Consider the following 144,179-nt stretch of genomic DNA (forward strand, 5'->3'; position numbering starts at 1 on the left):
GCAGTTGTATGGGGAAAAGGACAGTGTTTGGATAGGTGCCTGAGATTACTTCCAAATACCTCCAACCTCACCTCATCTCTCCACATACCCCAAAAGGTTCTTTTTCAGGGTAGAGTCCCAGCATACTGAATTTGCCCCTGATGGTCACTTGAGTTGTGTATGTTGTTACATATCACCATGAAATATTTTCTTCTTCTCAAGATCTTTTTTTGATTCAAGAAGCAAAGTCATTCCAACTCTCTCACACCCCACCTTTTACTCTTAATTAAATAGAAAAGTAAGACTAGTTCTCTCCTCAAGTCAGGCAGGTGGCAACCTACAAAATGTGATCTTGGACCAAGAAGATGAGCAAAAGACAAGAAAACATCTTCATAGGTAGGAGTTGGAAGCAGTCGGCTGGTGTACATGGAATAGAAGTCTTGGAATTCACTGCTCCCATTGAGTCCTTGTACAGGCTTACACTCAGGACTGCTCACTTCAGTAGGCTACTGGTCCATAAGCATAATGGTGGCATTCTGTGCCGTGTTCTGACCCTACCCCTAGGGCCACAGCAGACTGAACCAGAGATGGGCATCCAACCCAGTGGTAGCCTCGTTAGGGCTGACCAGCAGCCTTGGAGGTAGACATGAAATCCCTGCCCTGCAGAGATGGCGGTGATTAAGGCATCAGATTCTCTTTCTAAGCAACACGAAATGGAGACAGGAAAATGACACAAAGAAAGGACAAGCAGGATTAGAGAAAATGCTGAAAGGCCAAGAGAAAGAAGGAATTACAAAACTCAGGTTAGCAGAAGCTATGAGGAGGCAGAAGTCAACATATATGCCGAGTAGAGAAGGAAATGGTTGTTTAGAGTGTGTTAGAGAGAAAAACAGAAAGGTGTGCCCTGTAATGGCTGGCCACTTGAAGATCAACACATTCCAGCTTCTGGGAGGTGGGGAACACAGGAGATGGGGCAGGCAACACGATAACTGGCCTCTAGGGCAGTGTGGATCTAAACGACCTCCCGTGTGCTCACTGGGCTGTGTGACACTGTCATGTGCTTCTTAGTCCTCTCTGGGGGTTACATGGCTTTCCTTCTATCCCCAAAGGCCTGGCAGCAAGCTGAGATTCCTGTTTTCCTTATTTCCATGTTTATGCTAGCAACACTTAACGGTAAGTGTATTCCTTTGTAATCCTTGCTACCAAGGAGTGTATGCGTGTGTGTGTGTGTGTGTGTGTGTGTGTGTGTGTGTGTACAGTGGTGCAGTGTGTTGTGTGTTGGTAGAGGGCAGCATAGCTGTGATACACTTTGGAGGACACGGAGGTCAGAGGGGCAGAGAGTCTAGGAAAGAAGTGACAGAAATGGACAGACTCATTTGGGCTTCCTTGTCCATGCTTTTGCCTGGCATGACTCGGTAGCTCCCTGAGTCCCTCAGATTCCCTTTCTTAAATATATCACAGAGAGAGAGGAAAGGGTATGTTTCCTTTCTAGTTACATTACTGATTCTTCACTGTGTTTACTCAGCAAGTCAGCCCATCTTCCAAAGAAATGCTTTATGAACCATATTGGTCAGGATGCTTGGTGGCAAGCGGCAGAAGCCCAGTTTGGACTAACCCCACTAGGGTCACTTCTGAAGCTTGTCAGGCACCTCCTCTGGGGCCTGCTGCTACCCTGAGGCTGGAATCATGACGGGGCAGCTCCTGCGTTTACACCTCACAGCCTCACCAGCTCAGACCACAGAGGCCCTTAGAGTGAGGGTGGTCACCAGAAGGATGCTGTCAGCATCCATTTGCGTCAAATGTTAGACCCTTAACAACGGGTGTAGTGCACACACACATACACACAAACACGCCAGCCAGCCTCATGGGCTGTGAGCAGACTTGCAGCTCCGCTCCAGCCCAGTAGGAGGCAGCATCGTCCCTCCCCGCTTGTCCTTGGCCTCTCCTCTGGCTGTGATTCCACATTTCTGTCTCAGCAGTAATAGAAACAGAAAAAGATTCTATCTTCGGGGAGTTCTGTCACGCCTTAAATGTCAAGACTGCCCAAAATTAATATAGATTGTCCTCCTTTAAAGGCTTCGAATTTTAAAGGAAACTCATAAAATCTTAAAGCCAGAAGAAACCTTTGGGATTACATCACATCCACCACTCTGGTTTAAATTTGAAGAAAGAGACCCATAGAGACAAAGAGATATACATTTTAACATTTATAATATATATTTTTAACATTTTAGAGCAAATTGCTAAGTCATCTGAATCAAATATGAAAAGCAATCAACGAGAGAGAAAATATATGAATGAGGTCTTGGTTACCAATTTCTGGAAGGCAGGACTGAACTTCTAATAGGAAAGCAACTTATAAAAAATATCTATGTAACCTTTAAGAGAAACACTTGTTCAAATGATTTGTACAAATGATGTGCAATGGAAATACAGTGTGAATCACAAATGTTAAGTCATCGATGTAATTTTAAAGTGGCTACAAGAAAATTAAAAAGAAATAGGTGAAATTAATTTTAATGATGCTTTAATTTTTAACCCATATATAAAAAATACTATTATTTCACCATATACTCAATAAATTATGAATGGGCTCTTTCACATTCTTTTTCTGTACTAAGTCTTTGAAGCCCGGTGTATATTTTATCCTTAAAACAATCTCAGTTCTGACTAGCCACATTTCAGGTGCTCAGTAGCAACATGTAGATAGTGGCTACCATGTTGGACAGTGCAGAATTGAACAACAGGTCTTTCTGGACCTTGGAAAGTCTTACATTTATGCTCACCCAGAGCCCTGTGGGAAAATGTTTCACACAAATAGAATATAATGAGCTGATAAAATGTGATCAACAAGAGCTTCCTGTTTCAAAATAACTGACTTTTAACTCCACCTCTCCTCCTCAGATAAACTCCAGAACGATCATGATAATTGCATTATTATTGTTCTTAAACAATGAGCTAAAGTGGACACAAGCAGGTCAGTGCCAACAGGAGTGTGATGGAAGAGGCTGTCCTGTTCTCTTCCGGAGGCACCTCACACTCCATGACCCAAAAGGAGTTCAGAAGATTTCATCAAGCCTGCAGAGAACTAATGGATATTTTTTCCCAATGATGAAAACACCAGAGACCATTTCCATATACCCACCCTTCTTTCTTGTAGGAGGCGGCGGGAGAGGCAGGCTGTAATCACAGGGTGTTAACTGAGGACAGACAGAGCACGTCCGGCAGATAGTTTTCCTTGACGAAAGCAGCCAAAAGAGCAAAACGGCTTCAGGATTTCAACCCATTTTTAAGTGCTCAAGGAAGGATGGTAGTTTCAGACTCGACATCAAAGTGGAGGACCGCCAGGGCCAATCTGAGCACAGCACGGTGTGGGTTAAGAGTGCCCCCAAGCCCCTCCTTGCCAGGATAGACGTGTCCCCTTTGGGGAGTGGGTGTTTCACACTTGGCTGTCCTCAGCAGCAGCCTTCAAGGTTCGTTCTTTGTGTTACAGGGAGTCACAGGGCCCAGGTTTGTGCACACCCCTCACCATCACCCGCAGGGGCTGCTGCTTTTCTGTCCTCCTTGCATCCCCACAGGCTTGGCAGTGGCCTCTGAGGTTAAGAGTTTCTCACTCTATAGTGAGCACACCTGCAGGCAGACCTTGACCTGGCCTCATCCTCATGCAGTAAAGTTAAACCTGCATGGCCCTACACAGACGCTGAGTCTGCCCTTTATTTAAGGAGTGCTCCTTCTATGAGAGAATTGGCAATGAGGATATTTGTCATTCCCAGCCTGAGACTTCTGTTCTAAAACTAATGATTGACATTCACTGACCATTTACACTACTCCCCGCCTGGTCCCGTGCAGTAACTCATTGAATGCCCCTCTGATAATAGTAATTCTGACTCTATTGTAGGTGCTTACTTGTCAGTTTGAAAGGGCTACTGAAGTAACAAAGTACCACAGACTGAGTAGCTTAAACAACAGAAATGCATCTTCTCACAGGTCTGGACGCTGAAAGTCCAAGATCAAGGTGTTGGCAGGGTTCCTTTCTTTTAAGGGTTTTGAGGGAGAATTGGTTTACGCCTTGCCCCTAGCTTCTGGTGGTTTGCTGGCAATCTTTGATATCCCTTGGCTTATGGGTGCATCACCCCGATCTTTGTCTTCATCTGCAATGGCATCTCCCTGTGTATATCTGTGTCCAAACCTCCCCTTTCAGTAAGTACACCACATTACTAGGTAAGGGCCACCCTAATGACTTCATCCCAACTAACCATATCTTCAGTGACCTATTTCCAAATGAAGTCACATTCTGAGGTGCTGGGGGCTAGGACCTCAACATAATCTTATTTGGAGGATGCAGTCCAATACATTAACTCATGAAGTCTTCCCCAAAGCCCTCTGAGGTGGGCTTTGATCATTTATCCACAGCTTGCAAAGGGGAGCATCTGAGGCACAGAGGAAATCACCTGCCAAGGTCACATGGCAGGCAAGTAGCAGAGTCAGCCAGACCATTGGCTCGAGGATCTGATGGGGGAGTCTGCTGCACAACCCCAGGAGAGAAGAACCATCCCCATCTCCAACTTAGGCTAAGGAAACAAGTGCACAGGGGCCACAAACCCGCCTGGGGCCGCACACCTGGTCATCAGCAGAGCTGGACTGGAACCCACTGCTACTTGGTGCCAGTATCAAACTCTGTTAACCACTAAGCTATACAACTTCTTCAAACTAAAATAAGTTGCCAAGATTCAGGAAAGGCTGGTTTGCCATGCCCCGCTTCCCAAGGCCTGCGCGATGTGTTGGCAGTGTTGGGTTCATGTCCTATTAGCCCTGGGGAGAAGCAGCACTGGGAATTTGTACCTGTGGTCCCAGGTGAGTATCAGGAACCGGCCAAAGGACTCGGGTGGGTAGGGGAAGGAGCCCAGCAGATCCCCTTATCCCACCTCCACAGGGAGGAAAGCAGCCTCCCCCACCCTCTCAGGGGGAAAGGGGAGCCTGGCCCCTGAGCAAGCAGCCCAGTCCTGCTTTGAGTCACAGTGTAGTGACTTTTTTCTTTGAAATATGTAAATGAAGAGACACGGAAACTGAGAGTTCAGAGCTGAGTCTCAGTGTCACACCTGGGGCTGCATGGTCTTCGGATTGGCTGTTCAGCTCCTTCAGTCCCGAGAGAAATTCACTGAAGGTCCGTCTCCTGGCCCTGCCACTGGTTGGTGGTGGAGAGAACTTGAATAGTTTCTTGATACACTTAGTTTAAGTCCCATACACCCATAGAGCAGCATCGCTCCCTTTTATTTCATGATTCTAAGAGGTCTTCTCCCCATTTGTCCAATTTAAAGGTTAATTCTTACAAACTAGGCACATACTCTAAATAGCTGTGTCAAAAATAAATCTGTTTTATTCACACCCTTAGTGAAAAGCCCACTGAGGGTAGTGATTGCATCTGTTCAGTCCTGTATCCTGAGCATCTAGCAAAATGCCTATTATATAGCAGCACTCAGTAATATTCATAGGGAACAAATAAGCATTTTTTCCCATTTTATACAGGTCATAACTTGCTATACATATTTTTCTGCATGTTGTTTTTTTTACTTATTCATATACACTGGAGATTGTCAACAGATGGAGGGGCAGGAGGCAGGACCCTCATTTATGTGAAGGGTTCCTAGCAGAAAAAGAACCCTCCATCCTTGAGCTCATAGGCAGCAGCTAGCGCCCAGCAAGAATGAAGCCTGCTGTGCAGGAGATGCCTGGTTTGAGACAGAGCCCAACCTTTGTTCTGTTTTTAAGCAAGATAGTCACTGTTTCTTAATGTGCAGTACTCAGAATCCAGCTACATTTTAAAATATCTGTTTTGCCCCATGGACTCTTCTTATCTTCCTACCAAGCCAAACCCAAGTGATGTACACATTGGAGGAACCCAAACATGTAGGGCATGGATTAAAAGTTAAGATGTACTAAGAATTCAGTTTCCCAGTTTGAAAAAGACATATGCACCCCTATGTTTATCACAGCACTATTTACAATAGCCAAGAAATGGAAACAACCTAAGTGTCCATCAGTAGATGAATGAATAAAGATGTGGTACATATACACAACAGTATATTATTCAGCCATAAGAAGAAAACAAATCCTACTATTTGCAACAGCATGAATGGAGCTAGAGAGTATTATGCTCAGTGAAATAAGCCAGGTGGAGAAAGACAAATATCAAATTATTTCACTCATCTGTGGAGTATAAGAACAAAGCAAAAACTGAAGGAACAAAACAGCAGCAGAATCACAGAACCCAAGAATGGACTAACAGTTACCAAAGGGAAAGGGATTGGGATAGGATGGGTGGGAAGGGAGGGATAAGGGGGAAAAGGGGGGCATTATGATTAGCACGTATAATGTAGGGGTGGGGACACGGGGAAGGCAGAATAGCACAGAGAAGACAAGTAGTGATTCTATAGCATCTTACTACGATGATGGACAGTGACTGTAATGGGGCATGTGGTGGGGACTTGTTAATAGGGAGAGTCTAGTAACCATAATGTTGTTCATGTAATTGTACATTAATGATAGCAAAAAAAAAAGTTAAGGCGTACTAAAAAATGAATTATATTGTTTTAAAGTTAAGGTGATTAAAACAACAGTGAAACACCACTACACACCTATTAGAATAGCCAAAATCCAGAACACTGACACCACCAACTGCTGGAGAGGCTGTGGGGCAGCAGAGAACTCTCATTCACTGCTGCTGGAAATGCAAAACAGGACAAATACTTTGGAAGACAGTTTGGAGGTTTCTTATAAAATTAAACGTACTCTCCCCAAATGATCCAGTGATTGTGCTCCTTGGTATTTACCCAGAGGAGGTGAAAACATGCCCCCACAAAGACCTGCACACAGAGGTTTACAGCAGCTTTTTCATGATTGCCAAATCCTGAAAGCTGTGTCCTTTGGTAGGAGGGTGGATAAATAAACTGTGGCGCATCCAGACAATGGGATATTATTCAGTGCCAAAAAGAAATGAGCTATCAAGCCATGAAAAGTTATGGAAGGACCTTAAATTCATATTACTAAGTGAAAGAAGCCAGTCTGAAAAGTTTAAATAGTGTATGAGTCCAACTTTATGACATTCTGGAAAAGGCAAAACTGAGGAGAGAATACAAAGATCTGTGGTCACTAGGGATTTCAGGGGGAGGGGAGGTGTTGGGGGAGGATGAATAGGCAGAGCACAGGAGGTTTTCATGGCAATAAAACTACCCTGTCTGATACTATAATGGTGGATATGTGTCAGTATACATTCATCCAAAGCCACAGGATATGTAACTATGGACTCAGGATGCTTACGATATGTCAATGTAAGCATCAATTATAACAAATGTACCACTCCAGGGAGGGATGGTGATAACGGGGAGTCTATCCATGTGCAGGGCAGGGGGTATATGGGAACTCTCCGTATCTTCAGTTCACTTTTGCTGTGCACCTGCTTTAAAGTTGCTCTTTAAAGCTTCTTTAAAAAATAAAGTCTTTTTCTTTTTAAATCAATGCATTTTACTTTTTTAAAATGAGGTTGCCTGAGGAATAACCTTGGGAGTTAATTCAGTGGGTTACTTGTAAAATCATTTAGGTAACTTGCCCCATTTGATCTAGGGCCAGATTTTTCTATTTGCTTTTGGGTATGTACCACTTCTATAACAATCAGATTATTTAAGAGTTCCATTCCCAGACTGCAGTGTCAAAGTTCTTATTTATGGCCAAAGATATCACGGTTGCTTCCAAGTTTGGGCATTCATGGCACTATGGGATAAAAAGTGGGAAATAGGCAGTAGTCTTGGAATCTAGAAGTTGTAAGAGTGTGAGATCAGCAGGTTATCAGATATCAAAGGATACCATATTGGGGTTACTTTTATCATAGACTTTAGTTTCTTTAGAGCATTTACATCACCCCCTGAAATTATCCTGTCCATTAGTTTATTTTTCCCTGTCTCCTCCCACTGGAATGTATGCTCCGTGAAAGTAGAGTCGTCATTTTTATCTGTCTCCATTCAGAACTGTACCTCCAGTACCTAAAGCAGTTGCTGGCATGTGATAGATGCTCAGTAACTATTTGCTGAATAAATGAATAAATAAAAGAGATGGATGAAGGAGACTCTAGATTTCATACCGTTCCTGGTGCTTAGGAGTCATTCATTTTGGAAACCCTTCCGGAAATTACCTGCAAAAGCTTTTCCCAGGCAAGTGAGGTCATTGAGAAAGAAGAAGCCATGTAAGCATCAGTGGAAAACTTTAAAAGTTTTAAAAGTATAAAGTTACAACCCAGTGTCTGTGGGGCCCAGTATTCTTCAGGCTTTGCTAACACTCCTCTCAAGTTCTTCTGCCCACCACGCCGTTCCAAAATCACACGCATACTTTCAGGATTTTGCTGTGGTCCCACCGCCCTTCTAGGCACTGGATTAGTTACCAATTACTGAGTAACCTATTACTGTGGCTTAAGAAAGTGCATTGTAATGGGAAATACACATTTGGTCTTTGTCCTGGGTTCCTAGCACAGAGCTCTGAAAAACCCTTGGAATCTCTAACTGATAAGAGTGTCTTTTATATGCTAATGAATTACTGTGGCTAGGAGTCCCTAGAGAGGTTCAGGATGGGAGCTGGTTGCCTGAAAGACCGGATGTAATTTGTGGGTTGGCCCATCCCCACCCTCCCACTCCCCACTCCCAGCCTCCAGGAGATGAGGGGACTGGACTAGAGATTTTGGTTTCATCACCATTGCCTAGCCATCTAATCAATCATGGCTATGCAATGAAACCTCCATAAAACCCTCTGAACAATGGGGTTCAGAGCTTCCAAGTACATCATGTAAGTATGTCAGGGTGCTGGGAGGGTAATGAGCTCAGAGAGGGCATGGAAGCTCTCCACTCCACCTACCCCATAACCTTGTTCTGAGCTTCTCTTCTGTTTGGCTGATCCTGGGTTGCATTCTTTATAATAATCCAGTAACAGCAAGTGGAGTGTGTTCCTGAGTTCTGTGAGCCATTCTAGCAAATTACTGAACCTGAGGAGGGGATGTGAGAACCCCAATTTATGAGTAATAGTCAGAAGAATGGGGGCCTGGAATTTGTGACTGGTATCTGAAATGGAGGCCCTCTTGTGGAACTGACCCCTTCACCAGTGGGGTCTGCACTAACTCCAGGTAGTTAGTGTCAGAACTGAGTTGAAATGTTAAACACCCAGTTTATGTCCAGAGAATTAGAGAATGGGCATTGTTATGGACACTGCCCCCCAACCTCACTTTGGCATCAGAGGTGTTGTGAGTAAAAACATGTCAACAATAAGCACATGTTTTCCCATAGTTTCTGTGAGAGAGGAATATGGGAGCAGCTTACATGGAGGGTTTGGGATTGCAGTCTTTCTGTGAGGTTCCATCCAGACGTGCGCCCAGGCTGCAGTCGTCAGAAGGCTTGACTGGTCCTGGAAGTTCACTTCCAAACCGCTAGCTCACGTGGCTGCCAAGCTGGTGTGGGCTTGGCAAGAGGGGACTGTTCAGGGCATGATGGCTTCCCCCGCAGCAAGTGCCCCAAGAGAGCAAGATGAAAGCGGCAGTGTTAGGTCCTAGCTTCCTGGGTCACACCCTGCATTTCCACACCGCCGCGCTGGCTTCCCAGGTGAGCCGCAGTGACTGTAGAAGGACACTACACAGAAACATGAATGACAGGAGGCAAGCGTCTCTGGCAGCCACCATGGAGGCTCAAACACAGAGCTCAAATCTATTTTTCCAGAAAAAGAATGAATTATTTTATCAACTCCAAGTCCTCTAAACTCAGACCATTCAGATCCATTATTTACCACGGGTGCTTGGATCTCTGGCAACAGGAAACTTTTTATTGGCTTTGTGTTTTCACTGTGGAGAACCTCAGACAAATGATATACTTTCATTGTCTCAAATCTGAAAATGGGAGCCGTAAAATCAGTACAAAATCAAATAACGTTAGAGCCATGAGAATGTTCATTGTTAAAACTCGCAGAGACCTGCCCCGAGGCAACATTGTGAAGCCAGGGAAGCTTGGCTATTCTAACACCCTCCTGCAGATCTCCACAGCCCTCCCCCACCACTCATACCTCACAGATGCAATTTTCAGTTCAAGGAACAGGGAGGCATATATTGCAGGATTTGCTTTCTATCTCTTGACAAAGTACCAGTTACAGATAACAACACTGTATAAATGCACATTTAAGTAAATTCAGTAAGGCCAACCTTTCCTCTGACTTTGAAGCACATCACTACGTATTAGCTGAACATCTGATGAAATTTCCAGCTAACAACTAGGAGTTGAGGTGTATGAAAATCCTTAGTCCATGGTATGTTCATTATGGAGAGATAATCAAGTACCCAGCACTCACTGAGGGGCAGCAAATTCCTGCACCCCATTTCTGCTCACCTGAAAAACACAGAAATTGAGTGGAAGCATAGACAGAGTTCACTTGTTTGTTCATTTAACAAATATTTCTGAGCCATTGTTCTCAGTGCTAATCTACTTTTACTTAGGACTTTGTTCAAGTATCATTCCAATTAAGCCTAGCCTGACCATTATATTTACTTTGCTATTTATTATTTATTGAAGTATAGTTGATATACATTCTCACACTGGTTTCAAGTACACAACACAGTGATTTGACAGTTACACACATTATTAACTCCTCACCCCACCAGTGCAGTCAACATAGGAAGATGTTACAGAATCATTGGCTGTATTCTCCATGTGGTACTACCATTCCTGTGACCAACTTATATTATGACTGAGAATTTTTGTGCCCTTTTATCCCCCTCCCCATCTCCAATCACCCACCCAATTCCTCCCCTGTGGTAACCACCAGTCACTTCTTTTCAGCATCTATGAGTTACTGCTGTTTTGGTAATTTTGTTTTGTTTTGGTTTCAGATTCTGTAAATAAGTGAAATCATATGGAATTTGTCTTTTTCTGCCTGGCTTATTTCACTTAGCATAATACCCTCTAGGACCATCCATGGTGTTCCAAATTGCAGGATTTCTTCCTTTTTATGGCTGAATAATATTCCATCATATATATGTACCACCTCTTCTTTATTCATTCATCTATTAATGGACACTTGGTTGCTGCCATATCTTGGCTATTGCAAATAATGCAGCAATAAATATAAGCATTCATATGTCTTTTCAAATCAGAGATTTTGTTTTCTTTGGGTAAATTCCTAGAAGTAGAATTACTGGGTCATATGCTGACCATTATATTTAAAATTGCAGTTTAAAGCCAGCCTTCCCATATTCCTTACTCTGCTCTATACTTCCTTGTTTCATAGCATGTGTTACCTTTAACACATTGTAAACTTCTTTATTGTCTTTTATTTATCTCCCCTACCCCACCCCATACCAGAACTTCAGGTCCATGAGGGCAGGAGCCTTAATCTGTTTTGTTCACTGAAAAAGGGCTTGGCTCATAGTAGCTACCGAATAGTTGGTGAACAAACTGAATGAATGCTAGGGGCACAGCAATAAATAAGACAGACAATATTCTCTGTCTTCTGCAGACTTACCCACACCACTCCCCTTCATGCACACAGTTGCCATTCACTGGATTAAATCCAGCACTGATGCTATCACACAGTCCTGACTTTCTAGTCATCTTCAGATGCCCCAGGCAATCTGTGACTTCTTCCCAGAGCAGCCTAGTTCCCACTGCAAAACCTAGATCCCCAGGTCACTCAAGATTCCAAAGTCATACTTTTTCTTATGAAAATAAAGTTTGCCCTTCAAATGTAAGTGTTTCAGAGCCTCTGTCATTCTTCCTGAACCCTGTGTGGCAGTACCTCTGGGCTTAGGGAAGAAAACCTGTTTGTTTTTACTCTCAAAGTGTTCAAAATAGATTTACAAAGCTGCACATTTTTGTCAATAAAATTAAGATTACCACCCGCACCTTTCTATATGGAAACAACAATGCCCATTACTCGCCCACAGCAACATTAAAAGTAAGAACATCCCAATGACGGTTTAATACAAACAAACAAACAAAATAGGACATGCCCAAAGGAAGCATAGAGAATGACACCTGGCCTCAAACAAGGAGGCCGGCAAGGCCAGATTAGAGATTCTTAGTGGACACAGTCAACAAGAATGCTCAAAGGTGGATTTAATTACAGAGCTTGAAAGTCATAACTGGTTTAAGTGAGATCAACAAGCTTTCAACACAGATAATTACATTAGTGTATGTGATACAGACTAAACATGAGGAAGTATTTTTCCAAGTAGAAAACCAATGGGAACAATAAGCATTAAACATCCAGACCAACTGGTCAAAAGATCAGAGAAACAGAGAATGTGAGTATGCAAGAGGAAAGTTGTGGGAAGCGCAACTCGGAGCTGTCTGGAACTTACAGGAGTGCTTTGGTGGGAGGGCAGGAGCAGGAGGGACACAAAAAAATCCTTGGTGGCTTTTGTGTCTTTGCAGAAGGAAGGCCAGTAATACAGGTCCTACACAGTCAGGACAGAATGGCCAAACCTGATCCTTTAGACCTGAGTTGCCCACTAAGGTAGCCACTAACCACATGTGCTGTTTAAGATCAAACTTCAGTGGAAATAAGCCAGGCAGATAAAGACAAATGCCATATGATTTCACTTATTTGTGGAATCTAAAAACAAAGCAAAACAGAAGGAACAAAATAGCAGTAGACTCATAGACACTGAGAAGTGACTAGTGTTTACAAAGGGGGAGGGTTTGGGGTGGGTTTGGGAAGAAGGTGAAGTGAATAAAGGGGCACAATAATTCACAATCACAATATAAGTTGGTCATGGGGATGGTAGTACAGAATGGAGAATATAGCCAATGATTCTGTAACATCTTCCTATGTTGATAGATAGTAACTGTACTACAGAGGGGTGAGGATTTAATAACATGGATAACTGTTGAACCACTGTGTTGTATATTTGAAACCAATGTAAGATTGTATATCAATGATGCTTTAATTTTAAAAAAAGATTAAACTGCAGTGAATTGAAATAAAATAAAATTTAAAATTCAGTTCCTGCATCCCACTAGCCACATTTCAAGGGCTCTGTAGCCACATATGACATAGCAGACAGTGCAGATATTGAATGTTTCCATCATCCCAGAACGTTCTGTAGGGCAGCAGTGCTATAGAGCTTGACAGGTGGGAAAGCATATGCTGTGGAGTGTCTGTACTACCTCCAATTGTTCCTCTGTCCCCTAAAGAGAGGCCGACTCACAGGGTTAGAGTTGGGAAGAGCCTTGGTAATCCAGGTCAAAATTCTTATTCCTCCTGGTGCTTTTTTTTTTTTAAATAAATGAGGCCCAGAAAGGCTCACTGAAGCCATTTATTAAACGTACATTTACAAAGGTGTCAGAGACACTAAAGTGAATAAAACAGTCAAAACCTCAAGGTATTCACATTTTAGTCAAAAGGATAGCATGAAAGAAACTAATTGTATCAAGATGGTAAACATTATAACAGAGATGTGTATAAGACAATGTAGCAAATTGGATTTTTCTAAAATGGTCATAGCAGTATTTTCAGTTCCACAAGCTTTTTCAGAACCTTCCAGAACCTTCCACTTTCCATCAAGAGGTACAGTCCATTTCCCCTCCCCTTCAACCTGGATGGATTCATGACTGCTCTGACCAACACAGTGCAGCAGAAGTGATGCTATGTGACTCTCAAGGTAAGATCATGCACAGGATGTAGCTTCCTCCAATGCACCCTCAGTCCTCTCTCTCTCTCATTCTTGATGTGCCTCTTTGGAACCTGGAGATACCGTCAGTCTCAGAACTGGTTTGCTGTCTCCAGCCAATCTCTTACTATTCTTCTACTTCACCAACTCCAAATGATGGTTTTTCATCTTGATGCCTCATGGTCCCAAGATGGCTGTAACAGCTCCAAGTATCACATCCTCTGATAACCACACCCAAAGGCAGGGAGCAGAAGAATACCAGGGGTCTCCTCCTGTGTGTGCTTTCCTTTTAGTAGAGAAGAAACTGACTAGCAGTGAGTCACATGGCCACCTACTGAGACTGGGGAAGAAGAGAGGATGGTGGGTAAGTGAGTATCTGGGACACAGGCAAGGGAAAGGGGGATTGGCCAAAGTCTGAGGAAGACAACCAGCAGCGCCTGCCCCAGCTATGCTCAGCAAAGCAGGTTAGACATCTTCCTGCCTTCAGGATGCCAGGTAAAGTTGCCAAAGCAGGCAGCTCCTGGTTATGCAATGCAAAGCTATGGAAAAGCATGGAAAGATTACAGACAGCATGTTGATTAGGTCAAAAACACAATGAAAAGCAAAGGAGGGGTAAAGAAAGGTAATGAGAGCATAGAATTTCCTATACCACACCTTCACAACAGGCACCCCTACACACACACTCTCACCACCAGGACCATCACATAATTTCTATTCAGTTCCATAAGAATGATAGGAAACTTTGGAACAGCAAGGGAGAAGGATTGGCTAGGGCTAGGTCAGAGTCAAGAAGACTAGACTTTTCCAAAAAATCCGCCTTAGCTTCAAAACAGGAAGTGGAAGTTAAATTTGAAGAGCCTACTTCCTTATTATTTGATCTATGGAAACATAAAAATTACCTTCTCCAGAATTCCTTTGGATTTAAATGTTTTCTATAACCAGATAAATAGGGTAAAGGAAGAGAGGCAGAAAAATTTCTTTAGATTCAAAGAAGTTTCCAGTGCATTAAAAAAAAACAACAAAGGAACCTTATAGCACAAAGAACCATCTGCAACAGAGAGAACACTCCGTGCCCTCCCCCACGCCACAGCAAACCTTTCCTCAGTGCAGGAGGGGAAAATGCCACGAATTTTTCACTGAACTGTCAAATCACATTTTCCTCTTCTCCAGTTCAGTCCTGGGCTTGCTAGATGGGAAGTGTTCAAACAAGAAATGGCTCTAAGATATCCTGAAATAATAATTAAGCTGCACATACAGTTGCTCTGGTTGAAAGGTTCTCTAAGCATTTTTCCATGGATAGGAAATACATGTGATTACCCAAAGGCTCTGAGTGTTAATATTCAAAAGGCATATTGAAAGTGTGATAAACTGTAAGGATAGACTACAGCTAAAAATAAACTGTATAATTCTCCTAGAAAAAGTTACCTTTTTGGGCAAAAGTGAATCCTACTCTTAGGTGTTGCTTTGCTCCCAAATAAGCATTCAACCAGGAAATTTGAAAAATGGATGAAAAAGGGAAATATGTAAGTGCTCTGTGTATGGATTTTGGAAGGGGTCTGGATAGAGCTCATCTGTTGAGGGTAGAAAGGAAGGCAGAGGATGCTTAACTCTCCCTTTGGACTTCTCGTCATCACTGAATTGCTCCAGCCAGGTGTGATGCTGGATGAAGTGGGAAAGCCTCCAGAGAGCGGGGCCTAAGTAAGCCAGTTGAAGAAGCATTCATCGAGTTGCCCAAGTTTCTTGGAACCCTGCGGAAGCCTGATGGAGCCACACTGCCTCTCCCCAGCTATTCCCTGGGTTCAAGCCATGCCCCACTCAATGGTTGCCCAGTGCTGGCAGAGGTGTGATTCATGTGAGAGAGCCATGTGTTTGGTCAGGAAAGAATGGAGAGGGGGAGAGAGGAGAGACAGGGAAACTGCACCTCCTCCACCTCTCCCACAGTCTGTCTCTCCCTATCCTCTCTCATACATACCATGATAATGACTTTCATGTGTCAACTTGAGTAGGCCACACTGCCCAGATAGTTGTTCAAACATTGTTCCAGATGTTTCTGTGAATGTATTTTTTAGATGAGTTTAACATTTAAATCAGTAGACTTTGAGTAAAGCAGATTACCTTCTAGTATGTATGGGGGCCTCATCTAATCAGTTAAAGACTTTAATAATAGAAAGATTGCCCTCCCTTGAAGAAGAGGTAATTCTGCCCACAGGCTGCCTTTGGAGTCAAGCTGCAGCTCTCTCCTGGGTGTCCAGCCTGCCATCCCACCTTACAGATTTTGGACTTGCCAACCTCCACTATTGTGTGAACCACTTTCTTAAAACCTCCCTTTCTCTGTTTCTCTCTCTCTCTCTCATGTGTGTCATGCTGGGAGAAGTAAACAACCACGATATCAGCAGCCCCATGGAGAGGCCCTCCAACCAACATCCAGTGGAATTCTGAGACTTGGCAACAGCCATGTGAGTTAGCTTAGAAACAAATGCCTGCCAACAGCAACTTGAGTGAGCTTAGAAGATACTTTTCCAGTCAGGATTCCAGGAGCCCCAGCTGACATCTTGACTGCAACCCCATGAGAGATCCTGAGCAAGAGGCCCCAAGTTCCTGACCCATAGAAACCATGAAATAATGGATATTTGTTGTTTTAACCTGCTATGTTTTGGGGTTATTTGTTACACAGCAATAGATAGCTAACACATTGCTGATGAAAGGAGAGCCACTGGGAGAACAATTCAGCAACATCTAGTAGGGCAGAAGATATGTGTGTTTTCAAACCAGAAATTCTAATTTTGGATAGTACAGTGAATATTTATTATGCTTTTCAGCCACCAAATACCCCTTGATAACTGTTCTCCATTTGAGGAATTTCCCACCTTTAGCTGCACCTGCCCTGGGCAAAAATCCAGCCTCCTCTTTCCCAGCCTCCCATGATGCTAACGCACAGACAGAGGACCCAGGCTCTCACCATTTAGATGTACCCACATAAACCTATGCATTAGAAGAGAGCAGGCTGGAACTGCCTCTGGCAAGGGGGCCATGTGACATCAGCCTTTTGGAGGCAGCAGGCACAGGGTCCCTAGTGATAAGTGGTGACACTCAGGCTGGCCTCACAGTGAGAACTGCAGCATCCACTGGAGGAGTCAGCCACATGTCTCCACTGGGACAGCCTGACAGTGTCAATGGGTGTTTTCCTCACTGTGAGCTTCCAAATCTGCTTCTGGAGACTCTGTTAGATACAGAATCCTCTAATATTCCCTTCATGCATGCCTAAGCCAGCTAGAGCAGAGTGTAGTTTCTGCTACTAAGAACCCTACGGAAGTCCAAGGAAGTGTTAGGTTGAAGGCCTCAGTTCCTCACTGGTTGGGGACCAGAGGCTCCTCTGAGTGTCCTGGTCCATTTGGGATGCTGTAATATTATAGACTGGGGGCTTAAACAACAAACATTATTTCTCACAGTTCTGGAGGCTGGTAAATCCAAGATCAAAGTACAGACTCAGTGTCAGGGAGAAACTCTTCCTGGTTCACAGAGGGTGCCTTCTTCTTATATTCTAACATGGCAGAGAGAGAGAAATGGTTTCCTCCACTTCTTAGAAAGGTGGCACTAATCCCATCGTGGGGGCTCTACCCTCATGACGTCATCTAAACCTAATCACCTCCCAAAGGCCCCATTGCCAAGTAACATCACACTGGGGATTAGGGCTTCAATGCGAATTTGGGGTAGGGAGACACAAACGTTCAGTCCATAGCACTAAGGGAAGTTTTACACTTTTGTGAACAAAACAATGTATACTAAAATGTTTACTGCAACCAGAGAATGGAAAAAAAAAAACTGGTATACTTATAAAATGGAATTCTACACAGGGGTTAAAATGAATGAAATATGCATATATCAACATAGATAAATCTGAAAAATATAATGAATAAAAAAAGAGCAAGGTTGTACCATTAAAAGAAGCTTCAAACATGTGATACAAAACTATTTTTATAAGTATATGCATAATCAACAATGGTCTTAAATATGCATGTTAAAGATAAATACAAAGTCAGGGAAAATAGCAACCTCTACAGGGGAAAGAGAGAGAATAGGGGTAGAGAAGGGTTTCAGGGCAACCTCAATCTGTTTATGAGATGCTTTGTGGGGTCTTTTTTCTTGCTTTATAGCAATATAACATAGGAATTTTCACACAATGTTTTTATAGGGATTGCATTGAATCTGTAGCTTCAGGTAGTATGGGCATTATAACAACACCAATTCTCCCAAGTTCGAACATGGGATATCTTCCCATTGACTTTTGTCTTCCTCAATGTCTTTCATCAAAGTCTTATTGTTTCAGGTTACAGATCTTTCATCACCTTGGTTAAATTTGTTATGAAAGTATTTTTTTATGTGATTGTAAATGAGATATTTTTATCTCTTTTTCTGATGTTTTGTTGTTAGTGTACAGAAAGCAACTGATTTCTGTATGTTGATTTTGTATACTATGACTTTTCTGAATCCATTTATTTTTGGCATAGTCTTTAAGATTTTATATATATATATCATGTCATTTATGAATAGACAGTTTTACTTCTTCCTTTCTTATTTGGATGCTTTTTATTTCTTTTTCTTGTCTTACTGTTCTAGCTAGTTCTTCCAGTACTATGTTGAGTAGGAGTGGAGAGCAGGCACACTTGTCCTGACCTTAGAGGAAAGTTTTCAACCATTAGCCACTGAGTATGGTAGTAGTTGTGGGGTTGTCATATTTGGCCTTTATTATATTGAGATACCTTCTTCTATACCCAATTTGTTAAAGTTTTTTTTATCACAAAAGCTGTATTTTGCAAATGGCCTTTCTGCTTCTATTGAGATAGTCATATGATTTTTATCTTTCCTTCTATTACTGTTGTATGTCACATTTATTGATTTGCATATGTTAAACCATCCTTGCATCCAGTGATAAATCCCACTTGATAATAGTGTATGATCCTTTTAATGTGCTGTTGAATTCAGTTTTCTAATATTTTGTTGAGGATTTTTGCATTTATATTCATCAGGGACATTGGCCTGTAGTTTTCTTTTCTTGGAGTGTCCTTATCTGGCTTTAGTATGTACCTTCTTCAAATACTTTCAAGAAATATTTGAAATACTTTCAAGAAAACACACACTACTGCCTTCAAAGTAAATGTGCTCTAGGATATAGCTTACATACTCAATCCTTGCACTCCTAGCAACTTTAAAAGGTACTTGAAAATGTCTGACATCAGCTTTCACTGAGATTTGAAGTCTAGGGGAAGGAATAGCCAAGTATTTCTGAAAGAAGATCTTTTTGATTCAAAGACATCAAACACTGTAAACTAGAACCAGAAAAGGATTATTGTTGAAATGGCAGTACATCAGCCAAGAGCTTGAGGGTCTCAGAACAGGAAGATATGCCCCTTGGGCCTGAGTGTGTGCATGTTTGAAGGGGTGCATTTAGACTGTGAATAGGTTTCTCTTTTGCTCCATTCTAAGCATGAAGGTTTACTTTTCACTTTCTGTTGGTAACTGCATGCCAGTCCATAGAAGTTGGACTAAAGTCACCCCAGGGTACTTGGTCTCCCAATATTGATCTCTCCTCTTCTCTTCACCTTCATCATTATCACCATTTTTAGTAATAGCAATCACCAATTTTTTACTATGTGCTGAGTACTGAGCTAAAATATTTTAATTTATTATGTCATTTTTCTTTCAAAAAAATTATTAATTAATTGTTACTTTACCTCCACAATGTAGGTTTTTAAACTGTGGCCCAGAAAGGTTAAATAACATAAGTTATGCAGCTGGCAAATGGTGCACCAACACTTAGAGCCAGATGAGATTCCCAAACCCAACCTTTTCACAGTGACTGTCCCCTGTCTCACCTGTAGAATCTTCTCCCTTGGAATGGCCTTCTCCTCTGGACCTCTCATCCTTTAACAAGTAAATCCCCTTTCCCACCAAAATCTTTTCTAATAAATAGCAGATACTTGAATCTCTCCCTTGTGGCAGTTCACATCTATGCCTTTCAAGTTGGCCCTGAATCGTACACTAAGTGCCTTTGATATGAATCCTGACTGTCCTACACCCAACTAGTGCTCAGTCAGCACCTGCTTGATTGATGGATTTTTGTGTTTCAAATGGCCTGGCCTGGCCACTCTCTGTTGTTTAGCCCCTGCCGTGGCCCAGTTTATTGAACATAACTAGATTCTTTTTTGTAAATTAAGGTATCATTGATATACAATCTTACAGAGATTTCACACGAGCAACATTGTGGTTACTACATTCACCCATGTTATCAAGTCCCCCCGCCCCGACCCCATTGCAGTAACTGTCCATCAGCTTAGTAAGAGCATAACTAGATTCTTAATTAAAGCAGGATGAAGGCCAGGCAGTCACTATCAACCCTCTACTGGAGAAGACAAAATTTCACCACCCATGAGCTTCATTTGCTGCTACTGGACCCCGCAGAGAAGGTGCGAGTGAGCACTGGACATCTGTCACAGGTCCCCTCCGGGTGCCCATGCAGCCAGCTCCCCACCCCACCTGGGCAAGAGGAAAGGCTTGTGGGAGCAGGTGTGTTGGCAATGAAGTACTAGTGTAACTGGGTGATGGGAGGGAGAGGGCACATCTAGCCCTCTGTGAATTTCTATTAATTTGCATTTTGTTTACTAAGTCACATGATTAGGCTACTCACAGTTTTTAAGGGATGCCTAATAAATATGATCTTCTTTATCTCCTGCTCCAGGGAAAAAGGGAAGCATAGTTTTGCTTGCTTGCTTGTTTGTTTGCTTGCTTCTTTTTGTTTATTGGCCAATAACTTTGCACTGACTCTTAGAAATCTCCTGGCACTCCTTCTTTTCCCCTGCAGATACCTTGGCCTGGCTGTATTCTTGTCCTTTGGATCTCAGATTAGAAGTAATCTCCTCTGTAAAGCCTCCCATAATTCCTTTCAGCACATTGTTTTTATTGTCACACATCATATTATGTGTACTTGCCAACATACCTGTCTGTTTCCTTGAATGCAAGATCTATGACTTATTCATTATTAAATGCCTAGATCCTGGCAGAATGCTGGGTACACAGTAGATTATTACTGAATGAATCAATCTGGCCCAATCCTTTATAATGCCTGTATATCATTTTATCATGTTGCCTTTACTTTGTGGGATGAGGCACTCACCACTCCACAAGAGAGCTTGTCCCAGATTTAAAGAATTGTAGACATCAGAAAAATAAGTCTTCCTGAAAATGGACTCAGGTTATCTCTGCCCTCAAGAAATCTCCACTCATGGGCCCTAATTATGCCTTCAGTGCAGAATAAGCTCAATGCTTAGTTCAGCAGTTACTCCTTGAGTGTTTGAAGTCACATTCTTCCTTCCTAGCCTGGGTAAATCACCTCCTCTTTAGTCTTTAGGTCAAGCATCTGGATACTTACCAATACATATGAAGTATATATTTACCAGTGAATATTGTTTATAGGAAGCCAAACAGATTTCAGGCCCAGAAGAAGTAAGATATTTCTTAAGGCAAACAGTTGCATGTTATTTTTCCTTATATCTACTGCCCAGCTCTCAACCGATGTTCAAATTAAACAATTTTAGCTATTCTTTTTTCTTTATTGTACAAATATGAAAAGATAACATGGCTTCACAAAGTCACCCCTAACATCACCTTTCCTCACCCCCACCCCCAGCCCTGTGGGAAATAATTCATTGATCATTCACGTACTTCCTTAGCACTTTGTGTGATTACCTAAAAACACTGATCATAATGGATTATAGTGAAGTTTCTGAATGTGTGTTTCCCCACTGTACCTAACCTCTTGAGGAAGGCAGGGTCCTAAGTGTTATCCTGTCACAATTCCTAACACAGTGCCTGGTGCATAATAGACATTCCATATGTGTTGCATGTAGTGCAATAGAATATCTAAACTAAAAAGAGCTTATTGTTCAGAGGATTCCTTTGTTTTTTAATAAAGGGATAAAATTCTGCTTTGCTGGGCCATGCTGAGGCAAGAAAAGTTAACTGTGTGCATACTGAACTGTTCAGGTATTTGGAGGATATCAGGGGGGTGTCCCTGCAAGCTTTCAGAGAAAACCATATATGCTTTATGCTTCCATGTGGTAAACTTGCACAATACAAGGTATGCCCTGAGTTGAGTTTAATCACATGATTGCTTCATTGAGGGCACTCTGAAGTCCCAAAACTTGATGCCTGAAGAGTGTAAAATAACGCTTGCCTCTTCACAGCAATCTCCATGGCAGGAGAGCAGCCATCTAAGCCAATACTTCCCCTGGAGTGTGAAAGCTTTAGAAATCAATCCTTACAATGAAATTTTTTTCTTTATTTTTCTAAATTAATCTCCATCATCACTTTAACCTTCTTTAAGAACCTAATGGACTGGGAGGTTAGAAGTCAATAGCCATGACAGAATTTTCTTGAGAGGTAATCTTCATCAGCTGTTAGGGAATCGGAAATTGTGCCAGGCAGAGGAATGATAGACATGTCAGGCAACTTTAGTTCAAAAAGAACCAGAAATTATTGGAATTCTGTTGCAATGCCCCCAAGGACAGGCACTAAATCAAAAGTGGAGTCCAGACAAAGACTCCATGGCAACCATCACTAGGAGATACGGGTATAGTAAGAGAGAAGAGAGGTGGGAGCAGCCGATTGGCTTTTATCTTGAGGATAGTGCAAAGTCTATAACCATCCATTTCCCATCCTTAGCAAGGGAGTTTACATTTTGTACATAGCCTCTTTGCTGACACCATTTTACATCTCTACCTTACCTTTATAAGTCCTCATAGATTAGTTTGGGAACAAAGTGAAAAGTAGGGAACTCTGTGCACACAGGAGTCGTTGACTGGTAGGCTTCTCTGGTGGGATATCAGGCTAGAGATCACTTATTCTTTGCATAATTGGGCTAGACCCACTCATTCTTTTCTCTTGGGCCTCCTGGTTGACCAGAGAGGAATCCTCCAATTTTCTGCCTAGGACAGAGAGGGATATAAAGCCTCTTTCCCTGTCTGCATGTGTTTTCAGAACCCAGTGGGGAAAGGGAACTAGGAAGGAGGGTATTCACTGTTCAGTTGGCGTCCTGTGACTGCCTTTCATTGTCCCTTCCCTAGACACTGGCATTGGGGTTAGGTGGTGCACTGAGGCAAGCATGGGCTTTCAACCTACCATGATTAAATGCAAGTCCTCCTGGCGATGTCAGGGAGAGGGAGCCGCTGTTACTGTATGAGCAGAAGCATCAAGTGGCAGCATGACCTGGAGAACACGCAATTGAACTTTCTCTCTTGGGAACAAAGCTATTGTTCTCCACCTTGCTTACAGTTCCTCAGACCATATTAACCCAGTATTTCCCTAGAGAAGTTACAGGATCCATCATTGAGAGTTCCAGGAAAAACCTTATGCTGTGTCTGCCATTTCGGTTCAAAGATATCCCCATCCACGAGGGGTTTCCCAGTGTTTGGAAACACTGTTGAGAGAGGTATGGGTACGTGCTGGGAGAGTCCTGGTCCACTTCCTCACAGGGGCTGCTCCAGAGTAGATCATAGCTGGGGTTTTGCTCAGTGCCTTGTCTCGTTCTCTGTGATTGTCATCTCCAGAGAGTCATTCCAGTGCCCTCAGAGTGACAGTCTCCAGGTGACCCCCAAGCAGATTCAAACCCAGGGAGGTTTGGGATGCATGGAAGGTTTAGGGAGGCTGCTTGTTTTGTGCTAGGCACTGTTCTACATACCAGGGACACAACAGGGAAGAAAACAGGGAAAACCCCTTCCTCCATGGGTCTTAACATCTAATGGGAATGAAATAGAGCTTAAATTTAAAGGTAGCAAGACCAATTTTAGGAAAAACATAACACACTCATTCTAATTTGGTAGGAGAAATAAATACAAGTAATGCCTTTATTCCTCTAAATCTTAAGAAACACAAGATCTTTATAAACTGGGACTGCTGAGAGCTTGGCAAGAGGATACCATTGTTTGTGTCATGTAATACTGTGCCTATATGTTTATAAATTTGGGGAGGACATGTGATTTTAGTAATTATAATTAAAAGAACAACAAACTGCCTAGTAGAATAGATTTCCTAGTTCTCTCAGATTCCAGAAAGGAAATGATTCTTACAGGGTTTTAACTATGGGTTTATCAAAAGATTGCTGGGTCAAGGGAAAGAAGCCAGTTCCTGTAGTAGAAACCCAAGAAACATTTTTTAAACTGAGGTACACAATAAACAACTACCTTAGCTCAAGCCACTGTAATAAAATGCCATAGACTGGGTGGCTTACACAACAGACATTTATTTCTCACAGCTCTGGAGGCCGAGCCCCAGGTCGGGGTGCCACATGGTCAGGTCCGGTGAGGGCCCTCCTCCCAGCGTGCTGCCGTGTCATTGTGATGGAGAGAGGAGCTCTGGCATCTCTTCCTCTTCTTGCAAGGACACTAATTCCATCATGGGAGCTGCTGCCCCCTCATGTCCTCATCTAAACCTAGGAATCTCCCAAAGGCTCTTCTAATACCATCACCCTGGAGGGTAGGGCTTCAGCATTTGAATTTGGAGGGAAAACAAGTATTCAGTCCACAAAAGTCACCCCAAGGCTGCAGATATTCAGAGGCCCCCTACCATGCTGCAGCTATTTAAACTCCTGCTGTGACAAACCCCTTCTGGTTTCTCAGCAGCTTCTGTGATGATTTTAATAGCTGAGGTTCCTGACCTTCAGTTTTGGCCTAGCACCCAACACTAACTTGTCCCCGTTCTCATGAAAGTAGGTCTCCTCTTACGTTTTCTTCAATTCCCAGTTTAGGCCTGTTCTCCCAAGTGGATAGGCTGCCCTTGGCAGCCCATCATGTGACATTCTAAAGGGGTTTAGCAAAGAGATTAATCCTCATTCATGTGAAAGGCCCCTGATGCGATAGCTTTACTTAAAGTGCATTCCAAAACTCACCCCCCGCAGGAGAAACCTCCATTCTAGGGAGATGATTGCATTTATTTTGTCTTTAAAGTAGAGTTCAAGCTTCTGTAAATTTTGTCAGGCATTCTCCATGGATAATGAGATTTGGGAATAGGATTAATACCAGAGTATGTATCCCCAAAGTTTCAAAGAATTAATATTATTCAATCCTGTTTTTCATTTTGTTAGAAAATGAAATTAAAGGGACAGCAATTACTTGTGGGCTTGTTTGGTAATGAGAACAGTATGGAGCAAGAGTTGTAGCTCTGGTCAGCTGGAACAAAGCATTCTCTACCCGACTGATGTACCCTTACGTTCCACGGTATAATACCTATCTGGACCAAGCAAAAAATTAGGATATAATAAAAGAGAAGAAAACTAGACAAATGTTGTCATCTTCTCTATTAGGGCACACTCACCATGGCAACAAATAACCCCAATCTTAGTAACTTAACATGCGACAATTTTATTTCTTGTTCCTGCAAAGCTCGGTTGGCTGTAGGGCAGGCTGCCCAGTCGAGCCACCATCTTCTAGCTGAGCCTTGAGGTTGTCACTAAACCCTCTGCCTCTGGCCAGCAGGAGAGGGAAGGAGAAGAGCATGCAGGACGATTTAGGGGAAGGAGTCCCGACTGACTGCAAGGAAGGCTGAGAAAAGCAGTCCCCCTCTGTCTCCAGGAGAGGGCGGCTCAGGTTTGAGCCTCTAGCTCTGCTGGGCCGTCATGCTAAGTCAGCACACGGGCTTCGCTTCTCTGTCTTCTATGTCATCCTTACCAGACTCACGGTATTTCCATACTGTGTTGTTTATAATGCCCTTGCACATGCATTACTTTGGTTAACCCTCCCAACCCCTTTAAAAGACAGCAACCATTAACCCCTACTCTGATGATGAGCAGAGTGAGGCAAGAGTCAATGAACCCAGGTTTTATGTCTCCCACTGCCGTGCGCCCCGAGGGAGGCAGGGTAGCGGGGTGGCTGCAGCACCAGCTCTAGCACAGACCGTTGCTGAAATCTGTGCTCTGCCACCAGTTGACTGCGTGATCCAGGGCACGCTATCCATCTTCTGGGCCCCAGTCTGCAACACACAGAGCAGTGGTAAAGTGCCTCCCGCAGGGCTGTTGTGGGAACTCCAGGTGCTGATGTCCAAGGTGCCAGCAAAGCATCTGCTTCCTAAGAGTCACCCTCAGTGTTCTGCTACCAGCAGCCGTGGGAAGAAGAGTAAGAAGAGCGCTCAGACTCTTATAGTGCCCCTGCTTAGGCCTTTAGAGTTTTCTATTTGAGAACATTTTCACAAATTTCATTTTAATGTAGAGAAAAAGCATTTCTGGCTGCATTTTCATTTTTCATAACCACAGAATGTTGCCTTCTAGTTCTGTCATTGCCGGTCACTCAGTGAGGGACCAGTGTGGCTGTGAGCCTCGCTCTAGAGCTTCAGTCATGCTGGTCCTTCATCAGTTATCAGGATGCACTCAACCCAGGGGGGAGGCTACACAACTGTAAACCACTTCTGAGGGTCCAGGGACAAGGACACATCCCCAGGACTGAGCCCAAGTTGGCCTTTGAGCTGGAGACTCACAAACACTTCGACTGTTTCATTTTGACACCACAGGTAATTTCTAACCGTACCAAAACCACACCAAGTTTCTGTAGGCTCTATAATTTACAGAGATGTTCTCCTTTGATGGCCCCACATTTCCCTCTGAGGGAAGCTTGGAAGATGTGATTCCTCCCCATTTCTAAGGCTAAGGAAACTGAACCTCTCTTAAATGACTTTTCCAAGTTTGCGTAGCTGTGAAAGAGCAGGGTCAGTCCTTGAACCTGGCTAGAACAGGAAGTGTTACTGCCTTTCTGAGGATGGAGTCCTTAGAAGAATCCTTGGAGGAGGGTTTAAGGCAGGTATTTGATTTCAGAGGTGATCCTGCCAGGAGCTCCGGGATGCTGCCCCAGGAGAGTTTGTCCTCTAGCCCCATCTGCCATTGGCTGAGGGATCCTCCTTAGCCTGGGCAGCCTGCCTCCTGCCCAGGCTGAGGGCCAACCTTTGTGTGGGGAGTCCCCGGGGCTTGCAGTAGGATGCTTCTGACATGCACCGATGGCCAGGGTGGAGAGATGTGGGCAGGGCACCAAGAGCACCTGCCAGGCTCTGCATGGGACCAGAGGCCCTGTGCCAGGGCCACCTCCCTCGCCCTCAGCCTCCTCACGCTAACTCTACAGTGGCACCCTTAGTGGAGAATGCCTTTCCTAGGGGCCACACCACACACACATTTCCTGAGTGGGAGGGGATTGAGAAAGAGTGTATGATAGGGATGGAGGCTCAACGCTGAACCCAGCTCTGCCATTTCCTTGGGTAAATAGCCCTAACCTATTAGAGCCTATTTCGCCACCTGCAAAATAGGGATAATATATATTTCAGTGGATCGTTGAGAGAATTAAAAAAAAAAAAACTAAAGTGTAAGCCCCACAACAGCGGGGACCACTAGCGTCTTAATCATCAATATGTTCCTAACATTTAACACAGTGCTTGGGAACGAATGAATGAGTGGAAGGAAGAAAGGGAGGGAAGAAGAAAAAGAGAGAGAGTAAACAAAAGAAAGGAGAGAAGGAAGGAGAGAGGGAGGGAGGGAAACAGACTGACAAACTAATAAAAATGTGAAACTGTCCAGCACAGTTCTTGTGCCCCCACAGGCTCAGAAGTGGTGGTTCTCCTCCCGCCTTCCTGTTTCTCGGCCTGGTGATGCACTGCCACACCGTAACAGCTGACTCAGAGGGAAAATGACACGTTTAAGCACTGCTAAACATTGTTTCATTCCTCAGGGGAACCATGCAGTAGAGTCAGAAAACTGTTCCCCAAAGAGGTTTAATATCTCTCTAGTTTGCTTCTCCCCATCTTGGGTCCCAGTGGATTGTACTGTGAATGCCCATGTATCACAAACCCCAAAGGCAGAAACATGCAGGGCACACTGACAGTCATAATGACAATGCTGAGGCATCCCAGCGCAATTCACTCATTCCCTCAACCTTTACTGAGCAACTGTTAGGCACCAGGCTCTGTGCCCAACCCTGGGGATACAGTGGTGATCAAGGCAAGAGCTTCTCTCTCCTCTCCAGGAGCTTGAAGCCTCTTGGAGGGAGGCAGAGTAAAAAAGTAATCACCAAGTAAGTATGTAATTATGGAGTTAAATGCAAGGTGAAGGAAATGTATAAAGTCTTATGAGAGCCTAAATAGGGTGATGTCACCTCACCTGCGAAGGGTCACTGAGGAAGTGACATTGGTGTGTAGATGCTAAGAGAAGAGGTATGAGAAGGAGGGAATTGCCTGGTAAAAACCCTTGAGGAAGGAGGAAACCCAATATATGCAAATCCCTGAGAGGCCGGGCCTGGCTAAGACACAGAGAGCAAAGGGAGGGAGGGGACCCCGAATGAAGCTGAGAACTTCAGTGATTTTTCCCAAAGTCATACAGCCAGGACATTTGGGGTCTGGACTAGATCCTGAGCTACATTATGAAGGGCATTGTAGGTTTAATTTACTCATTCCATGGGCATTTACTGAGCACCTACCCTGTGTCATGTACTGCTTTAGCCGTTGAAATAGAGGAAGGAAAAAAGCAGTTTCCTCTCTCAAGGAGTTGGTTCTTTGTCCAAAGAGCCTTAGAGGCCCCATGGGAGGATCGCAGGCAGGAACTAACAACCCGGTGCAGTGAGCGGGCATGTGGAGGTCGCCTGGCTGCGGTAGGGAGGGTGACCACGAATGGTGGCTTGGACAGACAGTGGCAGAGGGATAGAAAGAAGTGGATACATTCAAGAGACTTAGAAGGTAACATGTATAACTCTCGGTGATTAGCTGGAAGTCAGGGTGAGGGTGATGACAACACAGGTAACCTCCAGGTCTCTGAAGATCTCCAGTGCCTTCTAGATCATCTGAGATTGAATAGTGTATGTGCAATGTAGTTTACATATTTGGATTCCTTAAAAACATGGATGCTGGCATGGGACATAGTAGTGAACCAGAACTTGCCCTTTTCCCAACTATGTTTAGCTTAGGATAAATAAAAGGTATGTGTGTGACAAGAGGTATTATTTGTATTGGCAGAAGTAGAATATCTAAGTTTACCCTCGGAGTTCCTCAGTTTCTAATAAAAAAAATGTGCAGAATGTCCTTTGTCATCATGACAGTGTTAGTTTTCCAGAGCTGCCATAACAAGTCATCAGAAACATGGCAGCTTAAAATAACAGAAACGTATTATCTCAAGTTACTCAAGTTCCAGAAGCCGGAAGTCCAAAATCACGGTGTGGGCAGGTTTGGTCCTTTCCGGGGGCTCAGGGAGAGAATCTGTCCCACATGCCCCTTTCCTGGTTCCGGTGGTTACTGGCAATGCTTGGCACCCCCTGATTTACAGACACATCACGCCAGTCACTACCTCTGCACTTGCTTTCCCCACTGTGCCTGTCTCTCCTTTTCTGTTTCTTATAAAGACCAGTCATTGGATTTTGGACCCAAACTACCTCCAGGATGATCTCATCTCAAGATCCTCAACTTACTTATATCTGCTAAGACCCTGTTTCCAAATGATTTCACATTCATAGGTACCAGAGGGTTAGGACTTGGGCATGTCCTTTTGGGAGATACAACTCAACCACTACAAGGGAATAACCACCTAGATAGAAAATATGATTGCAGGAAACAGACTAAAAAAAAACTCTGGGTTTTAAGGGTGTGCATAGAAATACAGCATTTATTGCTAAACATTAATTACCATATGGGTTTTTTTCTTCCAGAAATGCCATAGAGGAAAGCAGAGGTTTCAGTAGTTACATCCCACAGTTTATATATAAACAGAGGAAACAAAGGATTTGTGCCTTTGTGCGTGACCATGGAGATCACATGCAAATTCTTTCAAGCTAGGACTAATTATTTAGTTGAAAGGTTGATCATTTATTAGCCAGATAGTCGGAACATAACCAGAGATTAAAGAACATCTGTGTTTGAATTCACTTTATCCCCAATCACATGAGTGAGAGCTGGAAATGTACCAGGCGGGAAAGCCAACAAATGAATTGAAAATCTTAGGTCATGTACATCAGACTTGAGCTGATCATTTTCAGTCTATTGCCCATTACAAAGAATAATAACAGTTTAAAATAGTGAGCATTTACTCTGTGCTTGCCAACCACTGTTCAAAGCTCTCTACATGTATTATCTCATGTAATCCTCACGATGAACCATGTGACAATTATCACCCTCATATGGCAGAAGAGAATTTCAAGGCAGCAAGAAGTTAAGTAACCTGCTCAAGGTCACAAAACCACTAAGTAGAAAGGCCAGGATTTGCACTCAGACAGACATCAGAGCACCTAGTTTTAATCAGTATGCAATTTTTAAAGTCATCTTTATTTCACAACTATATATATATATATATATATATATATATATATATAAACATAATGGTGGTTATTTTTCTGCTAAAGGCAAAAATGTTGGGTAAAATCCTGCTAATCTCTACCAAGTAGCTATACTTCTCTTCTTCACCCTCCTGCCTTCCAAGATGATTTTTTTTCTTTATTTAATGTCTTTCTCCAAACAATGGTAGGTGTAAAATGTTTCTTCGAGCAGAGCGGTCTGTCTGTATGTTTAGCCAGTTTATAAGGGACTCCAGGCACTGGGGCAAGGTTACAAGAAGGACAGCCTCCAAGATTAAAGCCAAGAAAATCCAGATGGAGGACTTTGATGGGGGGGGAAAAGGATGAGAAGAAACTCATGCCAATTAAAAGAGACTTAAAAGACATAACAATATTTTTAATGATCAAGGCTCAATAAAGCCTCATGTCCAAGGATGCACACCAAAGGGTAGTAAAACTATTTTGAAAAACATAAGAAATTGGCAGCAGTAATCTGGGGAAGGAGAGATGGGGGTCTCACAAAGTTCTGTTTCTTGTCTTGGGTGGTGGTTATGAGGTGTCTAGCTCACTATGTCCCATTAAAGCATTCCCTACCTTTGTGTGATGCTGTACCCGAGTTTAATGTTACCTTAGACACTTTTTTTAAAATTTAAAAATAGCTTAAGCATACAAATATAGTGATAAATACCAGGAGAAATGGCTAGAACAGGAGAGGGTGGGTTTCTTCCTGGGGGTTGTATGGCTTCTGGGTGATGATCTTCTATATTTCATTATAGATCTTCTGATGCTGAGGTTTTCTGATTAAAAAGTTAAAGAATTTTAAAAATAAACTAGGGCTAGTAAAATTTGCTTGCAGGACTGTCAAAAGGATTTAATAATAATATAGAGCACCCTGCCGAGCTCCAAGCCTGTCATAGGCGCTCAGTAAGTGGTCGTGGTCATATTTATACTCCCACAACACACTGGGGGATGGGGAAATGTGTCCGTTGCTCTCCAGCATTGCCTGGCACATAACGTGTACTCAATAAAAACCATTTAAATACGTGTTTGAAAATAGGGGTTCCTTTATGAAATTCAGAATATTTTCAACATCCACTTCCTGGCGAATCCTTGCTAGTTCTGGCTATACACCAATTAGGAAATGCTACATCATATTTAGGCATTTGTAATTAGTGTAGCAACTGAAGTGACGCAGGGTCTGATTAAGATATTTCGAAAGAATATAGCTCTTCTGCCCCTAGAAGTAGTTGAAAAGAAAAACAATATTAAACTGTAAATCACAAAACTAACATGTATACTAAAATGTTGAAAGCTGCTTTTGCTCTTCCCTACCCCAACGTGGGCTGCACTTAGTGATGTGTTTCCAAAGAATGGAGTGTGAAATGGGGAAAATAATCCCATCACAGTGACAAAGTCTGCAGACACAACCTAACCAAAGGATCAAGATTAGCATCCACAGTGACTCCTCCTGCTGATAGTATAAACTCCCTCCCTGACTGGATGCAATCAACAAGCACCTCACCTTGGAGGAATTCTTTCCCCAAATTCCTAACCTCCATCTAATCAGGAGAAAAGCATCAGGCAAACCAAAACTGAAGGACATTCAATAAAATATCTGACCAGTACCCCTTAAAACTGCTGAGATCATGAAAAATATGGTAATTAATTTGATTGTGACCGCTTCACAATGTATTCATATATTAGATCATCACATTATATACCTTAAATCATAAAAAAGTTGAATTTTAATAAAATCATGAAAAACAAGGGAAGAATGCAAAACTGTCCATAGAGACATGATGACTGTGATGTAGGAGCCTGCAGTGGATCATGGGACAGACACAAAGAGAACAGTAGTGGAAAAACTGGTAAAATCTGAATAGTCTGGCATTTAGTTAATAATAATGTGCCAATCTCAGTTTCTTAGTTTTGATCAATGTACCAAGGACATGTAAGACTGTTAGCATTAGGGGGGATGTTAGCATCAGGGGTTATACAGGAGCTCTTTGGAATAGCTTCCTAATTTTTCTGTAAATTTAGATTTTTCTAAAATTAAAAGCTTATTTTTAAAATGCTGTCTCCTAGATTATTTTACTGCAAAAATCTTTAAAAAATAAAAATAAAACCCAAACCTGTCACGGGGGAGAGGGGTTGTGCTTCAGAGCATGCCAAGTACCAGCTGCAGCTTATCCTGCCTTTGAAGTAATCCAGCATTGAAGGATGAAGCAAAGAAAACAAAAGGCCGGTAGCCTTAGGGAGGTAAAAAGGTTTTTAACAAAAATCCCCTTACAGGGACTTCCATTTCAAGGTAATGACAATTCCTTCTTCAATCTCTCTTCCTTAGCTGTTCCTGGAATGCATGTACCGGCCAATTACATGTACCAGAGTGGGGAAGAGCTTTGCAGGGAGAGGTTTTGACCTGCTCAAGGAGCTGGAAGAAGCCCAGTGTGGCCAGAATGCAGAGAGGAAGAAGAGCGGCAGGAGACGAGCCTGGAAAGAAGCTGGGCCTGGCTGTGCACGGCTTAGCTGCCATGGTAATGGAGATGTGAACGCCATGAGATGCCCCGAGGGTGATTAACCCAGCAGAGGCACCATCTGATTTACATGGTGTCTCTGCCCCCTGATGTGATGCTCTGAGAAGGAACCTACCAAAAGTGAGTCACCTGTAATTACTCTAGAGGACACCTCAGACAGACCCAAAAGGAGGAGTGGTCTATACATGACTGGCCTGCACTCCAAAAATCCTCATGCTATAAAGGACAGAGAAAGTCTGAGATTAAAAAAGACTAAAGACGTGACAACTAAATGTCTGTTGGGGATAAGATTCTGGAAGGAAAAAAAAATTTTTTATATAGGGCATTTTGGGACAATTTGGTAAAATTTAAATATGGACTCTACATTAAATAATAGTTTTGAATCACTGTCAACTTTCCTGAATTTGAACATTGTACTATAGTTATTATGTAAGAGGATACCCTCCTTCTTAGAGACTAAAATATTTAGAAGTGAAGGGTCATGATGTCTCCAGCATACTGTCAAGTAGATCAGCAAAAATAATAACGTAAACATAGATAAAGAGATAAAGCAGATATGGCAAAATATTACAATCAGCAAATCTAAGGTAAAGAGTATACAGTTTCTAATTATTCTATTCTTGCAACTTTCCTGCAGGTTTGCAATTTTTCAAAATAAAAAAGTAAAGAAATGTGCCATGAATAGATTGGAGGGAACTAATAAAGAAGATTGGTCCAGCAAAGACAGAAAAGTGGCTTGAACCTGGCATTTGGCAATGGACATGAAGAGATGCCTGTGTGGTTTGACATATGTCTTGGAGGTGAAGGAATGTGCCTGGGGAATGAGGAAAAGGAGGTGTTATATTTACACCTGCCATTGTCACAAGTCTACATGTCAGTTTCTTTCCGATTGACCTATTAGCATAGTATCTTACAACATATTACAATAATCACTAAAATCACCCTAAGCATAAGTGTTACCAGTAATGTAATTATTATAAATGCACTGATAACTTGTTTCCATTGGTGTAACAAATCCTAATGGGTGAATTGTAACCACACACCAGGGTCTGTGATTCATCAGATGTTGGGGTGAGACCCTGCTGGTGCTGATGTACAGTCAGGGTGGAGAACTGCTGCTCTGGGCACAGGCTGGCTTTGATTCTGGTCTCTGACTCCTGTTGCATTTTGCTTCTCAAGTTTTCAGAGCAATCCCACCTTTCAGCTAGAACGCATTTATTAATCACTGTCATAGGGACTGTCTGACAGACAACACTAATAAAGAGACTTTAAAATGTCAAAGCAGGGGTGATATCGTCATGTTCATTAAGGCCTTTGTTTGAAATCTAGCTTCCTCAGTTCTTTTCCAGCCATGCCCTTCACCTTTCAGATTTCTAAATATTATCTCAGGAATAGCAGAATATGAATATATTTTGTGGCATTTACAATTTAAATCTTGTGAGTTCTGGCAATAGTTACAAAACAACCCCAAATCCAGGAAAAACATTTCAGAAAGAAGACAAGTTTCACAATTTGAACGAGTTGGAAATGCTAGACCTTGGTGAAAGGGTAGCAATGGAAAAACACACATGATCAACTTACAAGCCTCTCTTGGCGCTAGGTTACCTGACAGAATTCCAAATACTAGATGAGGATAGACATTAAGTCCATTACACTGTCTTCCAGCAATCATCAAATTATGTCTCCAGTCATTTCCCTTGGATGATGGTTCCAGAGTCTGCGTATGTTAAACAAACTTGAGACTAAAACATCTTCTGGCATTCATAAAACCAAGTAATTCTGAAGTTCAGTGTTAAAATCTTGTCCAAAAGACTGAATGAATCTCTCTACATTCCCCAAGTACTTTCCCTGAACTAATTCACCATTTGCATGTGTATACAACTAAACCTTCCCAGCCTACTGGTATAAATCCTTCTTGACCTCCTGACCTAAGGGAAAAGTTTTAAGTTTAAAAATGCTGTCTTTGCACAAAGATATATGTACAAAGATACTTACTGCAAGGTTGTTTATAATAGCAAAAAAAACCAAAACAAAACCCTAAAAGTTCTTTAAATAAGTTATGGTGCATCATATTATAGAATTATATGCAATGATTTTTTTTTAATGAAAATCTTTCTGGTATAAAATGAAGATCTTCAAGACTATTAGGTTGAGGGGGAAGCAAGTTGCAGAATAACATTATTAACATTTATGTTTAATAAAAGCAAAATGAAATACATATGTACATGTTTATAGATCTACATACATATATATGTTTATTAATGAAAGAGGTCTGGAAGGGGCTTCTACAAATTTTCATTAGTAGTTGCTTTTGGGGAAGGAAATGGAATTGAGAGAAAGAAAAGGGGAACTTTTGGTTTTTACTCTATTTTACTGGGTATTTTTAAAATTTTAACTATAATCATGATTTGTGCATCACTTCTGTAATTTCAGAAAAAAAGTATGTAAGTCAAATGTACAAAAAATAAGTGGGAAAAGAGCATTGTGAAGCTTCTTCTTTTTCTGCTGTTTCCTAATTGTGGATGAGCATTTACTAATTGTATTTTCAAAATAATATGAAGTGTTTTAAAAAGAAAAAATAAACATGTTGTCTGACTGGAGCTAGGGAATGCCAGGGTGTTTCTGAATGAAAAAGTCCAGAAGGAAATCTGCGAACAGCTCAGGAAAAGGGTTGCCTAATTGCTCTAAGTTTGGCGCTGTTGGTTGGCTGGGCCTCTCTTCAGCCAAAGGACAGGCAGTGAAAAGCCTTCACCTGCAGCCCTGCGGACTGTGTCCTTAGGCCCAGAAGAGATTCTGCATGTGTGAGTCTGGGCTCCTGCAAGACCAGGTGGCCCCTGGCTGAGGCCCCAGGTGTGCGCTGGAGGCAGGCCTGCAACCAGCAAAGCCTCTGTCCTTCAGCAAGAGCAGGAACAGTGCTTGTGCACAAAACACTGACTTAATTAGATACCAGTATGAACAGCAAAATTTCTACTTAGAGGAAAAATTTGCTCAAAGTGCAAGAATGATGGCTTGAGCTCAGTTCTTTCTGCTCTTTCATTGGCTAACCAAAACCACATTTACCTAGGATGCCAATTTGCAGACTTTTTTGCCCTAAAGGAAAAGACATAAAATGCTAACTTTGCAGCCAGGCCACTGCAGAGACCGTACCGTACATGAGCTGATGACCCTCAGAGTCAAACATCTTCAAAGAATAAAAGGAGTAAGCCAAATGGTGTTAGCATAGTCTCACTTCTTTTCTTAAATTAATACAGGCAACTTCACTTATTTTAAATATGCTTAAGTGAAAGATTTGACTTGTGCCATTTTGTGGAGCTAGTCTAGGCCTATTGATAAATTAATAATGACAAAATAATAGCTAATACTTTCTGAACACTTACATTGCAGCATTGAGTGTATTTAATGCACTGGCCACAGTGGCAGGTGTTGTGTTGTATGCCTGCCATACTTCATCTCATTTAATCTTCAAAACACTTAGATGTGGGTATGATTATCCCTGTTTTACAGATAAGGAAACTGAGACTGAGCAAGAACACACAGCTGGTTAAGTGGCAGAGCCTATATGTTAGTTTATGGTGATGGGATTTAGAAGCCAGTGCTCTTAAATGCTGCGTTATTTGGGGAAAGATCTATTCTTCAGATGAACAAAGGCTTGGTTCTAAATCACCTCATCATTTGCACCTGGAATTCCAACCAGGCAGCCTGGGTATTACCAGAACAAGAGCTCCAAAAGGACGCTCAGCAAGCTTCAGAAGCCCCCGCCTGTTTCTCATCTCTAGATGGGAATAGTAATCTAGCCCTTATCTCACGGAGTTGTGAGAACTCAAGGAGGTACCTCATGTAAAGTGCTTAGCTTAGTATCAGGCACAGCTCAATAGCTCAATAAATGTGTGATACAAATAACTAATATTTGCAAATGAGTCCCAGTAAACGCATCAGCTGGATTAGTTTGCCAGCACAGCAAGCAAACACCGTGCAGAAGGCAGAGCCCAGGTCAGGGGATACTGACTGGGGCAGTCTTGATGAAAGGACTGAATCATCAGGAGAATTAAGCCCACTTACTTGATGATTTTACTTGGTATCAGAACCCACCCTCTTTATGCCAGGGGAGGAAGCAGAGAGGAAGGCTGGGAGACGGCAGTGCAGGGAACCAGCAGAGCAGGCTAGCTACTTTACCCTCCTTTAGGTTCTCCTAATAGTGCTGCCTTAATGAAATTGCCTTAAGATGAGCTCAGTGCTGTTTCAAAGTTGCTAACACCATAGATCTTAAAAGTTCTTGCCACAACAAAACAAACAAAAGATTGTAACTATGTGAGGTGATGGACATGTTAACTCACCCCATTGTGGTAATCACTTTTGCAATATAAATCTATATCAAATCATTACATTGTATACCTTAAACGTACACAATGTTGTGTCAATTATATCCAATAAAGCTGGAAAAAAATAGCTCAGCCATATCTAAAGCAGGAAAAGAGTCATGAAAGGGTAGCATTAAAGGCTGAAAGATGTTTACGTAAGGAAACAAAGGAAGCCTTACCTTTGTAACGCCAGATAGGTGCTTTTCAACCTGTTCTATGGAACCCTGTTCCAGGAGTTCCCCAAATACTTCCATTAGTGTGGAGAAAGTGAAGGTTCCTGTGCCCAGGATTCTCACCTGGCCCTGGTCGGCTAGCTCACTGCACACATGTGGGCAATATGTTGTTATTGACGCTATATAAAGAGCTCTGCCCAGTGCTTTGTGCGACACGGTGGCAGGGCTGCAAGGCTGCCAGAGAGCAGAGCAGAGGCTGGAGTGGTGGCAGGGCCCAGGACAGACTGAGAAGGCTGTGTGTGTGGAGAGGCCCAGAGGCAGAGAAAGGCTTGCTGCATGCAGACTCACTCTGAGTGAACAGGATTTTAGTGACTGACCTGCCACCTGGAAATAAAGTTGGGTATAACCCTTTCACTCCAAGAGCATTCTACTGTCATTTCTTTGGTCCCATTGAATCCATAGTGAACTTGTCTGGGACTGAAACCCATTGGTAAAACAATTAGGATTTCATTTTTTTAATGTAACTGAATTTAGTAATCAACAGACTTACTCAAGTGTGTTATAAATCAAATTTAAAGTCATTGGAGACCCCAACTGAGATATAGGGAGGTTAACTTATTTTTATGAAGATCTCAAAAATGAAAACTCCCCCATTCTTTCTTTATGGGAAGGAATCCTGGATATCGCAAGACAGCTATTTAAAACACAATGGAAACATTCTACATAAGATTTGATTTTTCAAAAAGGTTGTGCTACTAAATGACAAGTTTGAAAAAGTCAGCCCCTGATCATTTGGACAATGGGGTGGGGAAGGTGAAGTGCCATTCACAAGACCCTTTTGTTTCTGCTCTACCCTTGACTGCTAAGATCACTTCTTTCTCTTTCCCTTCCAGCCCCTGCAGCTCTGAGGTCCTGCAGTCACCAGGTAGAGGCAGAGATTCCGAGCTAAAATGAAGCTTTCCTGTGGCCAGGATCCACCACACAGGATAGCGATGCTGCTTCAACACCAAGGCAGCCTCCGCCAGCCCCTCCTTCCTTACTCTAGGTAGTACCAACTTGGAAGGCAAGGCAAGTAAATGCTAAGATCTCAGGGCTTTGGATTCTTATCTTGACTACGTTTGCACTGTGAACCAGGAACTTTCTTTCGGCTGTGTCACTCTATGATTTAATCCATTGACCAGTGAAATCTGCTAATGACATGTGATGAGGGACAAAACCAACAGGAAACGGTCAAGACAAATAGAAACATTGAGCCTGGCCCCATCCCTCTGGGAAAATTCCAGAAAAGTAAGGGGTAGATGGAAAGATGAAAACCTAGAAAAGAAAGATGTGAGGCAGCTGTGACCTGTAGAAATGTTCATTTTACATAAACATACATTAAGACCTATTCTGTAATTTATATTAGTTACAAAGGGGCCTTATTTTCATAATTTTCCAAATAAATGTGGTCACCCTCAAACACCGCAGCTTCAGTTTCATTGTACTTCACATTATTTAGCCATTATACAAGATAAGCCTACGTCAACCACAAAATCTCTGTATTGCAAAAATGTGTCCACATTTATGCAGAAACATTTCAATTTAGAGAAATGACATATTATTTCAAATAAGAGGAATGACCAAATAGGTGGATAATCCCTGAGAGCTGGTTATTAATCTGAACCGTACTAACACTTCATATATTTATCCTTTATGTGTCTAGATATCCTAAAAAGTTGTAGACTTGTTAGTTTGGTAACTTTCCAGTACTATCTGAAAATTCAATCAATCTAAAACAAGATCAGCCATAATTAACTGTTGAAGATAAGTAGTAGGTTCATAGAGGCTTAGCAGTGTATTCACTGTACTTTTTTGCATGTTTAGATTTTCCCATATTAAAGATACATATGTGTGTGTGTGTGTGTGTGTGTGTATGCCTTCCCTGGAATTTATTTAAAAATAGATTCAGTCAGCCTCATCTAAATCTTTAGTGTGATAGAAGTCACACTAAGAAGCTATGCCTAGGAAGAGTAACACATTATTTCTTCCTGTTCCCTTAGGCTCTGCTTTGCAACTGATCATTCTTCGTTGGATAATCTTCTCGTACTTCCATCACCCACTCATTCACAGCTCCTGTTCTCAGATGTCACTATAGCCTTTCTGTTCAGTACTTCACTCCCCAGGCAGTCAAATGGAAAAGAGAAAATTCCTGTGCCTAATATGATTAAAGTTCTATTATATATCCTATAGTTTGAGGTGAGCAGACATGATTACAAATAAATCCCTCTAGCAAAAATAATGTAAGACCGTTCCAAAATACAAAACAACTTTCCAAAAATTCTAAAAACAGTTAAGGAATCCCTAACCCATATCATTTTGGGGGAGGTCTTATAGTTTTTGTATATAAAAATCAATAGCTTGCAAAAAATTTTAACCAAAATGTGAATAGCAAAAAAAAATACAGTGTATTTGCCCTCTGGCAGGACTGTAAGGATTAAAATTTATACTTTGCCGCTTTAGCTGGATTTCTGTGGGGGCTCTCTCTCTACCTTCCAAAATAATAAAGTGGCTGTCAGATCTTCCATTTAAACCCTTATATCAGTTTCCTAGTTATACTATTTTTCTTTCCTTCCTGCTTTTTCTTTCTTCCCTTCCTGCTTTATGACATTAACAAGCTAAGTGGGACCCCTACCCTTCTGTCTCAGGTTCCCCCATTCTAGCTCTGCCTCATAACATACGTTTGTATTCACTCAATGACCTTTCCTAGGCACGAAGCTTCAGTCATGACCAGGACAGTCTTCGAGATCACCTCTCCTTTGACCCTGGAGATCCCTTGTACTATTGCCCCATCTTGCAGAAAAGTGAGGGGTTATTTAACTAAAGCCTTGGTTTGGATTCAAGATAACTGTTGCCAGGTTTTGGATTTGTTATTAACAAAACCTATGGACAAATAATGTGTATTAAATAAAATCAAGATGTGTCCAACAGTTCGAGCGAAATTGAGGGGGTATTTTCAGGCCATTCCCACTAGAGGGCACTAGACCCTGCACTATGTCCTCCATCACCTCTAGGACTGCCTTCTCCATCCTTCCCTGCCCCTTACAGCACCCCCACCCCGCCAACCCTGTGATTCTAAAAAGCTCTTCAGCATACATAACAAGATCTAGACAGAATTGGGGTCTTCTCTATTGGAGAAAATTGGAATTCCTGAAATAGATTGTGTACTCGCCCTACAGATGGAGCTCAGGTCCTATCTCAAGTTTCCAGATGCTGCCTCAATAAGTGTTCTAACACCTTCATACACTCAAGGGCTCCAGAGGCAGGCAGACCTGAGCAGAGAGAGTCTAAGGGCAAAAGTGGAGGTGCCAGGAGCCCATAAACAATGAAAGAGCTTATCAGTCCCTACATATCCTACCCATAACCACACTACATGCCTATTGTTCTAATAGTTCCTACACATCACAATTCTGCTCTAGCTTCATTTTTCAGACTAGTGAGAACTGAAGTCCAGTTGTCCAGTCACTTCTAATCAGCCTCCCTTGGCATCTGGCCACCACCACCACCATCCTCTTGGGCAGGAGTTACAGTAGATCAATTAGATAGCAGGATCCTAATGACTAGCTGGAATGTGTGGGGCCCTTTTGCCTTCCAGCCATGAGAACAGCAGATCAGGCCAAGCCCGGAAGTGGTTTATCTCCAGTGCCCTCCAGCCAGACCGCCAGGAGCAGAACCGCGGCCAGCGAATAACTGCTGAGTGCCCACAGCGGTGGGAGACACACGCTGCGGGGAGCCGGGGCCGCCTCAGGAAGAGGGCCTTGGGACGAGCTTACAGAGCTGCAGCTTTTGCTTGGCATCTTGGGGAGCATTCGAGGAACAAAGGATTCACTCTGGAGTGGTGGCAGGAAGCGGGAATAATTCTTTGTGCATCTTAATAAACTTCATCTAGGACAGAGGGGAGCAAAGCTGACACTGTCATTGGCCAAGCAGCAGAGTGAGTCAGGTTTGGCGGGAGAGGGGTGTTTGTTATTCTATGGTTTACAGTGACCTTGTTTCTGTCTATGCTTAAATAAAATTATGAAGTGGGCTTGTGTTTCGTCTCACTTCATCATAGTCACAGCATGACCTTGTCTGAGGTTGGGGTTCTGTGAGCTTGTTTATGTCCAGCGGGAACACACCCTGGCCCAGCTGGAGAGCCAGGTCAGCTCCCAACACCCAAGGCACAGCTCTCCACGCTGGTTCTGGCTGTCAGGACTGCTTTTCTTTTCCCCAGCTCTCTTTGGCTTAGTCCTCCATGCCTGGAAGATGTGGTAGGGACTAGATAAAACCAAACCACACAATAGGGTACCTCAGCATTTCTTATGTAACCAGCTATTACGTACTTAACCATCATTGCATGCAGTTGTTTCTAGTTCCCTTGAGGACCTTTGGAGCAGGGCCCCTTTGCCAAATACCACTCATTAGCATCCCAACCCCACCATTATGCCCAACACCTGACCTAAGTGAGAGAGCTCCAGCATCATCCAACCAGGAAGCTGGCGGAACCTGAACTCAGAGCTCCTGCCTCCTGATCCTTTGCTTCCCCACACGCCGACGATAGCACCAGCCAGTGACTAACCCACACGAGAACCTGGACTTTTGATTTCAAGTCCAGAAGGACTTTGCCACACCACTCTTGAGTTAAACCAAAATTCTCCCATCAGCGATCAAGGTCAGGGCAATACAGAAAGCGACTGAGTCTGTAGGTCGTTTATCAGCCAGAGGCACTTCGGGGTTCACTGGGGTCCCACCTAACCCTACAGGGTAAATGCACACGCTGGGACACACGTTGCAGTGAGACCCACGGCCAGCAGTGGAGCAGTAATGGTAGAGGGTCTTAACCTTATTCCCCTTCTTGCTCCTCTGCGACTCCCACCTAAAACCTCATCTGCAGACAGGGTCAACCGATGAACACCTGGTTCTGCTCCATCCCACAGCTTTCACCCCACTTCTGCTGAAGCCTCATATGTCCAAATTAGCAGTACAACATACCTAGCAACTTATACTTACTTTTGTTCTCTGGGTTTTGGGATTACAGAAAATATATGCAGAAGCAACTTCTTTTCAGTTGTCAATTTATTCTGGGGTGCAAGGGAGGCCAACAGAATGAGTCTCTTCTTCATACAGGCTTTTCAGCCCATTAAAAAAATACTTTTCTACCCCTTATTGGGAAACACGCAGTTCTCAACCTGGAGACAAGTGAAGAGACTTGGCTTCTGCAGAGGATATGAAAGCTCACGCTTATATTGTCCTTGGTTTATTTTCGGTTGTCTCAGCACAGAATGTTCTCTCTGGCAAGGTCACTTAAAGAAACTCTGAAATACAGTAGAGTTGGATCACAGGAGGAGGACTTGGTTAAGTACACAGAAATGGTGGCTTCAACTATTAAATTATTTTGCGTCCTGCCAACTAAAATCTAAGTCTCAGTTTTCTTCTCCAAGCCCCCCACTACTGAAGGAGATAAGAAAATAAAATTTCAACCCACAAGTACCCAAATTCCCCATGAAGTTTCTGTAGAATTGCATACCACCTTAACACAACCTGGGTGCTCAGTGGGAGGAGGAAAGAATGAAAGACGCATCTGTGCAGCTTACAACATGAATACAATATCCCAAGGTTGTTAATAAATACTTTATTATGAATCACCATATGGGAAAGGAACACATAATTAGGAATGCTTTTTACAAAATCTAATGTTTCTGACTCCGATGTCTCATAACCAAGATGAAGTTACTTTTCATTTGTTTGTAAGCTCTTAATGTGCTTTGTGGAAAGCACTATCAAAGCCTAGGAGGACCCAAAACAGGGAACGCAGGTTGGTAAGCCAATAAAAGCAGCAGCCACAGTTTAAAAACTCTCATGCCCTGATTGACTTCGATAAGTCTGGATAGGCTCTAATAATTTGGTAATATTGTAAAGTTTGGATATTTTACTCATAAAATCCACTATTAAGACTTTCAGCATTCTGGCTCTTGTAACATGAGAAGAGGCAAGATGTTCAAGTCTATTGTGGCAACAAAATGGATTTACACGTTGTTTTTAAAGGACCCTAGAAGGAGCTAAGAGCAGGCTAACACAACACAGAGAGCAGGCAGGGAGGAAAATGGGAGCCTAATAAGTGGATCCAAGCAAAAAGGGGAGCAGCCTGCCTTACCTGCCAGTGCCCATCTAAAACAGTGCTCACCTGCTGGGTAAGACCCAGGCTCAACACCACACCATGCTCAACTGTGATGGATTCCCTACACACGGTGTCTCCAGTTTCTTTCCCACAGACAATTTTTTTGCCTGAGGCAAGAAACCAGAAGGATCCTATCTGCTTCCCCTTTTTACCCACCGCCCCCCAGCACAATGCCTCACATAGTAAGTGCTAAATAATCATTTAATTAGCAATCTCAACACTTCTGATTCTCTCAGACAAGTCTAAGTGGTTTGTATTCAGTACTACCCCATAATCAAAATCTTCTCTCAAGAAAAAAACATTAGGAATATTTTAAGCAAGTATTTTATCTTCTTATAAATCAAAAAAAATCTTATAAGTCAATGGAAATGGAAGGCTTCATTCTCTGTTAAAGGTGGTTTAAATGTCAATGAACAGAGAGGGAGGGAAATTTGGATAAATGGAGAATACTTCTCATTCTCCAGCAATTGTGTTCCACTGGCAGTGACAGAAGACCTTACACACCCAACATGACAGACGGGCAAATCAAGGCCTAGAAAAGACAAACACTTTCCTACAGTCTTCATGGCAGATAGATGGTGATTTTTCTGTGACTTTATTGTGGCTTCCCCAACAAACCTCTGTTCCAGCTCAGACAGGTTCAACTGAATTGCCTCCAGAGAAGATGGATAGAAACTGGAGTCTTAATGACACATTGTCCCTCTCCTGGCTTGTGGGTTTGTATTCGCATAATTGGGCCCAGGCAAATGCATTCAGATGAGTCACCTGCCCACACGTGAACCCCCTGAAGTGCCTGGTTGGGGGAAAAAGCATTTAGCAATTTAACAGTAAGATTGAGTCCCCATCCTGGGAGGCCACACCCCAAGACCACAGGACGAGGCCCAGCACCTGCCCCCTACTGGCACGCCAGTGTAGAGAGTGGTGTGCACTCAGCTGGGGGGCCCTTGAGCTCAAACTGCCCAGAAGCCTGCACCTGTCAGTCCACCAGGGCCAGGCCCACACAGCTGAAAGCCACTGCCTTATTTTGGGACTGTATCTTTTATTCTGTAACTGGTCAAGGAGATTTTTAAAGGCAAAGTCCCAGCTAAGCAATTCACTGTGATGCCTAAGATGCTTCTCCTGAGTCTTTTGTTTCACTGATATCCTCCATTTGCTATTCCCCAAATTCAGGTTTCTGGACTAATTCTGTTCATCTTACTCACTCAAAAAAGTAGTGAGTTACCTCCAGAATACTGACTTTATCAACCTTGACAGTAGCACCACCTTTATATATTACAATGACCAAAATGTTCTTTACATTTCCATGGCTTCAAAATTAAGTTTGGAATGATTACGTGGACATGAGACTTGCCAATAACTCACATTTTATAAAAAGGATTTTAAGTCCATGTGTGTAACATTACCCAGATGTAATTCTCTAGGAAGAGAATTCCTATTTTATTTATTTTTTTGCAAACAATTTTAGAGGCAGAGTGTTAAACTGATTGAAATTTCACAAGATTGACATTATTGCTTAAAGTGCTTAAATTGGTTACATTAAAAAAATTAGGGTACAGATTAAATAAAAACAACTGTTTTTTTAGCAACAAAATCAAATGCCACACAAATACAGTAACTATTTTGGTTATACAGAAATGGAAGCCAAAAATAAATTAATGTAATACTGGGAAACAATTAGGCAGAAATGTAGGAAACAATTTTCTCCGACCCATGCCATTTACATGAGTGAATCACAATAGTGCCAATAAATGCCTTGACCATATAAGAGCAAACAAGGGCAAAACATTTACTGCACAGTATTTTAGTACACATGAATATACAAAGTTGATCAAAATGCAATGTTTTAAGATAAAATCCATCTGTAATAAAGCTACACTCCAATATCTAAAATAAGCCCTAAGCTCCAGTTAGAACATAGTTCACTGTTAGGCATGCCCATGAAATCCAGGGTATCCATGAAAATATATGCATAGGGACTATTTCTGTCATTTTTTTTCCATTTCATCTGAAATCCAAAATATACCAAGCCATAGGACCAAGTATGCCTGGCTTCCTATTCCAGGCAACACCTTCTTGCGTTGCTCCCTGGCTCTCTTCAAGCCCGTCCACTTCACGGTGCCTCCGAATGTAAAATGCATCAACATGACAGGACTGAATGTCAGAATTATACTTCAAACAAATGCCTTTTTAATGTAATATACCATAATCTAGATGCTAAACTAGTAACCAATAAAGCAAATACTTCTTTTTTAAGTATAAAACACCCACCAGTTAGAAATACAGCAGGCCTACTCACTCCTGCCAGAAAATGACACATGAGTACCCTGGCCGTCGGAGGAGACACTGCTGGGCCTTTGTGCTGCCACTGACCTCAGAATGGCCCCGCAGAACCCACAGCGTTCTCTGCTCTGTGTGAGCAATGAAAAATGAAAAAGTGTTTGCATGCTCTGTCTTTACACAAAGTGAAATGGCCGGGGGAGTGGGGGTGGGAAATGTAGCTGCCTAGTGTTTTGTTTCATTTATTGAAGAGGAGAGGAGAGGAAGAAATTGTCAGCTCTAAAGTTTAAAAAAACTGATGGAGCGTCAGTGGGTAAGTGCAATTTGGTCTTTTCCCAACCTCTTTTTCCCGTATCACACAACCATTTTAATGTCTTGCATGATCTTCCATACTTATCTATTTTAAAAATCTGCCCATGAATACTGAATTTTAACTGACCCTTTCTATTCAATGGAATTAGTTAAGTCATTGCAAATAGCTCTTTATACATCAGAAAAAAAGTGTACTGAATCTATGATTTGGCATTTAGATATTACTTCTCTATGCTTCCAATTGAAACTTTTTCCCCTAATAAATTAGCTTCAAGAGTAATTTCAAAGATAACTTTAATACTTTTTCTTATGAATCAGTGCCAAATATATAAGATATCAACCATCATTCTTTTAAAATTTGTAACCTTCAATCAAATATATGGGTTATATATAGTACAAATAGTTCCCTAAATCAATGACCTTCAATTGGCAAGTGTCTCTCCTTAAAAACAGAATAAATACCACCTTCTAGGTAAGTGATACTGAATATGCTTAGTGGAGGAAAAAAAAGACAAAATATTTATAAATAAGAATTTGCCTCTAAATAAAGCAAGGTATGTTTTCACCACTTGTACAAAACAATAATGTGAAGATCACCCTATTTTTATCTTCTCCAGTAAAGAGTAAAACATTTCACTTTAAGTGTGAAAAAATGAATTGTTGGCATACTTAAATTCTGAGCAATTAACTGTTCAAGATATTTCAAAGATAAGAAATCCAGTTTTCATCTAGATAAAGTGCTATGCTCATAATTGTTGCAAAATGACCACTAACATTTCCAACTTCAACTTTAGTTCACATTATGCCAAACATTTGCATGTTCGTTTGCTGATTTATTAAGGTAACAATAGGTTCACAGTATGTTACAGGGTATGGACATCAACTGACTTCCAAAAGGAAGCAACCAAGATCTACGACTCAGGAGTGTTTGTAGGAAACCAAAGCCAGCTTAACGTAAAACACCAAACCAACCCTTTTAATAAAAGGTACCAATAATCAGATGTTCTAATAAATACATATATAACAAAAGTGAAAATGGTACAAGTTACTACGATGAGATGAGGTTCTTCCAAAAAACTCCACCTTGTCAAGCATTCTAGGAGTCTGAGCCAAAGAAACGCCATCATCTTGTTCGTTCCTGCACCTGCCCGCGGACACTTCCTTTGACCCACCTTCATACCCAGCTAGCTCCAGCACTGCCTCTGGGGAGGGCTCCATCTTAGCCCTGGGACTTGTCAGGGCCTCAGTTACAGGCTGGAACGTTCAATGAGGGAAGTTGTACAAGGCGGCAGATGGTGGTGGAGGTACAGAGCCTCCCCTCTTCCCGATGATGTTGGTACTGACCGGCTCAGCGGAGCTGTGCAGCCGCGGGGTGTCTCAACCCTACGACCACAGCCTGAGGGACACCAGGGTGACTGGGAAGATACCTTGGAAAGCTTAGCAGTGCCAGAGAAGAGACAGCTACAACTCACAGGACCTTACAGAAGAAAAGTGCCACTAGAAACAGCACATTTATTTTCCTCAAACTTGGTTCTGGTAGAAAGATTAAAACAGTGACTTTTCGCTGTCCACAGAAGCTCCCTCCTCTTGGCTTTGGCTGCCCTGGGCTCCACGCCGTCGCAGCTCCCAGAATCCTGGAGGCTAGATGAGCATAGCCTAGGCAGACACAACTGCGGTGAACAACTTCTCACCGTTCCACCTGGAGGATGGTTTCAGTATGGAGGTTACTCACTTTTAAACAATTCATTTGCACAAACTTAAAGCTATAGCGGCAGCCCTAAAAGGTGAACACCTACTCAGTTCTTCAGTCCTTCTGTCAGAAAAGAGGCAGAGAAGCTAAAAATGGGTGGCAATGTCTCCAGGGACAAGTTAAAGCAATGCACTGACAGGACACCCTGGAAGCCATTTAGGAAGTTCAGCAAAAACCCAAAATAAACTGTAGACATTTGCAGGAAATGTCGTTCTAATTCAGCAAGACATAGCCAGTGACATAGCATTTACCCCATCCTGAAATTAGCAACTGTTATTCATGTAAATCTTACCACAATCTGATTGCAGTTAACTCTACCTCAGATGAAAATAAAACCACACGTAGTGCTGCATGTAAAAAAACAAAGGAGGAGAGAGTCCAATAGCCAGACCGTTGACACTTGGATTAATACCACTGGTGGACCAATGGGGAAGAAGAAAGTCTGCAGAGAAACCGGGTACTAGTGCTTGAACATTTCCCCCACTTGAATTAGTCCTACAGCTCTTTAAGTTATTCTCTTGACTGATAGAATAAAATATATCCAGATTCTGAATTTTTTGATATATCTGATGTCAACCCATAGAATTCCTCAATAGCTTGGGCATCAATTTTCTGCAAAAGACAGAAAGAACAATTAATTGTTTAACAAGAGTGGAAGAAGGAAAGAAAAACTAATGGAATGTACAAGAAAACATAAGAAACACTGCTTGTTATAAAATCACAGTTGGGAACTTTGAATGGCAAAAAGGTAATTCCACTTGACAGAGGGATGTGATTACATAAGTGGCTAATCACTGGGGAAGAAAGCCACTCTTTACTCTATCAGCAACCACACGTGGGCACTCTTTAAAGCAGCCAGGACTCCCGTCTCTCGGGCTGGCACACTGGGCAGTCTTGGTCGGGTCGCCGGAGGGGCTGCCCCAGGGCTAACAGAGACTGTGTCTGTCAGGGTGGGATTCTTTCCAGCTAGGGTTCCCTTACAACAAAATCACAATATGGAATACTCTGGTGTAATATAAAGATTTTCAGGTTCAAGAGACTGAAAAAATATTTTAAAATAATAATCAGTACAAGAAAAGCTTGGTATCATGAATAATTTTAACACAACCTCAAAGTTATTATTTGGTTTATACCAGAGAGGGTTTCCATCATGGTAGGAAACTGGGCTTATATATAAATACGATTTACGGGGGCACAGAGATCCCATGTCTCTGGCTGAGCAGCTGCCCTAACAAGAACACAGTATTAATGAGTCCATGATTACACCCCTTTCTCCCTTTCCACAGAGAACAAGCAACAACAGAATTTAGTCTTGAGAGAAATGTAAGTTGTTTTCAAGTCAGACTATGGGAAAACATCCCTGTTTTGGAACATTCTACAGACACACATCCCCAAAATAGTGTCTATGCCCTACCCTACGGTAGAATAATCTGCATACCAACCTCTACAATGTCATCATCAAACAAAAGCCAGAAGCCATGGCTTTTCACAATAGTAATATAATGCCCACGATTAGGACCACTGGAAAAAAACAAACAAAAGAAAGTTACCAAGATAACATTTATTTCTTTATAAAACTCTATGTAGCTCTTTATAAGCAGTGATTTACTAAGAAAAAACCTTATTATCAGGACAGAGAACTTGGTATAGGTCATGTCTATGTCCACATTCATTTGGCCACAATTTGGAGAAACACCCAGGTGCGGGCACTGTGCTGGGCATAAGGAAGTGCAAAGATGAGTCAAACATCTATCTTCTAAGGACTCACACTCCAGGGGGGAAACAGACATTCAAATTCAACAAATATTAACAAATAATTACTGTATACCTACTCTGTGCCAGACCCTACTCTGACTATCAGCAAAAAAGCAGTGAACAGAACAAAGTCCCCACTTTCTTGGGCTGAGGGCTAGACAGGCAATAAATAAATTAAAATATAAATACATTTCAAGTGGTGGTAAGTGCCATGAAGAAGAATAGAGTAGACTAACAAGACAGTGTGTGAGAGAGAGAAGGTATCAGAGAAAAATTCCCAGAGGAAAATGGGGCAGGGGGGTGGGGCGGTGGACAGACAGGGATTATGGTAACGAGCTATGGGATTATATGATGGAAATTCCCGAATAGGGAAGAGCAAGTGCAAAGGTCTTGGTGGGACAGTAGGTTCTCAGTGTGCCTGAGAACAGCAAGGAAGCTAGAGCTGAGGGAGGCAGTGAGGGAAGCCAGAGAGGTGGGAATGGGGTATGGTTGAGATTTTGGACTTTGCTGTGAACCAGGAAGACAGTGGGGAATTCTGAGGAAGGACATATCTGATTTAAGCTTTAGAAAGATGTTAAAAATGTTAAACCATAACGGATAAAAACAAGTGCTAAAATAAAAGGTATATAGTATACAAAATTGGAAAAAATAGGAAGAACTATGTAGTTAGATTTGCCCAACTGAGGGGATTTCAATCCTACATCTAGTTTTGTTTTTTTCATTGCACCACTGAAGCTGAATTTCCCTTTGTTTGCTTTGTTTAAATACAAGATGATCCACATGACCTGTTCCTGCTCTTCTGCAACCTCCTCCGCCCTCTTCTACCTCCCGAGCCCCAGCCCACTCTACTCTCACTAGTCACCTCTTCACATCTTGGGCCTCTGCACTTTTGGCAACTCTGCCTGAAATAATCCTCCCCCAAAGTCTGCAGTCTTGGCCCATTTTCTCCCTTAGGCCTCTGCTCAAACGTTCCCTCGGAAAATAAATCTTTGCCAACCACCCTCCCCGAAGTGGTGCCCCCTGCTGCTCCCTCCTCGCCCGGTCAGTCCCCACGGCACTGACCCAGACTGTCAGCTTTGCAGAGGCTTGTGTGGCTGTGGAGGTGCAGGCTGGTGTATTTGTCACTTTCCCACTAGAGCCTCAGCTTCGTGCGGGCAGGGCCCCCAGGGGTCTTGTTCACTGCTGTATCTGCAGATCCTGCCATGGAACCCAGGAAACAAGGGTTCAAAAAATTCTTGTGGTAGAAATCAATGAAGGAGGCTGTATGCTCCTTCCTCCATGGTCCAGAAGGTCCTCAGCCAGGGCCCGGCTCCCCAGCCTAGAGCTTCCCAGAGCCCACAGCTGGAAGCCATCTGACCCCTGTGTGCAGGCCAGTCCTGCTCTGTGTATGAAAACAATCCTACCTCTAGGGGGGGAAGAATTTGAAGAATTCTAATTAGCAGCATGCGTGACTTGGCATCAACTAGCCCCTGCTCCCAGGGCTGCTCTGATCTTGTGTCCCCATTATAGAAACTATTATTTCAGAACCCAGCCCCCTACTTGCCCACCATTCCCCTAAATGGGTCTCTGCTTTGACCTCACCAGTGCTCCTAAGATCAGAGTCGGCACCTACAGAGACCCATCCTGAAACCTGTGCATACCCTACACACGTGAGCACCTCTGCTTCCCCGTGACCTGTCCCCACTGGCCCACTGCCCACCTGGCCACAGTGCCCGCCAGGTGCCAACACTGTGCCTGCCCCAAGACGCCTCCCACCCCCTGTGGTGGGGTCCTAGGACCCAGTGTTCACGGCTACTCTCCAGATCATGGGACCCCTGTTTTCTTTAAAAGAGTAACTGTTAGAACTACTCTTCAGGGAAAACACAAAGCTGGCTTAGAACTGGCTGATACATATAACTTACTGGGAACATGAGAAACTTCCCAGTGATTTACAGTTACTCTGCATGGGACAAAACACGAGGTGTTTCACATGTGAGGTTAGTTTCTTATACCATCACCACAGTCCAGGGTGAAAAGTCAATCAACCCATTCCTCCTTGTGAAACCACACATTCTCTTGGGAATGGTCTATCCACCCCAATCCAATCCATCCCACTTCTCCATTCTTACATGGTGGGATACAACATACTTGCTCAAAGGACTCTCAGCACAACTTTGCTTCTCCGTATCTAAGGGCTTTCTCTCTTTTTTTTTGAATATGTAGAAGGTTTTTCCTTACTATAGAATATCAAGGAAAGACTGAAAAACCGTAGAGAATATTTTTTGATAGTACATTTTTAATCGTTCAAAATTGCCAAAAAATTACTAAATTTAACCTACTGCTTCCAGTCTGTGTTCATACATCTTAAAATACCTATATAGTCAGATAATACCTATACCATCATCACAGTCCAGAGTAAAAAGTCAATCAACCCATTCCTATACTATATAGGTAACCTGGCTTTTTAATAATTAAAATCATAGTATAAACATTACTTCTCCATGTTAGTTTCAAACTCCTACTAAACATCACTTACATCCAGCAGAGATTTATCAAGTTATTTCCCCTTCCACAAAACATTCAGATCCTCATTATTATAATTTATCTTATATATGTAGGTAGGCATGTTTAGATTTATTTTGAGATGATAAAGAACTTGGAAGAGATGCCAAAAGTACCATGATTACCGAGTCTCACAGCCTGGGAATGGTGCTGCTGATGTATTTTGGCATGAGTACAAGCTTCACACTTCTCCCAAGTGTCCCACCACCCCACCTGCCCTCACCTGCCGCAGTGAACCACCACCGCAACCAGGTCGTACATGCGGTCCAAGTTCACGGCATCACTGGAGGTGTTGAAGAGCCGCAGTTCCAGCGGGAAGACCACGCGGTAGGACAGCTTGGTGTACCTGTGGAGCTGCTCCATGTACTTGAACCGCTTTAGATGCAGCGCCAAAATCATGGGCAACTTTTTCACTCTCATTCTAAGAAACCACAGAATAGAAAATCAGTGGTACCCAGTACCTGGTAAGGGAACAGAGCACCGCTGCCTGCACACATGGAGAGCAGGGGGCTTCTTAACAAACTTCAAGCCAGCAAATAACCAAATCATTTGCAAGAATAAAAGTATGCTCGCTTTTGTAGAGCTGACTTATCCCAGCTCAGCTAACTGAAGTACAGCCAGTGAGAGAAAAGTGCAACAGCAGGTCTCTGGTCCAAGGAGCCATTCCAGAATTTCTGTGCCAATAAAAATATGATGTGCAATTGCTCTCTGTTACTGCCCTCTTCCTCCCATGGAGGGACAATATTTGGACAATCCCCTCACTCGAGATCATGGAGAGGAGGTTTTGAGAAAAGGAAGTTGGGAAAAAGACAAGCAATTGGGTGTGGTCTGGGTTTCCAGGTTCTGAGGACTAGTGGCGACACTTCAGACATGGCGCTGCTGACCATCAGGAAACGGGGCATGCTAGGCTTGCTCTCATTCCTAATTCCTCTGCTCTTGGGCAAGTTATTTCCCCTCCCGAGCCCTCAGTTTCCTCATTCATAAAATGCAGGGGTTGGGTTTTGAGAAATTCTGCTGTAAAGGAACTTCTGTTTTCTCCTGTTTGATGTGGCATTTCCCCATTTTCATAAACACAGAAAGCATTTTTCACTAGGTAACCATTAATATTCCTTGGAAAAAGGCACAAAGATGCCCATTTGTGCAGATAACTCTGCCAGAACAGAGGATCTTCCAGGACCCCTGTTTTATGAATGTCCTGAACTAGGTAAATGCAGTTCAGTTTGTGTACATTTCAGTCTAGGTTATTTGAGAAGGACAGATTTTAAGAAAATTATTCAGTAACCTATTGAGGTTAAATCCTGTTCATGAAAATAAGCAAAATAACAACATCAACAGAAATACAAGAATTATTGACGACCCCATATTCTTCAGGAACACATGACATTTTAACATATAAAACCTCCAGGGCTGAAGAGGAAACACCTTCGTGTCCTGTAGGAAGACCTGGGCAGCAGATTTAGCTTGTAAGGATGGGGAGCAGAGGTGAGCTCCCCAGGCCATTAACAAAAGGTACCCACCACCTCCCCTAGGAGTGGCACAATGCCTACCTAACCTTTTAACATTTTGATACAGCAAGGAAGGTGAGCATGTCTAGGGGTGAAGAGCTAGGGAGCTGGACAGAGACGTCATTTTAACCTCAGCTCTAGATCCCTGAGGGTTTCAGACAGTTTTAGGCAGTAATGAACATCTGCGAGTTACCTTGAATATTTCACAACCACTGGCAGGGTAAACTGAACTCACAGGAAGAATACTAAAATGTCTAGTTTCTTGACTAGGATAATCTTGGACTGTCCAAGAGCTGCACCTGGTTGGTGCTGGTAAAACAGTGAGCAACCTTGGGTCCTCTATCAGTTCACAATGTGATGGCCTTGTTATTATCACCTATCCTTGTAACTGATGTTATTGATTCCCTGTGATTCCTTATTAAATGATTAACTTTTTAAGCTCTTAGGTTTCTAATAAGAAGTTCTAGTATTTAGGCAATACTAACAATATTGGGTGTCTATTCTGTGCTACACACTGAGTCCTTTTCATAATTTGTCTTTAATCCCAAGAGGATAGCAATTACATCTGATCACGACTTGCTTACCCAGCACAGTATCTGATACATAGCACTCAACAAATATTTGTTGAATGAAGGAATGAACACATAACTGAACAACTAGATGAAATGACAACTGCCCACAGTAGGCATTCTTATCCTAGTTTCACCAGGGAGGAAGGGAACTGACTTCTCCAAAGCTGCTGGGCCATGAGCCCATGGAACTGGGATTCGAAATCAGATCTGTCAGGCTCTGGAGTCTGGTCCCTTTTTGCAACACAAAGCCAGGCCCTGAGCGGAACCCTTCACGCACCTCTTCTGGGCCTCCTGTTTGCTGCAGCATGTTTCACAGTAATACTTCTGTTCACTACACAGAGTTTCTGTGTTGCTGAAGTCTCTGTAGAGAAAAATATTTCCAACTTAAAAACAAGGTCCAAAATTACTTGGTTTGCCATGTTTTAAATCCTCTGTTCCCTGTAGCATATTCTTAAGTGAGTGTGGGTGGAGAAGCAATGAGCAGAGACCTTCTCCCGAACAGGCACTATGACTGGGTATAATGGCCCCACAAGAGAATTTCCCAAGCTTTATTTAACGGGACAGAGACAGATATAAATTAGGATTTCCAACTGATTTAGGAAAAACTAAAAGTTTTGTAAGGAAATAATTTATAATACCTGTATACATATATGTGTAAACTGGAGATTAAAAATTTTCAAACTATATATAGCAAAAGCCCATCATTACTTATGGTCAGGCTTAAAAAAAGTCAATCACATAAAATTCAAGATGATATTATTGTACAGTTAATGAAAAACATGTCCCAGGTGGTCTATATTTTCCAACAGCGCAGAAGTAAACACGGTGAAAATTAAACACTATACAACTGCCCCTATATGGAACTAAGAGGCCCAAACCATCAGGAGATGACTGCTTGCCACCAACCCTCCTGCCCACACCCCAGAAAAACTCCAGCTTGCTTCCTTTTGAGAGCAAATGCCATTGTGATGTGTATCTGTATCTGCCTTATCATGAGGTTTGACTGCACTGCATATCGTTTTCATTTTTTAAATGTCAGCTTTTCATTCTTTTCTGGTCACAGAGATTCTACTTAACACCCTTTGGTACTGCTTTGAAGGCTGAAAAGAACATCCAGAAAATAATGACACCCTCAAGTCTTGAGAAAGTCTGATATTCCCTTATTCATAGGGAGTGACCTAGCATCAGGATGATCAGATTTTATTAAACAGAAATGTTACTTACATGGTGTTAATGACTCACCACTTAGAGCTTATCAAATAAAAACACAGACTGTTCATGCATTAAATCTCAAACATTTACTGACAGTGCTCTGGGCTTGGTGCTGGGGATTTGCTGCCCTCACACAGCTCATGGTCTAACAGACACATGTGAGGAAATTAAACATAAATCATTTCACATGATTCCCTTAGCTTAACCCCCAACAGTTCCTCGGCACTTAGGGATAAAATCCACATTCCTTGCCACTGCAGTCCTCAAACCCACTACTCTTCTGACCTCATCTCCCACCCCACCCCACCCCCATCCCCCTGCTCCTGCCCTCTGGAGTGCCACACTCTTCCTGCCTCGGGGCATTTGCAGGAGCTGCTTTCTCCACACTAACAGCTTCTTCCCAAATGCTTCCATGGCTCATGACCATGACATGTCAGTCGCCTCTTGGGAGAAAACATCCCTATCCACTCTCTCCAGCCCACCCACCCCCATCTTGTTCTGTCTTGTTTTCTTCTGAGCACTTATCACTATCTGAAACCATCCTCTATTCATTTCATTACCTGCCTCCCCTCTCAGTGGGCAGTGACCCTGTCTGTCTCACTCACCTCTACAGCCCAGCACTGAGAAGTGGTCCCATGCATCATGGCATTTAATATTTGCCGGCTGAATGAAGACAGAAGCATGTGTATCAGCCCAGCGGAAAGAAAGAACCAAGGAAGGAGATGTGAACTTGACCTGGGGTAACTCAGGAAGTTTCCCTGAGTAGCAGTATCTGAGTCAGGTTCTCAAAGAGGGAAAGTGTGCCTGGTGGGGAAGAGTCAAGCAGTCCGGATGGAGCGAATGCATGGCACAGCAGAAGAAGGGCTGGAGGGGGCTGAGAAGCAAGGAAACAATCTGGAAGTCACTTACACTCAACCCTCAAATTTTGATGCCTACACCAAAGGCTTGGTGTGCAATACAGACTCAGCTGAATGAATCTGGGCTGACTCTTCAATGGAGTAACTGACGTGAAATCTTCCCTCGCCTGCACAGGATTTACTCGGGTGGAATGGGGGGATGCCGAAAGAAGGGGAGGGGAGAGTATGGGTGATGGTGGGGATTCACAGCCTTGAAATGCCTACCACAGACAGTTTCATGCAGCTAAAGAAACTGAACAACCAAGGCAAGCACAGCCATTAACAAGGAAGTCAACACATTTTTAGCCCCACTTTTTTTCAAAGAAAGTTTTTGAAGTATTTATAGACTGGATAAAATGAGAGTTCCTTTGGCCATGATTCTCACCTGGCCCTGGTTGACTAGCTCACTGCACACCTATGGGCAATACATGGCTGTTGACTCTATATAAAGAACTCCACCCAGTGCTCTGGGCACGACACGGTGGCACGGCTGCAAGGCTGGAGAGCAGAGCGGAGGACAGAGGCCCAGAGGACGGCTGTTCAGGACTGTGCAGAGAGGCCCAGAGAACGGCTGTGCAGGATGGCTGTGCAGGCAGAGAGGCCCAGAGGACGGCTGTGTGGACAGAGGGGCCCAAGACAGAGACCAGCTTGCTGCATGCAGACTCGCTCTGAGTGAACAGCATTTTAGTGACTGACCTGCCATCTGGAAATAAAGTTGGGTATAACCCTTTCAACCCAATAACATTTTGCTATCAATTTCTTTGGTCACATTGAATCCATAGCGAACTTGCCCAGGGCTGAAACCCATTGGCAAGACAATTAGCATAGTCGGCCGGATTCATTGTTGACCAAGGAAAAGGACAGGCTGCCTTTATGGGAGGGGTAATTCAGCGGGCTGCCCCTGTGAATGGGGAGACATTGGATTGTCCCCCAGTTGGTATGTGGTATGTGGTACAAGGTGGCTTGCCTCCTAGAGGACTGGGCCCCACCCCAAGTGGGGTGGAGATGACACCTGAGTGGAGGTGACACCTGAGGCTGTAGGGGTGGCCCTTGGTATAGTAAGCAGATCCTTTGAGAAGCAGAGTGCCTGTGGGGTAACAGGGACTGTGGGTTGGCTGCTTCTCACAGTCTTAAAAAGGTCTACAGAGAACCTTGAGCTGTAAACTTCTATGGATGCCCTGAGGAGGGAGATGGCCTTGACGCGGGAGGAGGCAGCACGAGAGTGCCGGCAGCAAGGTGCCATTGGAGACGAGACGGCAGCGCTGCCAGGTGTTCTGAAGATGGAAGAGGCCATCAAGGAAAAAGACGAACTCCTGAGGGAAGCACAGGCGGAGGTGGCACAAGAACGTCAGCTGTGAAGCATTGAGCTGAAGGTAGGAGACCTTCTGAAGACTGAGGTAGCATTGCTGCGAGGCACAGTAGAAAAGGTGAAGGTTGTAGCAGAGGAGGCACTCGGGAGAGGAGAGAGAAAGGAGCCTTCAGCCCCAGAAATGGAGAAGCTGGGGAAGGATGAAGGGACGGCGCCTCCAAGTATTGAAAGCACGCCCAGTGGTTGTAGAGAAAATAAAGACCCAGCAGCTGAAAGTTCCCCAAGGAGAGGAGCGGCCCCTCCTCAGGTCGTGGAGCACTCTATGGTCCGCCCCTATACTCAGGCTGAGCTGGTGGCTGTGGGACTTGGGGGTGGATGGAATTGTTCTGTCAGGATCAGAGATGGGAAAGCTGTCTTCCCTGACAGTGCAGCCTGCCCTTGAGGCAGTGATTACAAAATGCGAGGTGACACATACAGTAGCTGAAAGAGATAACCTGGAAAGAAATAAGAGCTGTTACTCACAGGAGGAATTTGAGGGGCCTCGTGAGGCTTACGAGGACCCAGATGTGGGTTGATTTGATATGGGCAGGAGTAGATGGAAGGAAATTAGAGGGGAAGCTAAATAGGATCTTACTGGAGCTATGGCAACAGCTGAAACCGGAGCAGCAGTTCCAGCCATTAAGACCAAAGAGGCAGAGGTCAGAGACAGAGCCACGAGTCTGGCCTGTGTGTCTGCAAGACTTTTTGCTGGAGAAGCTGGAGAACAATGTTCGAGTTTCCTTGCACAGGGACCATTGCAGAGGACTAAGGGCACATAGATTGAGAGGAGAGAATCCTGGAGGGGTGGAGTATAGATAAAATGGGAGTTCCTGTGGCCAGGATTCTCACTTGGCCCTGGTTGACTGGCTCACTGCACACCTGTGGGCAATACATGGCTGTTGACTCTATATAAAGAGCTCCACCCAGTGCTCTGGGCACAACACGGTGGCACAGCTGCAAGGCTGCAAGAGAGGAGAGCACAGGCCCAGAGGAAGGCTGTGTGGGACAACTGTGCAGAGAGGCCCAGAGGATGGCTGTGCAGACAGAGGGCCCAGAGGCAGAGACTGGCTTGCTGCATGCAGATTTGCTCTGAGTGAATGAGATTCTAGTGACTGACCTGGAAATAAAGTTGGGTATAGCTCTTTCACCCCAAGAACGTTTTGCTGTCAATTTTTTTGGTCACATTGAAACCATAGAGAATTTGCCTGGGCTGAAACCCACTGGCAAGACAGACCCAGATTGGAAGATATACAGTAAAAATTAGTACCTAATGTAAAACCCGATTTACAAATAACCACCATCCTGCCCAGCCCCAGCTGGCTGGAGGCTCAATGCCAAGAGAGGCAGGGTGATGCTGTTAGGGCATCTGTGAGCTGAGAACTGGAAAGTGGGACTGAGTTAGGAAAGGCAATGACCCCAGCAGGCAATGGTGAGGCACAGCAGGTCTGTCAGTTGACACTGTACAGTTGTTGGAACAAAAACCAGGCCACAAAGGTTGAGGAAACTTTCAACAGGAAAGTCAAAGAGGAGAAAGAGGGTAGAGAGGCCTTCCTGAGAGTTGGGATAAATTACCAAAGCACAGAGGCTGATGGAAAAGTGAAAACTCTTTGTATTTCTTTAAAAAGTCATACTATCAATAAAACATTATTCAAAAATGTATTTCAGGAAGCAATCTAATAGGAAACACAAGTCTTTATAAAGGAAACTATAAAACCTATGTAAATATATACAAGAGTACTTGAAAAATGAAGAAACACTGCATTCCTGGATGGGAAGGCTCTCTGTTGTAAAGTCAGCTATTGTGTCCAAGTTAATGTCTACATTTTTAATTATGATCTTAACTTGTCCACACAACAGTTTAAAAGAGGATTTGGAAAAAAAAGTCTCGAACAATGATTCCCAGTAATTTTCATGTCGTGATCCACATAGAAAATGATACTAGAGGACTGCTGCGGTAAACCAACACAGCTGCTCCCACGGCTAGCCACAGGGCTCTGGCACCTCCAGGCTCTGCCTAACCTCCCAGAAACAGAGAGGTCTATACACCCCTGTAACTTATTTTCCTGGCACACCAGTTGGAGAGCTTTGAAAACAATCACAAGGTCTAATGCCACCCCTTTCCCCCAACCCCTCCAACCTCCCCCACCCCCCACCATCAATTACATCAGAATCTCTTCAGGTAGAATCCAGGCATTCCTGTTCTTAAAGCTTCCCAGGTGGTTCCAATATATGGCCAAGGCTGACAGCCCTATTCCCAAAGCTTTGCAAAGGTTACTATGCCTTTGAATCACCTGCAGAGCTTGTCAAAATGCAGATGCCAATTCATTCATTGCTGGGGGAGACCTGAGATGCTGCCCTTCTAGTGAGATCCCACATGGCTCAATGGTGCTTGTCCACAGACCCCTGTTTGAGAAGCAAAGATCTAGAGCAATGGTTCTCAAGCATTGCTGTTACTAGAATCACCCAGAACATGAATTAAAAGTAGAGACCCAGACTCACCAACACTGAATATGGGTGGGCCCCTATTTTTATCAACTTCTCCAAGTGATTCTGATACACACTAGAGCATTAAAGATTATAAAAAGAAATCCATGAGAAAGACATATGTCTCAGATATTAGAAAATACCCTACATATATCAATAACCAAACTCAAAACACAGGTCAGAGAAGCAGAACAAACTAATAAATAAGCAAGTGGCAATGGATGTGTGGTAGGGATGTATATGAACTCAGTACATAAAAGAACTTTCTCAAAATAAGGAGAAAAGGAATTGTTTTATAAAGATTAATTTTTACACACCTATGTTTACTGTAGCATTATTTATAATAGCCAACATATGGAAGCAACCCAAGAGCCCATCAATAGATGAATGGATAAAGAAGAGGTGGTACATATACACAATGGAATATTATTCAGCCATAAAAAAGATGATCTTGCCACTTGCAACAACATGGATAAACCTAAAGGTTATCACGCTAAATGAAATAATTCAGACAAACACAAACATCATATGATTTCACTTATATACGTGGGATCTAAAAAGCAAAACAAAAAAGAAACAGACCCATAAATACTGACAAGAATGTCGGTAACCATAGGGGAGGGGTGGGAGGATGGGTAAAATAGCTGAAGGGGTTAAAGAGGTACAAACTTCAAATTATAAAATAAATTAGTCATAGGAACACAAGTATAGCATACAGAATATGACAAATAACATTGTAATATCTTGGTATGATAGTAGGGGGTAACTATATGTACCAGGGTATTTAGTGATGTATATAGTTATCAAATCACTACGTTGTACATCTGAAACCAATATAATATTGTATACTAACTGTATTCCAACAAAAAAAATTTTTTTTAAGATTAATTTTAAAAAATAAAGCTTTGAGAGACTTAAAAGGTCCCTTTCCTCCTAATACCTACGTGGCTTCCCTAGCACTGTGAGGATGGGCATTTACAATGAGACAAAGACAGAGGAAGGGAAAGTGGCTCCAGAATACCAGGCACTGAGCAGAAAGCTACATTTCTGTGAAGGAGCCACAGGGAAGGACGAAGGTACTGAAGTGGGAAACAAAAGATGCCCAAAAGGCCACGGAAGGCTAATCAAGATAAACTTCACATTTTTTAAGTTTTTGCTTGAGGCCATCCTTGAACTTTTCAAAAGACCCCCAAAAAAAACCCCTTCTCAGTGTTCTCTGATGATACAGATGGCTCACCTTGCCCAAGACACAGTACTGGGGTTTGAGATACTAGAATTATAGTTCAGGTACAATAGGGACTTAGTGACTCCTCTAGCCCTGTATTCTGAATTTGATCACTATTTATATCATCATTTCTCTGTGAGAAAAGTTCAGACACATAGTGATCAACACCTAAAGCCATCCTGGAAGTAAGGGGCAGATAGCTTACATTCAAATCCCACAATTTTAGCTTGGCTTCTAATTTTTTTCATCATCAAAATAAGTGAAAGATAAAATATCACATCAGGAGAGATATACAGATGTCATGTGAAGAAGAAAATTCATAATTCTAATTTTAAAAAACAAACCCTCAAGAATGCAAAGCAAATTAAACCATGAGAAGAGCCAAAAAGATCAGGATTATTTCTCCTCTGTTGTTTCAGAAAAAGCTGGCATCATTTATTCCCCAGGCCTTGCTCCTGCACTTCATTCTACTGGCATGGCCTGGAAGGCTGTCACTCCCACCCCAGAACTCTCAATGGCGCATGGCAGGCTTGCAGGCTTCTCCGCAATTACACTGGGGAGGTGAGATCTCAGGCATGTGTGACAGCAGCTATAGGTAAGCCAGTGGGGTCTAATTTAGGGCTAATGTCAAATGCGGGTGGGCAGACACTCTGAGAGTATCAGCCTGGACAGTCTAATCAGATGAGAATCTAATGTTGTTTAAAAGGCTCCGAGGCTGTACTCATCCAATGCAGCTTCAACATCTCCAAACGCCTCTAGCCTGCCTTCACCAAGTAAGCAGTATGACCAGTATGTATATACACTTCTCCAGAAAAAAAACAGAAACATGAATCTGGGTTGCATTTCTTTGTAACAAGGTTCCCAAGGATTGAAATAACTAACCAGTTAGCCCTTTACCTGGTGAAGATCTCAAAGCTACAGCCACTGCCATCTGCCCTTTTGAACAGCCCAGGAATTTCTCAGAAGGGAGGGGAAGCAGTCAACGTCCTAACTCAATTCCACCCCTCCCACCTCCCCTCTCAAAAAAGGGGGATGGGCAAATAACACCTTTCCTCCCATTCCCTCATCTGCAACTACAGCTGGCACAACCTTGACTATTTCCACTCCCTGTGATCATAAAACCTTGGAGAAATAAAAATGGCTTCTTTGCATAGGAATATTAGTGACTGATGCCATAAAAAGAACCATTCAGAAGAAGAAGCCATCCTAGCCTACAAAACACTTCACAAAGAGCTAGTTAACTTGTCCTAGATACCCGGACCAAAGGCATCTGGAGACTAAGGGTGAAATGCCAAAGCAACAGAAGTGCTGAGATAACTAGGCAACTATAGTGCAGGCAGAGGGGAGGGGACCGAAGACCCCAGGGGAATGGAGACCCAGTCCCATATACTACACCCAGGTGAGCCAGGAAGCCCTTTGCCCTGAAAGATGACTCTCTGGCAGTTGACCACCTCAGCAAGCCCCTTTAATTTATCCTTCCAGAAGGTTCCAGGTAACCTGGACTCCTTTACTGACAGTGCTGTCACCTGATTACTACTGATAAAAATCAACAGTGCTGTGTTACAACGCTATAAAACATCTGTGAGCCGCAGTATCCTAAGCAATGGGGAGGCTTTCCCTGACCACTCAGTCTACACTCGCCACCCCCACCACCTGCCACCCGCCACTCTCTGGACTCATTTCATTTCCCTCAGAGCACTGATCGGATCATGTGCGGATTCCCTAGAATGTAAGTGCTGTGAGAGCAGGGACTGTGTCCGTTCACTCCTCTATCCCCACTGTCTAGACCAGGGCTGGGCTGATTATAAGCCCCCCATGACCTCGTGCTGGAAGTCAGAGAGGAAAGAAGGGATTGAGAAGGGGAAAAAAGAATCATGTCTTTATTCCAACTCTGAGCACATTTTAAACATACACATCAATATGCAACCCCATGGTAATCCTGGGTGTGCACTGTTCTTATGCTCTGGGCTCCTTACCACTCTCAAACCTAACAAGGAGGGTTTTCTTTCCACCAATGATCTCCATACAGTGCTGAAAGATGGAGAAAAAGGCAATTCCCTCATGGTTCTCAGTGCAAAGGTGCATACTTTTTAAAATAATAGATTAGCTTAGAAAGAGTAATGGTAGGCAGCCGTAGCACTGTGTGATTGTGTGTGCATGAGAGACAGAGAGACTGATGAAAACCAAAAGCACAAATTGATATTAAAGATTAAAAACTTATTTTTAAAATTAGTGACTAATGACTTCTACTCAATCCTCTCTCTTCTCAGCAGACTCTTCTCCAGACCACATATGCTTATTTTTTATTTCTCTTGGGAAGAAAGAAATAGAAAATAATAGGATTATGTTGGTCTAACAGGAAGACTACAGGATCTCCTGAAAATACAGGATTCCTCCCCCCACTTATTTACTAAACTACTGATAAGCTCAGACCGCAGTCAGAATTCATGAGGTTACCTCAGACAGTGGGTAATAGACGTATTCTGCTCCACATCAACAGAAAGATCAAGAAAATCTTCATCTTTGCTGCTAACCTGAAGCAAAAAAAAAAAAGAAAGAAACTGTTAGGCACAAAATACACAATAGACATAGTAGATAAAACTTTAAACACTTACAAGTAACCAAAACCCAAATTGCTGTAATAATGTGCAGTTTGGGGTACTCACTGGCAATAAGGGTTACCTTGAAAGAAACCCAATCTAGAGAAATTCCCAAATTCTCAATTTAACCTTATCCCTATCCCAGCTCTGATTCAGAACCTTTAATGCTGAAAACTCAACCAGATTTCACTTCCATTCCATTCATTTCCCTCATTGTTTCATAGGAGGAAGTATCAGACAAATGTCCACACAGCCCAAACTGGCAGAATAAAAATAGAAAAAGAAAAAGGACAAGAGACTTAGAAAACCCACTACTCAGCTGATCAGCCCTTCATGAAGCTGTCTGCACTTTCTACTAGGCCTTTGAAATCACACCCTTCCCCCCGTGCCTACTCAGACTCTGTGTGGGGCCCTGGGAGCTTCACGTGCAATGTGCTGGACACTCACACTAGTCACCCATTCAGCTGTCCCTTAGCCCAGAAGGGGCTGCCATTTGCAAAGCCCTGTAGGGCCTGTGATAGCAATTGACCTGGCACAGGCCTGGGGCCTTACTCTGGGCCACTCTCCATGGTACCAGCCACTGGCCCAGGTGTTTTTCAGTGACCCACAGTTTACACCACACCAGTTGTGGGTCTCCCACTGATGGAAGCTCCCTCATGAGTACAAGCTTACATTCCAGCAGTTCAGAAGCAAGCCTGGTATTTACACTGTCTTGGAGTGTGAGGGACAGACTAGCCCAGCAACAACCTTGAAGTCCCAGTCAATTGGCAGCAAAATGAAAATAATATTCTTAAGTGTGACAACTTTCCTACGACCCAGTACTCCACTGCTAGGAAATGATCTAAAGAAACATTCAGAGATGTGGCCACAACTTTTTATACTTTCATTAGCATACACAGAATGGGTATTGAAACAGACTGTCCTGCATTATATCCTGTCCCTGCTACTTGTTAAGTGGATGACTTCAGGCTAGTTCCTTAGCCTCCCCATGCCTCAGTCTTCCCAGCTGTTAAGTGGGGACAGTAAGAGTATCTATTTCTTAAGGTCGTTGTAAGGATGAAATAAGACAACACTTACAAAGTACTTTGAAAAGTAAGCATTTAATATGTCAGGAATGGGTAAAAAATTTTAAATGGCTTAAAATGGTCAAAGAGTTGGGAACTGTTTATGACATTGGGGGTATCATATTAAATGAACAAGTAGGCTATACAACTACATATAATTTCAATTTTGTATATAAAAGATGTGTATATTTACACACATACACCTGCTCTACCATACTCCTTTAATTTTTTTATGACACTTATTAGTTATGATAGAATGCACAAAAGGCCCCAAATCTTCACCACTGCCTACATTGGTTTGTTTGCCACATGACTTTACAGATCCTCTCATCAAGAGTTATACTTCCTTGAGTCTGAGTTCAGTCACGTGACTTGCTTTGGCCAGTGGATGTTGGATGACGTGTAGTAAGCAGAGGCTTGAACTGGCACTTGTGAAATTGCTTACATTTTTGTCACAACAACAAGGATAAGCCCAGGCTAGCCTACTGCTCCCAGGGAGAATAGAGAACTATTGAAGAGAGCTATTCTCACTAAGAGGCCCCAGACAAGTCCAGTCTAGAGCAAAACCCCCAGCTGGCCTGCAGACACACAAGTGAGCCATCTAAAATACAAACACACAAGTTCAGCTACGTCCAGCCTAGATCAGCCAAGCGTTGGCTAGCTCAGAGTTGCAGGAATTATAATAAAAATAGTTCACTTAAGCCTCAGAGTTTTGGGTTGATTTGTAACAAAGCAATAGATAACACACACAACTACTTAACATTATGAATGTTTTCTTTTTATTTATCTGTCTCTCCCATACAAATATGAAAGTTCAATACACTGGCTTCAGTAACTGTCTGGAAGTAAGAGCCTATCATTCCAACACTCTTCTAGAAAACTATAAACTCAGATACTATAAATAAAAGCGGCTACCTGAAAGCATTAGAGAGTAAATGCTAACAGGCAGATGGGTAGTCCTTGGAGGGGACAGTGGCACAGAATGAGTGGCTGGTTTCACAGCCTTTATCTGGGGGGTCTACAGCAGAACAAATGCAGTCTTTCTGGTCTAGACACCAGAAAACTGAATCTGGGAAACCATGTCCGCTGGAAAGAAGGAAAAGAATCTGAGAGGGTATCCCTAACTATGTCTGGTCACATCTTTGGCTGAACCCTGAGCCACACAGGCACAGTGTACATGCACACCAACTCAACTAGAGACAAAAGGGTGATAAAAGATTCAAGCTGCCACCTAAGAAACAGGGTTTGTAGTTTGAGTCCAGCCAAATAACTGCCTGTAAAAACTAAAGAAAATGCAATACTTAATGATAAGAAATAACAGAATCCATAGTCTCTCAAAACTTTACATTCTCAATGTCCTAAATTTATAAGATTATAAACTTATAATATGTGAAGAACCAGGAAATGGATAACATTCTGAAAAAACAATTGAGACATATTTTGGGATGATCTCAACGTTGGAATTAGCAGACAAGGATTTTAAAGAAGATAATATAATTATTTTTGGTAAAATGAAATATATTCATAATGAACAAAAAATAAGAAATCTCAGCAGAGAAACAAACAAAAAATCAAATAGAAATTCTAGAACTGAAAAATTAATATACTGGATAGACAATAACAAACTGGAGATAGAGAAAAGAGCAAATGGACTTGAAGACAGATCAATGGAAATTATCCAATGAGAAGACTATAGGGAAACAAAGATTGAAATAAAAGTTAAACACTCAGAGACCTGTCAGATGATATCATACATGTAATTGGAGTCCCAGAAGAGGAGGAGAGAATACGGCAGAAAAACTATTTGAAAAATAATGGCTGAGTATTTCCTAAATCTGGTGAAAAATATACATTTACAGATTAAAGATACTCAACAAACACTAACAGGTTAAATTCAAAGAAGGCCAACCAAGGCACATCATAGTCAAACTACCTTAAACCAAAAGCAAAGGTAAATCTTAAAAACATACAGAGAAAAATAACCCATTATAAAGGAATGATTCAACTGGAAACTGACCTCTCATCAGAAATTATGGAGGGCAGCTGACAGTGGAACAGAATATTTAATGTGCTATAAAAAAAAAACTATCAATGCAGAATTCTTATATTCCATAAATACATATCCCTCAAGAATGAATGAAAAATGAAGAGAATTCATCATTAATAGACCTGCACTACAAGAAAAGTTAAAAGAAGTTCTTCTAGTCAAAGGGAAATAATAACAGATGGAAATCTAGATCCTCAAGAAAGTATGAAGAGCATCAAAAATGGTAATTGTGACATTGTCCTCTGGGGTTTATAATATACATAGTGAAATACATATAAGAACTAGAGCATAAATGACAAGGTAGGGCAGGGGTGGAAGGACTACACACCTACCCAGTCATAAGCTTTCTGTGTTTTATGTCAAATAGTAACATTAGTAACTGTAAGTAGATGGTGAGAAGTGAAGAATGTACACTGTCATCTTTAACAGTCACTTAAAAACAACATACAAAGATATACTATGGTGAAACTGAAAATGGAATTGTAAATACACACACACACACACACACACACATATGATCAAAATTTTTTTTAAGTGGATAAAGAGAAACAGAAGTACAAAAAACTGAGGGGGGTAATAGAAAACAAGTAATAAAATGGAAGCCCCAAACCCAATCATATCAATAATTACATTAAATATCAATGGAATAAACATTTCAAGTAAAAGATAAAATTTCAGAGTGGATCTTTTTAAAAAGTAAGGCCAGCTATATTCAATCCATAAGATCCATATTTTAAATATAAAGACACAGATTGAAAGTAAATGGATGAAAAAAGATACACTATGTGAAGAGTTAACATAAGTATGTAGAAAGTTTTATTAATATCAGATAAAGTAGATTTTAGACAAAACTATTGAGACAAAATGAAAAATGGTATTTCCTAAAAATTGAAATAAATTTCTAGTCAATTTACTAGAAAAAAATAATAACAGTATGGAAGTTCCTCATAATAGAGCCTCAAAAATACATGAAGCTGAAACAATATTCACCAACGAAAAGGAATAAACTACATGCTACAACACACATGAGCCTGAAAACTGTTCTGTAAGTGAAAGAAATCAGACACAAAAGACCACATGGTGCAAGACTCCATTTGTACGAAATGTCCAAAAAAGGTAAATATCCATAGAGAGAAATTAGATTATAGGTGGCCTGGAGCTTGCAAAAGAGATTAACTGCTAGATACAAGAGATCTCATTGGTGTAATAGAAATGTTTCAAAACTGGATTATGATGTTAGTTGCACAATTTAGCAAATTACTTAAAAAAAAAAAGACACAATGGGTGAATTTTATAGTATATGAATTATATACCTCAACAAAGCTTGTTTTTTAAAGTGAAAAACTCATAAAGCAAAAACTGACAGATTAGAAGGAGAAATAAGGCAATCCCACAATCAGATATTTTAATACTCCTTGCTCAGCAAGAGACAGAAAAACTAGGGGGGAAAATATCAAGAAAAACAGAGGATCTGAATAAACCATCAAACACCATGACCTACTGACAATTATAGAATACTATACTCAATAACTACAAAACATACATTCTTTCCAATGCAGTGGTTCTCAGCAAGGCAACTTTTCCTTCAAGGGGACATTTGGCAATGTCTGGACACTACTGGCTTCAGGGAGGTAGAAGCCAGGGATGCTGCTGTATATCCAATAATGCACAGGGCAGCACCCAACAAAAGTTACCCGACCTAAGAATTATCAACAGGGCTCAGAGACCCTGTTTTCAAGTACATTTACCAGGATAGATCATGTGTTAGGATACAAAACATGTCATAATAAATTTCAAAAGTTTGAAATCATACAGAATATATTCCCTAACTGTAAGATTAAGTTCTAACTTGGTAACATTAAGATATTTAGGAAAATCCCAAAAGTTAAAGAATTAAACAACATACATTGAAGTAATATATGAATCAAAGAAAAAAAAATCATAAGAAATTATAAAATATTTTGAACTAATAACAAAGATATCAACATTTGTGGGATGTAGCTAAAGCAGTCCTTACAGGGAAATTTATAGCTTTAAATGTGAATATGAGTAAACAAAAGAAGAGGGACTATTTTTTCTGTCTTAACTGCTATATCCCTACTACCTAATTTCCATCATTTAGTAGATACACAATAAATACTTACTAAATGAATGAATACATAACTAAATAAAAGATTGCACAAACAGCTATCTAAATGCCAACAGTGGCATCTGGCTGGTAGAATCATGAATGACTTTCTTTTTATGCATTCCCATGTCTGATTTTTTTAAAAGAATTCATATTTTTAAATTAGTAATACAGGTATTATATTGTTTAATTAACAAAACATTTTTAAAACCTAAATGGCCCTTATGCAGAAAAAAAATGAAAGTATTATAGCCAGCTGAAATAATATATAATTTAATAGTTAGGACCAGGTTCTACTAAAGCTTTTGTACTTGAAGTGGGCAAAAACAAAGAAACATTGTCTCCTGTTAGATGTAAATCTTTTTCTCTACTTAATTGTTTCAGGTAGAAGGGAGAAAGATAACAGTTTAATTAACTAAAGAAAATTACTATAATTTTCTCAATTCCCAATGTAAACTATTTCCAGAATTACGAGTATGGGAAAGCACTGCTGATGTGGATCAGCCACACCAGGGATATCAAACCATGGCACTAAACCCTTCCATTTGGATTTTTCTCTCCCCCTGCCTCAGACTGATACAGTCAAAAGCAGTGAGTGATCAAGCATTTTTTTTATTTTTAATTTTTTGCCTTTCTATCTTACCAGAAAACTGCCAGCAAATAAAACCATTTTCTTCCCACACACAAGGATCTCATTCTGGTCTAGGAGAAAATACAACTTGTCTCCAAGGAAACATATATTCACTAAGACACCAATACTCTCAGCAAATACAAGCTACATCTTATTCTCTTCTCCCCAATTCTGGGGATGGGATTCCCCCAAAACTAGTCTAGAGAGGGAAGAAGGGACCCTACTCACTCTTCTTTTTAATTAATTACACATTAATTAATAGAACAAGTTAATATACAGGTCATACATATAAACTGAAAGTTTTTCTAAGTTCCTGAGTAATTAATATCACATGTAAATGTGCTTCTAAATCCCCAAACTTATTTTCTTCACTTAGCAAAAAAGGTGACCAGGCAACACCTCCATACTGCCCAGCCAGGAACAGAAAACACACTGGCTTGGAGAGGTGCCCAAATGGCAGACTTAGGAAAGCTGGCAGCTGCTGCCCACCTAAGTCCTGGGCACTCAGAATCTGCACTGAGCGAGTGATCTCACCTCGCCACATTGCCCACCCACCTATCCACACCATCGCTCCTCTTTTATGAAGGACCCAGAAGCTCTACTGAATCCATTTTTATCTCTGCAAACAAAGCAAGAAGGAGCTGTTATAATTGGTACTTAATAAAGCAGTTCTTTAGACATTCAGCTCCAGTAACAGATATAAATGTGTCTTAAAGCCACTGCACTGAAAACCACAGGTTTGCAGAGCAATAACTCAGTTTCAACAGAAAGGGGGAAAATTAACAACAAAATTAAGCTCCACCTGGCCCAGAAAATCTTAGGAACCAAGCAAACAACAGCCAAAGGAGCACTGAGGCTGAACTGGAAAACACCACACCTCAATTCTGAAGTGCCTTGATCAAGGTTATCAGGGAAAGTCACTCTGAATTACCCAGTTAAATAGTCTCTCCAAGTCTACTGCAGAATGGAACTGTTTGTCTCCATAAATCCCTCAGTTGACATTTGCACTGCAATCACAAGCAATGTCTACAAAGGGTGAGACCCAGGGGGAAAAATATCATTGTTTCCTGAAAGCGTGAGGGCTGGCACAGAGTTCTGCGCAGCTGGAGGCACTGGCAGCTACAATGGTAAGGCTCCCCGGGGGTCTAATCTGCTGCTCAGGATCTAGTGCAGTTTAATACCACTGTGAGATTTCCCAAAGTGGGTCTGGGAAATTCTGACTGAAGCACCATCTAAGGGCTGCTTGCCCTGGGCAGAGGGCATTACTCAAAGGGGGCCCCCTATTTCTCATCCTGTGAAGGAAAACTTTAACATTAGATCTTCTTTTACACTAAGTCCTCAGCATTTTACAGTAACAAAAAAGCCTGTGGGCTATGTATTTTCTTAGAAAGTAGAGGGCTTTTCTAACTATTAGAGCTTTCTATAAATGGAACACATGGCATGGGGAGATTGAGTTTCCCATCTCTGGTTAGGGTCCAGATGCTGGTGGCCAACTGGCTAGGATGTCATAGAAGGGACTCAAGCACTGGCTGAGAAAGGATTAGATGATTCCTAAGATCCTGTCCAGGAATCTTAGAGGGTCTAAGAACATGGAGGTGGTCACCTAAGTAATGCCAGAGAAAAAACACTCTTGTCTCAAATCTAATCATTTCAGAGGATTAAAAAGTGTAGGTTTTTCAGAGTGGGCTATCCATAAAGACACACCCACACACTATCGTTCACGTCCATGAGCAAGGTATAAACAGTTGGAAGCTCCTTATAACAAACTGTATGGTATCATCTAAAAGATTTGGAGGAACTTTGGGCACAGGCTTCCCATCCATGGTAACCCTTCAGGAAAAAAACAGGCTGTGTAGAGCTTCTGTGATATCTGAGGGTCCAATATTTGCCTTTGGTGGGATCAACGGGTCTGTTTCTGGGCAAAAAATAAACTACAAATGTGAGCCTGTCATCAGAGCCTTCCTGAAAAGCCACACAGAGTACAGCAAGATCAATTTAGTAACTGTGTTAATAAGATGACTGAAAGGAATAGACCAGCTGTACAGTCTGGTGCAAGTTTCTTGGCTAAATGTAGAAACATGATGCCCCATTGCTGCAGTCCCTGTATCATAAGCTTACAGAGTGCCCTGTACTTCTCCCTCACTGCATTTTGCAGTTGTTAACTACAAAGCTAAATACTCATTCTCTTATTAATGTTTGTCTTCTATGTTGTAAGTTCCAGAAAGGCAAGGCTTTCAGTGTCTATACCGTTACACAGCAAATATGGGGGAAAGCATATTGAGTGAACAGAATACTCATTTTTACAGCCACTATATTACCAAAGTCATGCCATCTGAGACCAAAAGTATAGACAAAAATGTAGAGAAATGAGAATGCTCATATACTGAATGTGTAAAATGGTACAATTTTGAAAATTAAAAATTTATTTTCTAATGAAGTTAATGATACATATGACCTAAAAAATCTACTTCTATGTATATATACTAGAAAAACTAGGATGATGTACACTAGATTATATATACTAGAATGTTCACAGCAGCATTGCTCACAGCTGCCCCAAACTGGGAACTACAAGTATCCACCAATAGTAAAATGGATTAGTGAACTGTGGTATATTCACATAATGGAAACTAAATGGCAATGAAAATGCACGATTAAGGATCGTGCACAACACAAATGAACTTCACAAGAACACTAAGCAAAAACCAAACAAACAAACAAACAAACAAACAAAGGACATGAGAGAATACATACTGTGTGATTCCATTCATAGAAGGATCACAAACAGGCCAGAGTCAACTATTTATTTTTAGGGATGCAAAGATAAGTTACGCATTCTACTAAACTCTAAAGACCAGGTAGATCAAAGCTCATACAAACTCTTCTAAAGATGAGGAAAGAATTGGAGGCCACTCTGTACTTTGGGCAGTAGAGTTACTGAAGGAGGGCAAGAGGAACAGCAGAAAACCCAGTAGGAAGTAACTGCAGTAGTTTAATGTAGTTGAGACTGCCATTCAGTAGCTGCTGAGGGGACTGAGTTCCGGTGGGAACTGTCGGGGTGAAGAAAAGCACAGGATTAAAGAGAGATATGACAGACGGGACATGGTGACAGAATAGATGAGAGGTGAGATGAGGGTGGTGTGAAGGAATACTTCCTTATTAAAAGAAGGAAAGAAAGAAGACTGAAAATCTGCAAATTACTGTATTTACAATGTAAGCCTAATTTTGATGTTCCAAAGTACATGATGTTATTCTACAATTAAATTCAGCATCAAAAAGAATAAAAAACTGCAGTGGATTAAAACATGTGAAAAGTTAAAACTCATGAGTTTATCACAAAACAATAACACAAAAGACGGAAAGACAGAGAAAGTGTTCTAAAGGTTCCAGCACTGTTGGGAAAGTGGTAAAAAATGAGCTAAGTCAAGGATGCATACTGTAGCGTCTAGAGTAAACTTTACAAGAATCTTTAACAAAAGATGCAAAAATAAAAAAGGAGGGAGGAAGAGAAGGAGGGAAGGAAGGAAAGAAGGAAGGGATACTTCATTGCTATAAAAGAAGGCAAGAGAGAAAAAGGAATGTAAAATGGTGAGTTAAATAAAAACACAGAGTAGGATACTACAAACCTACTGCCATTGTACTGTACGTCTTAGACAACACCATGGGATGTTTCCAGAATGTGGGAAATTCTACAGGACAAACCAGCCAGTTTAACAAACAAATTGCAAGGAAAAAAGGAGGGAGGGGGTGGTTACCTATAGATTAAAAGACATACTTGCCAAATACAATGTGTGGACGTTTAGATCATGATTTGAATGAACAAAGTGCTAAAAAAAAAAAAAGACCTAACCAGAGAAACTTGAATACTGAGTGAATAATGATTAAAGGAATTATTTTTAGGTGTGATAATGGTATTGCACTTAAGTTAAAAGATTTCTTTCCTTTAAGAGGTACATAAAAAAGAAATAAAAAAACTACAAATAAAATTACAAATATTACCTGGGATTTGCTGAAACATAGGCCAGCCTGTCAAGGTTGGGCGGGGGTGTGCGAGGGGAAATGATCAGGATGGGCCAATGTGTAAATGATCACTGACCCCAAGTAACATGCCTATGGGATTTATGATACTGTTCCACTGCTGTATTCATTTTAATTTTACTGTAATATAAAATATAAAGGGACAGAAGGAGAAAGGGAGGGAGGAAAGAGATAGACAGTTAAGTATGTATAGAAAATGCTTTGGCAGGATATATTTCAAAAATGTTTAAGTGGGTTAATGTGATCATAATTTTTAGACAATGTTACAAATTTATCATCTCCGGATAAGGAGATTACTGGTAACTTTTAGTCTCTTTGTGCTTACCTATGGCTTCTGATTGTTTCTTCAATGAACAAATCAGAATGTTGATTCAAAAATACTTTAAAAGGGCAGAAGAAATATGCCAAAAACGAAGAGTTTCCAGCTTAAATCCACATTTCTTAACCATTTATGGGTCCCAGTCTCTGCAGAATCTGATGGAAGCTACTGTCTCTCTTTCCAGAAAAATATAGAATCATATAGAATTTCTCATATGTCAAGAAGTTGAGAACCCTGATAAACCTACAGATTTTCTGTGTTGTTAGTAGCCATAACAAATAACAGCTGACATTTACTGCATTCTTGCTAGATGCCAAGCATGGTTCTAAGTGCTTCCTTACATGTTAACTAATTCTCCCAGAAACCATGTAAGATAGGTGCTCTCATCACCCCCAATTTATAAATGAAAAGAGTGAGGCCAGAGAGGTTGAATGATCTGCACAGGGCCCCACAGGTACTGAGTGGCAGAGCCAGCATGCAAACTAGTTCTACAGGCTCTTAACTACCATGTTATGAAGTCACTCAAGAGTTAAAACAGGCCCACCGGGCCACCCCGGCCTAGGCCGGGGCACGGGCAGCAGGCGAATCCTTTCTGGGTGCCTTGGCCCTGAGGCGCCTGGCGGCCCTCCGTTGCCTCATTCCGCTTGGTAGGCCTCTGCGCCTGTTTCAGTCCCGTGGAATGAGGGGGGAGCTCTCGCTCGCAGAGCCCCATTTCTGGGGGTAGAATTGTGACCATGATTACTTTGCCATTAATTTTCATGCTGTTTGGTTCATTCATCTCATCACCTGAATAGAGAGCCCTGGGCTCATAATTAGTAACTAGCTGCTGGCTGTGGAGGCCTCTCTAACCGCTCGGTTTCTTCAGCTGTGAGATAAAAATTAGTCCCTACTTCACATAGAGTTGTTAGGACTGAACGAGAGAAACCATGTAAAAGCATTTGGAACAGTACCTATTAGATGGGGCACAACAGATACAAGTTACTGTTAACGGTCATTGATATAAAGTTCTAGGAACTGCTTGACCTTGGACATCACCTTTAATCTGTTGAGTCTTATCTCCCATTTGTAAAAATGGAGGGGTGCTGTCCACCTCACTATTGTTGTAAGGCTTAACTGATCAGGTGTGGAGCGATGCTTATTGAAATACTTCTCCCTCGTTTCCTTTATTATTAATAGAAACTAGGTTCATGGGTAAGGCAGAGACTTGCAGTCTCTATGAGTGAAGAAACCATTCATTCATTCATTTATGCCATGAACACTTAGTTTCTACCCCCGGGATGTAGTGTGTTTAGAAGATTTGGGTTGGGGTCCTGTCTCAATCACTCCATGTGCAGAGCCACTTACTTTCCCTGGGCCAACTTCTCCTTTGCAAAATGGAACTAGGGCTGTTGAGCATCAAATGGGGTCACTTACCTAAAAGCTTCTATATACATGCTCTGTGCAAGACACTGTTTTAGGAAGAGTCTGCCAGGCAAAGATAAATATCTTACTTTAACTGCCTGTGTCTTCTGTGCCTCATGCTCACTGCATAGTAAATGTTTCCAAGTTTGTTTTCTCTGCTTTTATTCAGTTTCCTAACATGGACCTTTTTGGTGAGGGGGCATCACAATCTCCAACTTTCTCTGGAGGAAATTCATTGGTCATGTCTCAGGTTGGGCTCATTTCAGATGCACCATATGGCACTTAAACTTACTTCTGACTCTCTCCTCTTGGCCTGCACTAGCTAGCCTGTGATTTCATAATGACCCAGCTTTTAAGTCTCAACTCTTCATTGGTTATTTAATTGGGGAAAAAATAATGAACTGAAATGTTTATGTCTGGGTGTCTCATATTGCTGTAAGTGTATTTAGAGTAGTGAGTAAGAAGAAAAAAGGGCAAATTATTTAACTGGAAGATGCTAGTTCACACCTACCAGTGATATCTGTAATACAATGATGGGCAAATGACTCAGCTTTGTGAACTGATCAACAAGAGTGGAGAGCTCCTTGCAAAGAACTTATCCCATCTGGACACTGTGCTTGGGGCTCTGGATGTACAAGAGCACTCCTTGGGCATCCTTGCTGTTTTATTTGTGAAGTTTTCTATGCCCAGTGTTCCTGACTTCCAAACGTTATTCTCACAGATTCAGCTTTTCATCAGTACTTGTAATGGGGAGCACATTCGATATGCAACAGACACTTTTGCTGGGCTTTGCCATCAGCTAACAAATGCACTCGTGGAAAGAAAACAGCCCCTGCGAGGAATTGGCATCCTTAAGCAAGCCATAGACAAGATGCCGATGAATACAAACCAGCTGACCTCAATACACGCTGACCTGTGCCAGCTTTGTTTGCTAGCTAAATGCTTTAAGCCTGCCCTCCCATATCTTGACGTGGACATGATGGATATCTGTAAAGAGAATGGAGTTTACGATGCAAAGCACTTTTTATGTTACTATTATTATGGAGGAATGATATATACTGGGCTGAAGAACTTTGAAAGAGCATTCTACTTTATGAACAGGCTATAACTACTCCTGCCATGGCTGTCAGTCACATCATGTTGGAATCATATAAAAAGTTTATTCTAGTTTCTTTGATATTACTTGGAAAAGTACAACAGCTACCGAAATACACGTCTCAAATTGTGGGTAGATTCATTAAGCCTCTAAGAAATGCGTATCATGAGTTAGCACAAGTTTATTCAACCAACAACCCCTCAGAACTCCGAAACCTGGTGAACAAGCACAGTGAAACCTTTACTTGTGATAACAACATGGGACTGGTGAAGCAATGCTTGTCCTCTCTTTATAAGAAGAACATTCAGAGGCTAACCAAGACCTTTTTAACACTGTCGTTACACGATATGGCAAGTCGTGTGCAGTTATCTGGACCTCAGGAGGCAGAAAAATACATCCTGCACAAGATAGAGGATGGAGAAATTTTTGCAAGTATTAATCAGAAGGATGGTATGGTCAGTTTCCACGATAACCCTGAAAAATATAATAACCCGGCCATGCTTCATAACATTGATCAGGAGATGCTGAAGTGCATAGAGCTGGATGAACGGCTGAAGGCTATGGACCAGGAGATCACAGTAAACCCCCAGTTTGTGCAAAAGAGCATGGGATCACAAGAAGATGATTCAGGAAACAAACCACTCAGTTACTCTTGAAACCAACATCCACCCTGAGTTAAAGGGGAGAAGCTGTCTCCTTGGCCAGTGGTGGTAGGAGGGCAGCAGGGAGGACCAAGCCTATTTCACCTGGACACTAAGAAATTATATTTTGTTTGACATCTTCAGTCCTATGTGCTTTCAGAAAACCATTCTCTCTGCAAAGAAAAGAAAAAAAAAATCTCAAACTTTAAAGTCTGTTATGGATTTATTTATCCTCAGATTAATGTTGTTATTGCATTAAATCTACCTTTTTGTTTAAAATTAAAAAAAAAAAAAGAGTTAAAACAAATAACTAAGCAAATATGACATCCTGAACCATGCTCTGGAGCACATGTCTTCACATTCAACTAACACCAAGTGCCTACCATGGGCCAGACTCACCCAAACACATAAGCTCACCCAGCCCTCATAACAGTGCTGGGAGGGACTTGCCCCCAGCACCCAGCTAACCGCTGTTGAGTCAGATGACTGTCAAGCCAGTCTTCTGACTTCAGGGTCACCTTACCACAGCTGATTCCCTTTATGCTGGGGAGGTGGTCTGTTCTAAACCCACATGACCTCCTCATGACCAAAATCTTTCATGATAACTGGAGGGGTTCCGGTTCAATAGCTCAATTTGTGGACCCTAAAGTCTGCCCATGACACAAAGCCATCCAGTTTGGGAGATTTCCCCTCATCACTCTACTTTAGCCAGCTAAGACATTTTGGATAGAGACATGCTTCCAAAAGTTTGCACCTGATGTTCATATTCATAAATAGAGATGTCTGCATATATTGATGACAACTGTCAGGTACTATAATACCACACTGCAGTCATGCACAACACAGCCTGTACAGATATGCACACGCACAGTACACGAAAACCCTCCAAATGCTTACAGTTTCACAGTTCAAGCATCGAGTTTCATTGGTGAGCGTTCCCTGAAAAATCTCATGGACCCAGGTGAGTTCTGGTTTATTATTTTCTGCAGGTTCATTCATGTTGCCATTTTTTAATTTTCCATTTTGCTTTTCCTGTTTCTTCTCTTCCTGTAGGATGTCGGCAATAGTGTTTAGCAAATAATTTAAAAATTCATGAGCATCCTGTTGCATGTAGTTATCAAAGAGATCTGGGAAGAAAGAAGGTCATTATTTCAATCTCTGGTTCTTGAAAAGCAAACAAAATGCTTAATTTTACATGCCACAATTCAATTTTTATACTGAAAGAGTGCATAGGTAAGGAATATATTCTGCTCTGTTCTGCAACTTGAATGGGTAAGTTTTAAATTAATTTTTGTTCTTTTCCATTTTTTATAACCCAAGAACTACATTTTTTGTTATCTCTCTAAAGTCATCATGAATATAAAAAGCTACCAAAATTTTCATTTTCTATAAAAAAACAGAAAAATAACAGAAATTACTTGATAAGTTTCCTGATAAAATATCAATATTTAATATGATGTGGCTACCAGTGATCAATTATTCATTCTGTAATTTATCCAGAGCTACTGGGGGCTCTTCCCAACGATCACATTAAACCCTGGACCAGCCTGGAGGCAGCTTACATGAAACACAGAAGGGAGATGAGGGATGCATGTGAGAATGTATCTATCTGATAGTGTTCTGAAACCAAATACAAATGACTCCAGAAGCCTACTGCTGTCGCCTGCCATAAGGACAATCAATCAAGAGACGAATGCAGCTGTGAAACTTCATTATTAATCATGTTCTCAACAAGACTGGGGAGTGCTCTGCTTCATTCTCAGATTATTTTTATTCTGGTAGGTATAAACTACAACTTTAAAGACAGCAATCAAATTAAATGAGGTTTTATAAAACAAACATTTGATTAACTGTGCAAGTCTGTTGGGGCAAGGCTGAAATCTAGAATAAACACAAGTTGTCATATCAAATATACCTATAGTCATAAAAATTACCAACACAAAACTTCTGGAATAACCTAGCTTCTGCTCCCAAAAGCAGAGACAAAAAAAAAAAACAAGAAAGAATTCATGTGACAGCAGGACATTTTAATCATATAAAGATATCATTTCTCATCTTTCAATTGTCTTAGAAAAATAAGTCAGAGATAATTGTTTTTTAAAACAGCAGAGGCTCTGATTAGATAATATGCATTTACTTTAATCACTTATGACAAGTGTATAAGATAATAACTATTTTATTCAATTAGTGCGTTAACCTATTTATTCGGATCAGTGTTCTGCTTAGAAGGCCGCCTTAGGCAGTTTCTTCTTACAATGATCCTATCCAGAAAAAAACTCTTCCCAATGTGAAGCAATAAAAAGGTCATTCCAAAGTGGGACAACAAATCTAAATTTTGTATTTTTTAACCTGCTTTTTATATGTACTGGAGGAAAAGAAATTTCCTTAAAAAAGGTTATTTGAGTAGTGGCCATACTACTTTCCCTTAAAAAAAAAGGGGGGGGATTCATTTTGAGGATACAAAGAACAAATCTCCTCACTTCAGACCCTTAAACAGATTAACCTCCATACTACTCACCATTCTCTTTTCTCAACCTCGAGATGAACTTCTTTGGTGGGATCACGCCAACCTTCTTCTTCTGCGTGGCAATGCTGTGGAAAAGGTCTGCCAGACACGTCAGCAAATTTTCCTTCTTCTTTTGCTGGGCCTTGTATGCCAACACGTTCTCACGGAATGGCCGGCAGAAGTACAATGCCTGGAGCACGGAGTTACAGTAGCATGTGTTTCCAAACTGCCAAAGGACAACAGGGATGGTTCAAATCACGGTCTGGGGACATGCCACCTCTGGAGTGGCGGAAGGGGAGAAGGCTACCCTCCATAAACCAGCCCAGATTTCCCAGTGTCAAAGTCCTACTTGCCACATTAGGAAACTGGTAAAGCACTCTAAACCCGTTGACTACCTGACCAACAGGGAAATAAATACAAGTTTACATAAGCGTGGTGCCCCCTCCAGTCCCTAAAACAGTAAGAGGCACTTTGCCCTGATTAAAAAAAAGAAATAAAATCTAATGAAACCTTCTTGTGCTTAAAAAGAGAGAAGAAAAAAATCGACATGATATGGAGACCCAGAAAAGTAGCTGGATAAATAAGGATGCCACATTGCAACACATCAAAACTCCTATGACAGGGATAATAAAACAGCAAATCATAAAGAAATTCAGAAACTAGGAACCACATGCTCACAGCTGTAACAGCCTTAACTGAATGGGGACTCATTTTAGTTTTTCTCTTTCAAAATTCAGTGCCCCTGCCCACTGGTTTCAGACCACACATCCTCCCTCCAAAGCTACAGAGTAAAGGCACCTATGCATTTACTTTAATCAGAGCAAAGGTGCCTCCCTACGTGATCCTACCAACTGTCTCCATTCATGAGTCCTAAATCACCATTTATCTTCTTTCTGCCAAGGTGGCAATTGTCCCAGTACAGTATCATTCAACAGATTAGAGCCCACACTGAAACATCAGTGACATTCTGTCCATCTCAAGAACCACTGATACTCAGATTATGATTAAGGAGGGAATAAGTTATCCTCTCAGTTTTCAATGGACTGTGAAACCATGCCTGCAAGAGAACACAGCTGAAACTATCCCTTTAGAATTTTTCATACACAGTAAAATGAAAAGGAAAAAAAATCACAAGGTTAATAACACAGATTACAAAATGCTGTGCAGGATTAAAATAGAACACGGACATCTTCTCAAGACTGGTTGCTCTTGGCTTAAGCATCATTTACGCCAAGAGCGAGACAGATGCTCCACCATACTTAACATGGCACTTCTACGTATGCTGAGAGAACATTTCCTATTTCTACATATTTTAATCTACTTTGACACAATTATATAATAGGAGACAAATTTATATTTAAAGAGAAGCTGGAATTTTCACCAATTACCATTCAAAGTGAACATAAATGAAGCTATCAATAGACTTAGATCTCACAATGCTTCCACAAACTAGGTCCTGGCCTTTATTCTTTTTTCTCCATTTGTATTTTCCCTAGCCACGGCAGAACGTCCCACAACTTAAATAACTCTCTTCAAAGAGCCAAACACATGCCTATGCACAATGGCTGAACAAATTATATTAAAATTAGAAGCCAGTATTTCACCAACACAACCTATATTCCAGGACTTTACCCTCCCTTCTTCCATTCTTTTCTCTTTTACTCAGTGTCTCACCTCCACCCAGTCACCCTTTAGTAATGCTTGGCCCTGAACCAGGGGACAAATCCTGGGAAAGAAAAGGAGCTAAAATTTACCGAGTGTCCACAATGTGCCTCAACCTTATGTCAGGATCTTCAACTGACCCTTCACTATAACCAAGAGTAGAAACCATTGTGATGTCCATTTTACAAATGGAAAACTAGAGGCTTAGAGAGGTCAAGTGACTTGCCCAAGATCACACAGCTAATGAACAGCATAGGCAGAATTCAGACTCAGACTGAATTACTTCAAAGTCAGTGTTCTTTCCACTATACCACAGGCAGTATTCACTCACAGAAATCACTTCCAGCTTCCCCAGGGGAAATCACTACCTGTTTCACCTGGACACTGACAGACTATGCTTAGACTACTTGTGCCAGAAAACCAAATGCTTGTGAGTTAACACTTGATGTTGCTTAAAACCTCCACCCCAGAAAGAAAGGATCAGGTAAGGAAGAAAACTCAGGAGTGTAGTGGGTAATACTGTCTCACTACTTAGTCATAATAATCACTTACCAAAGAAGCAGAGCCTGGAAAGTCTGGCCATATACAAGGAAGCCATTGCTAAGCACAGATCAAGTGGGGCCAATTCTGAGATAAACTGGTGCCAGTTCTTCCCCCACACCTGCACCTGCTTTATACCACCATCAGGTTATACCACCAAACAGTTACTAGTGATGAACTGGAAATACTTTTAAAACACTGGTTGTGCTGACACATACTGAACAAAGAATGCCTAAGGAGTTCAACCAGATGGTAAAGGGGAAACATAAAAGCAGATCTGGCTACACAGGCTAATAAAATCACTCTCAAAATTACATATACAAAATAAATCCCTTAAGCACTGGGGGAAAAAAATGACAATGTTACCCAATAATGCAGTAATTAAAAACCCTTTTTTCCAGGACAACACATGCTTTCAAAACTGTACTGAATCTCCTCCCCAACCCCAACATTGCCTATAGTAACTAAGGAGAATCATTATTATTTAAAATCACAATTATTTAAAAATTGGTAGTGATGAAAATGGCCACGAAGTTGCATCAAGTACTCTAAAACATTTGATCAATCCACTTTCAAAGACTTACATTGACCAATCCAAAGTAGTGTTCATTGATTGGGAACTGCTCTGGGCCGATGTCTTTTTCCAGAGCGGAGGCATTGGTGCCCTAGAGGAGAAAAACAACATAAGTTCTGTTGCATGTGAAACAGGCCAGAAAGTCAGATGATACTGAAGAAAGTCCACTGTTGGGACTGGCATCTCTCCTGGTCACCAAGGTGTTTGGTGAGATTCACGCTGAAAGAAAAGGTGTCAGAAGTAAACCAGGAGATGAGTAGACAATGTCAGCCTATTCCTCTCCTCATCCAACTTAATCATCCCCTCAGACCTGTTCTTCTTGGCTCAGTCATCCCTATTAGGAAAGGAGGTGAGAGATAGGCAAATGAGCAAACTGTCACCAAGAACTTCTGAATAAAACATTTTAAGCTCAATCAGCTGCAGCAGCTTTTATAATAGTTGGTGATAAATGGAATCCTACCACCACTTCCGAAGTCCATTTCTTCACTCTGATAAAGATTTATCACACATCCACTGTGTGCCAGGCACTATTCTAGGCACTGACAATAGAACAGGGAATGGAACACACACAGATGCCCACGCTATTGGGGTTCACATTTTAGCAGATGAAGACTGCCTGAAAGAAAAGTACACTGGACAGTACAGTGGAAGGTGTTAAGTGCAGTGAAAAAAAATGAAGCAAGAAATGAGGGTGGGCACTCCAGAGAATAGGGGGTAGAGGAGAAGCATGGAGCACAGAAGAGGAGAGGGTAGCTACCTGCAGCTTAATTAGGGTAGTCAGGGAAAGCCTTAGCTGAGAAAGTGAAAAGTCCAAGGAAGATTGTAAATAATGGAGAAATAAAATACAATTTAAAACCAATTCCCAAATGCACCAATTGGTAAGCTATGTGAACCCAAGTTTAACATTCTAACATGATGACAGGAAGTTACTGGGTACTCCTACTGTGTGCCAGGGCCTGCCCTCTTTATTTTTACAACAACCCTATCAAGTTAAGTACTACTATAATCTTCATTTAACAGACAAGAATTTAAGGTGTAGAATGGCTAAGAATCTGTCCAAGGACCACAGCCAGTAAACTGCAGAGCTAGGACTTCAGCCCAGGAGCCACATTTGGGAGCCCACGAAGGAAAGGCTACGCAGAGCAATTATACTGAACAAAGTCACTCACTGAGTCCTACCAAGAGCCAGTGCCACGGTGATCACCCTTCCTCTCCCCACAGCCTGGATGAATCTGCTGGGATTAGGAAAAATGACCTAACTTCAGACCAACAAGGTAGGAAGTTTAGAGGGTGGGCAGGATCAGGCTCCACATGTCCCCATGGCCCTATTACCATTCTACAGCCTGCTCACCTTCTCAGGGGCCGGCACCGAAGACTCACAGCTCACAGAACCTCAACTTGGGAGACAGGCATTTTAAAAAGAAAAAGACCCTGTTATGTTTTATAAAAAATAATTCTGCTGTGCTACTTATTCTTTAATAATCACATAATTAGCAGCTCCTGTCACAAGAAGAAATGGCGGAAAAAGTGAGCTGAGAAACAGTCAAAATGGTCACCTGTCAACAAGTAAACATTAAATATGCCCCAATTCTAAGCAAATAGAACCACAGCAGAAACGACACACTGCATCCCCTTATAACAATCTCCTTCGCTCCCACTTGTTTTCTTGGTCGGTTATAGTGTCCACCAATCTCAATTCTTTGACCCATCATCTGAGCCACTGAATTCAATGGTCATCTGTGTTTGATAGTTTTGCTCTCTTCCTGTGTGCACAGGGGGGCAGGGGAGTGGGTGGAGGTGGTTTTCTTTGCCTTCAAAATAACGTGACTCCATATACAATAAAGCTAAATTTTAAAAATGATACTTATATTACAACAGGGATTTTACAGTATAGACAAAAATCACTAAAAATTTTCAATAAAGCTACATCTCAATCATAAATCAATGTAAATAATGCATATTAAATAGACCCATAGCCATCTCTGAAGCAACATTAGAATATGGCTTAGAGCCCAGGAGAAATGTCAGATATAAAATTACAGCACGTGGAGACAGAGCTCATTAAACCTTTCTTTATGGGATAGCCATATATTCAGGTTACTCCACGATTATTTCTATTTAGGAATTCCTGGGTTGAATCTGATTTTTTTCTACCTATCTTAATATTTTCCTATCGGAGGAGGAATTGGTACAGATGACTCATACTAAGGACAGTGACCCAGAGGACAGTGTTTAAGAGAAATACCTGTCAAAACATCTGCCCTGCTGAGGCCCATGTCTCCCAAGACTGTACAAACACCCCTCTTTTTCCTTTTTTTGGCTGACCGCCATTCACAGAAGACCCACCTTTACAGCCCATCTCTGGCCATCAAACCAGGTGGTTTTCAATGCCCATGTGTGGGAGCCTTCCCACTCTGCTCTCTCAACACCTGATGTCCTCTTTTCCAGGTGACTCTGAGTTCACTCCACTTCAACCACCACTCCCAAAGACATACCCTAGATCTGGCCACCAACCCAAAAGCCACCAGGGTGGGCTCTGCCCGCTGGCTTCCTGAAGCATGGTGTCCAGCTACCCTCACACCCTGCCGGCCTCGCTCGGTCCTCTCATGTCTCATTCAGCATCGAGTCTGTGGAGCGTGACCTCAGCTGCTCTTACAAGCACCCCTTACCATGTCCTTTGGTCAAACCACCTGGCAAAAAACCAACCCAATAGGAATCAAATTACCCACCTTCTCTGAACATATACCCAGACAGATGTGCAATGCTAGGGTGGAAAAAACTCACATAACCAATCCACCAAATTCAAGTGGCCCTCCCCATGTCCCACATTGCAACATTGTTTCTCTTGTGCACCCGTTCTGGATTATCTTCATGTGTCCAATGTTGTCACAGCATCCTTAAAAATGGAAGCAGGACAAACAGACCAGAGAGATGTAATACGTGAAGGACTCAACTGGCTTTGGCTAATTATGAAGATGAAGGAAGAGGGCCAGGAACCAAGGAACAGGCAGCCGCTAGAGCCCAGCCCTACATGGCCTTCATTCTAGCTCAGGGAGCCAGTTCAGATTTCTGACCTCCAGAACTGTAAGATAATGAACTTGCATTGTTTAAGCCACTAGGTTAACGGTAATTTGTTACAGCAGCAATAGGAAACAAATATGCTTGAAGATTTCCATAATAATCTTTAAAACGTATCTCACCTCCACACCTCTCCTCAAAACAACCCTTTCTGGATTCTACCCCTACTTCATCCCTGATGAGCACCAAAACTCCAGGGGGCACGGTTAGCTGGGGCTGCTACTTGAACCCTACCCCCCTCTCTCCACGCCTCTCTGGGTGAGATCCAGGCAGTAACCACTCACATGGCTTCAATCAGCAGCTACGTGCCAACTGTTTTCAATTCATCTTCATCCCAGAGCTCTCACCTCTGAGCTCATTTAAACTGGATGAACACGGACATTATCCCTTGCTTGTCTCACAGGCCCTCAATCAAACTACCCAAAACTAGAGCCTTCACTTCCCCTTCCCCCCAAATCCAATCTTTTCCTGGTGTTCCCCCACTTAGTATGGTGCTCCCCCACTTAGTATGATGCTACCCATCATCCTTCCACAGTCCATACCCAGCCACCACTGTGTCCTATGGATTCTCCTTCCTTAGAGCTCAGAGACCACTCACTTGTCTCTCATCTCCAGCAACCAGCAAGGCCAGGCCACTAGCATCACTCTTCTGAATGACACCAGCTCCTAAGTGGCCTCTAACAGCCACCTCACCCACGTCTCACCCCACTGTCGACAGGACTGCAAAAGTGTTCTCTTTAAATGCAAATCTGCTTTAAAATCCTCTGGTGACTTCCACTGCTGTTTCCAATGGCATCTCTTGCCACTCACTCCCTTGAACACTCAGCCTATCACAATGGCCTTTGTTCTGTTCCTCAAATACCTCAAGTGCCCTCCCAGCCATCGCCTAAATGCTCTTGCCCTGCTCCTCCACCTGGCTGTACCCCATCATCTTTCTCAAGGAATTCTTCACTGAGCTCCCCTAGATTCAGGGAGCCCCTGTGACAGAAAGAATGAGGATGTCAAAGATGTTCATGGCTGATCCCTGGAACCTGTGACTATGTGACCTTACACAGCAAAAGGGACTTGGCATGATTAATTTAAGGATCAGATGGGGAGACAGATGATCCTGGATTATCCAGGTAGGCCTTGTATCAGAGGGATCCTCACGAGAGGGAGGCAGGAGGGTCAGAGTCACTGAGGACATGTGATGATGAAGACTGGAGAAAGAAGCTAGAAGATACTACACTGCTGGCCTTGAACATGGAAGAAGAGGCCATGAGCCAAAGAAGCAGGTAGCCCCTAGAATTGGAAAAGGCAAGAAACACATTCTTTCCCAGAGGCTCTGGAGGCATGCAGCCCTGCTGACATCTTGACTTTAGGACTTCTGACCTCTGGAGCTCTAAGAGAATAGTTTATGTCATCCTAAGCTATGAAGTTTGCAGTAATTTTTATAGCAGCAATAGGAAACTAACATACACACATACACAAAACCTCTACTCTGCACTCAAGGCATCCTCTGTGGCATCCGTACCCAGCTGCAGGAGCCTGGCAAGCACGGTCTTTGCCTGAGCAGCCATGACCAGCTAAAATTAGAAAAGGAAAATGGATATGGAATTAACCACCAATAGTCAGTGTCTCAGAAGGTCCACACAGCAAGGTTTGTAACAGGAAAACATTAGAAGTAAACGTTAGAATAACTTTAACTGTTTAAATAATTATGGTAATCCACATGATGAAATACAATGTGGCTATTAAAAAAAATTAAGTTGCTCTATGGGTACTGCTATGAAAATTTGTCCAAGATGCAATGATAAGTAAAAGCAAGTCAGAGAGTAATAATGTGCAGGGCAATACTGGGGATGTCACTCATCCCATCAACGGTCCCAGAGTCTAGCTTCATGCCCAGCACTACTTCCACCTGAGGAACACAGGATGAACACAGCAGACTAGACCTACATTTTAATGGAACTTTCTAAAGACTACTTGAGAAATGATTAACACTAGTCACCAGTGTCTGGGAGCTGGGAGACGAGCTGGCCACCAAGGGGCTTTCTGTATGCTCTTCTCAATTGTTTGGAACATCTTACTATAAGCATATATTATTTTTCCCATTTAAAAAATTTAATAAAAAGGTAGTAAACTAATACCTTGCAGACCAGTTATCTAAGGCCCACAGCACACACCTCAGAGCTGTATTTGGCCATTTGTTTTCTCCCCAGCATCAATTTGCCTTTGATTTCTGTCACTATCCGTCTCTTGGCCTCAGTTTCCTGACTGAGAGGAAGGGGTTGCTGATATCCAGCCTGCCTATGGCTCTAGGTAGCAGAGCAAATCAAGCAAAACTATAAGCATTATCAGTAGTATGTAAATCGTAAGGTGCTATGTAAATTACAAACCCGAGAGCATGCGCCTACACTGCTAGCACCCAGCACGGTGGCACAAAAGGCAGACAGGGGCCACTAGAAATAACAGTTAAGTGACCAGACGCTGAGCACAAAACTTACATCTGGTGGTATATCACAGGGTCTGGAAGTATGGAAATACAGAATCCTTATTTCCATCAGTAAGAGAACTGGTAACCTTTGAAAAACAATGCACCATACTTTATTAAAAATAGAATCTGGGCTGGGACAAGTTCCAATGAGAAGACTGTAATGTTAGTTCTTCAAAGCACTTCTGAGAGCAATTCTGTGACTGCCGAGGGGTGCTACAAAACACAAAACAAACAACAACAATGCCTAGGGAGGGATGAATCATAAATGCATACATTAGGTATAGAAAGGCACTTCTTTTTAAAGCAATTTTAAAAGCAATTTATAAGGAAAACATGTTAGAATTTCTTCTTGGGAGGGAAAAGGAGACAGTTCCTTGCTCAGGGGGATGATACAGTGCAATGCAATGGCATTGCAAGGTCTATAAAAGCCAACAAGAACATTGCCACAATATGGGGAATCCTACAAAAACACAGAGACCAGGAAGGATCCCTGGAGGTCAGCCAGACCACTTCACAGATGAAAAAAACCAAACCAAGAGGAGTGAACCTACTTGCCAAAGATCACCCACAGGCAGCCCATTTTCCTGCATCCCAGGATAGGCAGCCTTTTTCAAGTTTGAACAAAGTAGACAACTGACACGAGAAAGGCCAAAATTAACATGTAAGGAGTTCTAAGTACGTAGAGAATAAGTTGTTAATAATTACCAGGAATTAAGATATATAACATGGGAAGTGAATGTTGCTGCTAAGACCATAAGAAATTATAATATTTCAAAAGGCTATTTTACTGAGCAAGTATGTTTTCAAGCACAGAAGTACATAAAGACTAGTTTTCAAAAGGACTCTTATTCCCTGACCAGTGATGATAAAAAGGGCATTCCTAAAGCTTATCGAGAAAGTGAAGCAAAAATAAAATGATGCAGCCCAAGACCTCACAATGAGTCAGGAGCCACCTGCCAGAATTCAGGGATAGTTAAGGAGAAATTATGGCCACTGGTTCCCCTGATGTAATTGGTAATAATAATAATAGATACATAAATAGCACTTACTGTATCCAGTCACTGCTCTAAGGACATGATGTGTATTTTACTCATTTTAATCCTCATAAAAACTTCATGAGGTGGCTCCCATTACTGTCCCCATTTTAAAGATAAAAAACTGAGACACAGAGGGTAAGTAACTTCATCCAGGTTCACACAGCTAAATGTGGAACTGGGCTTGAACTCACACAACCTGGCAACATAGCGTGTGCCTCCAATGACTACCCCCACACTGACTCTTAAGGAGGCAGGGTCTCCTTGGAACCCCAGAATTTCAGCAATGGAAGAATTGAAGGGGCTCATGAAACCCCTGCCACTTAGGCATCCCTTGAAATATTCTAGAATGAGGAACACGCATTTCCTTTTCTGCGAAATCTCCACAGAATACTGAAATCTGTTTAAAGGAAATGTAAGGTTGAGGTATAAAGTCAGAAAAAACTTGAGATGTAGTCAAGAGGAAAATGGATTTTTTTTTTTCAGAATGCTTTCAAGGACTGCAACTCTTTAGCCAGATAGGAAAAGAAAATAATATTAAGTTTTAAAAAGCAGAAAGAGAAAAATAGCATCAAAAAGTAGAAATGAGTTCTAAGAAGTAAACCATTTTACATGTAGTAATGGAATAAGGTACAATCTGACTGCATTAACTTCTAAATTTGGGGGTACTGACAATAATATAACAAAAGCAATAGAACAGAGAAAGAACCTACCAGAAGGATGCAGAACAAAATGTGTTAATACATTAATGTCGCCCATATCCCAGTGTTGAGATTATGATAGGGGGAAGAATTGGCATGAATTATGTATCAGTGGGAAATTACTGGGTTTTTATTTATTCAAAGAAAGCTGCAAAATATCTTCATACCTTTAAAAGACAGAAGTGCAGATTGCAATTCTGAGCCTCCTGGCTAAGAACTAGTGTGGCCAGTTCTACAGCCCCTCAGAGCTGTCCCCCTTTTCCCACTCACCTCCTCTTGCTACCTCCCCCTCAACATTTGGCTTCACTGTCACTTATTCAAAGTAACCTTCCCTAACCCTTTCCTTTCACAGAATCCTGTATATAACTTCATAGAGCCCATCACAATTTGTAATAATATACTTCTCTGTGATTAACAGCTGTTTTCCACAAGTTGGCAAATAACTGTCCCTGAACCAAATCTGGCCCAACAACTGTTTCTGTAAATAAAGTTTTATTGGAACACAGCCATGATCATTCATTTACTTACTGAAGCTACTTTCACCAGACAAATAGCAGAGTTGAGAAGCTGCAACAGAGACATTATGGCCCACAAAGCCTAAAATGTTTACTACCTAACCCTTCACCAAAAAGCCTGCCAACCCCAACAAGAGCCTATAACTTCTATGAAGACAGAGGTTACATCTGATTAGTTTGCCAGGACCAAGCAAAGTATCTGATATATAAAAAGCACGTAATAATTTGCTGATTGAATAAACTTTAGAAACAGGAGATGGGTAATTATTATGTGTGAACTGTTCAGAGAGTTTCACATCTATACATTCATTTAATCTTGTCCATTAGCCCAAAGCAGATTACACTTATTGTCCCCATTCTAGTCATGAAGAAACAGAGGGAACCTGTCCAAGCTCACTCAGTCTACAAAGGCAGAGCTAGGATCAAACCTAGGCCACTAGGTTCCAGAGTCTGACTGTTGACCACTAGTCAGGGGAGCCAATCTTTTTATTTGTATTTTTATTAATTCCTTAACTACAGATGCAGGAGTAAGCAGAGAGCCAGAACTGTTTCTGAGCATGGCCTCTTTGGCTGTGGGCTGCCACACGTCACCCAACCACGAGGTGTGTAATTCCACAGAGTGGCTGTGGATGCCATTCAACAGCAGACAGGACACCCAGTCCCACAGAGCAGCACTGAGCAACACTCTCCTCCAGATAAATCACTAACGGGGACTCACTATCCCCACTTCATAGGTGAGGGAAACAAGGTTAATGGAGGTTAAGTAACTTGCCAAGGTCAAGGGTTAATATAAAGCACAGATCACTTATGAACCCACAATCTAAATACCATTACACTACAACCCCAACTTGTGGCTCAATGGGAGGTGGCATGCTCAACTACCTCCCATTCCTAGCAGCTTTCACAGGGAGCCAGTCATCCACCAGCAGGTAGTTAAAGAGAACTTTCCTTCTGTACCATGATAGTATGTCATGTCCATGACTTGTATGATAGTGGGTAGGGAGAAATAACTGAAAAACACACCAACATGATTTCATTGAATGATCCTAACACAGAAGCAAACACACCTGCTAGTGAAGAAAGATGACCAGGGATAGATATATGATGACCCAGGATACAAAAGGATCCCAAGTCATCACAGGAAAGGACATTAAAGAGCAGCAAGAGACTCTGGCTTGTAAAGCAACTCTCCACATAGCTAGAGACAGCAGAACAAAGTTCTTAAGCAAAGATAAAATTACAACTCAAAAGCAGGACAAAGAATACTGGGCCTGTGTCCTCTAGCTGGAGGCTGAGGAGGAGGAAGTACTCACCCAGTTACTGACTTCAGTGAGCTAGCGGAAGAACCTCATTCCCAATCCAATGCTCTGCAGAGCAAAAAAGATGCCTCCTTGACCATGAGGTCTCTTGAGCTCCTACTTTGCCCAGAGTTATCCTTCCCATCACTTCCGAGAAAGAAGCCTGGCTGGCATGGGACTTGGCAAAGCCCCAGGTCACAGAGGCCAACTCTGCAAGTTTAACTAATTGAGTGATTTTGAAAATTCTCCACCTAATCCCCTCTAGTTCAAGCTCAAGGTCTTCTTCAGTGAAAAACCAGGACCCCAGGTTCCCCACCTAAGAGCATGCAAGGACTAAAGGAGCTACGGTGCCTGAATGTGTTTGCGTGGCGGCCGTGCCTTTGGGAACCAAGCCTTTCCGGACCAGTATTGCACCATCAGAGATATTTTACTCTAATGTAATAAAAGCATCCTATAATATACTGATTGTGAAATATACAATTCTGTGCTCCCTTCTCTCATCCCCAGCCAGTGGGCAATGGGAGAAAAAGGATGAGCAAGGAGTTATTTACAGCAATGTCACTCAAGGGCTAACACTGCCATGAGCTAAGTTCTGAAACAGAAAACATGTATAATGAATGGACAGAGTAATTTTGTAACTGTCAAGTTTAGCAGTAAAAAATAGGGGTTTGTTCTTATGTATGTTTGGGGATTTTACTCCATTTTGCTAATAACTATTTTTATTGTATTTCACAAAAAAAAAATCAGTCTGTGACAGATTGAAATAAGTAGAAACCTGGTCCTTCCCTACAGACTTTGAAAATAACTGCCAACAACAGAACAGTTAAATGAAATTGAGTTTGTTTTCTTAAACGTGTGACTAGCTGCTCAAGTTCGCTCCTAATAAGAGAAATGCAAACTAAAAACATACTAAGACAACATTTTTTCCCCTGACTGGCAAAGATCAAAAAAGGTTTCAGAGAGCACACTGCTCTGGCAAGGCTGCAGGTAACAAGAGTTGCACAAATTGCTGGTAGAGGGCAATGTGGCAAAATCTATCAAACCTATTTCTAAGGAGTCGGCCTACAACTATACTCTCACATATGCAAAATGATGTGTGGACAAAGCGGTTTCCCGTAGCCTTGTCTGTAAAAACCAAAGATTAGAAAATTACCTTCATGACCATCAATGGGGGCCCAGTTAAGTGAATTCAATACATTCAAGCAACTGAATGCTCTGTGGCCATAAACAACGAATGAGGATGCTCCTCACATTCTGGCACAGACCCACCTTCAAGATACAAAGGGCAAAGGGTACACCAGGACAGGTCAGTGTGTAAGTGCTGTGTTTTTAAAAACTAGGAGAGAAACATAAACATACTTGTATATACATATAAGATTCCTCTGAACAGAAGCAAAAGAAACTGCAAATATTGACCAATGCTGAAGAGAAGAATCAGATAGATGGTGGGTATGTTTTCAATATGTTTCCTTTTGTACAATTTGGAATTTCTACCATGTGAAATATTACCTTTCCAAAAACCTTACAGAAAATTTTTTTTTAGAGACAGAAACCAAGCTTAACTACTTCATGTATTTCCCAGTTAGGAACACCTGTGCACACCATTAACACAAAGGTATGTTATATGCTTAGGAGATATGAAAAATCTTTTACTACCTGATGTGCCCTCATCAGGAAAAGGAACAACACTGAATCCTGACTGATGATTGCAAAAGCTTTGCCACATACCATCGGTGCTGCATCTTCCAAAGACATTTCAATCGGAAATCACTGCTTCTTCCCCTTCTGTCCGCTCTGCGGGCTTCCCCTCCTGGCCTCCTATCTGATTGGAAACCACAGCCCCAGGGCAATGTGCTCGCTCCTCTCCTCCCAGCGCTCCCCAGCAGGAATGGTTCCTGCCCCGGGAGGCCTAAGTCACCTGCCTGATGTCAGGAAAGGTACAAAGCAGCAGGGTCAGTACCGGAACCCAGGGCCCTGGATCCCTAACTCAGGGCTCTTCCCACTACATCCTCTGCACTCCTTTGCTAGTGGGAAAGAGGGGCACTAGAAGAAAACAGTAATAATACCATGGCACTGGGCTAAGAACTGGACATAAATAATTCCATTTCAGCCCTGCAACACCCCAGGGAGCGATGCTCTTTCACCCACACGTTACAGATGAGAAGCAGTCTCTGTGAGAGTAAACAATGGCAACTCCCACACCCCACCAGCAGCGCGTGGCCACTCCAGCCGGACCTCATCCACATGCTATCCTGCCTCCCCAGGAAGTTCACCAACCCATCATAACCTGCAAACCAGTTTAACAGTGCTCCTCCAATAGCCAGGTATTTGAACACCATGAAGAACCTCTTATCTGAGCCAGTGTCTCCCAAACTATGTATGCACCATGAATCCTGGAGGGAGGTGATATAATCTCAAATGGCACATGCATGAACATTTGTAACTAAGGCAATTATGTGTTTTTAAATTGGTATATAATTGACATACAGCACTATATTAGTTTCAGGTGTACAACATAATCATTTGATATTTTTATCTACAGCAATTATGTTTTTTACATGTATTAAAAAGCATATAACTAGCTCATCAAACCCATTACTTCACTATGTCTTAGCACAGAATGAGGCCAAATTAAAAGGAGCTGAACAGACTTAAGGAAAACTACTAACAAGCTCAGGCAGGTTCAGAGACATAGTGAAAACCATGAATGACAGCAAACTGGTGTTTGAGAATCACTGGTCTAAGGAACTGGCCCCAGTCCATGGTTTTTCTCTAGAGGAAGAGAAACTTGGGAATAACAGGTACTCCGCACAGCCATACACACCAGTTCTGAATGGCACTTTGTTTTCATTTTATTTTTATTTCCCCTCCTCTCTCCACACCTTTCTCAGAAGGATGTGGCAGTTACCAAAGAACCCAGAAACCTTCCATTTGAATGGCAGTGCCCTGTGGTGGCTTAACCTTGGGTTAATCACAGGTCTACCTGCCATGGATAGATCCAATTACACCTATAGTAGATCAATTAATACTGAACAGCTATTTTGAGCCTCTCTGTCTTGCCAGTGGGTTTCAGCCCCAGGCAAGTTCATTATGGATTCAATGTGACCAAAGAAATGACAGTAGAACATTCTTGGCGTGAAAGGGTTATACCCAACTTTATTCCCACGGTGGCAGGTCAATCACTAGAATCCCATCCACACAGAGTGAGTCTGCATGCGGCAAGAGGGTCTCTGCCTCTGGGGCTCTCCATCCCAGCAGCTGTCTCAGTCTCTGTCCTCAGTGCTGCTGCCATTACTCCAGTATCATCTCTACTCTCCCACTCCCCTGCAGCCATGCCACAGTGTCGCCCAGAGCACTGGGAGGAGCTCTTTATATAGAGTCAATAACAACATATTGCCCACACGTGTGTAGTGAGCTAGCCAACCAGGACCAGGTGAGAATCCTGGCCACAGGAACCATCACTTTATCCACACACCCCTCTCACTTTGGGGGTAAGTCAGAGAGTGTCCCCACTCCCCTGGAGAGCCTCCCTACCATCCTGTCACCTGCTACAGTATACAGCTGATGGGATGAGAGCTGTGGGCCTCTCTCTAGCCTGCTCCTCCCCATCCCACAGCAACGGTGGGAAGGGAACCCCACCTCCCCAGCACCTGTAGTCAGAAGCACACCACAGGGTGAATTTGCCTCTGCTCTTGCCCAACCTCCCTGCCAGCTTGCCCTCCTCCCAAATTGTTCTCTAAATGTAGGTGGCAGGTCAAAATGAGAGCAGAATCCCACTAGGTCCTGCAATGCCCACAGCTTTGAGCAAACTGAAGGAAAATATTCATTTACTAAAAGAGTAAGAATAATATGAGAAGTAATAAGCATGAGGGCCCCACAGCTCACAAAACGCTTCCATGGGCAGGACCTCCTTTGATTCTCCCAAAAAAGCTGAGGAAGGTACTTCTGCCTTTTTGTGCTGTAAAGATATGAGGAAACAGGTTTTGAGGTCTACCAAGCAGGCTTCCAAACCCCAAATGCCTCTGCTCTAGAGCTACATGAAAGAAGGAAATTGTTTTCTTTTTTTCCCTCAGGTCTTGCTGTTCTGTGTATGTCCCCAAACCAGGGGAATAGGTCTCACCAGAGAGTTTGACAGAAATGCAAAATCTTGGCCCCACTCCAGACCTACTGAATCAGAAACTGCATTTTAAGATGGACAAATACAACGTGTGGAGCACTGCTTTACTGTAACACAATTCTTCCATTCTACCAAGCTACATCTCTTCATTCATTTATCCAGTAAGTATTTATTGAGCACTTACTACATATGTGCCAGGCACTGTGCTGAATGCTAGGAAATCAACGGTGAATAAGATGAACATAGTACCTGGTCCCGTGGGGTTGCTAGTCCAACACAGAGGTTTCTCAGCCTTGGATGTTCATTAGAACCAGTTGGGGCCCACCCCAGACCTCCCTACACCCTTGTATGATCAATAATTCTGAGACTGGGGCCATAGAAACTGTGTATCAAAAAAGCTCCAATTCATGCAACCACTTTGGGGAAGAATTAGACAATACCCAGCAAAGCTGCACACAGGCATATCCTACGAGCAGCACTTCCACTTCCTGGACTGTATCCTAGAGAAACAAGGCACACGTGCAAAGACAGGAAAGGGGACGTTTGCTGCAGCACTGTTTCCAGAGAGAATATGCTGGAAACTACCCAACTGCCCCTAAAGAAGGGAACAGATATGTAAACCATGGTTAAGTCAAAGAACAGTATTATTTCTTTCTGATTACAATGGACACGTAAGATTTATATTTTGTCAACATATCAAATATAATTGGTTCAGGGAAACAAGACAGTTGCGAAAGGCTAAATATTTTTACACATGCACACAAATGTTGGTACACTGCTTATGGATTCATAAATATGAAGTAAAAGTATAAAGACATGCAAGGTAAATATACCAACTTCAGGAAAATGGTTAGTTCTGGGAGGGAAGAGGAAAAGGATCTAAAGAAAAGATCTTAACCAAATATAACTACATTTTAGTATCTGTTAACTCTGAAGGACAGGTATTTGAGTTTATGACAGATATTAAATTATATTCTTTTTACCATACTTTCTTGGGTGTTAATGTTTTGTGATCTAATTTTTTTTAAATTTATTTTAAAAGCTTCACAGGTGATATGATATATAGGCAGAGTTGGGTATCTCTGTTCTAGAAGCACAAAGTAATAAAAATCTGGCTATTTAATATCAAGAAATACATCTATAGAATGGCAATGATCTATAGCTCTTGGAGTTAAATTACTACCTTAATAATTTTACATAGATTTAATAAAACTTTCACATGGCCTAGTTTCTATAAGTTTTTTTTTTTTAGGAGGTCAAGGTTACTACCCAAGGAGAGCAATTTCTGGGAATGTGATCCTCAGCTCACCTGCAACAGAATGGGGAGGAAGCAGGAAAGAGGGAACACTTCTTTAAAATGCAGATTCCAGGGCCCCACCTTCAGCCTACTTAATCAAAACCTCTGGAGGTAGAACCCCAGTCTGAGTTTTCAATAAGAGAATGCACATGTGGGCACAATTCTTCAGTCCTCTGAAGAACCATGAAAATGTAACATACTTTCAAAGGTACTGTTAGCCATATTTTTAAAACCATGCTTGTCTGTGTTCCATAAGATGACAATCATCAGAATCATACTCTGACATTAAAATAAAGTGGAGGGAATGCTTTCTACACCTTTGAGATAGTAATGCTGTAAGCACATTCAAGCAGATCCTAACAAAAACTGGTTTCCTGCACAGTGAATCTAACTGAAAGACAAGGAGATTTATTTTAGGAAGAAGAACATAATCTCACATTGCCTTTCTAAAAGAACTTCACAAAGCAACTGGGTAAACAGGAAAATTCCACAAGTCCAGCCTTGCTGTTGTTCACCAGAAGTTCACATGACTTTCACCAAAGCCAATTTCGATCAAACAAAACAGGAACGATGTGACTTGCACTGAGAAGCCTGGCAAGCACAGTAACATATCCTGAATTTCTCCTCAACACTCAAGGTATCTCCTTGAGTCTAGTCTATAATCTTTTAGCTACAAGTTTTCACTACCTTGCTATCATCTCCTCAACCTGCGTCTTCCATTTCATCCTACCTTTCTTGACTTTTTCTTTGGTCTCCCTGATTTTCCCCTTCAGCATTCCTTTCACTATTTTCAGACAAAACCAACACTCTGTCTAATCCTGACTTTCAAGCCCTGGAAAAATGCCCTGGAGCACCTAGATTAACAACAAACCAGCAAACAATAAACACATGAAAAGACAGAGTAAACAGAAAAGTGCAAATTGTAAGCCACGAAGATACCATTTCATACACCCATCACACTGACAAAACATCAAGTTTAACAATATTGGGTGTCTGCAAGCACATGGAGCAACTGAACTCCCAAATGCTGTTTTTTGGAATGCAAATTGGCACAACTGCTCTGGAGACCAATCTGGCATTATATTAAAGATGCCCTTTTCCTTTGACCAGCAGTTTCCCTTCTAGGTATGTACTACAGAGAAACTTTAAACACATGCACAGGAAGACAAGGTCACAACTGTCATGGCACACATAAAAAACTATAAACCCAAGTGCTCATCAACAATAAATAAATATATGGCAGCATATTCATGATGGAATATAATGCAGCAGCTAAAGTAACCTGGAATTACATGTATTTTAATGGATAAATCTCAAAATCGTAATTTAAACAAAAACAAACAGACACAGACTTGCCTAGTACTACAGAGCATGTTTAAAACATGAGGAAACAATACTATATCTGGCTTATGAATACATGCATATTTAGTAAAAGTATAAAAACACCTAATAAATACCAAATTCACAACAGTGGTCACTGTCAGGAAGGAGGGGTAATGAGATGAGCAAGGGTTTGGTTGTGTGTGTAGTATTTTATTTCTTCACTGGGTAGTGGATGTGAGCAAACGGGTGTGCACTCTATTATTCTCTAATGTTTCTGTATGCCTGAAATTTCTCGGCACCTAGAAAAAGAGTCCCAGTGGATCTGAGCCCCTTTAAAGCATGTGACAGTTCTGAAAGTGCAACAGAACTTGATGGGCAGGAGAAAGCTGGACCTACAAGGGGAAACTCTGGGAACCACCACGGTTTCTCACAAACACACATACACATACTTAAAACTATCCATGGCAAATCATCATTCTCAAAATGACCGCAAAATTCCATGTAAAGGATTCGTGACGTCCCCAAAATTCTAAACAACAATCCCAGGACAGAAACCTTCCCAAATGACTTTAATGCTGGAGTTGGTTGTGATACAGGCTTTATTTGTTCCAAGAATGTTTTTGCAGGCTCATTTTTGGGTGGACTCCCCTCTCCAAAGAAGAGCAAGGCTTTTCAAATCCTTAACCTAGCATTTGGTTTCACCACAACTGAAGGTTTATTATAAGAAGTTGCTTTAAAATATTCAGGGCAGGCTGTTGCAGTTGTAGCTGCATTCATCCCACCGGTTCCTGGACTTGCCATTGGAATGAAGAAGGAGATATCTAAGCTGGCCTGCGCATACAGTAAAACAACAAATTTGACTGGATCTATACTGTCGGAACTCAACCAAGAATTAGGAGAAGTGCAAGTTGCAGCGCTCCAAAATCTTGCGACTACAGACTATCTACTGTTAAAGAACGTATGGGACGTGAACAGTTCCCGGGAATGTGTTGTTTTAATTTGTCTGATTTTTCTCAAACTATTCAAATTCAGTTAGACAATATCCATCATATCATTGATAAGTTTTCACAAATGCCTAGGGTGCCTAATTGGTTTTCTTGGTTTCACTGGAGATGGCTGGTAATTGTAGGTCTGCTTTGGTTATGTAGCTGTATTCCTATTATGTTAATGTATGTGTGCAATTTAATTAGTAGTTTAAAACCTATACATACTTATGTTACTCTACAAGAAGATATGTCAAAGAAATAATCAATCTTCCCATATTTTCTTCCGTCTGCTACTTCTATAGCTTTTCTTCTTCCTTCCTAATTACAACCCTTTAGTAGAATTTGTGCCTCATATCGAAAATTACCAAGTATCATAATTCTTCCAAGTGGTAAAGATACCTCAAGACAAATGCTGGGCATAGAAGCCACAGGGCATAAATATGCAAAGAAGTAAAAAGCTAACCTTTTCAAACAATATTGCTTCTCTCTCACTTACCAACTTTACATTTCCCTGTATGGCCCCGGAAGATGACTGGTTAGCCAGAGACGGGTAAGATTCCTCAAGGGACGAACAACCTAAGACAGGCACAGTCGCAGGGGGGCCATCAGGTGAGAAATTGGGGATCAACAGAGGTGAGGCTCACCCCCCGTTTTGAGAGAAATCTTTGGCATCCGTGGATGTTTTGTTGCCCTTGTCTAGCTTGGATTAATACTTAGTCTAGAGGCACACATCTGATCATCTACATTTGCCCTCTTACAGCATTAAACTATGTTTTCTACCTTTATCTTGCATCTACCTACCACTTCAGCATTTTATTAAAAATAATAATAATAATAATAATAATAAGGAAGAAATGTGGGATTCACATATAAATCAAGTATAAAAATCAAATGAATAATCATATTTGACCTGATTGTTTATAGTTCATGATGCGTGATCAAAACCGAAAGTTTCTGTGATGACTGCCCTTGCACTGTTCACCATGTAAGAACTTATTCACTATGTAAGAACTTGTTCACCAGGTAAGAACTTGTTTGTTATGCTTTAGAAGATTGGAGACTGTTGAGAATTAGGCTTGGGGTTGATTAATGATTGTGCATTGAGTCCCCTATACAGAATTTTATTGTTGTTAACAACCATCTGATCAATAAATATGAGAGATGCCCTCTCAAAAAAAAAAAAAAAAAATTCAGGCCAGAGGAGTCAATTAGACTAACATCCTTCCCAGCATCTCCTGTCCGTTTGCTTTGGGCTCACTTCATGGGAAGGCTAGAGTTAAAACTGCCAGATAGATTTCTGATGATACCGCAGAATTGAACATCATCGTAAAACCTCAAGTCATCCAACTAACTAGACAGACCAGGCCGAGGGAAAAACGACATGTGAGCCAGAGAAATTTCTCTTAATTGCTAAGAGCATCAAAATTGAAAATGACTTTCAATTATAACCCAATACACCAAAATTCCATATTAGTAAAAAATAAATAGCTTTTGTTCTATGGGTGAACTGGAACACAAAGTTGATACCCAAAAAATCACATTACAATCTTTAATTCTAACTAAATGTTGGCATTAGACTTTGTTTTCCCTCAGAATTCCAAGAAAAAAAAAAAAGAGAGTCTGTAAACCTAATCGTCAGGTCTGGACCCGAAACAAATACATTCTAGAGAGAGATGCCAGAACAGAATTTTTCTTTAAACATTAACCCACCCTACCCTGACTGTAATTTCTAAAATCTGACAACTTACACATTACTTTAACCGCTCCTGGCTGGTACATTAAACATAGTCTGATTATCTTTGATAATGGGTAGCATAAGTAACAGTAACAGAAGAAGAGGCAAGTTATCTCTTCTTTCAAAATTATGAGCTTTACATGTTTTTTTTAATAACTAAAAAAAAATTTCCAACTATTCCCAAAATATTTACCTCGGATAAGTAATTGACTTACCAAGATAAAATGATTTTTAAAAATCCTCTAGCTTTGTTTCAGATTTTTACTAATTTTACTTTCGTTCATACCAAGGTGACTTCATGTGTTTCAAAGAATCCAAATATGGCACTCACTATGGTATCACTAATACCCTGGGGTTGCTCAATGGATGCTAAAATACTAATATCTGCTAAATCCAATGTAAAGGACTGTGACAGCACAGTTTGAAATAAGGTAGTTAAGTTCTCTAATGGTTGTTAACCAATGAAAGAAGGCAGATTTTTATAAAGACTCAAAGACTACTTAGGACCTATTGTCAACCCCCCACAATAATATGAGTTTTATAAGTTGAGAAAAACTAAGGTCCAAGAAATAAAACAATGTGTCCAAAGGCACCATTAGACTCATGCTTAACTGGAGAGACACTCATTGGTACAGATTCAAATTCTGAGTTATACTGACTATACTCATGTCCTCACATAAAACATAAAATAGTCTAACTCTGGAAAAACTCTAAATTACATTAAAGAAACATCCTGCTGTGTTCTTTCCACTGTATTGCTTCTGAGATTGGTTCAGTCTTTATCTGTGCAGATATCACACAGTATTAATTTCATCTTTACCCACGTTATGCCCACAAGGCAAGGAACTGCTGAGCTCCTTGGGGATAGGAACTCACCTCATTCAGTTTTTAAGCACCTGCATATACAGTATGTTCCAACACTAACACAGCAAATCCTCAACAAATGGCCATTTATGGGGACAAAAATGTAATCTATGTGACACTTGGCATGTCCTCTATGGTACACCTCACAGCACTATTAGCAAAATGAAATTAAGAGTAGATGATTCAGACCAATTTGCACTGGTACAAGTCACATTTCTAGGAGGTATATTTGGTTTCTCTTAAGAAAACGTCTCCTCTTTTAAAAATTTATCCAACTCTTCAAACAGAAAACTTAACACACAAAAAAAACCTTTCCCTTTGTAGAACCATAAAAATACATAGGAAGTTAAATTCACTGGCCTGGACAAAACTCAGAGAATTATCAACAAGGGACATTTCCTCATGCTTGAGAGCAGCTAGTGAATTTTAAGAATTGCAACACACCAGCCAAACAAGCTTTACTATCTCTGAACCAGACATGCTGTGTGGCTGAGCTGACAGGCCAAAAGCAAGTTGATCAAGAATCACCATGGCAGAAGTTCACATGGAAGTAAAATTAAAACAAATGAAAATTAGCACTAAACTTCCAGTTTTTCCAAAAAAAAAAAAAAAGACTGCAGTGGGGAAAGGGACAAGTGGAGGAATGTGACTATTTTCCAGGACCTCTGTATCTAAAACTTGCACAAGTGTTGAGGGAAAGAGGAAGTTTATTTCTTAAGTCCACACGAGAGAGATGCTATAAATTTCGTTTCTACTTTGCTGGGTACTTTGTCTGGGGAGGAAACACACCCACTTTTCAATGCTAGGTGTTGGCTGTTCAAGTCTTACCTAGAAGGATGACATCTTTTAGCACCCTTTCTGGAAACACACATCAGCCTGTTCAAAATCTGCCAAAAAAATGCAATCGTCACTTGTTCTTACTAGCTACTCAAACCTGCTGGGGCCTAATGAAGTTAGGAGTGGGAAGGATCAGTAACAGCCCCAGAGAGAAGATAAACAGAGACTCATAGAAGACCTACCTGGAAACAATTCATCATCAGGTGAAGAATCTAGAGAGAAGTACAGTGAGAATTTACAGATGGCCAGGTGAAAAGACAGCCGTCTCCTTACCACCAAGCTGTCCTGTGTGAGAAGTGAGGAGTGAGACAGGGCAGGACAGGGGTGACCTGAGCAGCCTTTTATAAGGGGCGGGGTTAAGGATTTCCCTCAGCCTTTGTATACTGTCATTCGACTTGGTTTGCTTGAATGAACATGTGAGTTGTTTATATTGCTGGTTGCTTCCACTAGGTCCAATAAGCCATCATTTCATCGTTTAAACAATTGGAAGGTGACATAATAATAAGAAAGATAATGTTAATACCAGCTAATGTTCACTGAGTGCTTGCTATATACTAGGCCCTAAACCCCAGTAGCTCATTTAATAATAGTCCTCTGAGGTAGGAACCATCACCACCCCTTTTACAGATGAAGAAACAACTTGTTTGAGGACAAAAACCCAGTATACGTTAAAATCAAGACAGGACTTGGAGCTCAAACTCTTCATCACTCGTTCAAGACATGGTGCCCGAATAGGAACATAAAACTCCCTACTGGGGAATCACTGTTTCCTCACTTCACCTGGCTGGCAGCCGAACTTTGGTAGCTTTTCAGGGACTCCACATGAGATGTCAGTCTCCAGACACAGAACTGGCCCACTCCTCTCAGGCCTCCCTGTAAGCTTGCCTCCCTCGCTGTGTCTTTCTGGAAACGGTTGTCACATTCTTCCCCAGGTGTGCCAAGAAGCCCCAGCTGCACTGGGGGGTAGGGGTGAGGGGGGGTATAAAAAGCTGGAGGCTGGCTTCCTCTGGGGATATGTTAGCTCTCAAGTTTCCAGGCTGTTTCAATACAAAGAGGTGTCACCACACACAAGCAGGACATGCGCACCACCAAGGGCTGGGACCACGCCTCACTGCCCTGCAAGCCTGAGGCTACCCCAGCCAGCAGGAAAGAAAAGTATGAGGGTTTGTCTGGTTTCACCATTCCCCTCAGGGGCTGGGCTCAGCAGACAGAACCCAGGAGAAAGGCATCACCTTTTCACTGCACCAAGCAGCATTAATGCCACTCCAGGAGCAGAAGACCTGTCTCTGGGTGGAGAAGGGAGGAAAAGAGAGGAAGTGGAAACGCTCCAGGAGCCACCCACCACATCTAACTGGTCCGGCACCAACACCTCGGTAGCTACCACTCCGGGAAGCCTCCGCATTTGCTCCGCTGACCATGGCAGCTGCAGCGTCCAAAGGTGCTGCAAACCAAAGCCAACACCAGTGGATCTGGATGCCACCCGAGCTCACACACGGCTCCTTAATGCTCCTTTGCCATGTGTTAATCTTGCAACAGAATGTGCGATAGAAGATCTTAAAAAACTGTGCGGCTTTTTAAGGGCAGCCAGATCACCTTACCCCAAGGCTTCTCCATCAAGGCTCCTCAGACTCCCTTTAGAGGCCGTATTATTAGCTTCGAGGGCAGTCGCCCCCCAAATTGGTATTCAAAGAGCACACGGTCCAGCTGGGGAGAGGGGAGAGCTGATGGGGGGGAGGGGAGAGCTGATGGGGGGCAGGGAGCTTCACTGTGTGGGCTGTGGTGGGGGCTGGGAGGCGGCGAGGGGATCGGACCCTGGAGAGCAGAGACAGGGCGCACACTCACCCTGCACAAGGAGGGCAATGCCTTACCAGGCTGGGCTTCCCAAGGCTCTGACAAGTGGGGGTGCCAGCAGGGTGCACTCTGGGGACCTAGACACCACGCCCTGGACCCAGACCCCTCTGAGTCCAGTGATGTCCCCCTGCTGTGTCCACGCCCACCAGCCTCCGCTGGGTCTCCGGCGGCTCAGGCGGGATAACCCTGGAGCCCTCCTCCACGCGCACGTACGGCCCCACCCTTAGGGCCTCCAAATGTAACTGCCGTTTAACCTGTCACTCTTTCACGGATGGGGAAACTGAGGTATCCAAGCCACATAACCGTGCTTTCCCAAACCAGTTATAAGTTCACTTCTCTAACCACAATTTTGCACTTTTTTACAGCTTTGCTACCTTTCAAATTTTTCCAGATACACTGCCTTTGCAAAGTGAATTTTAAATAGTGTTTAAGGAGCGAACTCAAAATGGGATGTCGGTGGCCAGGGCGTCCGGCAGGGCTTTCCCTACAGCAAGGGCAGGAGGGGGTGCACGCGTCCGCAGCTGTCCCCCAGCCCGATCCCCCAGGACGTCCAGGTTCGGCCGGCCTCCCTCCCTCCGCCCCAGAGAATCCACCGCAGCTCGAGGGCGGAGGCACCGCGGCGCGGCCCGGGAACCCGCGGGCGGGCTCCCCTGTCCCGGGGCCGAGGGGGCGGAGGACTCGGGCGCCTCCCCCGGCGTCCAGGGGCTGCGGCCGCCAGCCCGGCGGGCCGGGAAGTTCGGGCGGCCCTGCGCGGCCCCCTCGCCCCCAGCCCCACCCCGCCGCCCGGCGTTTGCGCCTCCGGTTTCCCTTTCTTTGCCTTGCCGCGCTTCGTGCGCGACCCCCGAGGCGGCGGCGGCGGCGGCCACTCACCATATTACAGATGGAGGCGATGTTTCGGACAGTCATTAGTCTAAAGGTTGCAGCGATCCCGCACCGCCATCTTTATAAGGTGAACACAGGACTGCCCATGGTGGAGCGCTTGCGGGGACGCCGGGCGGCGGCGGCGGGCGACGGGCCCGGCTCTCAGTTCGGCTGGGAGAGGGAGGCCGGGAGGGAGGCGGGGGACGGGGGCGGGGGCGGGGCGGGGGCGGGAGGCGGCGCGGAGGGCGGGGAGCGGCGGAGCGGGGGCGCCTGGGCCGCGGCCGGCTGCGCGCGGAGGAGGGGCGGCCGAGCGCCCGCGTGTAGCCCGCGCGCCGCGCCCCGGGTGTTCCTGCCGCTCGCGGGCCTCGAGCCCCCGCCCCGGCCGCCTGCCCGCGCCCCCGGCTGGCCTCTTTCTCATTCCGGCTTCACTATCTTTGGGCTGGAACGCGGGGCCAGGCCCTCGCCCGCTCGGCTGCCGCAGCCGCACCGCGCGGGTCCCCCGGGCAGACCCCGACGCGGCTGCGGCCTCCTGGGCCCTCCTCTCGGCCCAAGGCGCCACGGGGGAGCAGGACTGCGCTGCGCGGCGCGCGCCGGCTGGCGGCAGGGCGAGAAGACCCGGGCCGGAGAGGCGGGCGGCCCGGTCCAGGGCACCAACGCCGGAGAGGGCCAGCCGGGACCCAGGGGCGATTTCCGTCTTCACCTTTTTTTTCTCTTCCTGGCCCCCGTCCCCGAACAGCCCGGGTTTTTCATTTCTGGCGAGTGTAGAAGGCAAGGGGTGGGGGCGACTACGTCCAATTGGTAGTTTCTCCCTGGGGTTCCAGCCAGATGGCTCCGGCGGGGACCCAAGAAGTAAATGGGGTCAGGACGTGGGAGTGTCAGAAAGTCCTCGCCAGCAGCGGGCTGGCTGCCTGTTAAAGGACCGGGAGGGGAGAGGAATCTGGGTCTGGGTGGAGGCCAGAAACAGCGCGTTGGGGCAATTTGTGACATTAGCAGGTTACAAAGGAAAATCCTTGGTTCTGGACAAGAACTAGAGACTTAGTCTAAGGAGGGATTTGAATCCGGGAAGAATCAACCAAACTTTTCCCCATCTTCAAGAAAGTCTTATCTCTTTTAGGGACACACAACGGCTTTGGGTTTTGAGAAGAGGGCTGAATGGGCTTATACACATGCATAAAGGTCGTGACTTTAGGCTAAAAGTGCGAATTCACACCACTTAGCAAGTATGTTCTGGTGTAGTGGAGGAGCCTGTTTCCGAAAGCGTGAAACATAGTTGCAGTTCAGTGCTTTCAACAGAGAAGTTGTACAAGTAAAATGGCAAATAGAATTAGAGAAGTGAATAATGCAATTGAAGATAGCTTTTATGTAATCAAGTGTAATGATTGTAAAGTGATATTCAGGTAAGATTTGAGAACCACTGATTGCTAATATCCCTAGAACCTGGCCTAGAAATAAGACGACTGCTGACAAGTTTTGTGGGGACATGTGGGCTCTGTATGTTTCAATGGATTTAAGAAATAATATTCCTACTTGTGTTAAGTCATTCTGCCTGCCTCTTACTTACAGACAGATCCTGATGATGGTGAGGATGGCAGTGGTGAGGATCGTGATGATGGTGATGACGACAGCCAACTTGGATTTCTTACCATTGTCAGTCATGATGTTCTCTACATTCATGACCTTCCATCACTATCATAACAGGTGATAGATGCTATTATTTGCCTTTTGCAGGTCAGTAAAGTAAGACTTAGAGGATCAAGTATGCTACCTCCATCGGGTTACCCAAATGGTACAAATGAAGCTGGTCTGCTAACTTGGCTGAGCATCTTGGGAGAGGTGGAGGAGGAGACAGCAAAAATACCCAGACTGGCTGGTTGGATAACAGGCCTACAAAGGTTTTGAGACTTGAGAAAACTCACAAAACAAGTTCAGGAACAACGTCAAGGCTAAAACTCATGCTGTAGGACTCAATTTCACAAACGTTCCATTATAAAAGCATTAATCAAAAGCCTTAAATGATAATGGAAATTTTATACCATAAGAGTTCAGTATTTCTGCCAATATTGGTACAGTAGATTGCAAAGTTCACAGGATTGAAAACATAATTGGCATAATGAAAACTGAACATCATCCGATTACTGAATGCTGTATCAGCAAGTTAAAGGATGTTTTGCATGCCTTTTAACAGCCTATTGCCTGAAACATAAGTGTTCAATGCAGACAAACATCCAGATTGAAACTCAGTGAATTACATACACAACGATCAATTGAACACAGATCTTATCAGACTCATGAATAATTAAATATATTTTTACATGACTACAAGGTTGGTATTCACAGGTCTAAATTGGAAAAGGCATTAGATGAAGAAGAGTAATCTTAACCGCAGCTTCACTCAGTGAGGAAATGTTACTTGGAGGTGATAAGAGGTAAAATCGTGAAAATGTAGACAAGCTAATGAGAGAACTTTGAGGAAAGTATTTTACATACAGGGGCCAGCTGGTATGAAGGTATTGATTAGAACTGGGGAAAGCAGACTATTATTAGTTGCAGTTCTGGATTAGAATATAGGCTAGCATTAAACAGTATAAATGAATTTGAGAGAGGCAGTCAGTCCTGGTAGTGTGGCTCTTGCTCCACAAAGTGTGGTCCATGAACCAGCAGCATTAGCCTTACCTGGGAACCTGTTAAAAGTGCAGAGTCTCAGACCTACTAAAAGTACCCTGCACATAAAGTGTGAGGAGCACTGCTCTGGCCTACAATTTGTGGCATTCTGTTTTTTCTTTCGCAGCTCTCAGGTTCCACTTTGGGGACCTTTCCCTCTCTCATTCTCAGAACCTAAGGCTCAGCCCTGTCTCCAGAGGAAGCCACATGATCCAGGCCTGGCCAATGAGAGCAACTCATGGCCCAGCCACAGTGATTGGTTGGGCAAGGAGGAATAAGCTGAACCAATGAGAGTCAGCTCTGGATCTTTGGGGAAGTAAGTATCCATTTCCTGAGTTTGCTGAGCTGTTGGGATGAAATCAGACCTGTCATCTTTCTACTGCCCGAGAATGAAGCCAACATAGAAATATGGAGCTGAAGAATGAAAGAGAGATCCTAAGAACATCATTTATCCATTTGCTGCCAGACCTATGGCCTGGACTTTTAAGCAACTCAAGTCAGTAAAGTCGTCGTTTTCTCTGGCCAGTTCAGATTGAGTGTCTGCTACTCACAATTGAAGGAATCTTAGTAACCAGTGTCTCCCTGTCCCCAAAATTCTTTAGGTTCATTCTGAATTATGATGTTTCCTTTTCCTGCCTTCTCTACTCACTAAAACAGTCTTTTGAGGTCTTCTTCCTCCAGATCTGCCTCCATGAGGCCTCCCCAGATTGCTCCCCACCATCACCACCAATGAACTTCTATTTATGGGTGGTGGTTCCATATGCTGCCTTCTGTTATTACTAGTTTCATGTCTTTCCCCCTCCTGCTTCTTCTCTTTGCTTAGCTAACACCAGCATTCAGATGATTTGAAACAAGATGAGATGCCCTTTTTATATGTTCTTATAGCACCATTCATCTTCCCTTCAGGGATCTTACATTTGTAAATGTATTTCTGCCATGTAGCACACAGCGTGGAGACAGTAGAGTGGGTTAAAAAAAAGAACCCTAGACTGCCTGGACTAGCTGTATGATCTGAGGCAAGTTTCTTAGCTTTGTATGCTACAATTGCTGTATCTATAAGATGAAGATAATAAGAGTACCCCTCATAGAGTGTGATTCCATTAGTTTATGCAAAGTATTAAAAATATGCCTGGCACATACTAACTGCTATATAAGTGATAGCTGCTATTATTACTATATATGTGATTATTTCATTAATGTCCATTTCCCAACCCTCATCAGATATGAAGAGACAGATCTGTTTTTATTCACAATTTTATACCTAAAGACACAATGCCCTGTCCATAGGAGGAGCCAAGCAATTGAATATTAAATATTTGGACAATTGCCTTTCTCTCCAAGTGACCTAGAAGCTCCTGTGGGGAAGGAACTTTGCCTTGTGCATTTTTAAATATCTCATCTGGTCACAGGCACTGTGCCTGGCACATTTATTCATTTCCTTTTTTCTTCATTATCAGATAGGTTATTACAGCTCATTTGATATGCAAACACTAGTAAACATTTGGCTGGCTTGGGGGAAACATTTGCCGGCTCTAGACTTTTGAGTCTGAAACCAAACAGGTTTCTGTGGATTATATTTCAACTCTGTGAGGAACTTTATGACAGCCTTTTTCCTTTGTCATCATGTATTGAACAAATATGTATTAAAAACATACTTTGTGCCAGAAGCTGTGAGGCACTGGTGATCCTAGGATACAAGAAGGCAGTCGGCATTGCTTGATTTCTAACGTGCTACTCATTGCTATTATTTATGAATGTCTTTGCTGCCTTTTGCCTGCCACTAGCATAAATAACTAGTAAAATAAGGAGAAGCTAATATTGGAGTGAGCATTAAATTAGAGTTCCTACAACAGGGAAACTACATCTAAAAACATGAGTATATTTATGGGTGGTTAAGCTTCCCTATGTCTTTAGAACAACTGGCTATTTTGAGTTGCAGTTGAAAATGTTATGGAAGGATTTCTAAACTAGGTTGGAACAGGCTTAGATTTTTACTTGCTAATACATTTTTACTAACTGAAAGATTACTCAAGCAGGCTGCCATCTGGGGAAAGAGGGTTCAAGGAGAGCAAAGGCTCTGTAGGTGAGGCCAGGTACAATCTGGTGAGAGAGTCCTCCTTGCCTGAATTTTAGGCAAGGAGTAACAATGGAAAAAGAGAAAAGTGAACGGATCAAAGACATTTTTTTGGAGGTAGTCAGCTGCATTTGATGATTAGGATGAGGGACAAGGATGAATCAAAGATGTGTCTCTCAAAACAGTCTGGTACTGGCATAAGAACAGACCCATAGACCAATGGAACAGAATAGAAAGCACAGATATAAAACCATGCAGTTATGATCAATTAATATACAATAAAGGATCCATGAATATACAGTGGGGAAAAGATAGCCTTTTCAATAACTGATGTTGGAAAAATTGGACAGCTACATGCAAGAGAATTCAACTGGATTACTGTCTAACCTCATAAACAAAAGTTAACTCAAAAATACCTAAATGTTAAGACATGAAACCATAAAGCTCTCAGAAGAAAACATAGGCAAAAATCTCTTGAACATAAGCATGAGCAATTTTTTTCTGGACACATCTCTTCCAGGCAAGGGAAACAAAAACTGAACAAATGGGACTATATCAAACTAAAAAGCTTCTGCACAGCAAAGGATACCATCAAGAGAACAAAAGGCATCCTACTGTATCAGAGAATGTATTCATAAATAATTTATCCAATAAGGGGTCAACATTTAAAATCTATAAAGCACTCATACAACTCAACACCCAAAACACAAATAACCTGATTAAAAAAGTGGGTGGAGGACCTGAACAGACATTTTTCCAAAGAAGAAGTACAGATGGCCAAGGCCAACAGCCACATGAAAAGATGCTCCACATCAATAATCATCAGGCAAATGCAAATCAAAACCACAATAAGATATCACCTTACACCAGTTAGAATGGCCACTATCCAAAAGACAAGAAATAACAAGTGTTGTTGAAGATGTGGAGAAAAGGGAGCCCTCCTACACAGTTGGTAGGAATGTAAATTGGTGCAAAGGGTTCATCAAAAAACTAAAAATAGAAATACCATATGGCCCAGTAATCCCACTTCTAGGAATTGACCTGAAGAAAACAAAACCTCTGATTCAAAAAGATACACACACTCCTATGTTTATTGCCGCATTATTTACAATAGCCAAGATATGGAAGCAATTACAGTGTCCATCAATAGATGAATGGACAAAGAGGTGGTACATATACACAGTGGAATATTACTCAACCATAAAAAAGAAATTCTATCAGGGAACAACATGGTGGATCTAGAGGGTATTATGCTGAGTGAAGTAAACCAGGCAGAAAAAGACAAATACCATATGATTTCACTTATTTGCAGAATCTAAAAACAAAACAAAACAAAAAATTACCAAAACAGCACTAGACTCATAGACACTGAGAAGTGACTGGTGGTTCCCATAGGGGAGGGGTTAGGGTGGGTGAGTGGGCAGGGGGAGGGGGATAAAAGGGCAAAAAAATTCTCAGTCATAATATGTTAGTCATGGGGATGGGAGTACAGCATGGAGAATATAGCCAATGATTCCATAACATCTTCCTATGTTGACAGATAGTAACCATGCTAGAGAGGGTGAGGATTTTATAATGTGGGTAACTGTTGAACCACTGTATTGATATACTTGAAACCAATATAAGAATGTGTATCAACTATCCTTCAATAAAAATAAATGAATGAATAAATAAAGATGAGTCACAAGTGTCTGCTAGAATGAAAAGGAAAGTTTTTTTTTTTAACAATAGGGAATGCTGAAGGAGAAGGTTCAGTTAAAGGTGATTGGGAAGAAGTCAGTTTGGATTCAGAGGTGTTGAGTTTTTGATAATCATAAAACATGTGAAGAGTTTACAAGGCTGGGGCTCAGAAGAAATGTCTGGACTAGAGGTAAATCTTAGAGTAATATACAGAAGATAATGAGGACATGCAGTAATAGATGAAATTGGCCAAAGAGAGCATATAGTGTGAAGAGCTCTACCATTAAGGAGGAGGAGCCAAAGAAAGCTAACACAGAGCCTCCAAAGTGGAAGAAAAAGCTAACAAATGTGCAAAGTGGCAAAAGCCAAAGAGTATTTCAAGATTAAGGGAGTAAACAAGTGTATCATACACAACTGAGAGAACTATTAATAGTAACAACATTAGGTTCTTGAGCAGGACTTTAAGGTGCCTTTAATCCTGACGATCCTATGCCAAAGGCTAGTAATATAAACCCCATATTAAAGAAGAGAAAACAGGCTCAGAGTTTACATAAGTTGCCAGGATTCATGTAAATATACCTCACCAGAGCCTGTTAAAGAGTCCTTTGAATTATATCAAGGGCAGTTTGCATGGAATGTTTAGGCTAGAATACATGGTGGAATGGGTTGCTAAGTGCAAGGAAGGTGAGAAGACAGACTAAAGGCGTTTGGCTTTGAAGGGAAAGAGAGAGAAGTTGGCGGACAATTGAAGAGCTTAAAATATCTTCAGTGAGCAGATCTCTGCCTGATTTGCAAGGACCCCAATCTGGCTCTGCCCCCACCTCCTCTCCCAACTTTTAAATCAAACAAACACATCATGTCACTTCATGCTTCCAGGCCTGAAGGCCCCCAGCTCCCCCCATCCTCAGCCAATGATTCTTCCTTCAATTTCAATTCTGCTCATTTCTCAAAATAGTTCAAACCTCACTTCCAGAGGAAGTCTCAGTCTCATCTTGGTACATTTTTATCAAAGGTGACTTTTCATATTTCTTTAGAAACCTAAAATGGCTGGCACGATGGTAGGTGCACACACAGGAATCCCTCAGATACTTGGTAGGTAGTGGTTTTACCTGAAACACTTGGCTTACTTGATCAGAGCCATTTTACTGACCATCCTGCTGTCCTCTTTACCCCAAGTTCTGTTCTGAATTATATTAGAACTGACAGCCCTCATAGTTTTGAGAGGCCAGGTCTATAAGTAAGTGCCTAGTAAGGAAATTGAAGTAAATGAGATTCCCTTAGAAATGAAATTTTTGGAGAGATTTGGTCTAATGAACCTAGCAGGGAGGCTTGATGAAGGTACTGATTAGAAGGATAGAAAGATCAAGGGCCTGGGAGCCTTGGAAAGGAGCAAGTCCTTCCTTTAACATGACTATAGCTTCCATCTCCTCAGCAAAGTAGGCAGAAATATAAACTCATCTCTCAGGGGTTTTGACTGCTTTGTTTGCTGCCATATCCCTCAGAATAGCAAGACACATAGTAAGTGCTCAAATATTTGCTGAATGGGGTTATGACTGAAATTAAGTGTCTGACAGAGGATATGATTGGAAGAACTCTAAACAGACTCTAGGGCAAGGTGAGTAGTTCTATAGCCTAATCAGATTTAAAACAGGCTTTGTTGGGGGCATTTACATTCCTTCCACATCCACAGACACTATTTTCAGTAAAGCAAAATGATGTCTCTGCCAGATCATACCCTGGTCGCCCAGCCCATGTGTGATCACTTTCATGATTTTAACAACCCCACCACCGGCCCCACCTGATGGCAGGGCAAGGATTCACAAGAGACATTTGGAATCAGATTTCCCTCATGGGGCAGCAACTATAATTGTTTGGTCCTGCCCTTCTAGAAAGCTGGCAACCATGTGATCCATTGGAAACAATATAAGAGTGTCCTGAACTCTCTCACTGAACAGCTTTGCACCCAGTCAGGGGTTAAGGTTATGCTCTTCCATTTCTTCTTGGAAAGTAGGGTCAGCTAGCCAGATTGAGTGACAGCCACATGAGCAGCATCCCCCCAGTGGCAGCTGTGATGCTCTGTACCTTGTGAAGCATACACATGCTAGTCATCATCTACTGTCACAGTGGCCAAAAAAGAGGTAGGCTGTGAGGACTTGATTGGCTTAGGATGCTATAACATTTGATAAGCCTTTCAAGTTCTATGTGAACCAGGTAATAGATTCAAAAGTTTGAAGGATCCAATTAATTCAAATGATTACAATGTTTTATGCTGTTTTTGATAGCATTCTGGTTCAACTGGAACCTTTGTAATAGTGATATTCTAGATGTTTCCATACTATATTCATTGCTGTCTGGACTTTTTTTTTTAAATAAAAAGGGCTATTCAAGATAGATTATCTTTTGGGAGGGATGGTAATTATGAGCCATTTGGTCAAAGTCAGTGTCATAAAATAGTAAGTTTCAGCAACAGCTTTACTGCTTACTAGGAGGTTATAACATTTTTAAAAAGCTGTTGTTATTTATTTGGCCAAGCACAACACATCAAATTTTTCTATGTTTTTAATATTTTTAGTTAAAACATACATCCAGGAAAGTGTATAAATTGTAAGTGAATTGTCATGAAGCAGACATACCTGTACAACCATCACCCAGCTTAGGAATAGTGCAGTAGGCAACATCCTTGAAGCCTTCCTCCACACTCCTCCCAAACGCTGACCTCTCTTCTCCAGCGGTAACCCCTATACTGTCTTCTAACACTGAGGCTTAGTTTTGCCTGGCTTCTTTTGCTGAATATCATGAGATTCAGCCACATTGCTCAGAAAAGATGTGGTTTGTTAGTTTTCATTGCTAAATAGTATTTGCATGAAGATGTCAGAGCCTATTTACAAATTCAACATTGGCAGATATTTGAGTTGTTTCTAGCTGGAGGCTATTACCAAAAATGCTTCTGTGAGCATTCTTTTAAGTGTTTCTTGGTATACATATGCATACATTTCTGCTGGATATATACTTAGGCATAAGTTGCTGGGTCACAGTATATACATATGTTCAACTTGGGGATGTAATGCCAAGTAGGGTTTTAAAGTTGTCATACTAACTTATGTTTCCACTAACAGTGTCAGAGGTCCAGTTGCTCCACACCCTCCCCATATTTAGTATTATCAGGCTTTAATCCATTTTGATGTGTATATATATATATATACACACACACACACACACATTAAGTTGTTTTATAAATATATAGAGTTGTATTACATTGTGGTGTTAAAGTACTATATTTTAATAAACAACTAATTATTTAATAATTATTAACTAATTTAATAACAAGTAATTGTGTTTCTTTTTATAGCAGAGCACAGAGAACCATATATGGCTTCATAATGCTCATTAAAATAGTTTTGGTAATAAGTCCACATCACACTATTTCCTTTTAGGCCCATCTCAGTGATCAGTCCGTGTTCCAACTAATACAAAAACAATAATATTGACATATGACAGGTCCATCTGAACTATCTAGCAGATTCATATAAACAAATAGCCAGTGAGTAAAAGCAATAACAGAAAAGCAACCAGCTTTTAAAAAATGAGGTGTAAGCTATAGAATAACTGAATATTACAGTTAGACTCATCTAATTCAACCAACTTGGAACCAAGAGAAGTTAAATGATTAAGACTCCTACCAGTTGCAGCAGAGCCAGAACTAGAATCCTAGTCCATATATCCTTAGCTAGCCCTTTATAGAATACCCAGGATTTTATTCAAGTACTTTCTGAAGTCCAAAATTTCTCTTAAAACTCAATTTAATTTCCCAAAGCTCAGATTAACTTTCTAAATGCACTTAGCCATGAAAAAGATCAGTGCATCCTGTTAAAGTACAAAAACTCAACCAGTTTAGACACCTGACTGTCTTTATTCAACAATTGATGAATGAGGCAGCAGCTCATCTAATAAAAGGGAGCTGGGAGTGTACAAAATGGAAAGCTCTTATAGGTAGAAACTGGGTGGGATGAGGAAGTTATTAGCCTAAGAAAAGAAAGTATTGTTTCAGGACAAGCCTTCCCTTTAGGGTAAATGCAGAGGATCATATCATGCAGATGACCTCACTTGTGCTGATCAGGAAATTCTATGGTGATTGGTTTAAAATTCCTCTGGAATTGCAATTAGGTTAAGTTCAAGTCTTGGTGAGGCTTAGCAAAAATGACTCCATTTTGGGTCAGCTATTTCTTTTAAACAATTTCTTTTTGATCAAACTCTCAGCCTGAGAAATGTGATAAAAATTTAAGGCAATAATGCCACTCTCAGCTACTACTCTGTACTTCTCACCACTTTCATTGATCCTGTTTTTCGCTGAATCTCTGTGGTATTCACGGGTCATGATTTAATGCTCACAACATTTTAGTTGGTCATTCTCTTCATTCCTTTTTTGACATTGGAGTCTTAGAACATTTGCTTCATAGTTAGTGGCTACAAACATGAATTTAAAGCTTTTATTATTTTTTTATTACATATTGATAATATACGATCTTATTTTGTTTTCAAATATACATCACAGTGGTTCAACAGTCCCCGTGATCAACTTATACTGTGACTAGGAATTATTGTGCCCTTTTATTCCCCTCCCACTCTCCCTGCTTCAACTTTTGTTTATCTGGAAATTGTTCAATACCCGCTTCAAATTTAAATTATAATCTTTCCACGAAGAGGATTCTTGATTGGGGGTCCTTCTTTTTCAGTATACTAAATATATCATGCCACTCCTTTCTGGCCTGTAAAGTTTCTGTTGAGAAGTGTGCTGATAGCCTGACAGGATTTCCTTTATAAGTAATCTTTTTTCTCTTTCTGCCTGCTTTCAATACACTTTCCTTATCCTTGATCTTTGCCATTTTAATTATATGTCTTGGTGTTGTTTTCCTGGGGTTTCTTTTGTTAGGGGATCTCTGTGCTTCCATGACCTGCCTGTCTATTTCCTTCCCCAGATTGGGGAAGTTTTCAACAATTATTTCCTTAAAGAGACTTTCTATCCCTTTGCTCAGCCCAGGGCTGAAACCCTCAGGCAAGACACCTTACAAAGATAGGAGCTGCTGGTGAGATCTTAATGAATGAGTGTAAATCTGAACTAGATAACCATAGGAACATGGGCTACAAAGGCACTAAGATTCATGTAGGTAATGTGTCTAATTGGGCACATACTTCCAAAAGGAGCCAAATGCAGTTTGGAATAACATTGGGAATAGAAGAGAAATTGGTCACAGAGAGAACCAAATTTTTAGTTGGTCATTCTCTTCACATCTTGATAAATCCAGCAATCTGAAAGTGTCAATGGTCTGTGAAAAGGTATCTCGCTGCGACCCTCCTTACCCAGAACGACTCAGGAGACACGGGCCCACACAAGAGATTTTATTAACTGAAACAGAAAGTGGCTGCCCCCAAGGGGGGTGGGGAGAGAGAGAGAGAGAGAGATCGGGAGCAGCAGCGTGGTGCAGAGTTGTGCCTTTTATTGTGGCGGATCCGCTCGGCCTGTTGCCTTAGGGGAGGGTCGCGATGTTTACAGATAAAGTGGGGTAAGCCCAGGCAAGCCCCAGACAAGCCCAGGCATAATTCTCACCGGCTTATGTGCTTGGGACCATGGGGTAAATGGAGGATAGATTACTATATTGTTACAGTCTGAGAGATATGGACATTATCTTTCCAGGCCAATGTGAGAGTAAAGAAAAGGAAAAAGAGTTTCATGTTTAGTTAAAGTATCAAGTCTTGATCTGGCATTTTGAGTTGAAATTGTCTACCTCAATGTCACTACTCTTAGTCAATGATTCATGGGTCTTCAGCATCTATACAGGACCAGAGGTCAGGTGGAGCCTTCTTTAGCTGTGAAATGTGTACCCAAAGTTCAGTGCCTTCTAGTTTTGCAGCAATGTCAGTGGTCGGGAGCACTTGGTAACATCCCTTACAACAGGGCTTGAGGGGCTGTCTTCCTCTGATGATGTTTTCAGAATATAGTCTCCAGGCTCTAGACTGTGACCAACAGGATCCCTAGAATTGGGATCCATGTAAGCTTCTATAATCTGTTGGTATATATGAGCATAAAACATTAGAGATTTAAAGTAGCTGGTCATACTAGTATGACAAACAGGGGATCAGCAGGTTATATACCAATAGACATTGGTGTGCTAGTGACTATCTTATGTTAAGTGAGTTTGCTTCCCAAAGTGGGTTTTGCAAATAGTCAGCAAGACCAAAGGCAATATATTAGGCCACAGTGGTCCAGTGGTTTCAGCAAATTTAGAAATTTTAAGTTTGAGGATCCCTTTAGTTCTCATGACCTTGCCTAATAGTTGAGGGTGGTAGGGGAAGTGATCATTCTAAGAGGTTTGCAAGGTTTTCTCTAAGGCATATATATGATTTGCCCAGTGAATAGGGTTCCTTGATCACTGGAGACTGTGGAAGATATATCCCAAGTGGGAAACATATTCTTTAACGGGTTCTTTGCCACTGTGAGAGCATCAGCCTTGCAGCAGAGGAAGACTTCAACCCATGCAGAAAACATACATACAATAAAAAGAACATATTGATAACCCATACTAAGTGGAGTTGCATAATGTCTAGCTGCAGATGTACACAGGGTACAGAAGAAGGAGGTCTGAGGTCTCCAGGGACAAAACTAGTTCTTCCAGGATAATTGACCTGGCAGGTCAGACATTGCTGGCTTAGTTTTTGTGGTTTTTGTAGAAGTCTCCCCACCAATGTTGGTTCATAATTTGTGTCATCTTAAATGCTCTATGCTGAGTGAAGGAATGCAAAAACTGAAAAATTGGGTTTGCCACAGAGCCAAGAAGAACCAAGCTGTTTAATTTACAGCTATTGTTTATGCATCTTAATTTCTCTGATTCAGGAACAAACTGTTAACATGTTACAAGGACATCAGGATGACAAAAATCTGACATCATTTTTTGAAGAAGCAGAATGAACATCACCCACATGTGCTACAACCCCTACAGCTTCTGTCACTGCTGTCATTGCACACAGGTGAGGCATTCCCCTGATACTCAGTCCTTTTACTGTGAGCCTCAACTGTAATGACAGTATTTTCAGAAGGTAAGAGAATGGTAGTAAGATTGATTTGGGTCCCCAAAAATGTAAGAAAACCCCTTTGTTCCCATAACATTCCAAAATCAAGGATGACCCCAAAGGTATAATGGCCATCAGTGTTAAATATTAACAATTTGTTCTTCGAATATGCATGCTTGGGTAAAAGGCATGGAGCTCCAGTTAGCAGATTTAGCTTGTGGGATGCTTCCCCTTTCAAGTAGGTTATATTGGGTAGTAGTGGCATTACCAGCTTGAGAATTCCCAATTTCATTTCTACAGTATGACTGTAACTGGGGGGAAAATGTGTTCCCAGCCTGGGGCAAATAAACCACGAACCACTGAAACCAAAATCAGTTGAAGGAAAAACTACATAGGGAGAAGGCCTTTTATTGCTTATAAGAATCCTGGCTCAGTTTGTCTACTCCCGCTTGCCCGTTTCTCTCCCATCCCAGCTGGAAAGATCCCCAAAACCTTTGCTGTCCCCACTTTGCATTCACTTGCTTCTTCCCCTGCCCTTGTAATCACCTGTTAATATGGAAAAGGACTAATTCTTTCCACCTCTTGTAAACAACTATTGATATGGAGATGGTTAAGGCCAGACAGAGATTCTGGGAAAATTGCAATTTTACCCACAATGACCAATAAACAGATTAATTGATTAGGTCAAGGTTAGTTGAAGAGGTATCTCATAAACCAGGATGTGGTGTCCTGAAAGGAAATGTTACCACCTTGAAATCATGGGGCTTGCCTTAGATGGATAGTAAAGTCACAGGATTAAGAGCATTGCAACGTTTAAGATGGAGATTATACAGCAAAAGCAGATTTCCTTGGACATTAGTCTGCTTGCAGAAAAATGCTGAGTCAGTTCCGAGTTAAGACTTTGGACAGTGTACAGAGTTTGCAAATAAACATCATTTCCGAGGGGCAAAACTGCTGAGGTTCCCACTAACTTTGAAGCTGAGGCTATAGTCTTAAGATAACTAGGATATGCATGAGCAACTGAATCAGACTGTTTCCTACAATAGGCAATAGGACTGTGTTATTGCCATGTTCTTCTGTGAGCATTTGAGGGCTTGGTTATCTCTTTCATGCACAAATAAGGAGAAAGGTTTCTGAAGGGCCCCCACCCATAAGATGGCGAACTTCCTGCTTCTCTTCCGGGTCTTCAGTTCCCGCCGGCGCCACCCAAGGCCCAATCACCTCTCACCCCCACCAATCGCAGCACCTAGCCAATAGCTACCAGTCCCGTTGAAGTGACACCTCAATCACCTTATGTCCCCCCTTATATAACCTAGTACTTTTCCCCAATAAAGTGGAACTCTCTGGTGAATTGCTGCTGTGTGTCGCTCCTTCCTTTCATTTTGGTGCCAAAACCCGGGAGACAGGACACCCCAACTGGGCCCCATCTTCCCCCAACACCAGGGGCAGCTTGCCCTCGTCCTCTTTTTCTGGCGCTGGCTCCTCACACTCACCACTCCTCTTTGGCCTTTGGGTAAGTTTTCCCCCAGAGTGGGCCGCTCTTCCCCGAGCTATTGCAGCGCCATTGACCGTGATCATCCGGCAAGGCCCTGACGCTCGGGGATGAGGAGGGAACTCTCCCCGCCTCAGGCCTTCACAGCTGCGGCTGACCCCCAGGCCCCTCCTCCAACATCCATAAATGAGGTGACTATTTGCAGATGAGAACACTCCCTTTTTCCCCCCCTCCTCCTTCCGTTCCTTCCGCCGAAAATTCCTAGTACTAGGTACCTCGGACTCCGGCGCTCTGCCTTCTTAGAGGAGTCTGGGTGACGATCCACACTTCCTAAGAAACTGACTCGTATACGAGTTTCCGCAGACCACCAAGGATCATCGGGGACGCCCTTTGTCTCCTTGCCGTCTGTTCCCAGTCCGAGGATCTCCTTTTGTCTTCCCCTGTTTGTCTCCTTCTCTGTCCTTTAGCCATGGGAGCCTCCTCATCCCTCCCTGAAAGTTCACCTCTTGAATGCCTGCTCAAGCATCTAGCCACCCTCTCCCTGACGCCTGATATAAAACCAAAACTTCTCCATAAATACTGCTCCCAAGATTGGCCAACATACCCCCTAGACAATAACAACCAATGGCCCGCAGGGGGAACTCTTGATCCTAACATCACTCGCGATCTTTTTAACTACTGCCAGCGCCTGAAAAAATGGAAGGAGATTCCCTATATCGAGGCTTTTAGCCTCTTACCCCCAAATCCCGGCCTCTGCACCACCTGTTCCCTGCCCAAAGTTCTCCTAGCCTGCAGGCCGCCTCCCTCCTCTCCACACACTCCCAGTCCCTCTTCGATTACCTTTGACCCGGCCGATGAACCTCCGCCATACAGGCTTCCCCCTTCAGCCCCTCCCCCTCCTACAATCCCTCTGCTCTCTTCCGCTGTCGCCGCCGCCTCCACCTCCTCCCCCGCAGAGGCCTCCCACACACTCCCTTCCCCTTCCTCTCCTAAAACAGCCCTTCCCCCTTCCTCTCCCACCATCTCCCCCCCATCTCACCTCCTCCGCCTTCACCCCCTCACCTGCCCCTCCCCCGCGGATTGAGCCTGAGCCTTTCAGCCCCCCTTTAACTAGGTCCCGGGGGCCTCCTCCATCTTTGCCCTCATCACCTGTTTCTCCCCCACAGACTGAGCCGGAACCCTTCAGTACCCCTCAGACTCAATCCCGGGGGCCTCCCCAAATTATCGCCCCCCTCCGAGAGGTGGCGGGACCTGAAGGCATCATGCGAGTTCACGTACCTTTCTCCTTAGGGGATTTAGCCCAACTTGAAAAACGCCTTGGTTCCTTTTCCACTGATCCCACGACATATCAGGGAGTTTCAATGGACCCTCCAGTCTTACAGCCTCACACATCATGACATTTTCATGCTCCTCGCCAATACCCTCCTTCCTGAAGAGCGTAGAATAGTTTGGGACTTCGCCCAAACACACACTACCGAAACCCACAGGACTGACCCCACCTATCCCACTGGCCCCACCGCTGTCCCCGAACAAGACCCTCACTGGGATTATAACACCGCTGTAGGTCTCCGCTCTCGGGATATTTTCGCCTCCTGCTTAATAGCAGGTCTGAAAAAGGCAGCTCGTAAAAGAGTCAGTTTTCAAAAGCTCCAGGACATAATTCAAAAAAAGAAAGAAACTGCCTCCGAATTCCTAGATAGACTCACCCAAGCCCTATTACAGTATACCAGCCTAGACCCAGAAACGCCGGACGGAAGACATGTCCTTATGACATACTTCCTGGCTCAAAGCTACCCCGACATTAAAGCTAAACTCAAAAAGTTAGATCAGGGCCCCGCTACCCCGCAGACTGAGATCCTAACAGTGGCCTTTAAAGTCTTCCATAACCGCGAGGAGGAGAAAGAACGCCGTAAACAAAAGGCTGATCAGGCCAACTTTCAGATGTTGGCCCAGCTGATAAAACCACAAACTGGGTGCCCCTCCACAAACAAGCCCCCCCCCAGTAGCTTGTTTCAAGTGCGGAAAAGAAGGACATTGGTCAAGGGCGTGCCCCTCCCCCAGACCTCCTACCACCCCATGCCCCAGATGCCACAAAAAGGGCCACTGGGGGTCTGATTGCCCAACCATCTGAAGGGGAGACTGGACGAACAACCCCCATCCTAAGCCCGCGGTAATGGGACTGGCGGAGGAGGATTGACGGTGCCCAGGGTCTTCTTGCCCGATCATTTCCATCACCAAACAGGAGCCCAGGGTTACTTCAACAGTAGACGGTCGCCCCATCTCCTTCCTCCTAGATACAGGAGCCACCTTCTCAGTCTTGCGAGCATACCAGGGCCCTACCACGCCAGCCATTACTCCTATAGTCGGGGTAGGAGGAAAACAGATCTTCCCATTGAAAACCCCTCCCCTTTTATGCACAATCCAGGACAATCCCATACCTTTTTCCCACTCCTTCCTGGTTATGCCCCAGTGTCCCATCCCTTTACTAGGACGGGACATCCTTTCTCTCCTCCATGTTTCCATAACTATATCCACTCCCACAGCCCCCAGTACCCCCTTTCTGATGGCCTTCATAGCCGATGACCCCCCTCTATCTGATGAAAGCTCCAGTTTTGCCCTCATACACCCTGTAGATCCCAAGGTCTGGGACATTACAAGTCCCTCCATGGCTCTATGTCCTCCTGACTCTATTAAATTACGGGACCCCTCACAGTATATCTGTCAGGCCCAATACCCACTAACCACTTCGGCCCTCATAGGCCTCCAACCCATCATTCAGGACCTTTTAAACAAAAATTACCTCAGACCCACTCACTCTCGGTCTAATACCCCCATATTAGCTGTTAAAAAAACCAACGGATCTTTCTGCCTAGTCCAAGATCTCTGCCTCATTAACATGGCCATCATCCCTATCCATCCCTTAGTTCCAAATCCATACACCCTTTTATCATGGATCCCTGCCTCGGCATCCCACCTCTCAGTCCTAGATCTCAAGGACGCATTTTTTCTATCCCTCTGGACCCCTCCTCCCAAGATTTTTTCGCCTTCACCTGGACGGACCCATACACAAGACATTCTGAACAACTCACTTGGACAGTTTTGCCACAAGGTTTCCGAGATAGTCCCCATATTTCTGGACAGGTCCTAGCTCAGGACCTCAAACAGTTTCATCATGATCACTCCAAGTCCACCTTATTACAATACATGGACGATCTTCTACTCTGCAGTCCCTCGTGGGAACAGTCTCAACTTGACACTGCCTCCCTACTTAACCTTCTAGCTTCCAGAGGTTACCGGGTATCCCCATCAAGGCTCAAATCTCTTCCCCTTCTGTCACTTACCTCAGATTCCTTCTATCTCAACAAAGAAAGTCCATTACCTTGGACAGAAAACGACTCCTCTCTGACCTGCCCATTCCCAAAACCAAGACAGAAATCCTTTCCTTTCTAGGCCTGGCTGGGTATTTTAGAGTGTGGATCCCTAACTTCTCCCTGTTGGCAAGACCCCTATATGACCTCAGCAAGGGCCCCCCTGAAGAACCATTATCCTCCTCACCCCGACACTCCTTCATTAAGCTCCGTTGAGCCCTTGTGGAAGCCCCAGCTCTCCATCTTCCTGATTTGTCGAAGCCCTTCTCATTATACATTCATGAGAGGTCCAGTCAAGCTCTAGGAGTCCTAGGACAATATTATGGCCCATCCTTTGCCCCAGTAGCTTATCTTTCCAAGCAATTAGACCCCACAGTTCGGGGATGGGCCCCCTGCTTACGGACATTAGCCGCTGGACAGCTCTTGCAGAAGGAAGCTCATAAACTGACATTCGGGGCGCCCCTTACCATTCTGTCCCCACATCACCTAAAAGACCTCTTAACCTACAAAAGTTTACAGACTCTTCCTCCCTCCAGACTCCTGACCTTACTGTCCTCTTTCCTCCAAAATCCAGACATTTCTTTCCTCCCCTGCCCACCCCTGAATCCGGCCACTCTTCTTCCTCTACCCTACTCTCCTCATACTCCCTCACATGATTGCCTGGAAGCCCTTCACAACTTCCTTCCATGCCACTCCACCATCTCCGAAGGAGCCCTCTCACACTCCGACCTCATTTGGTTTATTGATGGGTCCTCCTTTAAACATGAGGGCACCCACTACGCAGGATACGCAGTAGTCTCCCTCAAAGACGTCATCGAAGCGCAAGCCCTACCCCCCGGTACAACCAATCAACAGGCCGAACTCATTGAAGCCACCAGAGCTTGCACTCTAGCCCAGGACATGTCTCTCACACTGTACACTGATTCCAAATACGTACTCCACATTCTCTTGTCCCATGCGGCAGTATGGAAAGAACGAGGCCTCCTCACCACAAAAGGAAATTCCATCACTAATTCAGCCTTAATTACTAAACTTATAGAGGCTTCACAACTCCCACACTGACTGGGCATAGTCCACTGCAAATCACATCAAAAAGATGACTCCCCCATTACAAGGGGTAACAACAAAGCTGACAGAGTAGCCCGGTCAGTTGCCCTATCAGAAGACGCACCAGACAACGATCCGTCTGCCCTTGTGGTTTTAGCCTTATCACAAGACACCCTCTGTTCCCAGGACAAAGAGTCCCTCTTCCGCTTCTTACACGATCTGTTCCATCCTAGCCCCCAATCCTTGATCCATTTTTTATAATCCTTTTTCTCTCTCTCTCCTGAAGACAAAACCCTACTTAACCAAATCACCCGCAGGTGTGCCATCTGCCAACGCACTAACCCTAATACCCCCCTCAAGGCCCGACCCTTCCCTGCTCATCAAGCAAGGGGTAATGTCCCCGCCGCAGATTGGCAAATAGACTTCACTAACATGCCCCCCGTACGGTGTACCAGATACCTACTCGTGTTGGTAGATACATTTTCAGGATGGGTCGAACCTTTCCCCAACACTAACAAACGAGCTTCCACGGTTGCCTCTATCCTCCTCACCCAGATCTTTCCTAGGTTCGGGATGCCCACTTCCCTCCAATCAGATAATGGCCCTGAGTTCACTGCCCAAATCATTCAGAACCTCTCCAAGTCACTCTCACTCCCCTGGCATCTACATTGTCCTTATCGACCACAGGCTTTGGGAAAAGTAGAAAGAGCCAATAGGACTCTAAAAGACATCCTGACCAAACTATCTCTAGAATTACACCTTGACTGGGTTCGCTTACTTCCCTTAGCTCTACTCCGCATTCGGGACCTCCCAAAAAAACCTTCCTTCTTGTCACCCTTTGAGATCATGTACGGCCGCCCAATTTTACCCCCGGGACTCCCTCCCCACAAAAGACCAATTCCTCCCAACATGGCCCTTCTGCTACTCTTTCTCCTCTGCACCAAATTATGGAAATATCAGGATTGGCTCCTCCCGGATCCATCCGCTTCCCAAAACCCTCCTGTCTTACGACCCAGTCAACTAGTGTTTTATAAGCCTCCAGAAAATAAGCCCCCTCTCACCCCAAAATGGGAAGGTCCACATCCAGTCATTCTCTGCACCCCCTCGGCCGCTAAGCTCTCACTGCCTGATAACTCTGTCACCCCTTGGATTCATATCTCCAGGTTGAAACCAAACACCCAGGACCCACCTCCTCTGGACACCCAAGACCCAACCCAGAGTCCTTCAGATACAGCCCAAGACGCTGTCTACTCTTCCACGCTTCATCCCTCTGATCCCTTGAAACTCCGCATCTCCCGTTCACCCCCTTTGCCATCCATACCCAAATCATGACCTTTTCTTCCTTTACTGCTCTCTCGCTCTCGTTCCTCATTTCTATCATCTTCCCTGTCACCTCAGCCTCCTTTGTATTGTGATTCAAGGTCAAACAGACTTACACACAGCATCAAACAAAAACCACTGCCCTCATTACCACATCAGACTGCCCTCTAAAAGGCTGCTCCGAGTCTTTGTACCTTCACTTTCCTCTCTCCACCGAAGTGTTCACTAGCAGCCCCCTTTTCACTCCCTACCTCTGCTTCCTCTACGACCAAAAACAAGCCTCATGCAGGCAGTGGCCAGACACCTATGGGGGATGTCCCTACTGGTCTTGCGCCATTCACTACATGGGTGACTCTTGGTACCCACAGTATTACTCCTCCAACCGTTTCATAAAATATCCCAACAGCTCATTCTCTTTATCAATCCCTGATCCCTGGGACCCTCAATGGGCCACCGGAGTCACAGCCTCAGTTTACTATGGGGGGTCCTCGACCCCCCATGGTACCCTTCATATCTCTTGAGAGTATGTTCCTTCTCATTCCCAGATCTCTCAAGTTGCATCAGATATCGGACATTCTGAAAAAGTCATTATTCTAACATTTGACAGCACCTCTTCATCTTCCTATCCCCGCCCCTCTTCTAATTTCTCCTACTCTTGGTTACAGCTCATTCAAGACACCACCATCTTTCTCAACCACACCCTCAACACCGCCAATTGTTTCTTGTGCGCATCACTACAGCGCCCACTGCTGGCCGCCGTGCCCCTTAATATTTCCAACTACTCCTTCCATGCAGAAGGACAACCCCTCCGCCCCCTGGCAGACATACCCCTATGGGAACCAGAATACGCAGATAATCTCACCATCCACCACTGTGTAGGCCCAACTCCACCCCCCTCCAGCGCACTTCACTGCCTCTCTATCTACACCCCCACCTCCGACTCTAAAACTTTTACACAACCAGGACACTTCTTTTGGTGTAATGGCAGTCTTTTCAACTCACTGCCTCCCAACTCCAATATACCCTGCATTCTCGTCACCCTAATCCCACAGCTTACACTTTATAGCATGGCAGAATTTCTTGAGCTCCAACCTCCCTTGCCCTCACGCACAAAAAGGGCTGCTTTCCTTCCCATCATGGTCGGTATCTCTTTGACCACCTCAGCCATTGGGGCAGGATTTTCAGGGGGAGCCTTGGGTCACTCTCTATAGGCAATTAGAGATCTCAATGCCAAACTTGAGGGAGCCCTGACATCCACTGCCGATTCCCTGGCCTCCTCCAAAGACAGGTCACTTTGCTAGCTAAAGTTACCCTTCAAAACTGGTGGGCCTTAGATCTGCTTAAGGCTGAGAAGGGCAGCACCTGCGTCTTCCTTTGGGAAGAGTGCTGCTATTACATCAATGAATCCGGCATTGTAGAAACTGACATTACCAAACTCACCGACCTTGCCTCCAGCCTCCACTCTGCTTCCACTTCCAACCCATTCTCTTCAATACTAACGAACCCCCTCCTTACCTGGCTCTGGCCCATTGCAGGCCCCATAATAATCATTCTTCTCACCTGTCTCTTCTTACCCTGTATAATAAAGTTCATCAAATCCCAAGTCGGAAAAATCTCTAATCAAACTTTCAACCAGCTTTTACTCAGGAACTACCAGCTTTTAGCCACAGAAGATCCCTCACCCTCACGTGACCTCCACACCACACGCTGAGATGGACCCCTCTCTCTGCTGGAAATTGTTCCTGGAAACAATGGCCGCAGACGCCTGGCTCCTGACACCCATATCCTCTTGGCACCATTGGAATCAACAGGTCCTCAACGTGTGGTTACAGGGAACCTTCATTAATTTCCAATTTGAAGAAGTCCACATCTACTCGTCCTTACTGTGGGGAGTCCTATCAACCCTTTCCTCCCAGTCCTCAAGCCCTCACTCCCTTCTCCACCCCCGTTCAGCAGGAAGCAGTCAGAGAGAAAGCAATGTCCACAACCCCATAGAGGAGAAAGGGGGGAATGAAGGGCCCCCACCCATAAGATGGCGAACTTCCTGCTTCTCTTCCGGGTCTTTGGTTCCCGCCGGCGCCACCCGAGGCCCAATCACCTCTCGTCCCCCCCCCCCCAATTCCAGCACCTGGCCAATAGCCACCAGTCCCATTGAAGTGACACCTCAATCAGCTTATGTCCCTCCCTATGTAACCTAGTACTTTTCCCCGATAAAGTGGAACTCTCCGGTGAATTGCTGCTGTGTGTCGCTCCTTCCTTTCAGTTTCTAATAGTTAGGTAGCCCCAGGGCAGGCAGTTCTTGGATACTATGAAGGATAGAGTTAACAGCCAGGTGAAGAGATACATGGGATTCTTTAAACACTGACAGAGATACATAGCTCTCTAATAAAGGAGTTTTTGTCTTCATTGAACTGGCAGGCTGTCTCAGTGGCATGTGGAAGTGTTCTGGTTCCCCAAGCTTAGAAGCTCTGACAGGAAAGAAGGATGCGAAAGGGGGCAAAACACTATTCTCATGGTTTTTTGTGCAGCTTCATTGCATAGTCATGACTGACTGAACCATTGGTCATTGGCTGGTTGAACCTCTAGCCCCCTCTTCCCTACCCCCCACTACATTAGGAAATGGGGGGCCAAAAGTTCCCACCCTCTAACCACATGGTTGGTCCCCCTGGAAACTAGCCCCTGCCCTTGGGTGGAGTCCAAAAGTCTTATTAATATAGCAAGACAGCCATTTCACCTTTATGGCTCTGAAGCATGTTTTCAGGAACAACTGATGAAGACCAAATATATTTCTTATAAATCATTATATCACAGGTCACCGCTGAAGGCAAATTAGCCCTTTTGATTTAGAGATCTCTACCTAATAGGCTGACTGGAACTGTATCACATTCCGAAAAGAAACATTTTTCAGTAAAAGATCCTAGAGTCACTTGCACTGGTTGAGATAAAACTTCTCTCTAAACCTTACTAGATACCCCAATGTGGGATACTCTTTTTTACTCTAAGGGATTTGTTGTTCTATGATGGTGGGATTTAAGGAAGAAACCATAGTTTCAGTATCAACTAGAATTTGGCAAGTTTTCTCATTAATTTTTATTTAAATTTCCCCTTGGCTCCTTAATGGAATTACTGGTAATAGTTTACCAGAGAACCCCTCTGAGTCCTGTCAACTGTGGGAGGGGATTTATAGGGAGGCCAGCCTTTGGAGGTAAGTATGAGGGCATTTGAGATGAATTTGCATAGAACTTTTGAGGGCAATCTCCAGTGTCCCAGCTGATTACAGCTGACACATGGATCTTTGAATAAGCATTTTAATGACGGATAAGGAATGATTAGCCCAAGGGGAATGCAGTGTGGGAAGCCCAGGTATTGTTTTAGGTCTTTGGCTTTGGAGTTGTAGCTTCAAGCTAGTGGCTTGGCAGGTTTTTTGGCTTTTTTTTTTGTTTTTGAGTTTTGTTTGCCATCTTGTTCTAGGGGCCTTTCAAAATGCTCAGCTATAGTCATGAGTTCAGTCAGCCTGGAGGCCTCCCATCCTATTTTCTGCCTTTTTATCAATCCACTAATCTCAGGAGATAATCCATTTACAAAGAGTGCAAATGGAGCAGGCTGGGTGACCTGATTTATTCTGTGGAACCCCACATGCCTTTTAAAGTCAGCCATAGATTCTTCATTTTCAATACTGAAAGTTTGCATACTATACCAATGTGTGAGTAGGGGAGATTCTGGAAAGGGCTTGTAAAAGTTTAGCTACTCTGGTGGGGGGAAAAAGATGGAGGCATGAGAAGTGAGGCAGAAATCTCTGCCCAAAACCACAAATAACATGAAAATACAGCAAATACAAATAATCTTGAAAGAGTGACTGGAAGAGATAGCTTACATCTGAGAAAAAGAGAAGACCTCACAGGAAAGGGTAAAGTAGCAAAGCCATTATCTGATGGGACCCAAGTCCTCCCCCTACCCCAGCTCACCAGCGGGAGGAAGAGAAACAGAGTGGACAGGGAGTAGAAGCCCAGGACTGCTAAATACCCACTCCTGGAGATCTACTCTAGGAGCATGAACCCACATTACATGGTGCTCTGGAAATTAGAGGGGTTGGAAAGCAAGCACAGACAGAATACTTGGAGAGACTGAGATTACAGCTCCTTGTGGACATACCCACAACCGACGGCTCTGGGACAAAAGAAAGGCAGGCACTTTGAAAGACTTCCCATCAGTGAGAGGGCTGTTAAGGGACAAGGATTACACAGAGCTTGCTGCTCAGGAGAAAGGACTGGTGGACAAAATCATCACAGCACACTTAGCCTAGCAGATTGGGAACTTTAGGGAGTTTCAGGTGCTCTATCCCCCTGGCTGACAATGCAGCCCCAAGGGCTCCTACCATGATATGCAGCCTGCCACTCCATCCTCCCTGCTGGCACCAGCTAGCAAACCTGCTGCCCCGCCATTGCACCAGGCCAACCAATGGCAGCAGAGCCTACAGCAGCTACAGGGGTGTAATGCAGACACTGCTCCATGCACACTCAGCCCACTGGTCCTGGCAGTGGAGACAGGGACTGCAGCAGGGAAGCAGAAATGAGATTTTTCCTCCTGGCAGGCACTGGTGCCACTTGCCTGTGAACCCAGCCATCACACCAGGGGCTGGACAGATCCAGAGGATAGAGCTACTGGGCAATAGAGGATGCCTACTACACAAAGTTATTCTGTATTATTCAGTAGGAATATAAAGCGAAAAAAGAATCTTGTTCAATCCAAAATCCCTGAAACACCAGAAAGAGGCTTAGTGAAACAGAAAACACCAATCTTCTTGATAAAGATTTCAAAATAAAAACCATAAACATGCTAATGGAGCTACAGAAAAATGTTCAAGATCTCAGGGATGACTTCAAGAAAGAGACAGAAACTTTTGAAAAATACAGTACCTGGAATGAAACATACAATGGAGAGATTTAAAAGCAGACTAGAAGAGGTAGAGGAAACAATAAATGGAATAGAAATTAGAGAACAGGAATACAAAGAAGCTGAGGCAGAGAGAGAAAAAAGGATCTCTAGAAATGAAAGAATAATAAGACAACTCTGTGATAAAAATGGATCACATTATAGGGGTACCAGAAGAAGAAGAAGAAGAGAGAAAAAGGGATAGAAAGTGTCTTTAAGGAAATAATTGCTGAAAACTTCCCCAGTTTGGGGAAGGAATAGTCTCTTAGGCCACGGAAATGCGTAGATCTCCCAACACAAAGGACCAAAGGAAAACAACACCAAGACATATAATAATTAAAATGGCAAAGATCAAGGACAAGGACAGAGTATTAAAAGCAGCCAGAGAGAGAGAAAAGTTCACATACAAAGGAAAACCCATCAGACTATTATCAGAATTCTCAGCAGAAACCTGACAGGCCAGGAGTGGCATGATATATTTAATGCAATGAAACAGAGGGGCCTTGAACCAAGAATACTCTACCTGGCAAGATTATCATTTAAATTTGAAGCAGGAATTAAACAATTTCCAGATAAGGAAAAGTTGAAGGAATTTACCTCCCTCAAACCATCTCTCCAGTGTATTTTGGAGGGACTGCTATAGATGGAAGTGCTCCTAAGGCTAAATAGCTGTCACCAGAGAAAATAAAACCACAGTAAAGGAAGTAGACCAATTAATTACTAACCAAATGCAAAATTAAATCAGCTACCCAAAAAGTCAGTCAAGGGATACACAAAGAGTATAGAATATGACACCTAACATATAAAGAGTGGAAGAGGAAGAAAAAGGGAGAAAAAAAAAGAACCTTTAGATTGTGTTTGTAATAGTGTACTAAGTGAGTTAAGTTAGACTGTTAGGTAGTAAAGAAGCTTTCCACGAATCTAAAGCCTGCAATGGCAGTAAGTACATATCTATAGATAATCACCTTATCTGTAAAAGGGCTTAATGCATGAATCAAAAGACATGGAGTTACAGAATGGATAAAAAAGCAAGACCCATCTATATGCTGCCTACAAGAGACTCACTTCAATCCCAAAGACACACACAGACTAAAAGTGAAGGATGGAAAAAGATACTTCATGCAAATGAAAAAGCAGGAGTTGCAGTACTTGTATCAGATAAAATAGACTTCAAAACAAAGAAAGTAACAAGAGACAAAGAATCATGTTATATAATGATAAAGAGGTCAGTCCAACAAGAGGATATAACCATTATAAATATATATGCACCCAACATAGGATCACCCAAATATGTGAAACAAATACAAACAGAATTAAAGGGGGAAATAGAATGAAATGCACTCATTTTAGGAGACTTCAACACAGCACTCACTCTGAAGGACAGATGAACCAGACAGAAAATGAGTAAAGAGACAGAGGCAATGAATGACACATTAGAACAGATGGACCTAACAGACATCTACAGAACACCCAACCAAAAGCAACAGGATACACACTCTTCTCAAGTGCACATGGAACATTTTACAGAATAGATTACATAGTAGGCCACAAAAAGACCCCCCCCCAGTAAATTTAAAAAGATTGAAATTGTACCAACAAACTTCTCAGACAACAAAGGTATGAAACTAGAAATAAAGTATGCAAAGAAAAAAAAAAGCCCACGAACACATGGAGGCTTAACAACATGCTTCTAAATAATCAATGGATCAATGACCAAGTAAAAATAGAGATCAAGCAATATATGGAAACAAATGAAAGCAACAGCTCAATACCCCAACTTCTGTGGGATGCAGTGAAGGCAGTTCTAAGAGGAAACTATATAGCAATCAGGCTTATCTCAAGAAAGAAGAACAATCCCAAATGAATAGTCTAAACTCACAGTTAATGAAACTAGAAAAAGAAGAACAAATGAGGCCCAAAGTCAGTAGAAGGAGGCACATAATTAAGATCAGAGAAGAAATAAATAAAATTGAGAAAATAAATAAAAATAAAATAAAACAATAGAAAGAATCAATGAAACCAGGAGTTGTTTGTGAGAAAATAAACAAAATAGATAAACCCTAGCTAGACTTATCAACAAAAAAGGAAAGTGTACACACATAAACAGAATCAGAAATCAGAAAGGAAAAATCACTATGGACACCACAGAAGTACAAAGAATTATTAGAGAATACTATGAAATATTATATGGTAACAAACTGGATAACTTAGAAGAAATGGACAACTTTCTAGAAAAATACAACCTTCCAAGGTTGACACAGGAAGAAACAGAAAATCTGAATAGACCAATTACCAGCAATGAAATTGAATTGTAATAAAAAAAAAAAAACTACCTAAGAACAAAACCCCTGGACCAGATGGCTTCACTGCTAAATTTTATCAAACATTTAGAGAAGACCTAATACCCATCCTCCTTAAAGTTTTCCAAAAAGTAAAAGAGGTGGGAAACTCATTCTATGAGGCCAGTATAACTCTAATACCAAAACCAGGCAAAGACACCACAAGAAAAGAAAATTACAGACCAATATTCCTGGTGAACATAGATGCAAAAATACTCAACAAAATATTAGCTGAATTCAAAAATACATCAAAAAGATCATCCATTGTGATCAAGTAGGATTTATTCTAGGGATGAAAGGATGGTACAATATATTCGAAAATCCATCAACATCATCCACCACATCAACAAAAAGAAGGACAAAAATTACATGATCATATCCATAGATGCTGAAAAAGCATTTGACAAAATTCAACATCCATTCATGATAAGAACTCTCAACAAATGGTTATATAGAGGGTTGGTACCTCAACACAATAAAGGCCACATATGACAAACCCACAGCCAACATCATACTTGACAGTGAAAAGCTGAAAGCTTTTCTTCTAAGATGGGGAACAAGACACATTGGAACAGATGGACCTAACAGGATGCCCACTGTCACCACTTTTATTCAACACAGTTCTGGAGGTCCTAGCCATGGCAATCAGACAACACAAAGAAATCAAAAGCATCCAGATTGGGAAGGAAGAAGTTAAACTGTCACTGTTTGCAGAAGACATGATACTGTGCATTAAAAACCCTAAAGAATCCACCCCAAAACTACTAGAACTAATAACTGAATTCAGCATAGTTGCAGGATACAAAATTAATACACAGAAATCTGTTGCATTCCTATACACCAATGATGAACCAGCAGAAAGAGAAATCAGGAAAACAATTCCATTTACAATTGCATAAAAAAAGAATAAAATACCTAGGAATAAACCTAACCAAGGAGGCAAAAGACCTATACCCTGAAAACTACAAGACATTCATGAGAGAAATTAAAGAAGACAACAATAAATGGAAATACATCCTGTGCTCATAGATAGAAATAATTAATATTGTCAAAATGGCCATCTTGCCTAAAGCAATCTACAGATTCAATGAAATCCCTATCGAAATACTGACAGCCTTCTTCAACAAACAAGAACAAATAGTTCTAAAATTCATATGGAACCACCGAAGACCCTAATTGCCAAAACAATCCTGAGAAGGAAGAACAAAACTGGGGGGATTACACTCCCTGACTTCAAGCACTACTACCAAGCTACAGTAATCAAAACAATTGGTACTGGCACAAGAACAGGCCCATAGATCAATGGAACAGAATAGAAAGCCCAGATATAAACCCATACATATATGGCCAATTAATATACAATAGAGGAGCAATGGACATACAATGGGGAAATGACAGCTTCTTCAACAACTGGTGTTGGCAAAACTGGACAGCTTCATGTAAGAGAATGAAACTGCATTATTGTCTAACTCCATACACAAATGTAAACTCAAAATGCATCAAAGACCTGAATGTAAGTCATGAAACCATAAAACTCTTAGAAGAAAACATAGGCAAAACTCCCTTGAATATAAACATGAGCAACACTTTCCTGAACACATCTCCTTGGGCAAGGGTAACAAAAGCAAAAATGAACAAATGGGACTACAACAAACTAAAAAGCTTTGGTACAGCAAAGGACACCATCAGGAGAACAAAAAGGCATCCTACAGTATGGGAGAATATATTCATAAAAGACATATCTGACAAGGGGTTAACATCCAAAACATATAAAGAACTCACACGCCTCAACACCCAAAAAGCAAATAACCCTATTAAAAAATAGGTGGAGGACATGAATAGACACTTCTCCAAAGAAGAAATTCAGATGGCCAACAGGCACATGAAAAGATGCCCCATATTGCTACTTATCAGGGAAATGCAAATTAAAACCATAATGAGATATCACCTCACACCAGGTAGGATGGCCATCATCGAAAAGATTAGGAACAATAAATGCTGGTGAGGATGTGGAGAAAGGGGAACCCTCCTACACTGCTGGGGGGAATGTAAATTAGTTAAACCATTGTGGAAAGCAATATGAAGGTTCCTCAAAAACTAAAAATAGAAATACCGTTTGACCCAGGAATTCCACTCCTAGGAATTTATCTGAAGAAGAAAAGATCTCAGATTCAAAAAGACATATGCACCCCTATATTTATCACAGCACTACTTATAATAGCCAAGACAAGGAAGCAACCTAAATGTCTATTAATAGATGAATGGATAAAAAAAGAGGTGGTACATATATACAAAGGAATATTATTCCGCTTAAGAAGAAGAAAAATCCTTCCATTAGCAACAACATGGATGGAGCTAGAGGGTATTAAGCTCACTGAAATAAGCCAGGTGGAGAGAGACAAGTACCAAATGATTTCACTCATTTGTGGAATGTAACAACAAAGCAAAACTGAATGAACAAAACAGCAGCAGACTCACAGACTCCAAGAGACTAACAGTTACAAAAGGGAAAGGGTGTGGGGAGGGCAGGTGGTGAGTGAGGGAGAAGAGGATTAAGGGGTATTATGATTAGCACACATAATGTAGTGGGGGTCACGGGGAAGGCAGTACAGCACAGAGAAGACAAGTAGTGACTCTATAGCATCTTACTATGCTGATGGACAGTGACTGCAATGGGGTATGTGGTGGTGAATTGATAATATGGGTGAATGTTGAAACCACAGTGTTGCTCATGTGAAACCTTCATAAGATTGTATATCAATGGCACCTTAATTTTAAAAAATTTCAGCTGCTCTGTTAAGAGCTCTTTCTGGTCCTTGAGATGTTGATGACCAAAGATCTTGAAATATAGTCCAGGGTTTTGCCATCTTGCTTCCTACATCCATTTTGAGATTTCACCAGGTTCTACCAATCTGTGCACAAGCTGATAAGGCTCTGTCAGCCTGGGGTCATATGTCCCTATAATGACTCTAAATTCTTCAGAAACCTTTTGGGGTTTCTTCCTAAGTTTAGGAAATTCTTTAACTATAGTCCTTAGTTCAGTCTTTGCCCAAGGGGTGAGGATGTCTGCAACCTCATGTAGTTTTAAGAGGTTACAGTCTTAATAGTCTCTTAAGAGTGGAATGGCAGTTCAGACAGAGAATTAGTAAAATATGAGTACTCATAAAAAGGATTGCAGGAGCCATAGGAGTCATGTTAGGCCTTCTGTACCAAGACTTTTCATGTAGCTATTTTGGAAACCTTAAACTTGTTGGCAGCTTCTACATTCAATTAAGGTAGGCATCCCATTCTGTTTACTCAACTTTGGATCCCTTGCTCTCGAGTGCATTTTTAAAATGAGCAATCTTATCTAATTGAAACATTCCCCATAAAGGTCACTGTAATTCTAGGTTATTTTAAATAAAATTTTCTATTTTGCTAGATATCTACAGCTTCCAGGACTATAATTCTTAAACATAAACTAAGCAGGTGTGCCGGAAGGGATTACACTCAATTCTTTGGATATAAAGGACCCCATTTCTTTTAGTTAGGCCTTTGGGCTCCCCCCAAGTTAGAGCCAAACTAATACCTTGGAGCCTATCGCAAGAGTCTTGAGTGGCACTTTAACAACCTTTAAATGCTCGACCTGTGCTCACCAATGTTTGCAGAATTTTTTACTTCCAAAATTCCCATTAGCAACTAGCCCTTAATTAGCATTCACCTGAGGACTCCTACTGGACCCAGTCCGATCCAAGACCCAGTCAAGTTTTAAGTAGAACCAGGTCCCAGACCCAGTTTTTAAGTTGGCCAACTACCAACTCTGGCCCATAACTACCAACAGTTCCCTACATCAAATCTAAGGGTTGGAAAAAGGATTAAACTAGCAGTCCCCAAAGAAGGAGAACTGTGGACTGACTCCAAACAGATGGGAAACTACACCTGCCACCAGTTCTCAATTTGGAATCTGGGATAGAACTAAGGGCCAGGGTTTCTGATCAAACAGGGAACTGTGGAAAGCCAATTAGATCAGGAGCTTGATGCAAAGAGAGTAAATCTCAAAACTGAGAGGAATTTACCAATAGCCCTTGGAAACTACAAGACAGAGACCTTAATGGGTTTATAGGTGCCACAGTTGTGTTTCTCATTGTTCTGAAGCCATCAGAAGTATCCTTCAATCCCACTGATGCCACCAAATCTGTTAAAGAACAAAAACACAACCTAATAATTTAAGAATCTAATTGGCTTTTTTCAACAATTCATGAATCAGCAGCATTCTGCCTAAAAAACAGAAAGGTGCCTGAGTAGTTGTACTTAAAGTGGAAGGCTTTTCATAGGCAGAAACAGGGTGGGACAAGAAAGTTATTAGTAAAATAAAAGAAAGGATTGTTTCAGGCAAGGTCACCTTCCTTTCTGGGGGAAGAGCAGGGGGCCTTATCATGCAGATTACCTCACTAGTGCCAGAGCAAGAAATTCCAGGTTGATTGGTTTAAAATTCTACTTTTGGGAGAGGCTGAAATTGCAATTAAATTAGACTTAATTGTCTTGGTAGGGTTTAAAATAAGTGACTCCCTTTTGAGCCTGTTGTTTCTTTTTAATAGTCCATAGGTTGTAGTTATATAGTCATGATTTCTCTCTCTAACTAATCAGGAGACAACTGAACACTGATATCCAATCCCAGCAGATGGTGGTATCTGGCTATCACTCTTCAGAAAGACAAAAGCAGTCTGTCTAAGTTCCCACTACCTTCTTTTCCAGCAAGTCAAGGCTTAGAGTTTTATAAAGTAATCCATATAAATACTCAGCTCTGTTTTCCTCTGAGGATTCAAGAGCAAGGGCAACTAGCTCTGTAACATGATCGCTTTCTTAATAGGAAGATGTCACCATTGTCCTACAGTCGATAAGGGTATGGACTTTGAGTTATGGCTCTGCACTGATTCAAATGCATTCATCCAAGGCTTCTAGATGACAAATGACACACAACTGCAAATGTCTAGCCTCTGGCTACTGACCAGACTATAGCTAATTCATCCCTGTAAGCTTTATGGTTTAAGTTTCTGCTAATGCCATCAGCAAACCAGCTATCAGTGCTAACATTCACTCATCTTGATCTGGGAAATACAAGTTCTCTTCTATTTCATCATGTTTTTAATTTAAGGTACTATATCTACTAAATCAAAAGTCCCAACATGGTCCACAGATATATTTAGTTTAACCATCACTGTGTTTAAAATCTATTAGAGTTAATGCAATATTTGAAATCCAGAGAGTTCACATGGAAATTCAGATTATCAGTTTCTCTTGAAACATCAAAAGCTCTAGCTATTTGGGGGTCCACATTCCTGGTAATGGCCAGAAGAAGCTGAATGGGAGTGACTTCCTTCAGCAGAGATATGTCTCCTTACTTTACCAGTCTCTTTTCTAGGCCTATTCACTACTTTATGTTTCCTTCCTGGTCCCAAAAAGCATTTGAGTTTATGACCCCTGCCCTAATTAATAGTCTCAAGGCCAGATTTCTGCCTGGAGCCAACAATGCCAAACATTGGCAGCAACTTGAAAAATCTCAAAACAGGCTTCATTATAATTCTGGTCCCTTGCAGGGCCCTGCTGCATTGGCCAACTTATCCTTTGCCATGACCTTTTTATGGACTGGATTTTGGCATAACAGAGAGCTTCACTGGCATACAATGGGATTTCATTCATCCAGAGATATCTGGGACTTCTGTTATGCCCCCAAGAACCTGATTCCCATTCTCCCCTCCCAAGTACAAGGGAAGAAAAATGCTGAGAGATGTGGTTTGGCTTTCTCTAGTCTGCAAAAAATTAAACGACAAGATTGGCTCTCCTTTTAAGCATCTGTATCTCCTTCCTGTGATTTAATGCATTCAACAATGTTATTTAAAATTCAATAGATAAAGGCAAATGAAGTTACAAAAATGGATCATCACTTTTATGGAAAACCAACTGTAACTCCGGGGAGAGGAAATCCCAGGGGAAAATACCTAGCTGAAACCAAAATCACTCAAAGGGAGAAATAAAGTTTAAAACCCATTTATTGCTTATAAACTGTGGTCCAGGGCCATCTCTCTCCTGCTCTGGCAGAAGCAAGCGAAACCTCCCCCTAACCTCTCAGGTTCAGATAAGCCTTCATTCACCCAGGTAATTACTTATTGATACAGAGATGAACTACCCTCTCCACCCCTGAGGAATGCCTGTTGATATGGAGATGCACTAAAACCAGACGAGAGATTCTGGAAAAATTACAGTTTTACCCATAGGCCACCCCTCCAGAAATCTCACCTTATAATCTACCCATTCCCCCTCTTGCGCAATGGTCCCTGGTGAGAAAACTGGAGCATTGTGACCAGACTAATTACATACAATAGCAACAGCAATAAAATCATGATAATCCTTAAACCAGAGGATTCAGCTAGGTTCAAAGTCCTATGCAGATTAAGTCCACAGCTTGCCCATTCCATCAGGCAGGCAGTAGCTGAAGAGGTAGAGGGTTCAGAGCAATCATCACATGGCAGCTGCAGCCAGGGGACACATCCAGGCCACAAGGATTGTAGAAGAAAATAACCTTAAGGGTGATAAGATAAAGTTTTAATGACACCAGCATAGGCAAATCTTGTCCATCAGGTGGGATACATGCAAGAGAGTGGTCCTGTGATAGAACAGTGGCAGGAATGGGATCTCATCCTGGTCTGGTATACCAGACTTTCACCCCCCTCCCCGTGGGAGTTACAGATAGGTCAATATATAGGACTATGGGAGGGACAGGCACTGGCCATAAAGATAAAGCAAAACTTCCCCATAAGATGCTCTCTTACCTCCTGGATGTTTTGGGTACACTACCATGACCTTTGGGAGCCACTCTGCTGTTACTCCAGGCATACACATGAGGCCAGCTTCCAGGCCTTTTCCCCAAGGTGCCAGAAGGGCCAGTCATCGCTGGTCCATGTGTCAAAATGTCCAAGGCCATGTCCATTCAACAATGTCTCCAGGGTTTAATGGAATTGGGGTTGGCAGCAGGATGTTGCTCTGCTGGCCTTATCCTGGCTTCAATAACTCTTCTTTGGTTTGCACACACAGTTGTATAGGAGAGGCAGCAAGGTGTGTTGGCATATTCACAGGGCTCAAAGCTCTTTTTCAGGGCTTTCCATTCAAATGCCGTAGCACTGTCCATAAGCGAACTGACCAGCCCTGGAGACTATTGGTGTCCCACTTCAGGCCATATTTCAACAAACCACTGTACTTCTCTGTCATGCCTGCCCCAGTAGGGTTATATGGTACACAAAACTTCCACTTTATTCCTAATTGCTGCACCCATTCTTGTAATGCATGCCCAGTAAATGGGGTCCCTTGATTGCTCTCAATCACTTGTGGCCGGCTATAGGCTGCAAAGAGATGCTCTAGGTCACTGGCCCCAATAAGCGTTGGAGTTCTACACTTAAGGGGCTAGTAGAGAGGGTGCTACACTGCTATAAATGCACTACAAATGTGCCACACCAGTCTGTGGCCTTTGGGTATAGTCTCGCACCCAACCCATGATGAGATAGGTGGTTATTACCTTGGTCAGAGCTGTTCCAGTAACGGGCTCTGTAGCCAGCAAGACCTGGTACACAGCAGCCAGTTGCCTCTCTATCAAGGTGTACTGGACCTCTGCTACTTTCCATAGTTGTGACCAGAATCCAATAGGTTGCTGTGTCCATTCAAGCCTCTGCCAAAGATCCCACCCATAACCATCTTTGGTTACATGAACATCTAGCTCACAGGGCTTGAAGAGTTCATTACACTCAAGGCCTGTAAGGTCTTGACTGCCTGCTTAGCAGCAGTAAAAGCAGCTGCACATGTCTCATCCCAGTCCCACCTGATGCCTTTTTGTACCAACCAGTATAAGGGCTTCAGAATTTGTGCCAAGCACTGGATAAACACTCTCCAGTAGCCCAACAGACCCAAAAACTCTTGTAAAACTGCCACAGTGGTATGAGTGGGGAAAGCCTGGACCTTGTCTATGACTGCTTCAGGAATAACTTTAGTTTTACCAGACAACCCCCAAGCATTTTACAGACAAACCACGTCCCTGAACCTTGGTGTTATTCACAGCCCATGCTTTCTCCTGTAGATGTTGCAATAGTCTGGGAACTGCCCCTTCTAAATATGAAAGAGAATCAGAGGTGAGCATATCATCAATGTAGTGATACAACTGCACCATTTGTGATTTCTTCCATGTGGCCAAGTCCTGGGCTACAAGTCCATGACAGATGGTGGGACTGTGGAGGTATCCTTGTGGGAGGACAGTGAATGTCCACTGCTGGCCTTCCCATGTGAAGGCAAACTGTTCCTGACTTTCCTGTGCTATGTCAATAGAGAAGAAAGCATTAGCAAGGTCTACTACATAATGCTACATTCCCAGCTCATGGCTGAGGGTGTCCAGAATGGCCGTTATAGAGGGGACAGAAGCATGCAAAGGGGATGTGACTTTATTCAATTCCATATAGTCCATGGTCATACACCAGGAGCCATCTGGCTTTTTAACTGGCCACACTGGAGAGTTAAAAGGACTATGAGTGGGCTTTATGATGCCCACCTTCTCCAACTCCTGTAGATTCTCCAATTTCCTTGTGCCCCCCAGGCAATTTATAATGCTTATTATTTGTCACCCACCAAGGTACAGGCAGAGCTACAGGTGGGTGCTTAGCATGTCCCCTCAGAACTGCCTTTACCATACATACCCTCAGTCTGAACTCACCTGCAGTGGTCTGTAACTACAGGCCCTGCAGGATATCTACTCCCAAAATATATCCAGAGATGGGAGAAATGTATACAGTATACTCTTTTTGGGGTAAATGCCCTATCCCCAACGAGATTTGGGCTTTCTTCACTCTAATTGCCTTACCCCCATAGTCATCTATCATAGCAGGGTTCCCAGGAAAATGCTCAGGGTTGTCATAAATCAGAGAACACTCAGCTCCTGTGTCCACCAGCGCCAGGACATGTTATACATTCACAGGAAACCAATGAATTGCTAATTCTGCATATGGCCTCCGGTCCCCACCACATCCCCCAAGGTGGAGACCTTGGCCCCCTCTCTGTTGAAGCACAATGCCCAATAGTCCTCCTGAGGGGGTGAGGGCCCAAGCAAATCCTGAGTATTGTCCCCCAGAAAGTCTGCAGGGACACAGGCCGGGCATGAGGGCTTGACTGTGGTTTCCGTGTCCTGGACCTCAGCAGTTGGAACTGCTACTCTGGCTTTAATTGGTGCCACAGTTCTCACAAGATGCTATTGGGTTGCCCATCAAGTTTTTCTTTCACTACCCCAGCCTTTATCAAATCAACCCATATCTGGGTCCTCGAGACCTTTACAGGGCCTTTTGCATCTCTCCTTTCAGTTGTAGCCCGTACTTCCCTCCGTGCCCTTATTGTTTCAACTTCCCCCAGATCTGCTAAAGTACAAGTAGCCTCACTTACGGGTTTTCTTATATGGGGGGCAAGAGTAGTCACTAGGGACCCAGAGATGTGGGAGCTGAATGCAGCACCAGATTTCTCATTCCTATAGTGAACAACTCCTCACTGGGGCCCTGGGGTCCATATTAGAGATGATAGTTTTCATACCCAGTTCCTGCAATACCTGTTGGAGCTCTACATATGTTTTCCAACTAGTGGGTAAATATGGTAAATCACCCTGATTAGGCCAAACTGCCCTGATGGCAGCTGTCAGCCATTCCAGGAGTGTCTGATTCCCTGAGGCATGACAGGCACTCCAACCGCTGCCAGAAGGAAGGGTGAGTCGTCAAGGAAGCCAGTCTACTCACCTCAGTACCTGACATAACAATGTTTTCCACCCCTAATCCCAGAGACACAAAAACCATGTAGGCAGAGATTCCTAGGGCCTCTGCCTACACCGGACGCTCATGTCCATCAGCTCATCCTACGTATAGGGGCAGAGCATGGAGGGCTCCACAACCTGGGGAGGGGGCAGCTCCTCCCCCTGAGGAGCCCATGGTTGCTTTGTTTTGTTTTTTGAATTACAGCTAGGCGGGCCTTTAATACAGGAGAGATTGGTACCTCAGGCAGTGGCCTCAGCAGCGGATCATCCCATGGCCCCACCTCCTCATCATCTCCATGGGGCTCTTCCACCGTCTCTGGGACTGAAGGCACCACTCTTCCCTCCCCCTCCCCCACGGCCTCCTGCAACAGGCTTCTCCTGCCTCCTCCCTTGCTACTGCTAAGGGATCTTGCAGTAGTGTGACCTGTCTTTTCAGTAACTGTCTCTCTTCCTTAAGGGTGTCCCATAGAATATCACCCAGCTCCTCCAAGTGATGCTGAAGTGTGTCTCTCTTCCACCTAAGTCCCTCTCTCTCCTCACTAACCCTCTCTATAATCCTCTCTTTCTCCTTGATACCTCTCTCTCTTCTGTATAACCCTCTCTCTCCTTGATAACATTTTCCACTATCTCCAGGAAAAGAGCCCCTACAATGCCAGCTGCTACATGGCCACTCAGGGCCCCTAAGCAGTCTTCTATTTCAGAGGGCTAATTCTTCAGCTTCTGGTGTCTCCACCCTTCCCCAATTCTGGGGAAGGCCCCCACCTCTCCAGGAGGTGCTTTACCTTAGACCAATTCCCCACTAGGGGATTCCAAATTGGAAGCCCCACAGATAGCAGGCTCCCAGGTGAAGCCACACCCTCTGCTGCTGCAGCCACTGGGGCCTCCCCACTATCCACATGGGGAGGGGGGGTAGGGCATCTCCCCATCATCTCTAGGGGCAGCCTGCCCAAGAGTCGCACCCATTTAGACAGATTTCGGGTTCAAAGGTCCTGCTGACTACCGCCAGATGTAAACTGAGGAGAGGAATTCCCA

At 42.7% G+C, this 144,179-nt stretch overlaps 2 protein-coding genes across 3 annotated transcripts; one reads left to right on the forward strand and one right to left on the reverse strand.

Annotated features, from left to right (window-relative positions):
• Positions 1-46,130: 46,130 nt before the first annotated feature.
• On the reverse strand, positions 46,131-105,552 carry USP46 (ubiquitin specific peptidase 46). Of its 2 annotated transcripts, none has more exons than XM_036892506.2 (9): positions 105,371-105,552; positions 82,399-82,479; positions 79,625-79,838; positions 78,004-78,233; positions 63,599-63,675; positions 54,254-54,337; positions 52,123-52,320; positions 49,046-49,124; positions 46,131-48,215 (listed from the first exon to the last, which is right to left on the reverse strand). In XM_036892506.2, exons 1-9 carry the CDS (start codon positions 105,404-105,406, stop codon positions 48,114-48,116), a joined length of 1,101 nt encoding a protein of 366 aa, XP_036748401.1. In that variant the 5' UTR covers positions 105,407-105,552; the 3' UTR covers positions 46,131-48,113. The 2 variants fall into 2 exon arrangements, with proteins under 2 accessions (XP_036748401.1, XP_057358208.1); XM_057502225.1 differs by lacking the exon at positions 105,371-105,552 and adding an exon at positions 102,832-103,058.
• On the forward strand, positions 75,890-77,413 carry LOC118916021 (COP9 signalosome complex subunit 3-like). The gene is given in 2 exon segments (XM_036892505.2): positions 75,890-76,457; positions 76,460-77,413. Coding segments are annotated over 2 exon segments (1,209 nt in total). The 5' UTR covers positions 75,890-75,910; the 3' UTR covers positions 77,122-77,413.
• Positions 105,553-144,179: the final 38,627 nt, after the last annotated feature.

Source organism: Manis pentadactyla, chromosome 5 (genome assembly GCF_030020395.1).
Source record: "Manis pentadactyla isolate mManPen7 chromosome 5, mManPen7.hap1, whole genome shotgun sequence".
NCBI classification, from domain to species: Eukaryota; Metazoa; Chordata; class Mammalia; order Pholidota; family Manidae; genus Manis; species Manis pentadactyla.

Excerpts from the sequence above, each read along its gene's own strand:
- USP46 (XM_036892506.2), bottom strand. The coding sequence starts at position 105,406 with ATGACTGTCCGAAACATCGCCTCCATCTGTAATATG. Across the intron at positions 54,338-63,598 it reads TCTATTACCCACTGTCTGAG|AGACTTCAGCAACACAGAAA; the intron begins GTAACCTCATGA and ends TTTTCTCTACAG. Across the intron at positions 52,321-54,253 it reads AAACAGGAGGCCCAGAAGAG|AATGAGAGTGAAAAAGTTGC; the intron begins GTGCGTGAAGGG and ends GTGGTTTCTTAG.